Here is a 106,903-nt window from a genome sequence, read left to right as displayed (position 1 = left end):
AGGCGGCAGCCAAGCCCCTCCTGCGCACGCCCCTTCTGGGTTGGGGCCTCAGCGCCCACACCACCTCCTAGGGGAAGCCTCCCCGGACCACCCCACCGCCTGTGAATCCCCAGGCCAGGGCTCCCGGAAAGCTCCTGCCTGTCAGACATGCTGGTCCATCCGCAGTTGTGCAGCAAAAGGCAACCAGGGCCCCACCAATGGGCGCCGAGGCTAACGGCAATTAGCCAAGGCTGGAGGAGGCTCCTGCAGGCTCTTTCCACACCAACCCCAGCACACACCTTGGGCTGGAGGCCCCTGATGGCCCCTGCAGCCACAGGGGGGCGGGGAGGGGGGGAGGAAAACCCGAGGATATTGGGGCAGAGTCTGCAAAGGACAAAGCTGCAGCTGAGATAGGAAGGGGCCCTATTTCCTGGGGAGGGCAGGTAAACCCCTTCAACAACAAAGGTTACAGACTAGGGATGTTACCACAGTAAGCCCCTTAAAGGACCACTCAGAAACCCAATGCCATGGAGCCATCAATCCTGACAGCTTGGCCTCAGGATAGAGGCCCAACAAACAAGAACCACACCTCAGCAGCTGGGAGGGTAGCAGGACGGCGGAGTCTGATCCCAGGCCGTTGGGGGTCAGGCCTGAGCATCCCTGCAGGGTAGGTAGCTCCCCCCATTTCCTAGGAACAGCACTTCAGTGTGCTGGGAGAGACCCTGGTATGGAAGGGGGTGTATTGCACGGAATGACTAACGGCAGGTGGGGCACCTGTCTGGGTAACTAGGGTCTTCCACCCAGTTCCACCCTGGGCTGTCTCTGCTCTAGGTCCCAGAACACTGGCCAAGTACCTGGGACAGAAGGTATTGAAAAATAACAAGTACAGCCCCCTCTTCACCTTAGGCTGGGGTCTCTTGCTGTCCCCCACCTAGTGAGAGTGAGAAGCCTCTGGTCAGGGTGTGAGAACAGGGCAGCTCCCCACACCAGGAGGGCATTTTGGCACACCCAGTCCCACCTCAGAGTCCCTATAGCTCAAGCAGGCTGCCAGGATGGAGGCTGAGGTTTGGGGAGGAGGTAGGCCCCTCAGGAAAGCATGCACCTCAATGTAGAGGCTCCCAGGCTGCAGGCCACAGCTGGACCTCACACGGGCCTGTGTGAGGTCTCAGGCCTGCAGGGGAGGTGTGAGAAGTCAGGAGTGAAGCTGCCAGTCCACACTGAGAAAAGGGACACAATTCAAGAAAAGCCACCTTCAGAAAGTTGGGTCCAAGATGGAAAAGACACTGAAGTTTAATCAGGAAAACAAGCCTCACATCTTCCATGAAGAGTGCAGCCCTGGACCAGTCTCCCAACAGTGGAGGGGGGGGGGAACAGCACAATGGTCCCACCACTTTCTGCCCTAGCCCCCTTCCTTTGGCCCAAAGCTCTGCCCTCTGGTTCCCCTCATGCCCACTGGCTGCCCGGGACCAGGAAGGGGTGGAGCCCTGAAAATTCAGGTCTAGGATTACTGGCTTCCTCGCCAATACCCCATAGTCTCTCCAACACGATGCCCACAAAGGTGGGTGATGCTGGGCAGGACACAGGCTCGCAGGACCTGGGGGCCCACCCTTGGGGTTGGACAGTGGATATGCTGTCCTCAGAAGTGAAGTTTAGACAGAAGGAAGCTCCACCAAGTGGGTGGTCCAACACCAGCACCCTGGGGCCCTGAGATAAGACTGCAGGGCACCAAGGCCTCATCGGCTCTTCACCAGGACCCTGTAGAGTGAGAAGCTGAGGACAGCAGCAACAGCAGCCCCAACAGCCCCCAGTGTCACCCGGAGCCAGAAGGAGGTGGTGTGCAGCTCCCCATGGACCAGGTACCTGCAGAAGGAGCCAGATGGAGACACCCTTAGGGTACTGCCCAGATGCTTGCTGCTGTAACCCCCTTACCCCTCATCTCCTGGAAACTCAGAGCTCCACAGAGCTGCTACCTGTCAGTGTCCAGCACAGCAGAACTCCCAGACCACAGGGCAACTGGTGAGACCAGGCCCCAGAGGACGCTGCCAGGGCATCAGCACCTGACCAAGGACAACCCTGCAACCCTGACTGACTCCAGTCCTGACACCACAGCTGTTCCACTCTCCTGGCAACAGGAACCATCACTACCCCGGGACAGGGACAGGCCTCCAACCACAGGGGCTGTGGTGCTGGTACCCACGGGAAGGCGGCCATGGTAGCAAGCCGGGTGAAGACAGCTGTGCTGGGTTCTCCTGGGCCAGCGCAGGAAAATGGGATAGGGGCGGGCAGCCGGTGCCTGCGGCAGAACTCAGCTGGAGACAAGCCAGGCAGTGAGACACCTTCAGACAGGTCAGCCTTGGAGGAGACGAAGAGGCAGGGGGTCTGCCCATCCATGTAATGGCGCTGAGGGGAAAGGGGCCACATGAAGCACAGTCCCAGAGCAGGCAAGGTGAGGGTGCTGGGGGACCCCACCCATAGCCGTGCTGCCCACAGAACGCCAGGATAGATGGGGGCTTGCCTTGTAGACGCTGATGCAGAGAGCAAAGGACTGGGGATCACTGCCATCAAACATCAAGCAGGCGACATCACAGGCAGCATCAGGCATGGTGGACAGCAGGCTGTCTGCATCCACCTCACATAGCTGGACAGAGGGTGGCCTCAGGGAGAGGCAGGGAGCTCAATTCCCCAGGCCACATCGGGACAGCACTGCTCTGGGATCTACTGCAGGGATCCCCCTACCCCAACACTCACTATCAGGTACTTCTCCTGCCCGTTGACCTGCACTGTGTTGATGGCATAGACGGCAGGTATCTTGTGAAGCTCCCCGGTGTCCTGATGCTGAGAAGAAAAGTACCTGAAGCTTGCTGGCCCTGACGCTCGCCAAAGCCCCTACCCGAGGCCCCAGATGGGAGCTCACCCAGCACACGACGATGCTTACCCCTAGGCCACGGCCAAGGAAGGCCTGTAGGAAGGCAGACTTGCCCACTCCACGCGCCCCCACCACCTTGCACAGAAGGACATTCCTTTGTGTTTGTCCCTTCTCTTGATCCAGCCTCTTCTCACGGGTGACTGTGAGAAGATGCAAAGGACAAACAAGAGTGAGGGGCTGCCAGGGAGGTGCTGGGTCAGGCTGTTTTGAGGGCGGGCGCCCACCTGTGATGGCATGGGTCTGGGAGTCCTGCTTGCAGAGGGTGGGGTAGCCCAGGTAGCCAAGGTGCTCCAGACAGCGCCGGACATCCAGGTAAGTCACCAGGCTGGGGCATAAACGGGGGGAAGCAGCATCACGTTGGGGCAGCATTGTTTGGCGAGTGGGGGCAGTTGAGGGCTGCGCTTACGTCCACTGGCAGAGGTACCCATGCAAGGGCAGCCGGCCTGCTTCGGTTCGGACCTCTTGCAGGAGCTGAGGGCCCCAGGGGGGCGCTGGGAACACACTAAACAGGTCCTGCAGCTCTGCCAGCGAGAGGGCACCATCATGGTCCTGCAGGCAGAGAGACTGTGGTCACAGTGGCTAGGGACCAGGATAGGAAACCAGGACAGGCAGCCCAGCAGCGTGACAGTGCCCTCACCTGGTCATGCTTCTCAAACACCTTCTGCACAAACTGGTAGCCAAAGTGGTTGAGCTCTGTGCTGCAGCCAGGTGGCACGTGGAGCCTGTGGGGTTGCAATCCATTTCCCACCATGCTCAGCACACCTTCCATCTGTGCAGTAGCACCCTCCCTACAAGTCTGACTGAATCCCAGAGGTTCCTCCACCTCTCTCCATGACTGAGCACCAAAGCAGAGAAACAGCAATGTGGCTGTGGCCAGGGGCCACCTGCTTGGCATAAGTCCCAGTCTGCCTGCACACAGCAGGGCACATCCTACACAGACCATCCTCTGCCTGAGCAAGGGCTCCAACCCCACCCTGGCACCATCTGACATTGGGAGCCCCATCCACCACTCACGGAGGGAAGAGGTAGTCGGTAGACAGCTCGAGTGTGTCGCCATAGCCGAAGCGCCTTAGGATGGTCCACGTGGTCTCATGGCGGCCGCGCTGGATGAAAAGCGTGTTCAGGAAGAGGAAGCCTGTTCAGAAAGGGGCAGAGTCGGTGGTACTGGGTATTACATGAGCCCCTCCTCACACAAGGACAGGCAGGGTGCCAGGCCTCACCATCCAGGGTCAGCCGGTCATCCCGCACGCCTCCTGCCACGTTCTTGCGCACCACCATCTTCACGTCCTCCAGGGCCTGTGGGGCCAGGGGATGCCCAAAACAGGATTTCTGCCTCCAAGAGAAAGTTGCTGTTAGTAAGCCAGCCGCCCTATTACTGCTCGGCCTGGTTATCAATGGCATGGAACCCGGTTGCAGCCCACAAAAGGTGGACACCACCAAGAGGTGGATGGGGGCCCCACCTGGAAAGCGTTGAGCTCCTCATCACTGAGTGCCTGGTCCAGATCCTGGTCTGAGAGCCTGAAGATGCGTGTGAGGGCCTGGGTGCACGCGGGCCTCAGCTGTGGGGACAGCCAGCTCAGCATGTTCCCCCCACTCCCACCTGCTAGCCAACCCCACCCATGCCAGCTGCTCACCTGCTTGGTCTCAGGGTCATAGAGTGGAGCTGTGGGGTGCAGCACGGCCTTCTGTGCATAGTAGAACAGCTCTGAGATGTTCCTCAGGTTCTTGGCCGAGCACTGGGAGCCACCGGGACAGACTCAGAGAGGTGCCCGATGCTGGGAGACTCAAAGGTGCAGGCACAGGTGGTCAGCAGCCCCCACCCCAAGGAAATCTTCAATAAGACAGCTTGCCTGTCCTGAGGTCTCAGGCGACCAGCACACGAGTGCCTGCTGCAGGGCCCTGTCCCTGTCCCTCCTCTTCTCCACCCCAGTATCCCCAGCCTGCCCCTGCTGTGCATGCCTACTTACCTCCACGCACGTCTCAATCTCAGGGAACTGGCTCATGATGGGCAGCACAGCCTCCATGGAGCTCCCTGGCCGCAGGTCCGACTTGTTGCCCACCAGGATGATGGGGACCCTGGGGAGAGGTCCACGGTCATAAGGGATGAGGGAGCTGGAGGAGACCAGCCCCCTGGGCCCTGTCCATTACCTGGGCCCCTTCTCGGTCCCTCCATTCACCAGTGGGATCCATTTGGTTCGGATCTGAAAGGCAAAGTCGGGCATGAGGTGAGGGGGCCGCCTAGCCCACTGCTCCCAGATGGAACTTGAGCCTAGCCAGAGAGAGATGGGGGGAAGTCAAGGCCCACTGAGAGCCAAAGTCACGGCCACTGGGAACAAGTGGAGAGTGTAGCTGACAGGTGTGGCTTCATCTGATCTTAGCAGTTTCCAAACACCCCCAAGGGACGTGGGGTCAGCAGCTCAGGGCAGCCCCTTCTGCAAGCCTAAGGGGGTGAGACTCATGGCTGTCCATGCTTTCTGCAGGGAGACAGGGTCACAGGGGGCTCCCTGGGAAAGTTGTGGGGTCTTGGCCACAAGCGCCCAGCACCCAGGGTGGCTCGGGGAGGCTCCCTGAAGCACTTATCAGAGATGGGGTTGCCCAAGGGTGTGAGTCACCCCAGAGCGTGCAACAGCTGGGCATCCAGCTGGGGTGCAGAGAACAGAACAATGACCAAGCTGGGCATTCTCTCACTCACCTTCTCAATGGTGGCCTCCTCAGACACGTCGTACACCACACATACCACGTTTGCCTGTTGGGGAGAGCGTGTGGCACAGCATTACAGAGGATTCCTGTCCACACCAGCCTGGCACTCACAGGCAGGACAGGGCATGGCTCAGAGACCCAGGAAGCCATCCTTCACCGGTACTCCTCAGCCAGTGCTCCTTGGCTGTGTCACAGGGACTGGTGTTCTGCTGTGCAAACCTCAGACAAGCCCTTCTCTGCTCACTTCCAGGTCCCAGCACTGCAACTTTGGTCAGTGAGTCCCCTGAATGGCTCAGGGCAGACAAAGCCACCCCTGAAACTTGGCACCCCAACTCTGGCCTTAGTCCTTCACTCCTGTGTCACTGTGGGCAGAGAAGATGAGGAAAACAGCACAAGGGATGATGATGGCAAGAAGGCTGCTCCTCAGTAGCTGTGGCCTGAACCCTTACTCAGTGGCACCTCTAGAATACAGTAGGAGCTGCACAGGGCCAGGGCAAGGCTGCAGGGGGCAGCTTCCTACCAGGAGCTTGGGCCAGGCACATGTCCTGATAACAGGTGAACAGATGGCTGTGCACCCTGTAGCCCTGGTCACTGCACCATGGCCCAAAGGCCCAGAGTAGTGGATTATACTGGGGGGGGGGGGGGGGCGCCAGGGCACAGAGCTGGTTTAATGGGTCATTTTGAAGGATAATGAGATCTGTTCCCCAGTGTCCACTGGAAGAGTGAATGCTGGGTAGAGAGAGACATGAGGGTAGGAGGAAAGGATGGTCTCTTTTCTCCCCAACTCCCAGCAGAATGCAGCACAGTAACCCCAACAGCTTAGTACTGAGAGGTCATGGGAGAATTACGGAGGCCAAAGAAGCCCTAAGCACCTTAACCCAACCCCTGAGAGAGAGAAGCCCATTAGAACTAGGCGGCAGCCCACCCCCAGAACCTGAGCGCTGAACTCATCCCTCCCCGCTTTCCTGAGCCCTCAGATCACACTGTACCTTGTGAATCTCGTCCTGAAGCTCCTCCGCCGTCTGCTCAGCTTCTGGATGGGAGAAGAGAGAACGCTGCACACCTCCTGCCCGAAATGCGGCTCCTGGGAAGAACGCTGGGGTGGGGTTGGGTGAGGCGGCGGGCGGCTCTACCTGAGAAATCCACGATGTGAGTGGGCACCTTCTCTGGGGTGACGTCCGCGGGAATGGTGATCTCTTCTGCCCGGGGCGGGACCTGAAGCATACGGGCCGTGAGGGTGGCCCGGGGACGGAGGGAGATCCGCCCGGGCCCTCAGTCCCCTCCTCTGCGCGACCACCGCAGGGGCGCTCAGCACCACCATCCTCACCTCTTCAGGGAACTCCTCACCCACCAGCGACAAGATCAGAGACGTCTTCCCCACCTGGGCTGCGCGGGGAGGCGCGGTCAGCGCTGCGGCCAAGGTCGCGGCGCCCCCATAGGACAGGCCCGCCCCGCCCGCCCCCGGCGCCTACCCTCGCCCAGCCCCTACCCCTGCCCCGGCGCCTACCCTCGCCCAGCAGCAAGATGCGAACGTCCCGCTTCATGGCAGGCGACGGGAGCTGCAGTCCAACCCAAGCCCTAGAGCCCACTCCGGCCGGGGCGCGATCGCGATCCTCTGCCCACGCTCTCCCCCAAGCCCGCACTTCCGGCCCCGCCCGCACGGCCGCACCAGCGAGCTCCGCGGGCCAGAGAGGCCGGGTTGCGCGGCAGCGCCACCGCGTGGGCGCGTCGGAAACTGCTGGCGCTGCGTCGGCCAGGGGGTGTGGCCAAGGCCTCAGGTGCAGCTCAGCCACAGCAGCTTCCGGCCCACTGCGGACCGGACAGTCCTTGCAGGTGGAAGGCCAGGGCCTCAGTTCTTGGCAGGGAGCAGGAGGGCTGGGATTTGGGCAGAGGCTGAGCTCAGGCCAGGCGGGAAAGCCAGGCCCAGGGCAGTAGGAGCCTGGAGTTACCAGCCGACAATGCCGAAATGTTAACACCCACGTTTATTTCAACTGTACAGAAAAGCACTCAGGTGCCAACAAGAACTTTACACATGTTCAGGGTCTTGATGATTTACACACAGAGTCCTGAGCCCATCCGGTGTGAAGGGGCCAAGCCTACCCAGCCATACTGGCTTAGCATGAGGTTCTTTCTGCCCAGGCCAGGTGCCCAGCATAGCACACCTGACCCCAAGGTCCCCAACAGGGCTCAGCAGTCTGTGACCTCCCACACCAAGATCTCACTGTGGGCTGCCGTGAAGAGCACACTGGCTGACGGGGCAAATCTACAGAGCTGTACCCAGTCGTCGTGGCCAGCAAAATCCTGCGCGGCCCCTGACACACAGTCCACCAGCCTCAGCACACGCTCTGCAGGCAAATGGTATGGGGTGGGCCCTGTGCCCATGTTTGCAGCTACAGGGCACAGGGGTTCACCAACCCACCCTTGCTCTGTCTCTAGCTGGATGCTAGTGCAGCAAATCTGTGCTAAATGGCCTGTCTTCCATACCCATGACCAACTGTAGCTGAGACTGGGACAGCAGAGTCAAAGAAGTGCCCATCATTGTCAGAGTGTCTAACAACACAGGGCTTCTAAGGCCCCAAGCTGGGCTACTGAGTCCCTTTATTCAGTGCTGGATTCACTACCCCATTTTAGAGATGAGGAACCCGGATGCAGATGTGAGGGGTATGTCTCAGTGTGAGGGTACTGGTGAGTCAGCCCCACTCAAGACAGAATGAGTCCACGCCCACCAGCACTCACCAGCGAAGCCGATGGCCATGAAGTGGGCCCTGGGGGACAGGCTCAGGGACACAGCAAAGAAAGGTAGCGGGATCTTCTTCACCACCTGTGGTCAGTGAGCATAAGGCAATGGGGCAGGGGCTCACATGGCCCAGGACCCTCCCCTCCCAGGGTCATAAGGGGTGTGCACATGCCTGCTTCTGGCAGAGGCTGTAGAAGACCACCTCTGGATGTGGGCCGAGGCCTGCACACACCAGCAGTGTCCTATCCCAGGGACAGAAGGCAGCAAGGGAAGGCGGAGAGTAGTCTGAAGTCTAAGAAAAGGCACAGCATGCTGTGGTGGGATGAGCAGGCACCATCCCCACCTGAGGTGCCACTAGGACCCTCACCTCCATGGGGGTGGGTGCCGGGAAGCTCAGCCAGTCCACAAGCTCACAGCAGTCTTGCAGCCAGTTGGAGGCCCAGATGCTAACCCGCTGGTCCCCGCTGGCGGCCAACCACAAGTCTGTGCCCTCCACCCCGAAGTCTCCATACTGGGGGGGTAAGGGAAGGTGAGTACCTCCTGCCCCACTCTTCCCAAGCCTCTTCTCTGCCAGCACCCCACAGATGAGGCCCTGCTGGCCACTTCACCTCCTTGCTTATGCTCTGGATGGTAGAGATGGGAGCACCCCAGTGGTCACTCAGTACACGGAAGGTCATCCCTGTGTGGAGGCGGCTCACAGCCACAAGCCCATCCTTGTCTCCAGAGAGGATGGTCTGACCTGGGCCAGGCAAGAGTAGCTCTGTTACCCTGTGAGCTCCCAGCCCAAAGGTGTGACCTGGGCCAGGCAGGGGCCATGCCATCACCCTGTGAGCACCCAGCCCCTCACCATCAGCAGAGAAGGTGATGGCCGTCAGTGCAGCCAGGTGTGGATGCATCTTGAGCTCCATTGAGATTCGGGAGATGTTGAAGACACGCAGTGTGCCATCACTATAACCTGCCGCCATGTGCTGCTGTTCTGGGCGCCCGCAGGATGGGGGGCTCCAAGCCAAGCAGAGGCAGCTCTGGGGAGCCCCAGTGGGGAAACATCAGCACTCCCCTGGGGGGTGAGATGGGGGCCCAACCCCAAGGCCGAGGACAGACGCTGAGGCTGAAGGAGGGATGCAGTTCCCAGAGCCCTTCAGTGGAGAGGCAGGGCCCCACCCCAAGCACACACCCCCAGCCCCTGGTGCCCTGAATACCTGGTTCAGCACCTGGAACTGGATCACCAGCTCCATGCTGGACAAGGACCACACCCTCACACTCCCATCGTCTCCACATGTGGCACAGTGCGACTCACTGGGACTGAAGACCACCTCATTCACCTGCAGGTAGCCAGTCAGCCCTCCTGAGGCCACGTGGCCCTCAGGCAAAGAGGACTTAGTGGGGCCCAGTCATTCCTATGGGAGCATGTCTCTCCTTCCCAGGCCTGCCTGGCCATGGCTACCTCCATGTGGAGTGAAGAAATCGTCCTGACCTCCCTCCCGAGTGCCCCACACAAGACCTGGGTGGAATTCAAATCACAAGGAGCCCATCTGCCATTGAACCTGACTAGCCTCTTGCTGGGACACCAGAGCAGTGTTCTGGAAGAACCTAAAACACGGGTATGGGACAACACATCCCTAGGACTGCAGACTAAAGGTCAAGGAAGCATGAAACACACTCTAGGCCATTCCAGGGGCCTCACCACCGGTGCTGGTAGTGTGGCTTTTCAGTGTGCATCAAGGGAGAAAGCAGGCATGTAATCACTGAGAATCAGGATTTCTGGTGTGGGGGAAAAGGAGATACAGACACCATACACCAGTGAGGTGAAATAAAATGGCCTAGTCCTGTACTTAAATTTCAAATGTAAGTATGAACTCATGATATATTTTATCTTTAAAAATAATAATTTAGTTCTGTCTGGCTGAGAAGTAATGGGCCTCTCTGGAGGGAGCTGCAGAGGGAGAACCTGGACACTTTGTCATTCCACATGAGAGGGAAGTCACCAATGGCCTTCAGCTTAGGTCAAGACTGAGGACTCAAATGCTCTTATGCTGATCGATGGACAAACACATGTTCTGTCTGTACCACAGAATAGTATTTGGCAATAAGTAGTGAAGCACTGACATATGCTACAGCGCAGATGAACCTTGAGAATGTGAAGCTCAGCGAGAGAAGCCAGATGGAAGGACCATAGGGCGTGTGATTCTGTTTATGTGGAAAGTCCACAACAGGCAAATCCAGTTAGTGGTTGTCAGGGAATGGGAGGTGAGTGCTTAGTGGGTATAGGGTTTCCTTCTGGGGTGATGAAAATGCTCTAAAATTGACCGTCATGATAGGTGTACAAGTCTGTGACTGTACTGAAAACCACTGACTTTGAGGGGCTGAGGTGTATGGCTTGTAAGCTATACCTCAATATAAAACAGTTGCCCTGGCTGGCATGGTTAAGCAGTGGGAGCATTGGCCTGAGCACCAGAGGGTCTCCGGTTTGATTCCCAGTCAAGCGCCGTACCTGGGGTGCAGGTCCAATTCCAGCACCCGGGCAGGGCACATGTGGGAGGCACCCAATCAATGAGTCTGTCACATCAATGTCTCTCTCCCCCCTCCTTCCTCCCTTCCACTGTCTTTAAGAATCAATGAAAAAATATCCTTATTCCTCGGGTGAGGATTTAAAAAAAAACAGCTATTACCAAAAAACAGAAAAAGTATATAATCCTTACTCCTCTCAAACTTAATTTCTTTGTTGGCTACCATTATCTCCAAACAAATAAACACAGATTTAAAATAAAAAAGGAAAGAAAAAAGAACTCAGTAGCCAACTCAAAGACCTGTCACTGGCCAAAGCCGGGGCTCTGTGAGCAGTGACCAGGGGAGCCCCAGCCCACATGTACACCTACCAGCTCTCAAAGATTCAGGAAGTAAATACATTGGCCGCTGTTGGCGGAATCACCCCAAAGCTTGGAAACCTGGTCCACAAGGGAGAGAACCAGCTACCATGCGGCTCCTGTCCCAGCTCTGCCTCAGGAAACCCAACACTCATGAGGCCAGTTCTCTCTCTTGGAGGAACAGACTATCACCTCCAAGGTGACAGGTCACTCAGGTCAAGGGCAGCACTGACAGGCAAGCAGTTCCGGCGTGCTTCCTGGTGGGAGACCCAGCTCACCCAGGAGGAGCTGCGGGACCCACCTGCCCTGACCAGATTCTGACCGAGCCTCCAGATTCTCAGAACCCAGGGAGCACGGGAGCAGAAAGGCAGGTCCAGCCCTGAGTGTGGGAGGCTCGGGGAGAGATGACCTGAGCTCTTCGCCAAGTAAATTACAAGGCAATAAAAGCAAAAGAAGAAAGGGGAAGGACGGACAAGAGGCGAGGCCTGTGGTGCTCGCAGGAGTGGACACATGGACCAACACATGACGAGTGTGCAGTCCTAAGTGTGTGGAATCCTTATGCTAAAAACCTGAAATGTTTACACATAAACCAATCCCACAGCTGGGCTTGACTCAGAATGACAACTGGGGGTGGGGGGAACAAAACACAAACAGAGGAGAGCGAATGTGGGGCTCACAGCCCAGCTTCTGTCCAGGGTGGAAAGCCCCTCGGGTATGTTTGACAGACAGCTGGTGGCCCAGTGGCCTCACCTTGCTCCTGTGGCCGCTGATGAGGCGGGTACTGGTGCCCTCGGCCCAGCTGACATACCAGAGCGTTCCTGCTGTGGTGCCCACCACGCCCATGTCCATGCTATCGTGGAAGACAGCGCTCACGACAGCCCCGTCCAGGGTCAGCTCGCGCTCCATGAACACGGAGCTAGACCTAGGGGGAAGCAGTGGGTCCCAAGAGTGGTGGCAGTAAAAGCCAGGGAGCCTGATGCTTCTGGAGTGCATTCATATTCTTGAGCTCTGGCCTCACCCAAGATGTCCCCATGTAAGGCAGGCCCAGCTGACGAGAGTGCTGGATTGCAGCCCCAGTCAAGGACACTGGCTTAATGCAGAGGCTCACCTGGCTCCTGAGCCCTTACGCCTCAGCTCTGGCACAGCTCCCACGGCCCATAGGCGCAGTCGCCTGGTGTTGCTGCCACTGACCAGCCGCGATCCTGAGCACACCAGCACTCCTACGAGGCAGGAGGTGGCATGAGCTGCTTCCCCAGATGCCCAGGACTCCAGACAGGGTCCCACTACCCCAGCACTGGGACTCCCAGGGAGAGGCGAGCCCCTAGCTAGGGGGGCCACAGGGACTCCTCAGGCACCCACCGATCTCACCGTCGTCTGCCTCCCAGGCCAGAAAGCAACGGCTGGCACTTGTGTCCCAGACACAGACCTGGCCAGCATTGGAGCCACAGTACAGCAGGGGCTCAGCCCCATAACACAGAGACGTTAGCTCACCCGCCCCCACCGCCTTGGGGATGGGCTCTCGGTGCACCTGGAGGGACACAAGGGCAGTGTGGGTCAGTAATGTCCCAGGGCTCAGTCAGACCCCACCCTCCAAAACCACCTCTGAACCCTGACACCTGGAGGCTGATGTCGGCCCCACGCTGCTGCAGGAGCCACAAGGTGAGGGCGCCCTGGCCCACGCAGGCAAGCTCACAAGCATCCCAGGGGTTGAAGGCCAGGCCGTGTACCGGCTCTGGGAGGTGGGTGGAGGAAATGAGCTCATAGGTAGCCATGCTCCACAGGGCCAAGGTTCGGTCACCATAGTCCCCTGTGGAGATACATGGTGGTCACACCAGCTGCCCAGAGGTCCCAGGACAGGCAGGGGAATCCAGAAGCCACTGCCCTCTGCACCCCCCCGCGGCTGACCTAGTGTGATGAGGAGCCTGTCATCCAGTGAGAAAGCCAGAGCTTGAACAGCAGTGCAGTGGTGAGAAAGGAGCTGCCGGCAGGAACCCCCAGGCACATCCCAGATGCGGATCTGGCAGCAGGAGGCGGCACTACCACGTCCCGAGGCAGAGGCCAGAACCTGGTAGGGTGGGGTGGGGGGAAGTGGTTAGTGGGACGGGGCAGTCCAGGAGCCCATCCTGGCTCTGGGTAGATGGGAAGCCAGAAAAGCACCTCCTGTGCTGCCCTGGAGGCCCTGCAGGATGCACACCACAACCCTGGACAGGGATGAGCACCTGGGCATCATGACTGAGAGCCAGTGTAGAGATCTCCTCAGAGTGGCCAAGCCAGTGCTGCTGGGAGCCAGAGTGCAGGTCCTCCACTACTACCAGGCAGCCGCACGTGTAGGCAAAGAAGCCTGTAGGCAGGGAGAGAGCCCCAGAGCTGGTCGGCTATGGCCCTGTCATCTTCTCTGCCAGTTTCAATAGCCAAGGAAAGGGTCATGCTGAGCCCTTCTGGGAAAATGCTCAGAGGAGGCACGGGGAACATGGGCTGGAATAATAGGAAGTGTGACAGGGAAACGCCACCTCTTAGCCAAAACCACCCTCCATGCCAGCGTTCGCTTGCCCTCCTGGGGTCTGGCATGGGGTGGACAGAGCTGGGCCCCACTCTGCATCTTGTGGGCTCGGAGCCAAGGGGCTATGGCCCCTACCTGTGTCTGGCCTCCAAATCACGTTGGCCCGCCCATTCCCGTTGTAGCCCACAACAGTCTTCAGGTGCAGCCACTCGCCCCCGGCAGGGGGGAAGGAAACATTCTGTGAGGAAGTGGTACTTATGTATGGCACAGCACCCAGCCACCACTCCCCTCTCCTCCACCCCTGCCACCTCTGAATGTGAACCATTAGGATTGGGCTTGGGATAGAGCTGTGGGAGGCATATGCTCCCACAATGAGACAAATGGCAGGAGCCTCAGGAGATGCATTCTCCTAGAATGGGAAAATGGCAAGAGCATGGGCCCAAAAGCCTACACATAGGAGGCCAACCAGGGATGGGAGCTGGGGGTACAGACAGGGAGGCAGGAGTCGAAGATGTAGGTGGTCCCTGGCATCTGGGGAGGCCAGGCACAGGCAGCAAGACCCAGGGGGCTCTTAGGGAAAGGACATTCGAGGAAGTGAGAGGGAGCCAGGACCAGCGGGTGGAGATAGTGGGCTTAGAAGGACACTGTCTGAGTGTTAGCATGACAAGCAAAGCACAAAAGGTACACTGAAATGGTACCTGTGAGGTGACTATAGACATGGCCTATACTGCTTGGGAGCAGCCCCAGGAAGACCTGGGGGAACCTGTGTATTAGAGAGAAGGAACATACCCAGAAACCACAGGGCTGTGCCACCCTCACCCAAGTCTCTGGGGTGTCCACCTGTGGCAGAACTGTGAGGATCCCACCCCTGTACAACCTTGGCCATCAGGGAGGCCTTGTAGCGCGCTGTGAAGTGCTTATAGGAATCCGGGCGGACACTGGGCTGGGTCCTGGCCCTCCTGGTGCTCCAGGCACCTGGCAGAAAGGAGAAAGGAGCCACAGGTCAAACCACCCACAACAGTGCAGAGACCCCTCTCTCACACAGTCACCTGGCCCTGGCTGGACAAGATAAGTATCTAACCCAGAAGACACCCAGGATCCGAGGGTGCAGGTAAGCCATATCCTACCGCCCAGCCTAGCAGGGTCCTCAGGCTCATCCACTTGCCCTTTAAGTGACCAGGCCTCATCTCATGGTGCAAACCCCAATCTGGGGCCCATGGGTACCTGCATCTGGCCCTGGCCCAGGCCTAGTCATGAGTGTCCCTGCCTACCTTGCTTACTGGGCTGGCCATGGGGGTGGGGCAGCATGCCAAGGCCCCATGGGTCCCCTGCAGCCCCCCAGGCCCCGTCTCCAGCCCCACAGGCCTCCTTCTGCACCAGCATGGGTGGGCCTGAGGCCTGGAAGAGCCCCTGGGGGCTGTGGCTCTCCTCAGAGGGTCCTTCTTCATCTGACACGCAGAAAGTACCTGGGGAGGTTCATGGGCAGTGAAAGGGGGGCACAGAGTCCCCTGCACCCCTGCCCCTCCCCACAGGCCTGGAGCAGTACCCAAACACGCCAGACGGGAGCAGTATGAACATGGCTGCCCAGGTGATCCAGGGCCCCTGGCCTTACCATCACCGCCCTCTGAGGGCCCAGCACAGATGCTCAGCTGGGGTGGGGTCGCCTGGGATGGCACGGGCACCTGCCACCGAGGGAGCCCATTTGTCCCAGACACCGCATCCTCTGGCTGTCTTGCATTTGGGCCTGGGGATGGAAGAGTCTGGACTGTGCTTAGGGACTGAGGAAGGCAGAGCACAAAGGTAGAGGTATGCCTAGTCCCCCAGCCCTCATACACTGGGACCCTCAGGACAGTAAGTGGCACCATGCCACTCCTAATGACCTTCCATCATGGTGTGGCCACTCACCAGCCTCACAGGTTGGGGGGGGGCCGGGTGAGCCTAGGACGCTGCAGAGGCAACATGAAAGGGTGTCAGGTTGGGAGGGTGCAGCAGGAAGCTTGGCAGATACAGGTCAAGGGCACTTGCCTTCCTGGAGGCGAACTCTGAGGGGAAGCCAGGATATCCCAGAGGAAGATGGCATCACCCACGCTGAGGAGATGCTGCTGGTCAGGGGTGAAGGCCACAGCTTGCACGGGCTCTGAGTGGCCAATGTACACCTGGGGGTAGCACATATCACATACAGAGACTCCTGAGGCCTGGCTGGAGACCCTGCTGTCCTCCCATAACCAGGCCTGGCCAGACTGGCCACTAGGCAAGAGGTCCTCATGTGGTGTCAGGCCCTGCAGGTCATCTTCCATCCTCCCTCTTCCCCACCTACCTGCACCCACCCACACCCATCTGCACCACACACCTGGCAGCTGGGGTCAGACTGCGTTAAGTAGTCCCACACCTTGATGGCACGGTCGGCAGCTGTCAGCAGGAAGCGGGCATCCCTGCTGAGAGCCAGGGAGGCGCAGGCCACAGGGTGGACACCACAAAGCTGCAAGAGAACATTCTTATGGAGAAGATCAGAGCACAAGTCCCCTCATCCAGGGAAACCTGTCTTCTCAAAAAATGTACCTCTCAGGAGTGGAAGGTGGCCCAGCACCTCCCCTCCTCAAGGCACTGGGGACACCAAGGTGGGAGCCAAGGTAAGGCCAAGCCACTCACTACGCCTGGACTCACCTCTCGGACCATGCGGCCGGATGTGGCATCTAGCACCACAACCTTGTTGGATGATGTGGACACCAGCAGGTGGCTAGGGGGTGCGGGACCAAAGCAGACAGCCACAGCTGAGTCCAGGCGGCTGCTGGCCAAGTCCAGGGCACTGACATCAATCCGCAGTAGCTGGGGGAAAAGCAGCGAATAGCTGTCCGCCACAGCCTCTGGGCAGAGCAAAACTCAGGGGAGCCATGTGGCACCTGGCTGAGATACCCATGGGGTCTGCCAGGCTGGTGTAGCCCCGCCCACACTGGACACACAAAAGGTTCTGGCTGACTCACATCATCCAGTGAGGCTGCGTCCATGATGGTCACCATGTACTTAGAGGGACCCATGAAGGCCAGCAGGCGGCTATCCCCACTGACTGCCAGGGTGTTGAGACTTGGGCGGGCATCCCGGCACACCACATTAGCTGCCGGAATCACAGGGACAGATGGTCAGCTAGGTGGGGAGGGGATGGCCAGAGCAGGCACAAAACCTACCCACAACGGCAGGAACCAGCCCAAGGGCATGAGCATCAGAGTACCAAAACACCCAGGGCCCAGGGACTGCCAGGATATAGCTGGGGTTCTCCTGGGCCACGAGTGACCCCTAAGTGACCACTTGACCAACCATGGGAGAAACAGATACCCTTGGGTGAGCCAATCCTCTGCCAGCCTGGTGCTCAGGCTGTTCACCTCCCTCTGGGGTGGGGCAGAAACAGACCCTCATGGACCTTCTGTTTTGAGGGCTTGGTGAGTCTTAAAACCACACTTGCCCTGGGGGGTCTAGGTAGTGAGGCCACAGAAGGCAGTTTACTGCTGTTGTGGACACTAGGCGAGGGCCTATCCCCACAGGAACCAGAGGAGGGGAAGGTTGAGAGCCTGGGGTGGGGCTGTGTTGAGGTGGAGGTAGGGGTGGTCCTAACCTGCAACACGCAGGACGCGGCAAGAAGTGGCAGCACAGTGGTACTGGGCCAGGGTGCCCTGAGAGCAGGCACTGAACAAGAGGCTGCCGTCGGGGCTGGTGACCAGGCCAGTGATGGCTCCTCGGTGACACCTGTCCAAACAGGAATGCCCGCTGCCTTGGCCCTGAGTTGGACCATCCCTGACCTCCCACAGTGGGCCTGGCCAAGTCCCCAAGGGACAGCAGAGCACAGGAGCTTTCTGTAGATAGCCCTCTCCTACTCTGCCTGGCCACCCACATACCCCAAGGGATCCCACAAGTTTCCACCACAGGCATCTGTGAGGTCAGGGACCAGCTGAGCACCCACCTGTGTTCCACCAGGACCTTGGTGGCCTCCAGGCTGAAGGAACGGATGGCCCCACTGCTGAAGCCACAGAAGAAGACTGGTTGCGTAGGATGGAAGGCGACTGCACATGGGGCTTCCTCAGGTGACGTGAAGTCATAGAGCTGGAGGGTGGGGCCACGTGAGGGCAGGCAGGGTGGTAGCTGCCAGCTGGCCAAGAGAACCTGAGAGCTAGTTTCTCTTCAGGTGGCCTGAACCTGAGGGTCCCCAACACAGGCCATAGGACAAAGTGTGCTGAAGGTCCTCCCTAGCCCTCCACCTGCCTGGGCCCTGCCTTCCCAGGCCTCAGCATGGCCTGTGGCAATCCAGTCTTTCCCTCCTGCCACACTCTACCTGTTGCAGGGTCGCCAGATCCCAGACTCGGACAGTGTGGTCCTGGGACACAGTGGCCAGCTGCCCTCGGTTGCACTCGATGGCGAGGGCCAGCACCAGGGCAGTGTGGGAGCGCACCAGCATGCTATACTCCCGGGACGGTATGTCCAGGAAGCCCAGGTGGCCCAAGGAGGTGGTGGACAGCACACGCAGGCCATTGGGGCTGAGGCGGACTGAGCTGATGGGGCCCTCATGCTCTGTAGGCAGGATGGGTGGATGACCTCCCAGGCAGAGGGGCCTGGCACCAGGGCAGGCTGGCCACATCCAGGTTGCACCTCCCTCCCAGCCACCCAGGACACAAACTTGTTTCCTTGCTGCCTAGAGCCCTGTCTTACTGTAGACAGGGACAGGCAGCTCCCCCATGGACACCCACTCCTGAGCTCTGTGATGGTGGACTCCCAGGGTCAGGACATAGCCCCTCAGAGTCCGGTGGCTGCCATCCAGCCCAGGGATGGACCACAATGGTGAGGTGCTATCTTGTCCTTACCGGCCTCCAGGAGCACAGAGGAGAAGTCCAGGGGCCAGAGGCGCAGGTAGCCGTCCTCTGAGCCCACAGCACACTCAGCCTGGGAGACACTGAGGCTGCTGATGGCAATGCCAGGGCCTGGGGGACAGGCAGCGTCAGTAGAAGCATTAGGGTTGCTCCACCCACACAACAGGGTCTACCTACCCAAGCTGAAGGCCTGCTTCTGTGGGAGGGGGCTGCAAGGAGTCTGCGTGGGCAGGAGACGGCGAGCGTGCCGCACAGCCATGCACTGGTGGTCGATCTCCAGGATGTGACCACTACGGCTGCAAACATAGCTGCCCAGGGAGGTAACAGGTGAGGGCTGAAGGGACAAAAGGAGCGGGACCTGGCTAGTTAGAGGAGGAGGGCAGTACTCACAGTGTTCGGCTGTCCTGGGCCTTCCCAAAGGCCAGGTCAGTGAACTCCAGTGTGTGATGCTCCCCCAGGTCCACAGGGCAGGAGCGCAGGCCCCCACCTCGAAGCCTCCACAGCCGCACACTGCCCCGCCCACACGATGCCATCCTGCAAGGGGGTGTGAGGGTGAGTGTCATCCAATCCCTGTACAGAGACGAGGCTGCTGTGGACAGGGGCCCTGAGCTAGGAAGGGGAGGCAGGCTCAGTAGTTCAGCCCCATCTAGGCCCATGCGCTGCCAGGCCCCCATCCCAGCAATACAGGTGGGCAGAAGGCCCAGTTACCTGGTTTCGTTAAAAAAGGCAATCTCAAAAGCCTGGATGTCAACGTCGGTGCTTGCCTTTGCGAGAATGACAGCCTCACCGCCTTGGCCCACCTGGTCAGTGCCCCATGCCACCACCATCTGCAATAAGTCCCTGCTGAGCCCCTGCTGCACCAGCCTGCCCTGCTGGGCCTCCGCTCTTCTCTCCTTATGGTAGCTGGCCTGAGCACTTGGCTGGTGAGGGTGTGGGGAGGCCGCCCCCACTGCCCAGAGGGACCTACACTTGCTCAACCAGGCATCAGACATAAAACCCAGCTGCCCTATAATTCCAGAATATGCCACCAAAGTGAAGGGAGTTGTTTAAATATTGACTCCATCCACAAAGGGTGTAAAACATAAGATGCTCTGCAGAGTGCGGAAGGCAGGGGGCCAGGGGAAGGCCAGCAGGGGAAGGCCAGCAGGGGAATGTAGCTTCCTAAGTAATGTGGACACTGCCCTGCCTCCTCAGCCTGCCCTGTTACCATCTTCCCGTGGTGGTCCTTGCCAATGCAGCAGAGCAGTGTCCCACTATCAGAGAAGCTGTGAATGTGGAAGAGACAGTCAGTGTCACCAGGGCTGGCCCCCACCCACCTCAGAGGCCCTTCACCCACCTGAGGGAACAGACACTGTGGACAGGGCTCTGAAACAGGGACAGGCAACTCCTGGTTTGGAAGTCCCAGAGACGCAACATGCTGGGGGGTCGTGCCTGGGCTGAGGCCAGCAGAGAGTTGCTCCCATCCAATGCCAGGGCGGAGACCTGGGGATGTGGCAGGTTGAGGGAAGTTGTGCAGCCTGCAGGTGCCCTGGGCCAGGCAGTGCCCACCCCTGGGCTAGGCGGTACCCACCTTCTCTGTGTGACCAAGGAAGAAGCTCTGCTCCCGGGTGTCAATGTGCAAGACAACAATGACCGCGTGGCAGGGGTACACGACAGCAGTCCCATCTTTGGTCCACAGGGCCTATGCATGGGGGCCAGAGGCTAAGGTCACAAGCTGGCCAGCCTTGTCTCCCCACCCTAGTATACCTTCCCCCATGTAATGTGCAGAGGGGTTAACAGGATGCACACACCAAAAGAACAGAGAAAACTTACAGATATGTGAATACATGTGCATGCACACTCACACACACGCAGTTTTTTCTGAGCCCTGTTTGCAATACAAGAAACTTTCGAGTTCAAGCAATGAAAAACCAGACAGTCCATAAAGACTTGGAGCTTATGTCCAGGAGGAGCTCACAAGCCCAGAGCCTCGTCTCCCACTCTCCCCTACCCCACCCTACCCCACAAGGACCCACAGTCATGCCCACACCAGCCCCATGTGGCTGCATCAAAGTTTTAAAGGGCGAGAGTTCATGGGTCTCTGAAGCTCAAACACTCAGACCTACACTGACCCAGCCAGTGCTCATCAGAACAAAGGGAGGCCTGTGAGTGAAGGTCACTGAGGAAGCAGTGAGCCACAGTGCAGATGTGAGCAGGAATGGGCATCCACATAGCAACCTCAGGGGATATAGGGCCTTTCCACTGTCTCCTTCTAAGTATGTGACATTTATCTGACCAAACAAGAGCGTGGGACCCCTCACCCATTTGGTGCTGTGGCCCCCAAGGCCGATGACTCTCTTGAGCCTCAGGACAGGATCTGGCAGGAAGCTCTGAAACAGGCAAACTCACTATGAGACCCCAGAAGGCAAGACCCGGTCCAGCCAGGGCTGCCCAACTGGGCTGGTTCCTATGTCCCAAGAAGCTTAGTACTGGGTGGCTTCTGTTGGTTGCTCTGTGTCAGAAAGCTAGATTTCTGGCCACACTGCCAGACCCTCTAGTGACTCCAGCTGCTGCCCCTGAGGCACCTACAGACGACGTGGGGCTGGGAGTTAGAAGGTGGGCAATAGACCCTCCTTACTCTTTTTTGAAAGGAATTTTTGTCCAAAGCTGCTTCCTGCCTGCTCTGCTTTCTGCCAGGAAACTGGATGAGAAGGGACCCTCAGAGATCCATCTGCCCCATACATGGCTTGTGGTAGGCAAAGGTTCAACAGTCTCATACCTATACCCCATTAAGGCCCCACCCACCTCTACCCTCTACGACTTGGTTCACCCCTGCCTTCCTCAAGACACGCACTCACCTCATGCTTGGCCACATCCTCTGGGGCGGCAGGCACCACAGCCAAGTTACGAACAGACACCTGAAGGCCACTGCCAGCAGCATGCTTGTCAGTGGCCTTCACGTCAGCCAAGGGCTCTTGTCTATGGCCCCTGGGGCCACCCATGATGGAGACTTCTGAGCACTCACAAGACAGGCCATCCTCTGGAAGGAGCCCCAAGGGGGCCTGGCAGGACTGTGGGGGGACAGTGTCCATCAGATCTTGGGGCTACCTATCCCTTAGCCCCATCTCTGATGGCACAGGCACTCACAGCTGTGGGACCAAGCATCTGAACCACAGGGGACACGCTGTCCTGTCTGGACTTGCTGAAGGCCACTGGGCGAGGGAGAAGCTGTGGCACATGCCTCGAGGAGACTGCAATGAAGGGCAGAACCCAACGAGTATAGTGCAGAGGCCTGAGAAGGACATGGCCAAAGGCACCGGGCAGGGCAGCAGTGAGAGAAGCAATCTCGCCAGCTGCAGCCCACCACTGTACCCACGCCCCAGCACCCCTCCCAGCTCGAGAGTTTGAGGCACCCAGATACCTACATGCAGCCTCCCAAATGACTCTGGGACCTCGGGATGACCACCAGGCTAGCCCGGACTGCCGCAGGCACCACACCTCTGAGTTCACCACCCCAGACAGTGCCAGGACCCCATCTCCCACCAAGCTCTGCATGCCCCACAGGCCCACCTGCCTTAGAAGGGGAAAAGGTCCTCTGAACTAGCCTGGGGGGCACTGCTGGGCTGCCACTTGGAAACCTTAGTGGGGTGGAGGGAGAATCAGCATAGAGGCCACCCTGCCCTCCCCTGCCAGCCTCCCTGGGACGGGCAGAACTGCTCACCGGATGTGGATGTAATGGTCGTGCCAATTTTCCCCCTTTGGCACTGGGAATGACATTTCTCGAGGCATGGGAGTGATGGGCAGCTTTGCCCGCCGGGCCTCAGCAACAGTGACAGCTACAAAGAACAGAGTTGCTCCAGGTCCAGAGAAGCCCATCCAGCAAACTCTCTCAGCTCAGGCAAGATTCAGCACTAGGCCCTTGCAGAGTATCAAGGGGCTCAAAGACAGCACGGCCAGGGCACCTTCATGAAGTGCCAAGGCCTCTCCTGGACAGAGAATCTGGGGGAGGGATGGAACAGCCCACCTGTAGGCTGGGCACAGGGCATGGGGGGCAGCCCTCACCTGGGTCAAAGCACAGATCGCTGGTGTAGAGGCTTCGGACCAGCAGGCTAGCACACAGCCGAACACTCTTGAGATGGCTATAGCGACGGTTCAGGTATACAAGGAGGATGTCATGCAGGTCCAGCTGAAGGCAGGTCCAGCGGGCACCAGGGGGAGCCACACCTGCCAGATCTGCAGGAGGCAAACCAAGGTCAGCAGTGCCCATCCTCTCACCAGCCAGACCACAGTGCCTCTGTCCTTGGCCTGACCCATTCCCGTAGCCAGAACCATGTGCCCCCCACCCAGGCTGCCCCATTCCAGGCCACGAAGGAGCCTGACTGCACCTACCCCACCTGCCCCTGGGCCCAACTTCCCTGTCTGCCCTCAGGCTCCCGCTCCTGGACTGCCCCTGTCCTATTCATGCCCCCTCTCTGTGTCACCTTTCCTGGATGTCCCAGCCTCACAAGTAAAGGGGAATTGAAGCCATGTGGCTGTAGACTTGAACTCCTTGAAGAGGCTGGAAAAGGACACACGGATGACCTGGCGGTCCTGCGGGGACAAAGGGTGGCAGTAAGGAGACGAGAGGGTGCACAAGGGGTGCAGAGCCCTCACCCCAGACCCCACTCCCAAGCTCAGCACCTCAGTGGACAAATCCAGGTGGATGACGAAGTGCTTGGTGGACAGGGGTCGGAAAAGCAAGTACAGGTAGCGTCCTGTCAGCCCCAGGGACTGGGTGCTGGTTTTGGGGAGCTGGATGTAATTGCTGGCAGAGACAGAGCCCCGAATACGATACACAGTGCACTTTAGGGTCTTGTCCTGGAGGAAGATATCAGAGTCAGTGTCCCCACCAGAGCCAGGGAGCACCAGGAGAGGCGCAGCCCTCAGGACGCTCGGGTGGTGGAGCTGTGTCCCAGGCAGAGAAGAGGACCCCACTCACCCTGCTGCCAGGTCTCCTGGCCCACTTACCATCACTGTGGCCACGTCGCCCTCCTTAGTGGACCGCTTCCACTCGTCCACCTTGAATTGTCTGAAGACGTTGAGGAATGGGTGCTGCCACACTGAGGGGACACGGAGGTGTGGGGACCTTCCCCAGGTGCCAGACCCAGGGAGGGGCGAGGGACTGGGTATGCACACTCCCCAGGAGTGACGGCAATCAGTGCGCGCGTACTGGGTTCGCGCCCATGATCGGGGCCAATCCGCCCGAGGACCTGCGATTGGCGCTGACGGAGCCAGGCCGCAGGCTCAGAGCGCAACCCGCCCGCCCCTGCCCGCCGCCCCCTCCCCGGACCCTGGACCCTGGACCCTGGACCCTGGACTGCTTGTTCCCCAGACCTCGGACCTCCACCCCGGGCCCGCGAGCCACAAGCCTACCTCGCGCCATGGTGCAGCCGCTCGCACTTCCCGCCTCCGCCGCAGCGCGCCCCACGCAGGGCACGCAGCGCGCCTAGCAACGGCCGCCTGGCAACGGCGTCACTTCCGCCCTCTGCAAGGCGAGGCCACGTGATCGCCCGGCCGCAGCCGCTTTAGCGGCGCCGGGTTTGTCTTTTGCAGTCTCTTGCGGGTCCCCAAGGCCCTGCCCAACCTGCTCTAGCCACCCCTCCGCTTCGCACCCTGGGGCAGGCGCCTTCGTTCCCAGGTTCCTGCGGCCACGCTCAAGCCAGGACCCAGTCCTCTAGCACGACCAGCTAGGGGATCCAGGGAGGGTCCTGACTCATTCCGGGGTCCATCTCTAAGTCTAGAATGAGACACCCCGCCAGGGGCGGTCCACACCCACTGACAACCCAGCCCTTTGGAGGGAGCATGCACACCTGGGTACTCCATCGTAGGCGAGGTCACCTGCCCAACAAGCTATGCAGTGTTCCACAAGCCCCTAGGGTTGAGGAACCCCAGCTCTCACAGGCATCCCCTAGGGCTCCCCCAAAACCTGTGGGACACCTTCATCCACTGTCCCACACCAAGTCTGGGAGACAGGACCAGGGTTCCTGTGACCTGGCCCCAATCCTGGGACTCTGGGACCCCATCCCAGAGACAGTTACATAATATTTCTGGGTCACCAAGCTGGGCTCAGGCACTTGCGGACACCAAAAGGGAGAGGAAGGGGGAGTGGGTGTCAGGTGGGGCAGGGTGGGGTTCACAGACTTCCAAGGAAGATGAGCTGGCCTCAGCACCTCTGTCAGGACACAGGAGGGCAGCTAGGCAAGATACTGAGAGGACCCTGTCTACCCACCACACACCAAGTAAAGGCCACTCTGAAAAGGCAGCTTCTTGACTTTATTAGCCTGGAACTCTGCCATGCCAGTCCCAGGGGCTGGTCCCCAGGCACAGTGAGCAAGATTGAGGTCAGACAGGTTCAGTCCCTTGCCCCTGGCAGAGCTGGGCCAAGGGGTCAGAAGGTACAAAAGTCCAAATGCTGGCACTTCAGGTGTGGCCGCTGTCCAGCCTGGCCCAGGGTGCCATGGTCCTCTCCTAGCAGAGGGTCTGCCACGGGGGCACAGCCAGGCCTGCACAGGCAGTGTTCCTTCCAAAGCAGCGGCTAGGAGCAGTTAGTGATTCTGGCCAGGAACTGCTGTGCCCACCACTCATCCAGGTCAATGGGCACGAAGTCTGTGGGCAGAAGAGAAGGCTAGGCAGTGATGTCACCTCCCAAACTGTCAGCATCTCTCTCCTCAAGCTGACCACAAGCCCCTCACCCAGACTCCAAATGTGGCAGGCAACTGTGAAGATGTGGCTCAGGTTCAAGACCCCTCTATCCCCTGGGGCTAGAACCTGGCAGGGCCCAGGTCACGATGAGGGGGAGCGGAGGGGACACCTGAGGGTGGGGGAGAGCTCACTCTGCAGTCTGGGGTTGGGGGTCCTCTCCACATACTGCACAGGCCTCGGACTGCTCTCACCGGCTGGGCCACCACCCAGCTGTTGCTCCACTTGCTGCCAGGCTGTAGGGAGAGGATAGTCAGGCTGAACCAGGCCCCTGGTTCACCCTGTCTCACCCCCAGGGCCTGGTGGCCACTCTGGACCACATCCCAGAAGTGGGAATGGGTAGCCTGCTGGACAGTCACAGGACAAACAGGCTGAGAGCCCAGGAAGAACCCAGCCCTCTGGCAGCTGCAAGGCAGGTTACAGTGGGGAAGAGGACCAGTGGCCCAGGCCGTACCCCTGGGTCTCCAAACTACCTTCGGACACAAAGCGGACATTCTCCTCGTGGGCCAGCGTGTAGGTCTCCTGGGTCACCTCGATGGATGGGGATGTGGTAGGGGGCCTCCGGCCATTCACTCGATTGAACACAAGCCTTGGCCCTGGACTGTGGGAAAGGTAGAAGAAGATTGGTGACTGTCCTGTACGTGCTGCCTGGCAGAGTTCCAGGAGCAGGCCAGGCCCAGCCTCAGCCCTTCCCTGAACCACAGCCTTCCTACAGCCAGTGCCCAAGGCAACTCTCCTGCAGGCCTGAGACCCCAGCAGCTCAGCTCACACCTGCAGCCCCTGGCCCTGAGGCACACCTGTGTCCCAGTTCCCCAGCAGGGCTCCATGCTCAAGGCACACAGGCAAGCCCCTCTGCCACCTGCCTCCCACCTCCCCTGGACTGGCCAGGCCTCCAACAGTCCCAGTTCTGACTGGAGCTGTGACCAGGTCAGTCTGTCCCAACCCCACCTGCCAGGCATATTTCTTGGCCATCTTTTCCCCACAGAAGCTTCTCCATCTCACCAATGCCCCAGTGTGGGAAGAAGGACCCAAACAAGAGCCCAATGGCCTCTGCTCCAGGCCCCATGGGGAGGAGCCCCAAGGGATGGCACCCAGTATGGGGTAGGCCATTCTTCTTGGGGAGGGTGTGGCTGCAGCCCTGGCCCATCCCTGCAGGCCCCAGACAAGGGCAAGGCTCTTGCCCACAGGGGTGGGAATGCTGAATGAGGAGATGGCCCCTGGGTGCTAGAGCTCGGCCCAGTGGGCATGCTATGTCCAGGGGGCCACTGGGCCCATCCTGGCCAGCTGGACCCAGGACAGTGATGGGCCGTGGAGGGAGCAGGGCCGCACCTAAAGCAGGAGGTGGGAGCCGGGAGTCCTGGGCTGCACGTGCCACTCCGCCAGGCACTCGCCTGCTCGCCATCCTGGGCTCAGGTGCCCCACCGCTGCTCCGACTTCCTCCTCAGCCGAAAGGGGCACTAAAATAAAGAGGAGCGTCTTGAGGGGCACCGGTGCCACCAGCTCTAGGCTGCAGGGAATCTATAGAGAGGGGGCTCCTCTCCGTCTGAGCTGCACAACAAGAAGGCATGACTTGGACAGCCCCTCACCTCACACACACACACACACACACACACACACACACACACACACACAGGCTGCAACCTTCAGGAAAGTTTGCAGGCTGGACACTGAAGGAGGAGGGAAAAAAGGGGAATTGCAGCCCTGGGCTTCAAATCACAGGGACCAAGGTGGTGGCTGGCACCTGCCTGCCCCTCCAGTCTGGCCATCCCCTGTCCTCTGTGGGCAGTTAGTGTGGTTACATAAAGTCAATATACAGGCCCTCTGGGGGAAAGGGCACGGGCTCCCATGTGCTCCTGTGGACGAAGGCCACCCTGTGCCTGCTCCCTGGGACACTGCCAACAGGCAAGCTCCAGCCCATAGCACTCAAGTCCCTGCTTAGCACAAACAGGGGCATCTTCTCACCTAATCCCTTCCAAGATCCCCAAGGTAGGCCACCCACCATTGTCAGCCCAGGAACCTGGGCTCCAGGGAAGTGACCTGTCCAAGGTCACAAGACATGAGTGGATAGCAGCACCAGGACTTAATTGCACATCTATCTGACCTGAAAGCCCACAGCTCAGTACAGGTCTCAAGCCCCCTCCCCCACCTGGCTGATTGTCTGTCTGCCCCTGGACCTCTGGTGGTCACATGCCCCCATTTTATCTTCTCCCCAACACTTGATATAGCCTCCATTGATCTGATTCTCTCTCCGGTCTGTATCTGGCTAGGAGAGAAAGCTTGTCAGAGGTACAGACCCATGTGGCCTGTTCACCACCATGGGCAGCACCCAGACCCATGACCAGCTAGAACCCAAGCTCGTCCACTTAGTGGGTCAGACACTTGAGCATCTGCAAAGCACCAGACCTGCTGGTGAATGCAACAGTGGCCCAGATTCTTACTCCCTCCTGGACAAGTGGGAGCGAGGGATGGGGAGTAGTAAAAAGGCTCTGCAGAGGAAAAAAGCAGGGAAGGTGGGAGGAAGTCAGGGTGGAGCCATTTTGGAGAGTGGCCCTCTGAGAAGGTGCCGGAGTAGACGCGGGGGCTCTCCATGTGGAGGACAGCTAGCTGTCTGGCCTCCCAGTGGGGTCTGTTTAAGGCCACAGGGACTGGTAGGGGGCAGTTAAGAGGAGGGGGATGACCTAGGAGGGAAGGGGGACCAGCACAGCCAGCACATTCTCTTACTGCTCATCACTTCTCTGCACCCTGTGTGGGCGGCCCAGCTCTCCCAGGTCCAGCTTGTCAGCACCCTACTGGCCCAGGACCTGGCAGGCTGCATGTGCCCAGCTGGCTCAGAGCATGCTGAAGACGGAGGTGAGGCCTCCTGGGAGTTTTAAGGGCTCTGTACTATCTATCCCACATCCTTCCCCAGCACGGGGGACATGGAGAGGAAGGTGATGAGTTTCTCCAGGTAAGAGGGTAGGAAGCACCCTGGGCCATTCCAGCCCCAAGCTACCTGACTGGGTGACCAGTGGTAGCTACACATCTATGCCTAATTTCCTCCCCTGGGAGATAGGGCAGCTGTGAATACCAAGGTCCAGGTGACAAGGCAGTGTGTGTCAGCACAGCCTGGGTCCCAGGGAGCAGCCAGGGAGGCCCCTCACTTCCCTCCCCCGGAGGCACCTGTGGCTGGCCTTGAACATTTTTCTCACTAGGATAGAGCCCCAAAGTGTCAACATGCCCCCAGCAGAAGACCCCTGGGAAGAACTCAGCCCAGAGGGTCCCACAGTATACCCCCATTTGAGGGCCTGTAACTGAGGGAGAGGGGCAGGCTTAGGGACAACCCCCACCCCTTCACACACAAACACACACATACACCCCTGACCTCCTGGCCAACCTTGGAGGCTGTTTATCCTTAACGTGGGAAGTCCTCCTTGCCAGCACCCTCCTTCTCAGGCCCTCCTCAGCACTGCTTCTGGGGGTCCTGAGTCTGCTGCCCCCACCCACAGGAGCCCTCAGCCTGTGTGGCCCTAGACCAAAAAGCCAAGGGCCAAGAAATGCATAAACTACCTGAAGCCAAGGCCAGGGCTTGAGCCAAGTAAAAGGTTCAGGTCTGGGGGAGGGGAATCTGACCTCCAGGTCATGGTGGTGTGGAGGCCAAAGTGTCCAGAATTGAGCCTCCTGTGGCTTCCCTCAGGCTCTTGGCACCAGCAAAAGTGCTGGTCAGAAAAAGTGAAAACTGTAGGCTCCAGAGAGTCCTGAGCATCTCCGGGGGCCTCCAGGGCCCAGCCAGGGTAGGGCGTTTGGGGTGAAGGGCAGAGGAGGGCAGTGGCATGGCAGGGCGAGAGGCAACCACGTGCACCTCTCCCCCAGCGAGCTCTGCAAGCATGGAACTGGCAGCTAGAGACAGGATCCTTGAGGGTCAGCGCACTGGGCCATCCTGCACCGCGGCGGAAACCGAAGCAGCTCGCCTTAAACCTCGGCCTCTGAAGCCCAAGGTCGCCTGGACATTGGATTCAGATGGCTGGAGCCCCTTCGACCTTGGAGCTGGTCGGCTTTCTTCTAGGGTCCCACAGGGCCGGGAGTGGGGGTGTCTAGCACATGGAGCCCAGCCCCCCCTCCCCGCCCCCAGCTAGGTGCCAGGCGCCCCAAAAGCACTGAGGTGGAACCAGAACTGCCCGCGCGGGCGGGGCGTGCGAGGGGAGGGCGGGATCGGCGCGCCCCGCCCCTCCGCGCCAGCCCACCCCGAGCACGTGGCTCGATCTCCGCTAACCTTTCCCCAAGGTCACCCTCCCGGCCCCCCGGCGGCGGGCGGGGGAGGGGAGGGCCGGGTTCCGGCCCCAGCCGCACGCGTCTTACCTCAATAGGGGCCAGGGTCCCGGAGGCTGCGCCCGCGGGGGCGGCGGAGTGGGCGGCGCGGGCTGCCGGCATTTCAGGAGCTCGCCGAGCCTGCTCTCCACTTGCTGCTGCGTGGGCCCTGCAGGTAGAGGGAGGGCGCGTCAGCCGCCGCGGCGCCTGGACCTTGGGCAGGCCGGGCGCGCGGAGCCCTCCCCGGCCCTGCCCGCCGCCCGCCTCTGCGCACCTGTGCGGCGCTGCGCGACCAGCTTGCTGGGCCCCTTGGTGATGGTGTACATGGTGCGGAGGGCCGCCCTGCGGGATGCTCGGACGCACGTCCTCGCCTCCCCGGCCCGCGGGCAGGTCCCGTGCCCTCCACCCGAGCTCGCGCCTGGCGGGTGTCGTGGGCGCGGTCCCTTTAACGGGCCGCCGGGCTCCGCGGGGTGGGGGCGGGCCCGCTACACGCCCCCGGCCCTTAAAGGGCCCGCGCAGCTCGGGCCGGCCCACGGACTCGAGACGGAGGCGGGTGCTCGGGCTCTTTAGGAAATTGACGGGACCGGGCGCTGCAAGGCCAAGGCGGGGCGGACAAGAACGAGCGCCCAGCCCCATGTGGCTCTCAGCCAAGGCTGAGGTGGTGTGATGGCACCAGTCCACCGCGCTGCCCGGAGGCCAGGTGAGCCAAGGGGCCCCCAGACCGTGGGCGAGGCTCTCGCAGTGATGTGCAAGAAGCCGACGCCTGCCGTTGACAGGCGCTGGGGTGCTCTGTGTGTACCCTGGTGGCCTTATCCAGGGTGCCAGGGTGGGCCGGAACAGTAAGGGTTCCCTCCTGGGCTGGGTTTGGGGGCTGAGGGAGTCAGAGACAAGAATAGGTGGTAGGCCCCCTGGGTTTGGGCAGTTGACAGATGCCCTGGGAATCCCACTTCCACCCCAGGAGACAGCAGCAGTGCAATGGGTGCATTCTGCTCCGGGTCTCAGCCTCCAGTGCCCACGTGCACAGCCAGCTCCAGTGCGGGGAGCAGGGAGCCAGCATTTACCAATCGAGGAGACCTGTGGGGGATGGGATGTGGGGAGAGAGAAGGTGGGTGAGGTGGCCCAGCTTGCATGTGTCATCCTGAGGCAGGTTAAGAAGTTTAGGGGAATTCCTTGACAAGTGGAATAAGGGAAACAGGCAAAATAATTGAATAAGGCCAGATGATTTGAACAATTTATAGTCAGCTAATGAAACACAAGGTGTTGTTTTTCCTAACCAAGGACATTTAGGAGCAAATGGTTTGTTTACACATTCCAGACTGTCCCGGGACAGAACAGCCTCTTCCAGAACATTCCTGGTCCCTCTTCAATAGCATTCTTTAAAAATAAAACTAACCAGAAAATTACCTTGGTTTCTCTATACATACATTTTGATGAATCAACATATTGAAGGCCACACCTGAAAAGCTAATGAATATCCTGTTGAGAACCTCCCCTGAGACCTGCCCCCCTCCCCATTCCAAGAAAAAAAAAAAAGACTCAAGACCAACGACACAAGGCCCTCTGCATGCCCATACCTTGTATCTTTGCTCTTGCTCCTAAACTCTAAGGGACCCCACGAGATCTTGCAACCAGGAGAGCAGTGGGTAGTGTCAGATCAACCCCAGCTTACCCCCTGAACCTGTCTCCAAGGCCCCCTTTTCTCTGACTTTCTCCTGTTGTTTCTTCTACCTTAAGCCTTTCCTTTGTTTCACTGTCCCCAGCTGACACCTGAGTAAATGGCTCTGGTGAGTCAGGACTGGATCACCCCTGATGTCTGAAGGGACCCCTTCCCAATTCCCGTTTGGCTGGCATGGAGTTGAGTCCCTTGTCTAAGTGGGGTAAATCCATCCCCAGGGGCAGCTGGCAAATGTACAGGTCATTGGTAATGCCACCCCCAGGGCACGGGGTAAACACATCCACAAGTTAAACGCGCTTTCTCTTTGTATTTCCCCTTCTGCACTTTTCTCTGCTCATACTATAAAGCCTGGTCATTTATTACACCATTTTTTTTTTAATGTTTTTATTGATTTTTTTAGAGAGGGAGGGAGGGAGATAGAAACATTGACATCAACATCAATCTGCTGCCTCCTGCGCGCCCCCCGCTGGGGATCGAGCCCCCAAACTGGGCATGCGCCCTGACCTGGAATCAAACTGGGACCTCCTGGTGCACAGGTCAACACAACGCTCAACCGCTGAGCTGCACCAGCTGGGCTGTTACACCATTTAACAACTTCATTCTCATCACGCCACAACTTCTGTCACCCGGCTTCTCTTTCTCCTGTTTAAACTACTTTGCGACAATACATATGCAATTCCTTGTCTTGGGATTAAAACTTTCTTTGTTTCTGCAGCTCATTCATGGCCTTTGAAGCTTTCATTGAGAGTTTCAACAAGTCTTCCTACTGGGTAATTAGAAATGTAAACAATACTAAGGTAATTGAAGGAGAAACTGAGTCTCTTTAAATACCCTAAATCCTCCTGGAGGCTGGGGAGTGGCTGTAGTCCTAGGATCAATAGGGGAATTAATGCCACCCCCAAATCCTGTGCAGGGTATGGGAACAGCTGGAGCAACTGTCCCACTTCAATGTGAAGGAAAAAAACACACCTAGCATTAAAAACAAACAAACCTCAAGTGGCTACAGCCACCCCAGCCTGATCTCACCGTCTCCCCTCTGCTCCAGCCCCTTAAAGGTTGTCAAGGACACTAGATAATTAAACAGCTTTTGAGCACACTAAAGGAATGCAGTGATGACCAAGAATCCAAATGGGTAGTTTAAATTTGGTTAATGTCTTTTAAAATGATTAACATAAAATATAGGTTTGTTTTTGCCTGGGTTTACAAAAAGTTCATGTTATTTCTATTATATCTCTTAAAAATGTGCCCTGGCCAGGTGGCTCAGTTGGTTGGACTATCATCCCATACACCACAGGGTTGCTGGTTCAATCCCCGGTCAGGACACATGTGGCAGATTGATGTTTCTCTCCCTTCTCTCTAAGGATATTCTCCTGTAAGGATTTTAAAAATAAAAATAAAAGTAAGTGTTTTTGCCAATGGAAAAAACCTGTTTCTAAAAATTATGAAAGGCCCTGGCTGGGTGGCTCAGTTGGTTGGAGCATCGTTTGCAGGTTTGATTCCCAGTCAGGGCACATACCTAGGTTTCAGGTTCAGTCCCCAGTTAGGGCACACACAGGAGGCAACTTATTGATGTTTCTCTCTCACATTAATGTCTCTCCCCTCCCCCCCAGCTTCCTCTTTCTCTAAAATCAATCAATAAATATATATATATATAAATTATGAAATGTGTTCATATATTTGCCAATCTAAAGAATGCTAACTACTTTCTTTTAGTTGTCACTAAAAATTAAAATTTCTAAGAATTAAGAATTCTAATTAAATTGGGGAAACAATATGGTTTTGGTAATAAAAGATGTAGGTTATAGCAATATATTTTGAAGAAAATAGGGAGAAAGTAGGTTGTTCTAAAGTTGGTTATTTAAGAAAAGGCAAACTAAATGGGACTAGGAAAGTTGCAGAGGGATTGTGTAGAGGGAACACTGTGTCAGATACAACTGACATTATGGAACAAATTAATTCTTAGTAGTCAAAAGTACACAAATATCAACCCTGAGTCGGCCAAGGACTTCTGGGGATGCCTTTTATCCAGTAGGCAGCCCCAGACATCAGGAAAAAGTTACAAAAACTGGCCTTGGGACCCCAGACCCCCATTGAGCAACTGGTAGAGACAGCTTTCAGTGTTTTTAACAATGGAGACAGCCCAGAAAAAGAGCGAAAAGCCACCAGATGGAAACAAAAGGCTCACTTATTAGCCTCAGCTTTAAGTCCTATGCCACCTCAGGGTCACCAAGCCCCAGGACTACAAGGGACATCAAAGAGGCAATGCTATTCCTGGGGACAAGAAGGACACATAAAGAAGGAGTGCCCACAACTGACTGGGGCTTGACTGCCTCTAAGACCATGTCCCCTTTGCAAGAGGGAAGGCCATTGGAAAAGTGAGTGTCCCAGGCTCCAAAGGGAACCCAGTGCCTCCAAACCAATGATGGCTGAAACACTGGAGAATTGATGGTGTCTGAGGCCTCCTACCACCCCCCCAACCATTTGACCATCACGCCAGGGGAGCCTTGGGTGACCCGTGACATGACAGGTAAGCCCATTACACTTCTATTAGCCACGGGGCTGCTTGGTTTGCTGACTCACTCACCAGGGCCTCTTTCTCCCAAAACCTGTTTGATCACTAGGGTAAATGGCATCCTCAGCGCAGCCTCGGGAACCTCACTGTAGTCATGCCTTTCTTGTAGTCCTGGTGCCCCATTCCCTTATAGGGAGGAATATCTTGTCTGGGAACTACCATAACCCAAGGAGTATTAGCCACAGAAGACAGTGAACCCTCATTGTTATGCCTGATAGCCAATCTAACTTCTCACCCTGAACCACAAATTAATAATATCCCTCCTCTTCCAAGTCAACCCCAAGTTATGGGAAACTAGAACACTGGGCAGGGCAATAAATGTACCCTGTCAAGATATCTCTAAAACCAGGGGTACCCACCCTAACAAAAGATAATACACTCTAAAACTTGAGGCCATAAAAAGGGGTCAAACTGACAGGGGCAATTATAATTTCCAAAGATTGAGCACCTGAATTAATCTTAAATATAATTATATTACTTACACTGTAGCACACATATACGTAAGCAGGGATTTAAGGGGTTTTTTTCCTTAGGCTTCTTTCTCCTAGGCCTTCGCACCCTGCACTCCCCTTGATCCTAGACTGAAGCAATTAGGGAGGTGGCAGCTGTGAACAATGGGTTAAGAGATTACCCTATCCAGAGCAAGACGCATGGTCAGGCCGACCTAACAGAGTCAAGATATCACCTTATCGAGACATTGCCAGGTGACCAAGATCAAAAGAATGACTTCCAGGACTGCCCGTAGATGCATTCCATTCCCAGCCTCAGTTTACCCCATTTCCCTACATAACCCGATCCCTCAGGCCACTCGTGTGCTCCCTCGTCTTGGTCGGCGGCCTGCTCAATAAGGTCGGCGGCCTTATAGGATTTGACCCGGCCTCCGCTGAACTGGACGCAGCGACACGCAGCCCGAGCCCCACCGGGGTGTCCCGGTACCATATTTTGGCGACTCCGCCGGGACCCTGCTCTGAGCCCTAAGGTGAGCCCCTTTGGGGACTGCCGAAGGACTCGGGTGGCTGCCTGCACTTGGGAGACCTCGTGCGAGCGCCCGTGGAAACTCCCAGCAGCTGCCGAGTGACAACGCGGGGACCTTAAGCGCTTCCGAGCCTCCCAGCCGCCTGCCGTCGGCTGGCTCTGCGGTCTGCGCCTGTTCCCATCCGACCTGTTCGTCCAGGGCATGGTAAGCCAGGCTGGCATACTTAAGGTACCTGCTGTTTCCGTTTGTGCTGTCTGTGGGAAATGCACTGGCAACCCCACCCGACAGCCCGCTGGGCCGCGTCTGGTCCCCTTAGGCTTCTGTAACCCTGTAGGGGGGCATCTGTTGTCTGTTGTCCCCTATCTGGGGTGAGCTTGGCCAGCTCCTGGTCACAAGTGGCCTCTCTGGCTCCTTGCCCGGTCTCGCATCCCAGCCGGATCAGCTTAGGGGCCAGACATGGCCCTGCGTGGTGCAGGCATTCGGCCTGGTGTGCTGTCTGGCTGTGCACCCGCAAGTGGTTGTCTGACTGTTGTATGTTGTGTCTATTGTGCACATTTGTAAATACCGTGTTGTATATTAGGGTAGTTTTGCCTTGTGTAACCTTGCCTGTAATCTTGCTTAAAATGTATTTAAAGATGGGAGCATATCCCACTTTGCCGGAGTCCCCAGCTGCTCCTGGTGGGCTGAACCCAGGGAGGAGGGGGCTGCAGGAACTTGCTGCCCTGCTGTCCTCTAACGGCATCAGCGGGCTGACATGCTTAACTAGTAAGAGTTTTGTCTGTCTGTCTGCAGTGTGACTTTGGTTGTAGATGTTCTTTGCTTGCTTTTGTCTTTTTAGGGATTTAGTCTGCTCTTCCCATTTATGAACACTGGGAATCCCGTCTGCTGTGTGGGCTTTGCGCCGCTTAGACGGAAGGTCTTTTGCTGGGCTGGGTTCCTGTAAGATAAAGATCCTAAGGCTACTATCCCAGCCCCCCCTTTTGAGAGCACTCACTTATTTACTTTAGGAGTTGTTCTGTTTCTGTTTTAAAATATGATAAGATCTCTTCTTACGTACAAAATGTCACAGTATTATATTTTACTCAGAAAGGAAAATATGGAAAATAAATCTTTTTAAACCCCCCAAATTTTCTCCCAGAAGGGCCAGAGCTATCAAAATGCCCTCAGACAGGGGGCCACAGCCACTCTGTAAAGGAAGAAAAAAAGTATTTTCACTTTAAGGCCACCTGAGGCCTGGGAGTTACAAAATTTGCCAAGAAAATGCCTTGGGAAATAATAATTGGCTTTAAAATCTCAAGGTTGTTGAGACATAATAAATCAGATATAACTGAAGTGAAGGGTCTTTATAAGGCTTTTCAGTTATATGTTATATATATATATATATATTATATATGAATGAACAGTTTTCCAATGTCTTTGGTAACTTAAGACTGGAGTTTTGCTGGGTTAAATAATAAAAATTATTAAATATCTAGGTATTTTGAAATAACAGGATACTGAAATGTTAATCTGAGTTGCCTACTCTTGGCTTTTTACTACAGAGACTCAAAAGAATGGATTTGAGCCCGACCGGGTGTGGCTCAGCGGTTGAGCGTCGACCTAGGATCCAGGCGATCGGGGTTCGGTTCCCAGTCGGGGCACATGCCCAGGTTGCGGGCTGCAGCCGATCAGTGACTCATCGTTGATGTTTCTCTCTCTCTCTCCCTGTACTTTCCTTTCTCTGAAATCAATAAAGATATTTTTTTAAAAAAAGAATGGATTTGAACCTGTTAATGAATATGTCTTGCATTTTATTTGAAATATATCTTTTTTTAAAATGTGAGTGTATTGCTAACCTGAGGAATGTTAATTACATGTCACCTAAAAATTAAGGTTTCTAAGAGTTAGGAATTCTAACTAATTAGAAAGAAACTGTATGGTTTTGGTAAAAGAAGGCATGAGGCATGGAGATGCATTTTGAAGGGAAAAAGAAAGTACGTTGCTCTAAAGCTGGTTATTTCTGAATAGGTAAGAAGGTTGGTGAAAGTTGTAGAAAGTTTATAAAGAGAAATCTTAAAAGGGAATTACAGGTAATCTGAATAATAAATTTAATTAGATAAATGAATCTAAAATGAATACAGAATTTTAATCCTTTCCAGCCTGTTAAAAGGGAAAAAGTCTTTCCTGTATTTGCCTCGGATGCAAAAGTTTTATAAATTATTAAAATGGTTATATATTATGTTATATTAATCAGGTATTTGATTACTTTAAAAAAAAAAAGCCATCTTCTTAATCATGGGAACTGAAGTTTTACTAGCCTGTTTGTATTTAACATCTCTTGTCACTTTGAATAAATAAACACTCTGCCCAGCCAGGCGTGGCTCAGCAGTTGAGCATCGACCTAGGATCCAGGAGATTGAGGTTCGATTCCCGGTCAGGGCACATGCCCGGATTGTGGGCTCGATCCCCAGTTGGGGGCGTGCAAGAGGCAACCGATCAATGACTCTCTCATCATTGATGATTCTCTCTCTCTCTCTCCCTTCCTCTCTGAAATCAATAAAGATACATTTTTTTAAATAAATAAATACTCTAATACTGCTTCATAACAATAATAACATATGATCTTTTGGTCAAATAAGTTTGACAACCTTCCCAGGGTTTGAATTTTAAGAAACTTTTTTTCTTGACCCAGAATTGGCTTTAGGTCACACCAGTACGCCCTGGAATGCCTCAAGGACTTTGTGTTCTCTCCTTATGAAGGAAAAGCTTATACTTAAGGTACAAAGGAAGCTTTGTCAAGTAAAGAAATAATAACTATATTCTATTTATACATACATGTTATTAAAATAGGTGTAAAAATATCCAGGAGTCTATAAATTCTAACATACTTTCATTTATAACTCGAATTGTTATTCTGGAATATTGTGTTTTGCAGAAAGGACAGGATTCTATGTCAACTGTATTATAGTCAAATCCATAACTATGTCATTTTCTATTTCTTCTTGTTATATAGAGACAGTCACTGTTTTGTTGTGATGCATTTGCAGAAATGTCACATCTCCTGAGGGATCCATGGAAAGGACTCTGACTTATTTTAAATTATATTCTCTGAGAATGAATTTTCAGATCATTCCCTTTGAACTGGATGAGAATTATTAGGACGCTATAGAGTATCTGGATTTATAGAAGTATTGGCAAGAAAAATCAGGAGAAACAAAAATTGATTATGGGACTGAATGAACTGAAAATGATAGTTTTTGTAACTTTGTTAAAAGTAACTCTGATTCCTAACCTTTCTGTTTTTCAGACATAAGGAAACTTGTTTGTTTTCTTAAAGCAATTAGGTAAATTTTATTTTTCTCCCTGCCCGATCCCTCCAGAATTTGGCAATTTTTTTTTTTTTTTTAATATATCCTTATTGATTTCAGAGAGAGGAAAGGAGAGGGAGAGAGTTATTGATCCGCTGCCTCCTGCATGTCCCCGACTGGGGATGGAGCCCGCAACCCGGGCATGTGCCCTGACCGGGAATCGAACCCTGATCACCTGGATCCTAGGTTAATGCTCAACCGCTGAGCCACGCCCAGCCAGGCTGGAAATTCTTAATGAGTGAATTGTGGCAATACGTTTCCTTGCATGAATTCAGTAATGTGGTTTTATTAACCAAGTTTTCAATTGTGGTTTTATTAACCAAGGCTTAGACTAGAATGTCATGTCTGAGAGAGACAGGCCTGGACTCTGGATATCACCAGAAAGCCTCAAGAAAACGATGGCTGACGCTGAAGCCAATAAGAGCCCCTTGGAGAAAGGCTGGTACCTTGTTTGGTTATATGGTTCAGGGCAGTTTTTCCAGGTAAGGGACAAAGGTTGCTTTCCTGGGAGATGGCTAGGAAAGAACCTCAAGACATTTTGGGGACCTCAAGAACTTGAGGAATTCACCCAAGTTTATAGGTATTGCAGACAAACCTGATGGCAGCTAGGTAGCTGGCTTCTTTGCCCTGAGGGGCTAATTAAAGTTCAATCATGAGATTCCAGCAAAGCAGATTTTAAAACGCCTATATGGTCAAGTGCTATTCTTATTGGGTTCATATAAACAATCAGGCCAAACTGAAAATGAATAATACAGTAAAGAGACTGGTCTTAATTCGGCTCTTTAATGAAATGAGGGTGATTTTAGGGGGAAAAATTATTTCAACAGGTAAATATTAGAACTGGAATTTTTTGTTTTGTTTTATTTTTCCTTCCACCAGACCATTTGTCATAATTCTTGTTGTTCTAGCTTTGCCCCAATAATACTAAAATTTATAACAGTTTGTCGCCACCAAGATACAAGCCCTACTCAGGGAAAACCACCTCTAACAACCACCGCCACCTCCTTCTGTGCTCAGGCCTCACTGTCCCTCTGACAGAGAGCAAGGATCTCTTGGCTCTGAAGGAAAACGTCACCCCCTTTCAGCAGGAAGTAGCTGTAAGAAGAGACTGCACCTCTCTTCTCTGAAATAATTCGGAGCAAAGATCCTTGAAGGGGTATAGCAGGCAGTCAGACAGACATGAGCAGAGTAAGGACAAGGGGCCAGGTACAGAAGGTCATCAGGGTAGAAAGCCCCAGGTGCCTAGCAAGGGACGATTGTAGGGTAGGGTGGGACCTCCCCACCAGGAGGGCCTGTCCTAGCATATCCCTGGTCATGCTGTTTGGACTCCCTGACCTTTCCTCCGCAGAGATAACATCCAGGCCTCAGGAAAGGTTGAGAGCCAAAGCTATTCCAGGAGACTCATCTGCACTGGGTCTCCAGATGCTAGCAATCGCCCTGTTGTTGAAGGGGATCGCCCTATGCTTTCTATTAAAGTAGCAGGGGGTTCCATAAGAGAGTGTGCATACTTTACAGGGTGTCCAGGAAACTCTCTGTCTTTGAAAACTCAGCAGCAATTGAACTGTTCAAAAGAAAATTCCTCTCTGTCTTATGGAAATGGGCATGGTCGCCTCCCCCCTGGTTGGTTCCTGCCCTGTGGTTTAACAGCATATCTTGTGTACCTATGAATAGTGCTGGAGGCTGGCACCATTGGACACTTGACTGTAATATTGTAATGTTGCCACAGAAGCCCCATCCTCAGCGAGTGTGCCGTGAGCTCACACTAGATGAGAACTGCGATGGTGAAGTACCTCTGTTTAGCCAGGCTGAATATCTCTCTATTTGTCACTCCAGCCACGGTAGGATGATTGAATGCTGAAGTAGCTAACGTGGCCTGTGCTATGGTAAAAGTTCTGAATGCTACCTCCCAAGCTACAGCGGCTATGGGTCAGGAACTAGGGCGAGTAAGAAGCCATCCTAGAAAATCGAGCTGCCACTGATTACCTATTACAGACACAATCAGGGGTGTGAGGATTTTAAGGGTATGTGCTGTTTCAATTTAACTGATAACTCTGAACTCAGAGCAAAAATTACAGAAAGTCAAAGATGCTCTTTCCCGTGTCACACAAAGGGAAGGCTTCTTTCCTAAGGACTTTGCTGCTCACTCTTGGCGACCCAGCTGCACTGGCATAAAGGAAGCCTTCCTCATGTTCTGTTCTTTATTATGATTTGTCTAATATCTTGGTGTATTCAGTGTATGCCTCTCTTTTCTAGCGCGTGTCAATTCATAAGACCTAGAGGAGGTCATCGCCATGCTGCAGAAGCAGAGATGTTAGCACTACAGCAATAGGACGGATTTAAGACCAAGATTTACGATAGTATAAGGTTGATAGATACCAACTAATTTACCTAATCAGAGGGGGAAATGATAGGGACACTTATAATTTCCAAAGATTGAGCACCTGAATTAATCTGAAATATAATTATAAATATATTACTTATAAAATTATAGAACAACCTCTCCTTGAAAACTATTTCACGCACAGGCCCCTCGGGCCCAGCCAGTCTCCATGCAGCACCCCTCTCCTCCCAGCACAAAAGCCAAATGGTCTGTGCAGGACCCAAGAGCAGTGAATGAGGCCGTAATTCTGGCACATCCTAGAGCTTCAAACCCCTACACTATCTTAAATCCCAGGAGAAGCCAAATATTTTACTGTATTAGATTTAAAGGATGCCTTTTTCTGCACCAACCCCCCTCCATCCTGACACCCAGTACTTGTTTGCATTTGAATGGACTAACCCCCAAACTAGGAAAACTTGCTAATATACAGGGACTGTGTTTATCAGGTTTTAGGGACAGTCTCATTTTTTTTGGAAATGCTTTAGCCAAAGAATTAAGAGAATTCCAATTGGCCAACGGGACCCTCCTACAATATGTTGATGACTTACTAATTTCTAGTATTAACAAGACTCATATTAAAAACTCCATTCTGGTATTAAATTTCCTCACAGATAGAGGATATAAAGTCTCTCCCCAAAAGGCCTAAATAACCTCCCAGCAGGTCCAATACCTAGGGTACTTAATTACCCCAGAAGCCTGGACCCTGTCAGCCCGAACAAAACAGGCCACACTGGTTCTCAGGGTCCCACAAAGTAAACGACAGCTTCAAGGATTTTTAGGAATAACCGGCTTCTGCTGCCAGTGGATACCAGGTTTGGGGCTAATTGCTACACCTCTATATGAGGCTTAAAAGGGAGACGACAGCCTATGGATTCGACCCCTGAATGCCACCACACCTTTCAGGAGTTAAAAGTCAAACTGAGCAATTCACCGCTTTAAGGCTGAGAGATAAGGAATAGCACTTGGAGTTCTCAACCAGAAATTAGGCTGACTCCAAGGCCAGGAGCTTACTTTTCAAAACAATTAGATCCTGTAGCAGTCAGCTGGCCACACTGTTAACCAGCTGAAGCCACTGCTCTCTTAGTAGGAGAGGTCAATAAACTTTTGCTAGGGCTGCCACTAGAACAGGGGTCTGGCCTCAACCAGGAGGGACTCAAAATTCAATAAATCTAGCAGCTTTTTTCATAGCTAATTTTTAAGTTGATAATTTTGTGTGGCCCGCAAATCATGTTATAAATATCCAAATGGCCGCCCTTGGCAGAAAAAAGGTTCCCCACCCCTGCACCAGCAGTACAAACCCCCCATCGAGTACAAGCTGTGTGAGAAATAAAGGACCACCAATAGCTCACGGCGGGAAGGCTAAGTAAATATCAGGCTCTCCTCCTGGACTCTCCTGAATTAACCCTGAAGGTTTGTCGAACTCGATCCTGCCACCCTTCTCCCAATAAACGGAAATGGAGGTTACACACCAATACACAGAAACAATTAAGCAACTATATTCAAGCAGGCCTGACTTAAAAGGTGAACCTTTACTTAATCCTGAAGCAGGACAGTTTACAGATGGCAGCAGTTTTATACAAGGTGGGGTCAGCCCTCAGGAAACAATAGAGACAAAACCCCTGCCCCCTACTACTTTCGCCCAAAAGGCTGAACTTGTAGCACTCACTAAGGCCTTACAATGAGGGAAAAACCTCCAAGTTAATATCTATAATGACTCAAACTATGGGTTTCTAATATTACATGCCCATGCTGCTATTTGGAAGGAAATAGGACTTTAAAAAAAAAGGATTTTGAGAGAGGAAGGGAAAGAGAGAGAGAAACATGGCTGTCAGAGTGGAACATCCATCAGCTGCCTCCTGCACGCCCCCTACCGGGGATCGAGCCTGCAACCCTGGCAGGGAATCTAACCAGCAGCCTTCTGGTGCACAGGATGACACCCAACCAACGGAGCCACACTGGCCAGGGCAAGGAAAAAGGACTTTTAACAGCAAAAAACTCCCCCATAAAACACCATAAAAATTTTTTAGAACTCCTGATAATTGGAACACTCCCCCAAGTAGCAGCAGTAATACACTGCCGGGGCCATCAAAAGAGGAACATAGATATAATCAAAGGCAATACAGTGGCAGGTCCGGCAGCTAAGATAGTGGCACAGTCTTCATAAATCACCCTGGGGGCAGCTCTGTTCCCCAGCCTCAGCAACTAGAAGGCCCCTCTTACACCATGGAGGAGGTCTCTTGGGCCTTACAGAATGGATTCTCTAGAAAGTCACAGCAGGCTGGATATCAAATAATAAACTCTTATTACCTCAAACCTTAAAATGGAAATACATCAAAATGCTCCACAATGACACCCACTTGGGGAGACATGCTCTTACCACCCTTGTCTCCCAGCTGTTTGTGACACAAGGGCTTCATAAAACTGTCAAGGAAGGGACCCAAGGGCGGGTGCTCTGCTCCAAAAAATCACCCCCAGAATCACCTCCCTCCTCCTTCCCTCCTGACCCCAGTACAACACCCAGGCACATACTCTGGGGAAGACTGGCAAATTGATTTCACTCAGATGTCCCCAAAAGCTAGATTTAAATATTTGCTAGTATTTGTAGACACCTTCACCAGATGGACTGAGGCCTTTCCTGCCAGAACAGGAACAGCTACTGAGGTGGCCAAGTACCTCCTAAAAGAAACCTTACCTAGTTGGACTACCAGGAAGTTTACAAGGCGGCAGTGAACCCTCTTTTGTAGCCAAGATTACACAACAGCTGGCTCAGGTTTTGGGAATCAACTATCACGCTCATTATGGAGACCTCAATCCTCAGGTAAGGTAGACAGAACTTACCAAACCCTAAAAAGCACTCTCGCCAAGCTATGCCAAGAAACCTCAGAGGTGTGGGTGTCTATGTTACCCGTAGGCCTCACGAGAATGAGAGCTGCACCTAAAGAAAAATTACAAGTGAGCCTCTTTGAACTCACCTATGGCAGCCCCTTTCTCAGATCAGACCTACTAATCAACGAGGAAATCCTCCAGCCGCTGTCTTACACTGTTAATCTAGGACAGGTACAAAAAGCATTACAGGGATATGGAAACAAAATTCTCTGTGCACTTATAAAGACTACCAACACAAGCAAGTTAAACCAGGAGACATGATCTATTTAAAAACCTGGGGAGACAGCTGTCCTGAGTCCCAACTACAACCTAAATAGAAGGGCCCTCATCAGGCCCCACTAAGCACCCCAACTGCAGTAAAGCTCGCAAGGATACCCAGCTGGGTTCACTTATCTTGAACTAAACCTGTTTCTTGTGAGTCCTCACAGGAACCACAACCTAAGACCTGCTCTTGTGAACCCATCAAGGACCTCAAGCTCCTCTTCGAGAAACAAGAACCTGTTACAGATAAGCAATATAATGGCTAAGCCTTAATATGATTTTCTTTCTCGTATTTCTAACACTCTTTCTACTAGCCTGTCATATGCTCAGCCTCCTCCCCCAGGAAAGGAATTTTTCTGTCCCGGTTGGATTTAACCCTTAGCAGATCAAGTCCCAGATCCTCCACTCTACTAACCTCCTTGTGAAATCTGTCACCTCTAGGATACAACAATCCCATGTCAAGATGGGATGTTGGGGATTCCAGACTATCCCTACTTTAGAAGAATCAGCCAGTGGCCTCTCTGATCTAGTCTCAGACCCCATTCCCTTGTCCCCCTTAGATCAGGCAGGGAGGGATTTCCATACCCTAGACAGGCAGGGACTGTGACCACTATCAGCAGGAAGCAGTCACTGAAAATGGATCCCGCTCCCTCATCAACCCTAAAAGATTTTTAGGGATGGAAGTCGGGGGCGGGGGGAGAGGCAGGATAGTAAGAAGCTAGGGAGAGTCCTTGATAAGTGGGATAAGCAACAATGATTTGCACATTCCAGACTGTCCCGGAACAGAACTGCCTTGGGCCCAGTCCCTCCTCAATAATATTTTTTCCATTGCTTTTCAGACAGTGTGGAAGGGAGAGAGAGACACATTGATGTGAGAGACATCAATTGATTGCCTCCCACACTCCGAGCAGGGTGGGGATTGAACCTGCAACTGAGATACATGCCCTTGGCCGGAATTGAACCTGGGACCCTTCAGTCTGCTGGCCTATACACTAACCACTGAGCTATACCAGCCAGGCTCAATGATGTTCTTTAAAAATAAAACTAACAGGAATATATCCCAAGGAACCCCAAACACCAATCCCAAAGAACTTATGTGTCCCTATGTTCATAGCAGCGCAATTCACAATAACTAAGATTTGGAAATAGCCCAAGTGCCCATCAGGAGATGAGTGGATAAAAAGCTGCGGGACATTTACACCATGGGATACTATGCAGCTGTAAAGAGGAAGGACCTTTTAGCCTTTGGCACAGCATGGAGGGAACTATAGAGTATTATGCTAAGCGAAATAAGCCAGTCAGAGAAAGACAAGTACCACATGATCTCACTTATATGTGGAATCTAATGAACAAAATAAACTGATGAACAAAGTGCATCCAGAAGCATGGAACAAACTGAGGGATCTCAGAGGGAAGGCGGGGACGGGGGTGTGGGCGGGGAGAGATTAATCAGGGAACTTGTATGTTTATGGGCATGGCCCATGGACACAGACATTGGTGTGGGGAGGGCTTGGGGATGGATGTGGGGTGGAGGGGGACATCTGTAATGGTCTCAACAATAAAGATAAAGAAACATTAAAAAAATTAAAATAAAATAAATAAATAAAACTAACCACCAGGCTGTGTGGCTCAGCGGTTGAGCGCTGACCTATGATCCAGGAGATCGAGGTTCAATTCCCGGTCAGGGAACATGCCCAGGTTTCGGGCTCTGTCCCCAGTAGGGGGCAGGCAGGAGGCAGCTGATCAATGACTCTCATTGATGCTTCTTTCCCTCCCCCTCCCTTCCTTTCTCTGAAATCAATAAAAACATATTTTATTTAAAAAGAATGTAAGTCAATTCCTTTAAAAAAAAATAAAATAGAAAATAAAACTAATCAGCTGTAGGGTATGTGGGGGGAGGGCTCAAAATAAAGAAATAAAATAAAAATAACCAAACATCTATTTTTAAAATTATTTAGTTAATTAAAACTAACCAGAAAATTGCCCTGGCCTCTCTATACACACATTTTGATGGCTTAACTATTGAAGGACACACCTGAAAAGCTAATGAATATTCTGTTGAGACCCCCTCTGAGACATCCCCCAGGATGCCAAGAAAGAAAAAAAGACTCAAGACAAAGACACAAACATGCTCTCACTAGAGCTCACCCACGCCTGGAATCCTTGCTGTTTTTCTCCTAAACTTTCAGGGGCCCCATGAGACTTACAGGGGGGGGCGGGGAGCAGAGGGTAGCGTCCAACTGTCCAAGCTAACCTTCTGCACCTGCCTCCAAGGCCCCCTTTTCTCTGCCTTTCTCCTGTTGCTTCTTCTGCCTTAAGCCCGTCTTTTGTTTCACTGCCTCCAGCTTTAATAAACTTAATAGCAAAATCACCTGGAATCATCTTGTGAAATCTTTCTTCACAAAGCCAAGAACCCACATCTACAGGCGGCCCGAGGCAGACCCGCGTCAGCCTGGTCCCCTTTCTGGTAAACATCCCCACACCCCCCTTCAGAGCAGAGTGGCCTGAAGCCTCCCATCCAGGCAGGGCTGAGAGGCCAGGGCAGACACTAAGCAGAGGGGAGAGGAGTGAGTTATGTAGAGGGGAACGGACCAGCAGGAGGAAACCCTCACCCCACCTGTTCTGTGCTGAGCCCTCCCAGGCCACCCCATGTGCCTGTGTAGGGTGACCACGCCTGCTCAGGGACCCTCAAGGAAGCTTGCATCCCAGGGGTGGTTGGGCTATCTTTCCCCTCATGTGCCCTTCACACACAGCTCTTTACCTCTGCACCCTGTCCTAAGCAAGGCTCCAGGTCAAATGCCCTCCTCCCAGCTGCTTCCTCAGGCTGGGCTAGGCCTGCAATCCGGAGAAGCAAGAGGGGGGGCTGGGCCCCAAGGCAAGAACATGTCCAGTGAGTCCAGGATTCCCTTTCCACCCCTGCGGTGCCTATCCCTCCCCCCAGCAGCATCAAGGCCAGCGTGTTCCTGCATCATCTGTGCTGGCTGTTCTGGCCTTTCTGGTGGCCTCGAGCATGCTGCTCACTCACACTCTGGGGAGTCACCACAGGGTGAGGCATCTGAGGGGTGCCTGTGTCCTGAGGATTTGTGTTCCCAGCAGAGGCAGCAAGGCCCTGGAGTACATCCTCACCGCCCAACCTCGAAGCTGACACAAGCTCTCTGAGAGCTCCTCCTCCACCCCCAGGCTGGCCTGGATGAGGGGAACCACAAGACCCATTAACAGGCAGACAGGCCCTGCCTTTGCTTAAGCCCTCTAGTGACCAAGGCCCCAAGGCTGTAATGTCCTGGCCCTGCCCATAGGCTTCATCTGAGGTCAAGGGTTGGGTCTAGAACCCTGAGAAGGGCCCTGGGGGGACCAACTGGAATGGTCCTGACAAGTGGGAGTGGAGGGGGCACAGGTCAAGCAGGGGGCTGGAGGGGTGTGAGGGTGAGAGCCCAGCAGTCTCCAAGAGACCCTGAGCCAAGGGACCAAGGGGAGCTGAGGAAGAGAGAAGGCCAGGTTGTAGGGGGCACCTGCTGGGGAGGGGAGGGGCAGGCCTCCCTCAGAGGGATCATACCAGCCTCACTGCTCCCAGGACCCAACTATGAGCACAAAGCTCACCCCAGCTTGGGGACAAAGGCTGGCATCCAAGAGGCATGAAGCAAGTCAGGTTAAGAAAAGCTCAGGGCTGTGAAGTGGAAAAGAACGCTGAGGTTAGCTGAGGTCACAGTGCAGAACGCCAGCGAGTGTTCCTGGAGGGGGAAGGCCCGTCTACTGAGTGGGACTTTGCGGACCGGCCAACCGCACACCACTCACTTCCCTGCACATCTGACCAGACCCACACGCCCTGGCCCTTGGTCCCACCCTGCGCGACCCCTGGCGGGCAATCCCAGGCTAAAGTCTGGGTCAGAGTCTGAGTGCCATCGGTTAGGGGGGGGTCTCAACCGTGAAACATTGCTCAGCAAAGGAGATAAGCTAGTCTTGACTGCAGGGAACCGGCCCTCAGCCGGCGAAAAAGGCAGCCTCTAAGACAGGGGCCCCAAGCTGACAACTGGGGAAGCACCCTGGATACAAACAGGCCTCCGATTTGATTCAGGGATCACCGATCCCGCACAACGTCCGCAGACCCCGGGCTAGCGCTGGTCATCTCGGGGTCGCAAACGAGCCGGGAGCATCACAGAGCCCGCCCAGTTCCCGCAGGCTGGAGCCGCCCCGCCCACTTGAAGCTCCGCCCCGCCAGAAGCTCCGCCCACCTGAAGCTCCGCCCCAATAGGAGCCCAGCCCCGGGTCCCCGCCAGCTTCCGCTCCGGAAAGCCCGCGGTTGAACCCATGGTTTCCACAGCGCAGGCCCCAGTCCAGGCGGTGCACAAACCCCAGCCCTCGTCCCCGCTCTTTCCCCTCGAGCGTTGGGCGCCCAAGCGACACTGCCAGACCTCCCACCGCCGCGGCCCCCGTTCGGCCGGCGTTCCTACCCTCGCTGCCGGCTGCGGCGCGTTTGGCCCGGCCTCTCCCAGGGGCCGCGGGGGCGGCGCAGCACTGCCATTGTGATGTTTCTGGGAGCGGGGAGGTTGCGTCACAAACTCCTAGGTCTCGCGAGCCGGCCGTACGTAAGCGGGCGCCGCTGGTGTAGTGGTATCATGCAAGATTCCCATTCTTGCGACCCGGGTTCGATTCCCGGGCGGCGCACTCGTTCTTTTTAGTTTTCCCCATCTCAAAACACTGACAGAAGAAATTTCTAGACCAAAGAAAACCAGAAGCACGGGGTAGCCATTCATTCCGGTGCAGCACGAACGAGACAGTTTCAGAGTCACAAGCACTTTGAAAATGTTAGGACAGCCATGGCGACAGGGCGCTGAGCTGAGAAGCTCCTACACACCGGCCACCCAAACTCTGCGCCCGGTGCCCCGCACGGGGTGCCGCTCCCGATGCGCCCGCAGATGATGCGGGCCCCTTAAACCGCTGCGCGTGTCCTCCTGGGAACTGTAGTCCGTGGGAGCGGACTTCGCGACTGCCGGGCTCTTAACTCCCCCGGGGCCTCCCAGCGGCAGTACTACCGCTCCTGGCGGACTCGCTGCGGGGTCGTGATGCTGATGGCAGCCGCCGCCGAGCGGAACAAGGAGCCCATCCTGCGCGTTCTGCGGCAGTACGTGGACCCTGCCCAGCGCGGCATCCGCGTGCTTGAAGTGGCCTCAGGCTCCGGCCAGCATGCGGCCCACTTCGCGCAGGCCTTCCCCCTCGCCGAGTGGCAGCCTTCTGACGTGGACCAGCGCTGCCTGGACAGGTGTGGGGGAAGGCGGGACCCCGGGTGGTGAAAGTGGGCCCCGTCCCGCCACCCCGGCTCCCCGCGCCACCGTGACCGCTGTGAGCAGGGCTGCAGGGGGACCCGGAAACAGGGGCACGGGCCACCTCCACCCACCGGCTGCCCTCCGACAGCATCTCGGCCACCACTCAAGCCCAGGGGCTGTCCAACGTGAAGGCCCCGCTGTACCTGGACGTGACGTGGGATTGGGAGCAATGGGGCGGGATCCTGCCGCACTCGCTGGACCTGCTGCTCTGCATCAACATGATCCACATCAGCCCCCTGAACTGCACTGAGGTGTGTGGGAGCGTGGGTGAGCCGCCCAAGGGCCAGCTACCGCGCCACCCTTACCCCTGCATTAGAAGGGAGCAGGGTGCCAGGTTTGCCCCATTTCATAGAGCACTGAGGCCCGGGGGAGGTCAGGTTGAGTCTCCAGACCCCAGCGCAGGGCTCTTTTGGAGGGAAAGTTCCTCACTGCCATCCTGCTTCCCCTATCTCTAGGGGCTCTTCAAAGCAGCAGGACACCTGCTCAAACCCAAGGCACTGCTCATCACCTACGGGGTGAGTGCTCCTGCTTGAGATGGAACTCCCCTGGCCCTATGATCCCAGCCAGCCTCAGCTGTGCCCTCCTTTCTAGATTCCCTCCCTCCTTTCTCAGTATTTTCATTTGCCCTCTCCCCCACTACCTGTCACCATTGAAACAGGCCCAGATTTCCCCCTCTCAGTCTCCCTGTACCCCCTAGGCTCATGGGAGCAGGGGGAGGTGTGTCCTTTACGTACTCTGGGGGCTGGCCTGCAAGTCTTCCCAGTGGCTGACTGGGGAATGGCTGACCCTGGGGTGTGGGCAGAGCTGTGTCCCTCTGTCTCCACAGCCCTACGCTGTCAATGGGAAGATCTCTCCCCAGAGTAATGTGGACTTTGACCTGACCCTCAGATGCAGGTTAGAGCTGGGGGGGGGGGGGCGCCTGGCTGGGAAGGCACGTGAGCTGGGTGACCCCCAACTCTACCTCTTTCCCCCGCTGCAGGAACCCAGAGTGGGGGCTGCGGGACACAGCATTCTTGAAGGACCTGGGCCAGGCCAGCGGCCTGCTCCTGGAGAAAATGGTAGGTGGGAAGGGCTGGGTGGCTGGGTGGCCTCCTTGGGCAGCTTCTCTAGCCAAAGCATCTCTCCCAGGTGGATATGCCAGCCAACAACAAATGCCTGATTTTCCGGAAAGAGTAACCCCTCCTTCATGCATATGTCCCCGGTGAGGCCTCTTCTGGGACAAACCCAGACAACCAGCCCCTGCCCTGGACCAGGCCATGCAGACTGGCCCTGCCCATTCTGGGGGCTCTTGATCAGTGGCCACAGGGCTGCTGAGAGCCTGGGAATAAAGTGCTATTTCCTGATGTCCTGTTGCTGGTGTCTACTACGCCTCTTCCTGGGAGCACCCCTTGTGGTGCTGGGTGTGCAGGCTGTCTCTCCAAGGGTTCCATTACTGGGGGCAAGAGGGGTCTCACCTGTGGGGTCAGGGCTTAGGGAGGTACTAGACCCTGCTGTTCCACTTGGGCAGTAGAAAAGGAAGGGAGAGGACCCACGGACTGCTGAGGCAGAACTGAACTGGCTGCATGGCCCTCTTGCCACCAGAGGTGGCACTCACCTCCAGGCCTGGTCCCCGCTTGTGCTCCCTAGTGACCTTGGACTAGAGCCAATGCCCCAGCGTGGTGGCAGGACCCCAGCTGAATTACAGGCTGGATGGGGGAAGGGTGGTAACCCTGGGAGGCTCAGCACCAGCAGGCCACAATGTCTCTCCTTGGAAACGCTTTTATTTGGGGGAGCTGGGAGGACTGGAAGGCAGGGGAAGGCAGAGCTCCAGGCAGGTTGGTCTAGTCCTGGAAGCGGTTGAGCAGCTCGCAGGCCCTCTTCTCTAGCAGCTCTGAGATCTTCTTGACGCGCTTCTCGCTGGCGATGCGGACATAGCTGCCAGCGTCCAGGACAGCCACACCATCTCGCACTTCACCCATAATGACCAGTGGGCCATCACCTGCTGTCACATTGGGGCAGGGGCAGGCCCAGTCCATGCCACTCAGTGTCACCTCCAGGTACTTGGTGCCCAGGAACCTGAGGCCCATCTTGTCGTCCTTGAGCACATCGTCTAGAGCCACACGGGCAATGCTGCCACCACCCGCCTCAGACTCCTCTAGCACTTCCGTGAGTCTCCCTACAATGGCAAAGTCACTGCGACATAGGCTTAGCGCGAGCTTGCTCCTGAGGCGGCAGGCCCGGCAGGGTGGCATGCGTGGCACAGGGCAGGCATCCTCACAACTCTCTTGGCTCTCAAAGTTGTTGCTGTTGCCTTCACAGCCACCATACATGAAGGGGTGACACTGCTGCAGCAGTGGGCTATAGGCCCAGCGTGGCTCCCAGCCCTGGCAGGGACCCTGCACGGCTGGCAGCACACAGTTATCCCCGGGTCCGCGGGCACAGGCTTGTTGGCACTCTTCATAGGTCTCAAAGCCCTGGGTGCCTCCATCACAGCTGCCAACATGGAAGGTCATGCAACCACCCCGCTGTGGGTCAAAGTGCCAGAGGACATGGCTAGAGAGGGAGCTGGCACAGGTCTGCGCATTGGGCAGGCACTCAGCAGGGGCGCTGGGGGCCCTGTCCCTGGTTGGATCCCGCTGGATCACAGAGAGTGGGAAGTCAGCCCGCAGCAGGCCAGCAGTGTTGCGTGCAGTGCAGGTGTAGAGGCCGGCGTCCTCAGGCTGGGCATTGTAAAGCACCAGCTGCCCAATGCTGGTGACCACCACATTGCCGTACATCTGGTCAGGCCGCATGATCAGGTTCTCCCGCTGCTCACTCTGCTTTTCCCAGGTCACAGCGGGTGGCGGGCGCCCACTGACATCACAGTGGAGGCTGGCGGTGCCCCCCACATACACCACCTGTGGGAAAGGGCTGCTGTAGAGGGCAGGTGGCACTGGGGTGTCCCCAGGCGTTGGGCGGGCTGTGGTCTCGGGTGGCCCTGGGCTGCTGGGTGGCCAGGTAAGGATGTGTTTGCAGGGTACGACGTGCAGGCGGAGGCCACGCAGGCAGGCCTCCGCATCCATGTAGCAGCGATTATAGTAGGTGAGGCCATCTGAGGCACAGGTAAAGCTGGGTTCCTTTTCACAGCGGTCACGGCAGCGGCACACAGGTTGCCCGTCCCAGATGTCACAGTCAGAGCCCTGCTGTGGGCATGAGAAACCCTCGCAGGAGGCCACCAGTGCAGGCGTGGCCAGGCCACCATCTGGGAATCGGGCAGCCACACAGCTCTGCAGCCCACACACATTCGTGCAGCACTTCTCAGTGGCCAAGCAGTCCTGGGGGGCGAGGAGCAGCTTAGCAGATGACCAAACTCTCCCCAGCCCACCCAGGGCTCTGGCTTTGCAGGCATGGTGTGCCCCTACTGTATCTCCCCGAGCCTGTTTCCCCTCTGGGAAGCCAAGCAGGTTTGCACAAATTTGCTTTCCAAACAGTGCAATTTCAGCTGCCTCACTGCCCAATCCTTTGTCATCTTACTGAATTCTCAGAGCCCCCGCCCCCCAATGCAGGTTTAATTATTATTCCCATAGTACAGATGAAGAAACTGAGGCCCAGGGAAGATGGGCAGCATGCTCAAGGCCACTTCAGGGGATGCATGGCCAGGCTGCAAAGGTGGGGCATCGGAATGTGACCCCTGCCGGTCTACTTGGCTGGTCCTGAGAACAACTGGTCCCACGGTGGGGGTGGGCAAGTTTGGGGAGTGATGAGGGTAAAGGTGGGGTGTCCCTTGAGACCCTCATATGGGACATAGCCTAAAACCCCTGCAAGATGTGGGAGAAGAAAAAGAGGTGGACTCCAAGGGCTCAGGGCAGGGGTGGGGTCTTCCCGCTGGCCACCCTAGTTCCCTGGGATCCCCACCAGGGTGGGTGGGTGGGGATGGTGCCCACACTCACCTGGTCCCCGATGCACTCGCGCTCACAGGTACTCTGGGCGTCCACCCACAGGTTGGGGCTGAGCTGGTTGGGGCACACGCCTGGGTGGCTTCTGGGCCCCTGCAGCAGGCTGGCCCCCGAGGTCAGCCCAACCATGAGGAGTAGAGGTAGGAGCAGCCTCTGGGCTGACATGGGGACCACAGGCCCAGGGGGTGGGGGTGTGTGGCTGCCAGCCCTTCAGGCCCTGCTTTGCCCTGATCCCTTCAGGCATCCACCCTTCTAGGCCTATGGTCAGCGTCCCTGACCTTGGGCCCCTGGCCGATCCTCCGGGCTCCCCTTTGGCCCCCAAGGTCTGAGCCCACAGCAGATGCTTCCTCTCAACACCCCTGTGCAAAGGGCTGGATGGGTTGGTGTTCCAGATCTATCTCAGCTCTGGCGAGACTCCTTCACAGCCTGGCCCCTCTGTGGTCAACACAGGGCAGGGGGCGTGGTGGGGGAAGGGCTGGGGAGGGGCTGAGGCCCAAGAGCAAGGAGACACTGGCCACCAGTTACTGAGGGGCGGAGAAGGGCCGGCTCTGGCCAGAGTGAGGAGGGGAGGGGACACTGTAACCCGAGGCCCTTCTCCCTCCAGGCCCTGGGCTCAGGGGATCAAAGCAGCCTCATAGACCCTCCCAGCCTGGATTCAAGACCCGGAAGGAGGGGGAAGGGAGATCAAACACAGGGGCCGCCAGAATCTGCCCTTCCAAACCCTTCCCTGGGGTCTGGGGCCCCAGGAGCATCTGCTTTGAGACTGGATGGAAAACGTCCCGTGACCCTGTGTCTGACCTTCTGACCCAGGAGGTAGGGTAATAAGAGCCTGGTCTGGTCAGAATGAGACCAAGACATCCCAGGTGCTGAGGAAGCCACTGATCTGCCTTGAGGGGGGCCTCAGGTATGGGGGGCCACTGGGCCCAGAACCCTCCCACAAAGCTGCAGTCTGAGGAGCAGTCCCTGAGTGTGGGGGTAATGTTCCATGTGATGGTCCTTGGGGCTGGAGTGAGTCTCAGGGGATGGCCCACCTCAGGGATCCACTGCATCCCTGGCTCCATGCTCACTGCCCTTCAGCAGCAGTGAACTCAGTGGTTATGCCCTGCCAAAGCCCTTAGTGAGGGTTCAGTTTCCCAGGTTCAGGATCCCAGGCTCCAGCGGGGCAGCGGGGAGCAGGTGGTCCAGCCAGCCATCTGCTTCACTACCGCACAGGGAGGGACAGCTGGGGAGGGCTGCCTGCCTAGCCCATTAAGAAACACAGCTTGCCCTGTAACCAAGGAGGCTGATGCAGCCACATGCAGCCCTAGTGGCCAGGATGTATACCAGTCACTGACACTAGTCATGGGGGATGGAGAGATCAACAATAGCCCTGGACCCAGACCCATTGTGTGGAAGCGCAGAGCCACCCCACCACATCACACCTCTAACCCACCAGTAAATTAAAACCAGAGACTTTAATTCACATAAAATGTAGCCTGGAGATCAGAGCTGAATTACATTTACTGTACAAAGAAACAAAAACCGTCCAAAATGAGCACAGGAATGGTGCAAGTGTCAGCAGCAAAGGGTAGTGTTTATGTGGTGAATGCAGGGCTGTCCACACCCTCACAATAAAGTTCATGTTATTTGGTTCAAAGTACAAAGAAAGGGGCTCTGTTGGCAGGACAGGACAGGCAGGGCCTCCTCTGCCTAACCCTGTTGGTGGTCAGGCCTTGGCCAGGGTCCCCAGGCACCCCTGCTAACAAGGGCCACAGAACCCTGCCCAACTTGCCTCCCAGAACAGCAGACATAGGGCTCCCTCCCACAGGGGACACCCACCACAGAGGAGTCCCAGGGGGTCTCAGGTCCAGGGAGAGCCCAGCAGGAGGTAGAGTGGAGCACCAGTGTGACTGGTGGCCATGTTGCCAGCCAGGCAGGTGGGAGGAGGAAAGGCCTCCAGCTCAGGGCTGGCTGCCAGGTCATGGAAGAGGTCCACTGCTATGACTGTGCCAGGTGGCATCCCTAAAAACTGGGTCAGATGGTTCTGGTGATACGTGACCTCAAAGAGGGGTGATGCCGGGCAAGGAGCTGCTATGGGGTGATACCCAAGGTCAGGGAATAGAAGCTGGCGAGAGTGGAGTCCAGACGCCCAGAGGCGAGTGTGCAACAACTCAGTCCAAACCTGCAGAGCGCCTGGTAGCCCCTGGAGTATTTATCACCTACAGACAACTCTGCACCTTCACAGAGATGCTGAGCCCATCTCACGTAGCAATGTATGTAAAAGTGACCAAAGGTGCCTCCACGCAGGGAGGGATGTGGGGTGTACCCCACTTCTTTTCTCTTAGAAGTATCGACACTCTGCTTGGAGTCCATGGCTCCACGACACATAGGAACATCACCTCACTGTGTCAACTGCTGGGCCGAAACCTGCACCACTGCCCAGTACTGTGTGGTAGGCATACTAGCCACCATGCTCAGAAAGGCCAGCACGGGCAGCAGGGTCCAAGACTGCTGCCTAGACTCCGTGTGTCCCCACTGGCCCCTGCAGAGCCCACACCCCATGTGAAGTGCTTTGCCTCCAGTCCCACCCTCTTCAATGTCCCAAAGGTCATCCCCATAAGCAGATGTGAGCTCACCCCATGGCTGCATTAAGGCTTCCCTGTTGGCCCTTTAAAAAGGTATAAAAATGGTGAAATGTCTTCTATATAAATAAGAAAGTGAGCCAGGCCCGCAGGACCCCAGGACAGTTCCCTCAAGGTGGGACCAGGGACAGCATGTGGGGACTTGGGCTTGTTTCGAAGCGCAGCCTCTGCTGTCCTACAGGGCTTGTCTGGCTGAGACCAACTGCCTACTAGGTGTGCCCCACGCTCCCAGGAGGGGTCATGTGGCCAAAGTTTTCCCTGCACATGGCGCCGCCCCAGCGCCTAGAAGGAGCTTCCCCAAGCCTGAAACCTCACTCCCGGAGCGTGTCCAGATGGGCAGTGCCTGCCTCCCCTGCTAGGAGATCTTGCAGTTGCTCCTGGAACAGTTCTGGGGAGGGCTCTGGGGGGGGCGGATGGACTTAGACCTCTTGAGGCTGTTGCCCTTGCTGCCGCCACCCCCTGCCCCACTGGCCAGCGAATAGGAGCGTCCGTGCATCATGACGGCATTCATGCCATTGGCCATCGAGAAGGACTTGAGGTGGCTCTTGATGGTGACGGGCAATGGGAGCTTGTCGATGAGGTGCACGGGAGTGCAGGAGACGATGGCGCGACAGCAGAGGTCTTGCAGGCTGAACACTGTGGGGGTGGTCAGAGAGGGGGAGTCAGACAACAGGGGTCAAACCATGAGGGAAGGGGATCAGTGGCGGGGGAGGTATCAGATGGGAGGATCAGACTATGGTGGGGGTCAGGCCATGGAGAGGGTCAGACCATGGGGAGAGTTGTTAGATGATGGGGGCATTCAGACTAGAGGGAAAGGAAGTGAGGTGCTGAGAGATCTTGGAGCCTGAGGACCCAAGGGTGGGGGGACACTGAGGGACAAGCTATCATCTAGCCAGATGAGCACAAGTGACGCTCAGTAGGGGATGGAAGTTTCCAAACCAGGACCCTGGATGCTCTACTATTCTACTTGGTGCCGGGCACCACCAGGTGAAGCCCCTACATGGCACCCTGATCCTGCTTTCTCCCTACAGCTGCATACTGAGAAGTGTCCTTGGGGACCCCACTTCTGAGGGCTTAGCCAGCTCTGCCCCCAGCACCTCGCAGAAGACTGAAGCTTCTGGGAACACTAGCTAGCTACCTCTGGCAGCTCTGAGGGGACATGGCTTGAGCAGCCCAAGGGACAGGGAAGTACACAGTGATTAGAAGCCGTTCCCCTGCTTTCTCTGGGACAAGTCAGGGTCCATGCCACCCCCCAGCATGAGGGCATCATTGGAATGTAACACACAGTCCCCTCCTATAACTCTGGGATCCCCAAACAAAGCACACGCAGGTAGCAAGTTGGTTCAGTTGCGGCACATTGTGGAAGTTCTACAACTAGGGAGCCCAGACACCTGGGCAGGACCATGGCCTCTGAAGGGTCACTTGTCCACTGCCCTCAACACTCAAGTCTCAGGCCCTGGTGGCCCCACTGGCCCCACCTCACCTCGGTTGGGCCTCCAGATCTTCTCCATGCCATGCCGCATGAGCACAATACGGGACAGTTCAGTGAAGGACTCGGTGACATTGAAGTTGCACAACGGGCTGACCTCAAAGAAGGTCATGCAGTTCTTTTCTGCGTAAGCGCGAGCCTGCTCCGTTGGGACTTGCCGCTTGAAGGCCAGGTGCAGCCGGTTCCCAACCAGGATCCGGGGGACCCCAGGTGCATGCTTGCGCGGGGAGGGAGGGGAGGCAGAGGACTCAGTACAGGTATGAATGTGGGATGTCCCCCCCTCTTGACTGTCCCCATCCCAATTCTATGATGAGGTGGGGCTCAGATGTGTGAGCCATGGCCCCTTGAGGCATGAGACCCCGGCCTTCAAGTGCCATGGTGATCAGTGCAAGAAAGGATACTCAGAGCTGGGGCCACAGGAGAGGCAGCTAACGGGGGCCACAGTGGGAAATGAGAGCACACATGCCCTGGGGAGGGGTGACCATGGAAGGGGTGTCCTTAGGTGCACACCTACCTCATCAATCTCCTTGATCCACCGGTCAATGCCATCAAAGGACCAGCGGTTGGTGATGTCATAAACCAGGAGGATCCCCTGAAAGGAAGACAAGGGTGTCACAAGGCAGAGGGGTCGGCCAGATGGAGGCCTCTTGCTCTGGCAGAGTCTTGGCGTGGACATGTAGCTTTCCTCCTAGCACAGGCAGAGCAGGGACACTTGGTACAGCCTCATGGCAGTGTGGAAAACACACTGTGAGACATCCCGTCATATTTAAGAGGTGTCTCTGGTATTGGGCACCGTGTCTCCTCACCGTGGCTAGGCCCATGTGGACCTGGACACCCTCATGTGGGATGGCAGCAATGTCATCAATGGTCAAGGATCTCATAAGCTCAATGTTGCCCTCTCCCTCCCCTTGGGGACTTGGCTGGGGCAGAAATGACATTTTCTCAACTTCTTTTCTCCAAGCACATAATAAGCACTATCCTGTGACTGTTTAAAAGTCACGGGAGCTAGCCCAGCCGGGCATGGCTCAGCGGTTGAGCATCAACCTAGAATCTAGGAGATCGGGGTTCAATTCCCAGTCAGGGCACATGCCTGGGTTGTGGGCTCAATCCCCAGTGCAAGGCGCGGAGGCAGCCAATCAATGACTCTCTCTCAACATTGATGTTTCTATCTCTCCCTTCCTCTCTCTGAAATCAATAAAGATATATTTAAAAAAAAAAAAAAAAAAGGTCACAGGAGCTGAACAGGTACATGCAGATCAACAGTTTGGGATAGACCCTGTGGACAATCCTGGCAGGCAGGTGTGGATGGTGTCCCTGACACTCTAACAGTGCACTCTGCCTTGGAGCTCCAGAGGAGCTGAGCAAAGGTGTTTCTGAGTTTTCCAGCCCAAACTTGCAGAGCAGGGCATCGGTCGCTCCAGCAGCGCCATCAGCCAGCAGAGAGTTTGCTATGGGACTTCCCTGTCACATCCCTTAGAGACCTATTACTCAGAGCTCAGCTCTGGGCTATCTCCATCTGCCCTGAATGTCTCAGCAGTGACCTGTCACAGGCCTCAGGAAAGTGACTCTAGAGTGCCCCCAGATCCCCACCGTACCCATCTGGCTCTATATTTCACTCTGAAGCTGGCTCACACCCTCCTTGTCCCACTGTGTCCTCATTCAGCCTACATCTCCAACACACACACAGGCAGGAAAAAAAGCGCAGCTGAGATAGAAGGCAAAGGATGTCTCTATCTCAAAATGAGTGATTTTAAAGCCTTTCTCCTTAAAAATGTCCTTTGAATTTTGGAAGACTTAAATGTAGCCCCTAGGTCTTGTTAAGAGGAATGCAGAAATTACTTTAACGCCTGGACAGAAAGCCTGATACAGAACAAGCAGAGCTGCCTGCCTCCCCAGGAGGAAGGGCTATGACTGGAAGAAAAGACCCCCTTGAGCCCACTTGAAACAGCAGAAATCTGATGGGAACAGAGAGTAAAACTGGAAGGAAACCACAGGGTAGCAGGACTGAGTCCTGTCGCCTGGGGCACAGGGAACAAAGCCCTCTGGTCTGGGATCAGATGGGATGTGTCATCAACTTTCCAAATGCCCTCTTAAGAATTCACTGAGGATGTGTCCGAAGACCAGCCCTCACAGATGTTCATCACAGCATGAAACAAACTGCATGTGCAGCTGGGGCTGCCAGTAAGTTGAGGTGCAGACATGCCTCACAGATGATAAAAGTAACAGCAGTACACCTCAAAGCATACGTGCTGATCCTGGGCAGGTGCACAACAGACGGTCTGGTGAGAAGCACGGATCCCAAACATTACATACTGTGTGGTGTCTTTTCTTTTGTTATCCTCACCTAGAGCTATTCTTTCCATGGATTTTTAGAGTGTGGAAGGGAGGGAGGGAGGAGAGAGAGGGAGAAACATCAATATGAGAGAGAGACACTGACTGGCTGCCTCCTGCACATGCCCCAACCAGGGCCTGCAACCCAGGTATGGGCCCTTGACCAGAATCAAACCTGTGACTGATGCTCTGCCACACTAGCCGGGACAGTATGATGTTTTAAAACAGAAATATAGCCCTAGCTGGTCTGGCTCAGTGGTTACAGTGTCAGCCTACAGACTGGAGGGTCCCGGGTTCCATTCCAGCCAAGGGCATGTACCCTGGCCCTGATTGGGGTTTGTGTGGGAGGCAACCAATTGATGTTCTTTGAAAAACACAAGGCAACCTGGCCGGGCATGGCTCAGCGGTTGAGTGTCGACCTAGGATCCAGGCGATCAGGGTTCGATTCCCAGTCAGGGCACATGCCCGGGTTGCGGGCTGCAGCCGATCAATGACTCTCTCATCATTGATGTTTCTCTCTCTCTCTCTCCCCCTCCTTTCCTGTCTCTGAAGTCAATAAAGATATATTTAAAAAATAAATAAATAAAATAAAAATAAAAATAAAAAATAAAAAAAAAACCCACAAGGCAGCCGGGCCGGCGTGGCTCAGTGTTTGTCCACCCATGATCTGGAGGTCAAGGTTCGATTCCTGGTCCGGGCACATGTCTGGATTGCAGGCTTGATACCAGTAAAGGGAGTGCAGGAGGTGGCTGAGTGATGATGATTTTCATCAATGTTTCTATCTCTATCTCCCTTTCCTTTCCTTTCTTTGAAATCAATAAAAACATATTTAAAAAAAACACGAGGCATACTCCCACCCCAGAGGAGCCTTGCACTGGCTGTTACCTCTGCCTAAAACACTCTTCCAATCCAGATTGGATATCTCTTTCTCCTCCATCACATTTTCGCTCAAATGTGCCTGGCATGTCATAGGGGTGGAATGAACATTTGTCGAATGACAGACTATTAAACCTAGAATACTCCATTTGAAGATCCTGGGACAGGCTTCTCCTACTTTCAGCTATTAGAAGAAAACCTGATTTACAGTCACATGATGTTATATACTTCTCAAAGCATTTTTAGCTACACAATTCCATTAAAGTAGTACAACTGCCTTGGACATAGCAATGACAGGGAACAATATCCGAAAGTCAACAACATGGAGGTTCACCACTGGGTGAAACCACCTTCCGGAGCTGCACAGTGAGCTAGTGGGATTGGAATCCAAAGGGTATGGCACTTATTTTAAGATACTTGCCCCTATGCTCCAAATAAGCAGTTAAAGGTATATTTTTTAAAAATTCAATTTTGCCCTAGCCGGTGTGCTCAGTGGTTAGAGCATTGGCCCACACACCAAAGGGTCACAGGTTCAATTCCTGGTCAAGAGCACGTACCTGGGTTGAAGGTTCAATCCCCAACCTTGGACAGGGCACAAGCGGGAGGCAACCAATTAATGTGTCTCTCATGTCAATGTTTCTCTCTCTATCCCCCTCCCACCCTCCCTTCCACTCTATCTCTAAAAAAAAAAAAAAAAAAAAAGAAAAAAATATCAGGTGAGAATTAACAACAAAAAAATTAAATTCAATTTTAGCATGTGCAATGTATTTGTATGATAGAGCTCCCAAGGAACACAGGCTGCACATGGAAGCCTCTGTCCCACCCCACAAGTACTTAGGCTCTGCCCAGAAGTAAGTGACTCACTGAAAGTGAGGAGCAACTGTCAAATGGTCCCCGACCCATATGCCCACCCACCCAACTGGTGACTAGAAGCACACTGGTGTCCTAATCAGCGCTAGCTGAATAGTAAGTGTGTACCCCAAACCACTGTCGATGTAAAACCCCTTTTTGTGTGAACAAATTGATCTCTCTCTATCCAGAAGGAGACCAGCGCTTGGCCTAGCTCTTCCAACTAATTAGTTGAGGGCTTGGCCCAAACCCTCAACTAATCAGGATGTCTCACCTCCCCACCCCACCCTACCTCCAGCTCTCTCAGCATACTGAGCCCAGGGGACCTGCTTTCTTCAGCAGCAGACACTGGCCTCCCAGGGCCTTGAGTGGCCACCTCAGAATTCAGCATCAGAAAACAAGGGCCATGTGTCTAGGAGGTCGGGAACAGAAAGGTTATTTTTCATGGTAAGAACCACAAGACAGTCCTGTTGCAGAACTGGTGACAGCAGGCAGGGGTCGGTGGTAGCTTTTGTAACCTGGGCCCCTGAGGGAACTGCAAGGTCTCTCCAGTCTTAACCAAGGGTGAGAAAGTGACTGGAAATATAAAACTTGACTGGGAAAGAAGGTTCTGCTACTCAGCGTATCATCAGGGGCCATAGAGAGCAGCAAAATCAGGCGGTGCTCACTCTGGATACTGCCTTCACGTCTGTGCTGCCACCATCAGGCAGGCTGGAAATGGGACAGAGCAGCGCAATGCCACTGAGATAAGAGCACCAGAGGGCAGCCTCGAGCTCGGAGCCCTCTGGCCCAAGATGTGTGACTGGCTCCTTCAGCACAGAATTGACAAGAACCTCAAGAAATAAAGCAAGAACAAGAACACACACACTACCAACTGGACTAGAAGCTTTGGAGAGAACTCGAAGGTGATGACTCAGTGTTAGCTTCCCCAAAACACCGTATAATTTGGCAATTGCCCAAGCTTGTTAGGTGTCCTCAATTAGCTGAACAGAAACGACTTCTGCCCTCTGTTCCACGTTCGTACCCAGAGTGCATACAACAGCTGAGTCCTCCTAGGTTTGATCTCAGTGCCTTCTCGATGTTTCCCAATTGCCCTTCTTTATCATAACCCAAGAACTACCCCTTTATCTCTTCATTTTCTTTTTAATTTCAAAAGTAGTATGTGTTTACTGTGGAACAATTAGGAGGTATTCAAAAGCAAAGGGAGACAACAGCACTCAGTCACACTGTCATTCGTGGCAACCAGCACTGCCACTCGGAGCACAGCTTTTTCCTCTTCTTGTATGTATAAAGTCACACATGCAGTTATTCTTAAAAAAAAAAAAAAAAAAAGGGACCCATGGGACATGCTCATCAGAAGGGCACTAGGTGCTACAGGCAGTTCTCACTACTTGATCTCACCTCTGGAGATGTGGGGTGCTGACAAACGTCCCCAAGTTGTGATCCACACCCTGAATATTTAGAATCAGTTGCTTCAGGTAGAACTGCTAGGTGAAGTTCCACTCCTGCAGGCCCCCAGTGCTGGCACATACTGGGAGACCATCAAGCTAGGGCTCCAAGTGCCATCACCCACACCTCTGCAGGTGCGCCCAGGAAAAGAGCTGCCAAGCCCAGCCTGGAGGGTCCTCAGCCCCCCCATTCAAGCAGAGAAGGCTATACTCAGTGTCTCCCTGCCTCCCACCAGGTCTGAGAAGCCCCTATTGAGGAAGGCTTTGGAGGAAGTGTAAGTTGTCCCTAACACCACCCAAGCAGATTCAGGAAGACCCCTGCCACAGACTTCTCTCCCTCTTGGCCTCCTCAGGCCCCACGCAGCAGAAAGATCAGCAGGAGTGCAGAGTGCCAAGGTAGCTGCACATGTCACCAATTTTGACAAAGCTAAAAGGACATCCCATGCGGCTCCACATGAGCCCAAGCCAGAGTAAGGGGGTGAGTACAGACCCACCTGGAGTTTGTGCCCCACACAGTGAGAGGACCCAAAAATGTGCCCAAGTGCCCCCTCTCATACAAGTGTGTGCTGCTCCTGGCAGAGGACCCTGCCTGGTGTGTAGAGCAGAGCTGGGCAGGCCTGAACTTGGGGGTCTCCTCGGCAATTCCAGGAGTCTGGATGGGGGGACGGGGTCATGGCCTGCTCTGCATTACAGACAGGACTGATCAGACTCCTCACATTGACACAGCAGTGACAACCTATAGCAACTACTTCTCCCTTCTCCTTGAAGCCTCAAATCATACACTGATCTGTGCAGCATGCACGCAGGCTCGTGAGCCCTGAGGACACAGGGAGGTGCAAGAGAGCCCTCGCATGCTCCCCTAAGGTGTCCTCACATGTCACCCTAGAATGCCCCTGTACAGCTCCCAGCGTGCCATCCCACCCCCTGTACACCCACCCAAACTTGGGTATACGTCCATGGCAGCCCCTGGATAGCCCCCATTTCCTGTTCTTTGCTATTGCCCTGCCTCTATGAACAGCCCCTCTCACAGTGGCTCCAATAATCAGTCCTCACAGTCCTTATTAGGAATTCAGCCTAGCCTGCTCTGGGGGCCTCCAGGCCTGTGATGGACCTGGCTACCCCAGCACACACATGGAGGTCCTGGGTGATGGGGATGTCATTTTTGGTTCCTAGTGAACCAGGCGACCAAGTAGCATCTCCACAGTACAGGGTCCTAGCACAGGCCACAGGAGCCAGTGGAAGTACAGAGCAGGAACACAAAGCGGGAACACGGGGACCTGGTGCCCTCTGACAGCTGAGGCTCCTTGCTCAGAGGGCAGTCTAGTGGAAGCCTGATGTCCCAACATTAAAACTTCTTAGAAAGCCCGGCCGGGCGTGGCTTAGCGGTTGAATATTGACCTGGGATCCAGGTGATTGGGGTTTGATTCCTGGTCAGGGCACATGCCCGGTTGCAGGCTTGATCAATGACCCTCTCATCACTGATGTTTCTATCTCTCTCTCTCTCCCTCTCCTTTCCTCTCTCTGAAATCAATAAAGATATATTTAAAAATAAATAAATAAATAAATAAATAAATAAATAAATAAATAAATAAATAAAACTTCTTAGCCCGGCCGGGCGTGGCTCAGCAGTTGAGCGTTGACCTAGGATCCAGGTGATAGGGGTTCAATTCCCAGTCAGGGCAAATACCTGGCTTGCAGGCTCGATCCCCAGTCAGGGGCATGCAGGAGGCAGTCAATCAATGACTCTCTCATCACTGATATTTCTATCTCTCTCTCTCCCTCTCCTTTCCTCTCTCTGAAATCAATAAAGATATATTTTAAAAAAACAAAAAACACAACTTCTTAGACAAACCTGGACAGTGTGGCTCAGTGGTTGAGTGTCAACCTATGAACCAGGAGGTCATAGTTCGATCCCCAGTCGGGGCACATGCCCAGGTTGCGGGCTCAATCCCTAGTGGAGGTTGTGCAGGAGGCAGGCAATCAATGACTCTCTCATCATTGATGTTTTTAGGTCTCTTTCCCTCTCCCTTCCTGTCTCTGAAATCAATAAAAACATATTTAAAAAACAAAACAAAAACTTCTTAGACTCACACACATGGGGTCTGACAGAACAGAAACATGACTTGGAGAGCAGCACCGGCAGTGTTGCTGGTCTTACCTGTGCGCCCCTGGAGTAGGACCTGAAGATGGTGCAGAACCTGCCCTGGCCCGACGTGTCCCTGAAACACAGGGAGAGTCAGTGGGATTCGGCCTGTGATCCCTAAAAGGTGCTCTCCCTCCCCCTCCACAGCCTACACTGGCCAACTCTGTGGGCCTGAGTGCCCCAGGAGACACCCTGCCAGGCTGGAGAATTCCAAACTTCAAGGTTCTGGAAAATGCTCCTTAATGTGTAGCCCAGTAAAGGGCAAGGGAAGGGGGGCCGTGACTACTGTGGAAATGAGTCTTTACGGGCAAAGACAGCTGGGCTCTATCAGAACAAGCAGCCCTGGACCTTTTGGTTTCTGCATCACAGAGCAAAATCCATTCCATGTTTACACAGGATCTCTTTAAACAGCTATTCCACGTAAAATGTTAATAGGACTCCTTCCTTCCTGTTCCTTTAAGGATTCTTGACTTTCTTCATTTAGCTACCAAGGCTCCAGCAATAGCTCTGAAGTGCTGTAGCCCTCCCACCCCCAGGCACCACAATCCCACACAGCCTGACTCACCAGAGCTCCAGCTTGACCCGCCGTCCGTCCAGCAGGATGGTAGTTGTCTTGTAGTCTATCCCTGCAAGGAAGCAAAGGGCAGCTGAAGGCAATGCCTGGAGAGGAGCCTGCCAGGATCCGCCTAGCCAGGGCTCAGTCTCTATAGCCCAGCAGAGCCAGGTGCAGGGGCACGCTATCTCCAGCTGAAGCCTTCTTGTGGCTCCAGCCCAGGGACCCAGGCAGGCTAAGTACCACAGCACTGGGCAAAGGGAGGATGGCACAGAAGTAGAGTCCAGCAGGCCCCAGAAGGATGGCTCATCTTCAACTGACCCACTTTGTGTGGATCTCAAGTCAAGAAATTTCTGAGTTCTTGGGTTCCCCATAGCCCCCAGGTACTGACAATTGGAGTGTGCCTAGAACATTACTAAGGGTAAAGTAATTTCTAAAATGCTATTTCTCTGGAGAGCTCTCTGCAGAACCTATGCAATGCTATGTCTTTAGTTTTTAATATTTTTATACTTTTATGGGAAAAAGTCAGTCCAAGAGAAGTTGGTAGGATCAGGGACGGTGCTAGACATCTTACCTTACATATAAGACCTTCAACTGGTTTATGGACCAACCAGAAACTTCCTAAAGGCTCAGTATTTCTTCCCCACTTCTTACGCCTTAAAAAGTCGAAGAGGGCTTGGAAATGAGCATTTAAACATAGGTGTCTCTCTCACACAATGTGTGCGTGCGTATGTGCAAGCTGATCTCAGAGCACCTGCACCCAGCACCCTCCTGGTACCTCAGGTATCGGTGCCTCTTCTCCCACTGTACTTCTGCCTGGCCAACTCCTAACTGCAAGTCAAAAACCTGGCTCCCATGCACCAAATGAGACTCAGCAGAAGGAAAATGCAAACCATGAAATGGGAGAAAATATTTGAAAATCACATATCCGACAAGGGACTGCTATCCAGAATATATAAAGAAATTCTACAATTCAACAACTACAACAACAACAAAATTAAAATTGGGCAAAAGACTTGAATAGACATTTCTCCAAAGAAGATATACAAATGACCACAAACACAAGAAAAGATGCTCAATACCCCTGATCATCAGAAAAATGCAATCAAATCACAGTGAGAGATCACCTTACATCATTAGATGGTTATTATCAAGAAAAACAGGAAATGACAAAGGTTGGTGAGGATGTGGAGAAATCGGAATCCTTGTGCACTGCAAGTGGGAATGTAAAATGATGCAGTCACTATGGAAAACAGTATGGTAGTTCCTCAAAGCATTAAACACAGAATTACCATATGATTCAGAAATTCCACTTCTGGGTTAATACCCAAAAGAAATGAAAGCAGGGAACCGAGCAGGTATGCACTTGCACACCCATGTTCACAGCAGTGTTATTCACAATAGTCCAAGGTGGAAACAATCCCAGTGTTCATCGGGACATCAATCCAAGTGATGACAGGACTAACAAAATGGTCTATACTTACAGTGGGATACGGTTCAGCCTTAAAGGGATGAAATTCTGACACATGCTACAACATGTATGAACCTTGAGGACATTATGCTCAGGGAAATAAGCCAGTCACAGAAGAATAAATACTGTATGTCTCCACTTCTATGGGGACCCTAGAGTGGTGAGTTTCATAGAGACAGAAAGTAGATTAGAGGTTACCAGGGGCTTGGGGAAGGGGCTCCAGAGTCAGTATTTAATGAAGACAGTTTCTGTTTGGGTAGATGGAAAAGTTGTGGAGATGGATGGTGGTGACGGTTACACAACAGTGTAAATGTACTTAAGCCTCTGACCTATACACCTAAAAATAATTAAAATAGTAAATTTCATGTTACATGTATTTTACCACAATATTTTTTAAAAGTGAGAGGACTCCCTTGCATATATTCTCATGTGAAAGAACTATTCTTCTGGAAGAAACAAAACTCATGTCTGTCTCCACCATACCTCCTCTGCATTTGCCCTTCCCCCAGCTTCCATCTGCTGATAACCAGCTTCTTTGAGTGGAAGCTCCTGGAATTCTGTCAAACAGGAAGCACAGATTTGGCCCAGGACTCGCCTCCTCTCGGTTCTGTCTCCACAACTTCTGTGAGGGCAATTTCCAGGAAGACTGGATGTGAATGCCCATCCTCTAGGCAACATCAGATCTGCCTCCATGTGGCAGATCAGCCCCGCAGGCTCAGGACTCAGGGACTAGACACTGCTCTGCTCCCCTCCCCCAGGCCAGCCCCTTGAAAGGAACGACCTGTGGCCAAGCCACCCAAAGGTGGCGCTGTGGCCCAATGGGAGGAGACAGGGTACAGAGAGATGGCACCCATGCTCCATACCCTCTGGGCTCCCTCCCATATCCAGAATCATGAGTGTTGTGCACCCTGGGCACCTTGCTGACCCATCTGCCTGAGTTCCACCTAGGACAACAGGACATTAATTTTGGTCTATGTCAGAAAGGACACCCCATCCCTGCTCTCCAGCAGCTTTGCTCAATGCTCTGCCAAACACAAACATGGGACCCATGGGGACAGGCACTAAGAATTGGGAACTGGTAACAAGGAGGGGCTGCTGTCCTCCCAACACCCCCTCCTGACTCCTACCGCTGGGTCAGAGGGCTCACCAGAGAACAAGATTCTCAGGGGACACTGCAGAGGAGAAGCTGGAGTTCAGTTTGATGGCTGAGCAATGTCACCACTGAAGTGATTTAGACTCACAGTGACTGTACTCTCTGGAGCCCCCTGGTGCCATCCCTGGCCTCTAGGGAAAGGTAGCCCCCATACCTGGCGCCAGCATGAGCACCCCCAGGAAGGCTAAGCAACTGTCTGAGAGAAGTGGGCAGCGGGTCCCTACAGCGGAGAGCAGGGTCCAGTTGAGAGGTGAGGACTGCCCCGGGAGCCAAGAGGTCAAACCCAGATGGGGGGAGATGGCATGCATGGAAAACCCCTCAACTGACACACTCACTGGGATATCCAAAAATTCAAATTCAAACATATTCCTCATGCTTACTCTGCCCCTCACCCTACCATGTCCCAAATCTGGATAAAAACTTAAGAGTGTGCTTTATAAATTCATAGACAATATAGACATAGCAAGTCCAAAGAAAGAGGCAAGTAGAAAGGCAGAACCTCCCTACTGTAAACAAAGTTGGGTGCCAACCAAACTTCACTATGAATGAGCTCTGACAATTCTTTAGTCTGAAGATTTATTGCTGAAGAATTTCAATCACTCACTTTGAAAAAATGATGACCAGAGGATTCAATCAAAACATTTACTATCGCCCTGGCCAGAGTGGCTTTTGATTAAGCACCGTCCCATGCACCAAGAGGTCGCGGGTTCAATTCCTGGTCAGGCACATACCCGAGTTGTGAGCTTGGTCCCCAGTAGGGAGCGTGCAGGAGGCAGCCGATCTATGTTGATTTTCTTCTATTGATGTTTCTATGCCTCTATTCCTCTCCCTCTCTCTCTAAAATCAATAAAATATTTTAAAAAACAAATAAAATGTCTTTTCTATTGTTTCAACAGGTTTCTGAAGAGAGTGGCAACTCACCTGACACAAATAAGTACTTTCTAAATTTCTATTACAGAGCAGGCATTGTTCCAGGAGCTAACGGACTCATGCTGCCCAGATGCTCTGCGCCATGTTTTGCAAGGCTGCCACCTTGCAAATCACAGGTGACAGGGTTTTGTCTGTTTAGAAATTTACCAAGAGTTGTTCACCATTTTAAAAGAGAAGTCTCATCACCCATAGTGACACCTCCACCAGGTACATTTTTACCGTCACCTTCTCAGCATCTAGTACAACTGTACCCAAGCATTGACCTATTGAAATACAAATGATCTTGTGACACTTTGCACCCCTTTCTTTCTCCATTATATTACAGATATGAGTACTGCGCACATTTCTGTTTTAGCTCTGAGTGTAAGTAGAACAGATATCTATGAACTTCATTCCTTTTCAGAACAGTAAAGTAGATGCTGCAAAGCAATGGTCCAGAGGGACGTGCCTAGACTCAGCATGGCACATGCTAGCAACATCCCCACACCGTGTCTCTACATCACTGGTCTTGTGTCCCAGTGATGTCCCTCATGACCCTACTGTCCCTTGACAACAACAAAGGCAGGGAGGAGCACAAAGCGGCTCACTGGCACCAGAAAAATGCCGAAGGAGGCTGGAGTTGCAGGAACATTATAATTACCTGTCTGCTGCCATCCTTCGAAGAGGTATTTCAAAGTACAAATTCAGAGAAAGGAGGTGGAGGAGGAAGGAGGAATGGAACAAAAATGATCATTAAAGTCTCAACTTTCTGGAATGTCACTTTATTTTCCGACAGTTGCCCACGACCTGGTGATTTGAGTTCACTAGGGCACCCCCTCCTGCCCGCTGAGAGCCACTTCATCAGAAGCTGTAAGCAGTTATGGGGATGCAAAGGAGGAAGGCTGAGGGCTGGGTGGCACTGATCAACAGGCCATCAGCTGTCTTCACTCGCCTTCCCATATTCCAGAGTGGAACATCTGCCACCTGAGTGCGGCATTCATGGCGATGTGGATAGACAGTCAAGGACAATCTGGTACACAAACCACTCTTCTTGGGCCAGCTAATCTGCACAGCAGCCACTCTGTTGGTCGAAGTCAAGGCACAGTGTTCCATCAGGAGTCAAAGGACAGAGCAGGCTGGAAGTTACAATTTCCTCCTTCACGTCCCTTCCTTTAGAGGTTCACAGTGCTCATGCATCTGTTAGTACTGACCCAGGACAGCAGGCCCCCAGGAAAGCCCACCTTCACTACAGCCCTAGGAAATTATGAAGTAATCAGAGCAAGGGAACACACACACATGAACAAGAACCAAAAATGCTCAGCTGTCTGCTTAGATCCACCCTCTCAGCTTTGTTTTGGTTGTATAAATCAAGATTGTTAGATGTTTTTAAGTTCAATTTTCCACTGTTCAGAGGGAGCAGGGGCTGGTCAGAATGAGGACTGCTATTCACAACCCAGCAGTCCTTCAGGTGAGGGCACTTCCCACACACCTGCCCAGATTCCACATAGACCAACTGGAGGGAGCGGGCAAGGAGGGATGTCACCTGCCCAGACAACATGTTCATGACCACCTGCTTTCTGTCAGAGGTTCCAGTCTTTCGTGGAGGAAATGGTGACCCTAAGTGTGTAATCATTCAGCTACTTTCCAACATAATTAAAAGTCACAGGGAGACTTTTAAAAAATTCATAACAATGAACAAAAAATGAGTAAGAAAAGACTGGATTTAAGAATGAAATAGAAAATACTAACCAACGTTTTCCTTTGCAGTATTTAAATGGAGCACCAGAAACTAAAATGCTGGCCAGTGTCTGAGGGAAAGAAAACCATTCCCAGCAGTTTCTCTCCATTGTGCAGTTCCATGATGGGGCTGGAAGCATCCCTGGGCAGTGTGGACCATGAACATCAAGCCCTCACATAGAGGCAGGTAACCCAGCTGAACCTAGGTCACACAGTGATTTCAGGGAAGGCTCTAGGGCAGTATGGCCCCTCCCCACTGGCAGAAGATGCTGCTGTGTTGAAAGCCCAGGTTGATGATGGTCTTCTACACAGTTCCCAGATCTCACCTCCTAGGAAGCATGGTCCCAGCCAGGATGTTTGAATGAAGTGCATTCCTATGTTTTCAACATTATACCAACTCGTAGCATGAGAGTGCCACCCCCAAACCCAAGACAGGTAGCTGCTGTTTCTTAGTGTTACTCCTTAGGTAGGGAAAATAAGCTCCCAAAGGCAGACAAAATGTCAGGAATGTCAGGTCCTCTAGGAACCAGAAGCTTTCCATGACACAGGTAGACATGTGGAAGTGCCCTGGGATTCACCAGCCATCCAGGCAGTCCTCTTGGACATGCACGCAACCAGAGACACTTGACCAGCCTTTCACTCTTACTCTCCCAAGGGTAAGGCCACAGTACATGTCCATACCAAGGAAATGCACCTTGCACCACAGAGTGTGCTTGGGGACAAAAAAGGGTAATTCCACATGTCCTAGTGGGCATGTGACTTGGTGCAGCCCCATGGAGGCAATACTAAGCAGTGTGGCAGGCACTCTCAGGTGGTCGCAGGACCCTGTCTCCTGGCATTCATGCCTCTGGGTACACCCCTCCCCTTGAGAGTGGTGGGAGCTGATACTGGCTTCTGACCCTGAGTAGGGCCAAGTAATAGATGTCCCCTCTGGTCACATTACATGAGACTCCTGCAGGCAGATTCTCTCCCTTGCTGGCTCTATGAACAAGCCGCTCTATGGAGAGGCCCATGTGGTCAGGAACAGAGGGTTGACTGGTGCTGCCAACAACCATGTGAGTATAGAAGGGATTCTGCCCCAGCCCACACCTGACTGCAGCCTGTGAGAAACCCTGAGACACCGTGAGGACCCAGCTAAACCATGCCCAGATTTCTGACCCCCCAAAAAACTATGTGCTAATAGTGGGTGCTATTTTCTTTAAACAGGTGGGCCCTGATGTCTAAAGTCCCTTCCAGCTGGATTCTGAGTTTATTTATTTATTTATTCTCACCCAAGGATATTTTTTCCATTGCTTTTCAGAGAGAGCGGAAGAGAGAGAGAGAGAAACATCAATGAGAGAGAGAGACACACACACATCAACTGGTTGCCTTCCGCACTCACCCTGACTGGGGCAGGGATCTAGCCTGCAACTGAGGCACATGGTGCCCTTGGCCGGAATCAAACCTGGGACTCTTCAGTCCTCAGGCTGACACTATAACCACTGAGCAAAACTGGCTAGGGCAAGTGGATGCTATTTTAAGATGCTCAGTTTGTGATAATTTCTTGGGATGCTATAACGGAGTATTACAGACTGGGGAACTTACAAAAACAACAGAAAGGTATTTCTCACAGTTATGGAGGCTGTAAGTCTAAGGCCAAGGTACCAGTAAAGTTGGTGTCTAGTTAGAGTCTGCTTCCTTGTTCACAGACAGTCGACCTCTTGCTGTGTCCCCCACATGGCAGAAGGGGCAAGGGAACTCTGTGGAGTCCTTTATAAGGCACTATTCAATTCATGAGGGTCCACCCTCAAGACCTAGTCACTTCCCCAAGACCCCACTTCCTAATATCATTGCCTTGGGGGTTAGGTTTCTACATATGAATTGGGAGGGAGGGGTAGGGAAACACAAACATTCAGTCCATAGCAATAAATTAATATCAATTATTGCAAACATATACTCCTTTGAGGAGCCACTGTACTTATAAAACTCTATCAAAACAACAGATCTTTTTATAAAGGTGTGGTAACAGAGTAACGGCATGGAGATGCCCACATCCTAATGCCTGGAACCTGTGAACATGCTTCCTACAGGGCCAAGGGACTTTGCAGATGTGATTTGGGTAATGGGCCTTGAGAAGCAAAAGGATCCTGAGTTATCCCAGTGGGCCCAATGTCATCACTTGAGTCCTTAAAGGTGGGGACCCTTTCCTGGATGAGTCAGGGAGAGGAGATGGAAGGAGGAGAGAGGAAGGAGGAGAGAGGAAGGAGGAGAGAGGAAAGAGAAACTCAGAGCCTGGGAGGGAGCTTGGCCTCAGTTTGAAGACAGAGGAAGGGGGACACAGGTGAAGACTGTGGACAATCTCTAGAAGCTGGCACAGCCCTCATTTTACAGCTAGCAAAGAAAAGGGACCTTGGTCCTATACCACAAAGAACTGAATTCTGCCAACTACTCAATGAGCAAGGAAAGAGACCCCCCCCAGAGCCTGCAGAAAGGAACACAGCCCATCCACAGCTGACTGCTGACTTATGACCTAGATATAAAACTGTAAGATAATGTTACAGCAGTAACAAAAAAGAAATACCCAGGTATAAAAGTAACTAAAGGCTATTTATACAAACTTAAAAAAATCCATCCACTGTGGAATGGTTAAATAACAGAAGGTGATCCACAAAATGGAGGTAATATATATGGCTGTTATAAAGAAACAGGCATGTCCTGAGCAGTGGTTAGAGCATCAACCTACGAACTGAAAGGTCCTGGGTTTGATTCGATTCTGGCCAAGGGCAGGTACCTCAGTTGCAGGCTCGATCCCTGGTCCTGGTTGGTACTCGTGCAGGAGGCAACCAATTGATGGGTCTCTCTCACATCGATGTTTCCCTCTCTCTCTCTTTCTAAAAAGCAATGGAAAAATATCCAGGGTGAGAAGGGAGGGAGGGAGGGAGGGAGGGAGGGAGGGAGGGAGGGAGGGAGGGAGGGAGGGAGGGAGCTGCTGAAATGAAAGCAGAATGTGGAGCAAACAGAAATTTTACATCCCCTGATGGGATAGAAATTGTTCAACTGCGTTGGAAAATTGGTGTTATCCACTACGGCTGAATATATGCATACCCCACAGCCCAGCAGTCCCACTCCACAGTATCCCTGACAGAAATGCATGCATATATGCACCCAAAACATGTACAGGTAGACTTAGTTTTACTGCTCTACACAAGTGCGCATTAAAAAAAAAAAGTTTTTATTGATTTCAGAGAGAGGGAGAGATAGAAACATTGATGAGAGAGAAACCGATAGGCTGCCTCCTGTATGCCCCCCACTGGGGATCAAGCCCACAACCTGGGCATGTGCCCTGACCAGGAATCGAAACAGCGACCTCCTGGTGCATGAGACAATGCTCAACCAACTGAGCCACACCGTCCGGGACACAAGTGTGCATTTTTTTTACAAACTGAAGGCAAGACCCTGTACCAACAAAAAGATTACAACTCGCTTTATTGAGGTGATCTGGAACGAAACCTACAATATATCCAAGGTGTGCCTGTATGAGAATTTTCATGGCACTATTCAGAATAAGCAAACACGAAGACTATCCCAAAGCCCCCCTGCAGAAGAACAAACACATGGCAGTACTCACAGTGAAACCTGCACAATACAAAGGAGCGAGCTACAACTATACAGATAGCATGTCTGAATCTCACAAAAACTGGAGAAACGAAGCCAGAGACATAAGAGCACATAGAAAAACTCGAAAAATGTAAACTAGTCTATAACATAAAGGTCAGCAGTTGCCAGGTCTGGGGGCAGAGGGGGTTGGTACGCAAAAAGGGAAGGACTGAGTGTGGCCATGGTTTCTCAAGCGTGCATGCCTGTCAACACTCATTAAACTGCACACTTTTGGTGCATAAATTATACCTTAATAAAGTTGATTAAAAGAAAGGCCGACAATATCAAACACTGGCCAAAGTGTACAGCGTAGAACTCTCACACATTGCTGGTGGGAACTCAAAATGATAGAGTGACTTTAGGACACAGTTTGGCAAGTTCTTATAAGTTAAGCAGACACACAAGGACTTGTGCATTGCGAATGTCCTTCATGCCACTGAGTCATACACTTAGAAGTGGCCAACATGATAAATATGTGTATTTTACCACAAAAAATTTTTTTAAAATGTCTAAAGGATTTGTACAAGAATGTTCATAGCAGCATTACTCGCAATAGCCAAAGTCAGTAAATGACCAAAACTGTATCAATAAATAGATAAATAAGTTGAGGTATATTCATGCAAAGGAATGCTATTTGGGAACCAAAAAAATGAACATGAATGAATTTCACATACATTATGCTGAGTGAAATAAACCAAAGATAAGGAAGATCATATTGTATGATTCAATTTACAGGAAGTGCTGGAGAGACAAAAGTACCCTAGAGTGATGGGAAGCAGACCACTGGGGGCTGGGGCTAGAGGACTGACCTCCACAGGGCAGGAGAGAACTTTCAGGAGCGATGGAAATGTTCTAGGTCTCAATTAGAGCAATAGTTATATAGATATACACTTGTCAAACTCCAACTTAAATGTATACCTTAAACTTTACTGTATGTAAATTATATGTCAATAAAATTTATTTTTTTAAAAAGTATCGTCCTGCTCAGAGTTTAGATTAGTAGTCCTTTTGACTACAAGGGGCCTGAATTACACTACAAGATAGGTCTGAATACAAGATCAGAGTCTGAATACATTCTGGGAACAAGGATGACTGTGGGTACCTTGTGCCTGCCCTTCTACAGCCAGGTCTACCACCACAGGCGCATGTACAGGCCTGTCACTAGGGAGAGAAGAAAGTGGGCTGCCTGGTGAAGGAAGAAAAGAAAGCAGAAGTTACCTAATAAATTTCAAAATGCCTTTGTGTCTACACTGGCATGCTGGGTTTCTGGAGAAACACTAGGGCAGTTTGTGAACTGGTTTCCTGTGAAGGAAGAGCTTTTCTTCGATGTCTTAAAAACCACACCAGACCCAAACCAAACCAAAGCTTTCTGCTATCCATAAAAAAACAAGCATATCCGCACACAAAACCAGGTGAAGTACAGGACATTAAAAAAATTTAATCATAACCCCAAAACAGAGATAGCCACCGTTAATGTTTTCATGTATTTCACTCCTTGACGCTCTCTCATTTGACACCCCTTGATATACTATGTAATTAGGCATACTTTTCCCCCCACTTAAGATACCAGAGATTTCCCCATATCACTGAATATTCATTAAACATGCCTCCAAACAGCATTTTTAAAGGCTGTATAATAATCTCACCCTATGAATATACCATATTTCCACTGTTGGACCCTTAAGCTGTTTCAGGTTTTTTGTTTCCATTTAAAAAAAAACAAACAAGTACAAAACCTTGATTTTTCTTTTCTTTTTTTGGTTAACATTTCAAACATGTATAACCAATGAACGTGACCTAGGTTTTTACTGGTGTTCACTTCAGAAACTTGAATCCACAGATACAAGCAGTACATAACCGGAAAGGTACAAGCAAACAGGTTATACACTCAAATTTCTGTTCACAAGGGTCAAATGTGCAGGTATATGGGTTAGAAGTGTGCGTCTAGATTATAGCCAAACTGTTTTTAAAATACAAAAATGTAAAATCACATCTTGAAACTATGAAGAGATGGTCTGCACACTTCAACAATCAAATGCTACGAAGCCTTGATTTTTCTCCAGGGTGTCCCTTATTCCCAGGACAGATTACTAATTACCAGATCAGAAGGGAAGACTTCCTAAGGCTCTGAATACACGCTGTGGAGTCCACACACATGCCTCTGTGCACTTTTAGTGCTGAGTGTTATCTGACTCGCTTGTGACAGACTGACAAGTGAGTGTTTCATCCTATTTACTTTTCTTTTTTTAAAAAAAATATATCTTTATTGATTTCAGAGAGAGGAAAGGAGAGGGAGAGAGAGAGATAGAAACATCAATGATGAGAAAGTTACTGATCGAGCCTGCAACCCGGGCATGTGCCCTGACTGGGAATCGAACCCCGATCTCCTGGATCCTAGGTCGATGCTCAACTGCTGAGCCACACCCGGCTGGGCTCCTATTTACTTTTAAAATTAAACATCTTTCCATTACAGCAATTTTCAACTGGTGTGCTGCAAGAATTTTTAAAACATGCGATACCTGACCATTTAGTCAGGGGCACTGACCTCTTTTCCCTTAGATGGTCAAATAAAAAAAATGACAAGAGCCAAAACAACAATAACCATCCGGTATAAATGAATCAAAATTATACCTTTTTTTTTTGGTCAGATGGGCAAAAAATATATTTTTTGGTGTGCCATAGATTTTAGTAATTAGTTTATGTGTCATGATATGTAAACTGTTGAAAATCGCTATTTCATTACACTCTCCTCTCTGTGACTCTGTGTGTCCCTGGCCAAGTGACTTAAAATATGGAAAATACTTCCACTGATGACACTGTCACCAAGTTCTTCCCATCCATCAAGGGGCCTGGTCACTGCTGATCTGGACCAAATCAAGTCACTGCCAGCCCCAGTAATGGAGAGAGCTGTGTACAAACATGAGTGTGAGCGTGAACCCAGGCCCGTTGACTCCTGTGGGAGATGTGTCACAGGCCAGTGCAGCAGCTTCTGCAGGCTGAGAGGACTCTATCTGCCGCACTATTTCTGAGATCTGCGCCCAGGATAGGCCTCTCTCCTGCCCACACTGTGTCTTTAAGAAAACCAGGCTCAGCTCCTAAAGCCTTCCATCAGTTTAAGGACAGCCAACACTGGATCGGGAAAGAGAGAGAACCAAACAACAAAAATCAATACAAAATTATTAGGTAAATAGGAGACTTTCTGAACAAGTGCTAAGTGGTGCATGAGTAACAGCTGCACTGCCCAGAGGTTTTGGGGTGGATACCAACAATGCTACAAGGGCAGGATGGACAGTAATCGCTGCTGCCAAGTTAGAGCTCCCAACTCCTCTGCAGTGACTCTTGGACCTAAACACAGAACCTCAGCATCCTGTTAGATGTCACCATGTTCCTTCAGTCACTCAAGGCTGTACAAGGCAACTAAGTCCCAACAATGTCACTTAAGCTGTTACCCATCCCTGCCAGCAGAGACCTGAGTAGCAGGCATTCATCCTACCTGGGCCCAGATGACAGACAACTGCTGCCTGGGAAGGTCCAGGCTGGCAACAATTCACCTTACAACCCCAAGAACTGCCAGAAGGAACACAGGCCCACCTTAGCCACAATGTTGCCACCCAACCTAGGAACCACCTGGTGGCTTCCTAGGCTCACAAACACACGTTTATCACCCGGCTGAGATTCCTGTCTAGGGTTAACATTAATTAACTTGCCCAGAGATTTGGCACCTGGCTGTCCACACACTGACACTTTTCAAAATCTGTGAAGTGTGTGCCTTTCCAGCACTTGGGCCTTCTTCCATTCTCTGTTCTTCCTCAAAGATGCTGTAGTGGGGTACTCCCTCTCTTGGGATGCTGGCCTCCTGACACCATGCCCTTTGCACTTCTTGTTTAGACCACCCCTCACCTGCCCTCCCCCTTCACGATCCTGAAGACCTGTCTTTCCTAGCACCCTCCACCCTGGGTGAATCACTTCCCTCCTGTGAGTCTAGCCAAAGTGCCATACCCCTCTGCAACATCAACACCTAGCACCTTCATGGGCCAAAGCTTGTCTGGTCATGACCACTATCCTGCTCACGTCCTTGGGTCTTCACCTCCTCCATCAGTGCCGAGTTTACCTATCCCCCATCCTACCTCTACCCTCCGAAGGGCACATGTCCACAGTCAATGACATACTCAATATTCCCATCTTGGAAGAAGACAATCACACACTGTGAACATCAGAGTTTGCCTGTCACTAACTGGCTCTATTTTACACAAGTGCAATCATAACCAGGAAACCTCAGTTACCACCTCAAAGTTCAAGTTCACTTTATTCATTTGTTTTACCCTCATTTCCCATCCTAATGATGACCCCACACACCTAGTGTTGGCTCAGCCCTTCTCCTGGTCTCTGATGCCTGTGTTCACAGTCCCAACATCCTGCTCCTTAGGGCCCAGGATGCTAAATTCTGCCCCACAAGCCATTTCCCTGTCCTTTCCCCATTCATTCTGCAGCTTGCTCCAAGCCAGCGTGCCAGACACTGAGACCTTCCCCCACTTTCTCCAAATACCCAATAAAGGATGCCCTGACTAATGTGGCCTCAGGCCCCACAATACCCCATCAAGAGGCATGCCATCCCCACTAGGTGCTGCCCATTACCCAGGCCTAACTACAACTCCATCCCTTCTCCTCCTCCTCCTCACCCAGGCCCCAGACCAGGTAAGTGGCCAGCTTCTCAGGGACCAACAATTTCACACCTTGCCAACTGCAATTCATACAGGACAGGAGGCAAAAGTGCCTATAAGACCCTCTCACCTTCCTCCCCACTTCCTGTAACGCATTTCTATTTAGTTCATCATCCAAGCCACAGAACACTCTTTCTAATGGGAATGATGACATTATATGTACACAGCAAACACAGAGGTGTCACTGCAACCACACAACCTTGAAAGAGGGACCAGGCTCTGCACAGCAGTGCATCTTCATCTGCCTGTTATCTGCTTAGTTTACAGAAAGTGCTAAAGATTGAGGGAAAAGTTAGCATTTGAAAATATTCTACCTACTCAACTGCTTTCTGAATATTTAGGAAAGGCCACGCCAGTCCAAGTTACAAATCAGCCCTGTTAGCATAATCTGAAGCCGATAAGGTATCCCCCCCCCCCCCCCACACACACACCAGGCCTAGGGGCAGGTTGATCTTTATACCACATACAGCAGTTCCGTGCCTCTGGCAAAGGAGTAGACAGGCACAGATGGGTCTATGTGTGGTCCTTTGTGGCCTTCTGGAAACCCGTGGTTTGCCACCCCAGTTGGCGGCTGACCTGGAAGCTCTCGGGGGTCTGCTGCTCTGTTGGATGCAGCAGGACAGGAGCAGTGTAGTGAAGGGAACAAATGGGCCTCAGTGACTGCTCCTAGGCTCAAGAACAGAGGGAGAAGGCAGCCCCAGGACCAGGGACAGAGGTGCCAAGAGAAGGAAAGAGGAGTTCAGTTTGGGATGCACTGAGAACATGTGAGCCAAATGCATAGGGAAGCACTAAAAAGGAGGGTGTGGTCAGCCAAGAGAGGAGCCAGGCCCAGGTTCAGGATGGAGGTGAGGGCAAGGGTACAAGAGCACCTTGGGAGAAGAGGGTCACTTCCTCCAATCAAAGTGCCAGACTCCTGAAGAAGGGAGTCAGCTAGTATACAGGAAGACAGGGGTGCCAGGCCCCATGTTGCCCGACAGCTGCAGGCTCTCAGCCTGTCAGCCTTGGCTCCTCATTTGTAAAATGGGATGATGGTAGTACCCCCATCACAGGATGCAGTGAAGACTAGATAAGGAACGGTGCCAAGGGGCTCAGCCCCAGGCCTAGCACGTATCACACTCAGGCCAACACCCACCTCAGAACCTGGCATCTGAGAGAGAGAAGGCAAACCCCAATAAATTACCAGAAAACGGGCAAAAGCCAGACATGAGCACCCAACCAAGTAAAGAGGGAGAGAGGGAGTAGGAAGGGGATGTGTGGTGACAATCAGAATGGGGATGCTGCACACAGGCTGCTCCTTAATTTAGAACACACATCTAGTTAGTGCCTCTTGTGTGCAGGTCTCATGCTAGTGTTGAGGACAAAGTAACAGATGAGATACCAGGGGTGTGCAAGCCAGAAGCACACCCTGACTCAGGAAACTGGTAGAAACTTGTGGCCAGGTAGAAGCGACATTTGGAACTGTCCAATGAAAAGCCATGGAGCTGGGGGACATGAGGAACTCAAGCCTGGAAGCTAGGTTGCTTACATCGGCCATAGCTCACACCCTGGCTCTGGGAGAATGCAAGCATACAGCATCTCCCCGCCACAGGCACAGCACTAACACAGAAATAACGAGCAGGCCCAAATATTAGTGGCAGACCTCAGCACTTGCCCGACTCTGTCCGTACCTGTCACACTTGTCTCACTCCTCCTGTTCATTGGACTTCCTTCCTCCTTCTCTGTGTGCCCTGGCCTCAAAGGACGCGAGCATCCTGTACACTCAGCAGCTCCCATCAACAGATCCCCAGACAAGCAGACTGGGAGAAATGAAATTATGTCTACTTTAGAGTCTTCCAAGACATGGGTATGGGAAGATTTGTGAGTCAAGGTGCAGAGGGCACAACTGTTTTAATCAGGACCTTTACCAACCTCAGTAAAACAGGATGGGCTGTGCACCAGGGTGCACCCAGCACACTGCCTCGGGGACCCACAGCCCTGGAGCAGTCAGATCTGGCAGTGCACTTGGGAGTAGAAGCTGCTCACAGAACGTTCTACCTTCTTCCTGCCAGCTTCCACAACCAAGACTCCTTGCCACTTATGCTCTGGAGTCTATTTCCCCAGAAGGTGGCCTGGTGGAACCTCTATGCAAAGTGTTCTGCTCTGTCCAAGGAGAGCAAAGACTCTCCTCTAAAATCACTGCTGTATATTAAGAAAAAAGCAAGGCCCCTGCTTTTCCAATTCTATGGAAACCTATAAACACAGGGCATATTAGCATCACCAGACTCCAAAGAGCCACTGTGGGCTCCTGCATGGGTCAGCACATTGGCACATACGGCTCATTACTAGTTCAGGTGCCAGAGCTAGAAAAAGCCGTTTTGATGACTCACCTGTTTATGAAGCTGGGGAGAGCAACGTGCACTCACATACATGTCTGAGGAACAAGCTAGACAAGACTTCAATGTGGGTAAGTCATCTAGGTGGCCCAAGGAAAGGGGTTTGGTTACACACCTGTCACTGGTGGGGACCTCCCTGCCATGGATCATCTGCTCCTAGACAGAAGAACTATGAAAGTTGAGGCCAAAAACAAGAAGCCTAAAAACATGCTGAGGGCTTTTAACAACAAAGGCTAAAATACAGGTATATCCTTTGTAAGAAGATCGGAAAAAACAAACAAACTCCTGAATATTAATAACTTTTTCAAAGAAAAAATTTCCATGATGCTAAATCCTGAGAACCAGTTGCTCCAGAGTTTCCAAAACCCCCAACAACCCCCCTTAGGAAGCCTTTGGGGGAGCAGAAAGACGTACGCTCAGGTCCACCAACTTCACCCTGATAAAAGAACAATGGGCCCTGGGGTCAGTGAGCTGATGCCCTGACAGCAAAGACCCACTCCTCACGTTGCACACGTCTTCACCTCAAGGACCCCTAGAAACAGGGGCCAGCCACTCTGCCTTCTCCGCTTAATGCCATGGGGGACCACAGTAACCTGTGAGTGTGCCCTGGCCCTAAGAGCACGTGGAATCTTTCTAAGAGCAGGCTTTCTTCTCTATTTCTGGCAGATGGCCCTCTACTGGACCAAATGTCTCCGCTATCTCAGGCAGGTCTCCACATTTTATTCAGTCAGCATGTCATAGGAAGTGTGGTAATGCACTGCAATTTGACAGAGGGGACAGATGGCAGTTCCTATCTCTCCAGCTAGTGGCTGTGTTCCCTGAATGCTCACTGCACCAGGCTGGAGTACCTGACGAGGCTAAGCTGACCTTCAGAAGTGCTAATCAATGGCCCAAGAAAATACTGCTGCCCCTAACGAAGCCCAAACCCTCTCACACTTTTCTCATACACCATCAGCAGCCCAGGAGCAGGGCTCCAGGAAGCAATACTACCGCTGGAAAAGCAACTCAACCACCCACTGTCTGAGTCAGGAGGGGCCCCTCTGACAGTAGTTGCCAAGTGTCCATTAAAGTAACAGAGACTGGTGAAGGGGCCTGCTAAAGCCTCAACAAAGACTCTCCCTCTCACAGCCCTGGTGGGCCTCACACGGTTCCTCACTCACCTCAAAACAAACCCAGAGTTCCTCCTTTCTTGCCCTTCCAGATGTCTCCTCTAAGAGAAGGCTGAGAGCACGTGCTTCAGGTGGCACAGTGTGAATATGGCACAGCTGCCCACTGCTGAAGCTGTTACAGCAGGAAGGGCATCCAGCAAGTCCAGGTAATCCAATCTTGACAACTCCTAAATTGAAAGGGTCGGAAAAGCTGTGTCCACACTCTCAGCTGCCCACAGGCAAGCAATTTAGCGAAGAGCAAATGATCAGAGCAGTCAGACAGGACTGACAAGAGCCCAAGAAACAAAGCAACACAGGGTGTGGAGAGCAAGAACTTGAAGTAAAATTAGACAAGACAGAACTTCCAGAAGCACAAAAGGTCCTTGGAGGAACTGGATGATGACACACTATAAGCAGAGTCCTTGGTTCCCCTAAGGAAACACCATGTGTGGACTGAGACAAAGCCCCCATAGCAGAGAAGGATTGGCCACACTGCTTCTTGGCCCAGATAACTTTGTTTTTTACATTAAACATGTAAATTAACCTCAGACAAGAGGTAGTGATGTATGTTTTAGCCATGCAACCAGAAAATTTTGAAAGAAAACTTAATAATACCATGAATGGGGAGATTTTTCCAGCAGGTGTTGATTCCCTGAGCACTGAGTAAACACTTCACGGGAAAAGCCTGCCTTTAAGTGGCACCCCCCTGCCCCTGCCACATCTGTGCACACATGCCACAGGATTGTGAGAAAACCCTGGCCATACCTGGCATACCTTGTCACAGGTTCTCCACCTGGACCCCACAGAACCCTGGCCACCGTGAGACCTCCACCAATGGATGCTCCCCCATTCAGGTAGGTCCTTCCTCCAGCTCCTGAACGACATTTTCTTCACACACCTCCCAGGTCACTTGTCACCCAGCAGCCACCAAGCGGTTCGGGATGAAAGCCCTCCTCCAGAAGGCTCACAGCAAAATCTCAGCCTCCCACTAACCTGTCAGCCTCTAAAAAGGCCTCAAGCTGATACTTAAAGTGCCAAACTGATTGTAAGCTCAGGATCCAGCTGCTTTCTCCCTGCCTCGGGCCTCCATTAGAGTTGAAAATGGTGAGAAAGCAAACAGATTGCAAATTGCCACAGGCCTGCTCCCTGCCAGACAGTGTTAGGCTTTAACCACAGTGAAGAGATGAAGAAAGGCAAGGCGCTGATCCTTGGCTCCTAATTGCAGTCTAACCGGGTAGGGCAAATGGCTGGCTGGCGCAGTTCTCATTACAGACCCGACGTGACAGGAGGTGGCAGATCAGGTCCTCCGGGGGAGGCGCTTCCCAGGCCAGCTAACTGTGGGGGCTGCGTGGTGCTCACGCCGCCTCCAAGCAGCACTGGGCCCAGCAGGGCAAGCCCTGCCGCTGAGTGCCCTGGGCCCTTCCCGGCAGGGGGCGGGGAGCGGCTCCCTGAGGGCAGGCCAGCGGCGGGGTCTCCTTACCGTTGCTGTAGGCGTACGGGGATTCGGCCGCGCCGTCCTGCAGGCTCTCCAGGATCTCGCCCTTGCCCACATCGCTGTCGCCCACCAGTAGGAACTTGAGCAGGTAGTCGTAGCTTTTGACCGGGCTGCCCTGCGTGCCCATCCTCGCTCACGCGCGCGCAGGCCGCGCCCGCATGCCCACGGCGCCTGCCGTGGGAGCACGGCGGGGAGGAGGCCTTCGACAGATCTGCGGGAACCGGGTGTGGGTGAGCCGGGGCCGGCGAGGCCCGGTCCGTGAGGGCCAGGCCGCCCCCGACTGCCTCACCGACCGCCCGGGACGAAGAGCCCAGGAGCACCAGCGGCCCGCACCTGCTCCGCCGCCCTCCTCACCTCAGCGATGCCGCCGCCCCGCCGCTTCCCGCACCGCGCTGCGCAGCCCCACCCCGCCCCGCCCCCGACCACGCGCCGCCATTGGCCGCCAGCTGCCCGCCCGCCCATATCCATTGGCGCGCGCGCACGTCCTTCACATCCGCCCACACCGTTTCCCACACAGCACAGCAAAGCCTCCGGTCACCCCGCCTCATCCCCGCCCCATCCCGCCCCCCTGCGATGACCATTGGCTGTCCACCACCCCTTTCCTGATATCATTGCTCTCTGCGCACGTCCGTCACGGCTGCCCGACCCCCTCCCGTTCCCGACAGTGTTGCGAAGATTCCAGCCGCCCGGCCCGGTCGCTGTTGCCATTGGCCACTCGCCTCCCCGCTTTCCCAGAACCACTGGTCTACCTGCACGTCAGTCAGCACCACTACAGCGCCCGAGCATCCCGGACCACCTTCAACCCCGCCCACTGCCGCCACCAAACCTCACCTCACCTGTCCCGCCCCTTCCCGTCGCCATTGGCCACCGCCGCCGATCCTCCCAGAGCCACTGGACCACCAGCACGTCGATCACGGCCCTCTAAGCCCACCTCCTGCTTCCCACCCCTTCTCTACACGCTCACCAATCAGATGCTTGGAACTCCAGGTTGTTTGCATACGCCCCCTTCCTTCCCGTCGACGGCAGCTGGGTCGTGACGGTCTGCGGGGCGGGGTGACGCGGTTGGGTCCGGGAGGACTAAACCCCGTAGTAAGCTGAGGCCCGCTGCTTCCCCAGAGACCCCAAGAGTGGGGTGGCCCCCTTGAATTGCGCTCGCGGAAGCCGCCCTCCCTTGGGGGGCGTGACCCGGGAGCGGCGGAGCAAAGGTGGCCAATCAGCGCTGGGGACCCCGGAGGGGTAGACTTCCGCTGCCCGAGGGGGCGGGCCGAGGGGGGCGGTGGCTATGCCCGGGCAGTGGCTGCGGCCGCTCGGAGCAGGTTCTGCAAGCAACCGGAGGGTGCAGCCCCGGGCTGCCCTTCGCAACGCCGTAGGTCACAGCGCGTGGCTGTGAAGGCCTAACGTTCTAGAACCTCGGCGGGTGACCTTGTGGGCGGGTGACTCTTCAGCCGTCAGAGATGATGGCAGCACAGGCTCCAGGGGCCGAGTGACGGGGCTCTGCCCCCACGTACCCGCAGCTGAGCCCGCGTCAGCCCAGGTGAGAGGATTCAGGAGGGCCCACGACGCGGGTCAGGATGTGGGGCTCTGAGGCTTGACCACAGAGGACTCCAGGAGGAAGTGACTTTGGGGTTGTTATACAGGATGGATGGGTTATTTTTCGTAATGGGCAAAGAAGTATGAGAAGCCTGTGAACATGTGTGAAGATGTGAAGTTTCACTCTGCGAAATGGAAATTAAAGTAAAACAATACCCTTTTCACCCACCAGATTGGCAACATCGTTTGTGGGCCAGGATATGGGAAACAGCACTCAGGGAGGGAGGTTGGACGGGCTAATTCCCTTCCAGAAGTGTTCAGAAAGGAGCTCAAAGAATTTCACTGCAGCATTGTAGTGATGGTGAAAGTCAGGAAACTGACAGGGAACTAAATTAACCAGGTGAGTAACACACGGTACAGACAGCACCTACATGAGAAGAAAGCAAATAACAGTACAGTACATCCAGTGTAATTCCAACATTTATGCTTAATAAAACCTAATAAATCATTTTATCCTAGATTTACATATAGAGAAACAGGATGTTTGTGTAGGATTAAGTCTGGAAGGATACTCAACAAAGGGACAGCATCATTTCCTCTGGGGTGACTTTTTCTTCATTGATGACATTTTTTTTAATCCTCACCAGAGAATATGTTTTTATTGATTTTTAGAGAGAGGAAAGGACAGAGAGAGAAAGAGAAACATCATTGTGAGAGAGAGGCATCCCATATGTGCCCAGATCAGAGATCCAACCCACAGCCCTTTAGTGTACAGGACGATGCTCCAACCAAGCCACCCCATGGACAGGCTCCTGAACCTACAAATTACATTTTTATGAGAACATATTCACATATGACATAATTTATAAGTAACTCAAAAAAGTTAAGCATAAAAGTACCTTACGATGCAGCAAGGTACTTGCAAGGTGTTTTCATTACTCCTAGAGAAATGAAAACATATGTCCACACAAAAACTTGTATATGAATATTCACAGCAGCATTATTCACAATCACCAAAAGGTGGAAACAACGCAAACATCCATCAACAGATCAATGGATAAACAAAATGGGTATATCCACACAATGTCTATAGTCATTTATAAAAAGGAATAAAGTAACTGATAAATGCTACATTCCATTTATATGAAACTTCCAGAATAGGCAAATCCCTAGACAGAAAGTAGATTAGTGGTTGCCATGGCTTGAGGTAGGGAGAAATGATGAGTGACTGCTTAAAGGGGTCTGGGTTCCTTTCTGGGGTGATAAAAATGTTCTAAAATTGGTGATAGTTGTACTACTTGGTAAAGTTACTACAAATCATTCAATTGTGCACTCAAAATGGGTGAATTTTATGATATGTAAACTATGCCCTCAATACATGTTAAAAAAATAATAAAAGTTGTCAAAACGGAGCCAAGTGCAGCCCTTAGCAGATCAGGCACAGAGTGGTGCAGTGCTAGGGAGAAGCCACATGAGAGTAAGGGCTTCTTAAAAAGCAGATCTCTGCAGAGGGAACAACACATCAACCAGTCCCCAGTGTGGTGCACAAAGGCAGCCTGGCTGGCATGTCCTTCCAGTAGGCAAGGAATAGGCAATAAAAACTTTCTTCCTAAGGAGTCACTGTATCCACACCATGCCTTCAAAAGCAGGTGGACTTCACAGAGAGCAAACCTCTTCATGGGCAGCACACACCAAGTGACCCAAAGCTGCACAGCCTAGCACAGCCGGGCATGGCTCAGCGGTTGAGCATCGACCTAGGATCCAAGAGATCATGGTTTGATTCCCGGTCAGGGCACTTGCCTGAGTTGCAGGGGTGTGCAGGAGGCAGCCAATCAGTGATGACTTTCTCATTATTGATGTTTCTATCTCTCTCCCTCTCCTCTCTCTGAAATCAATAAAGATATATTAAAAAAAAAAAAAAAAGCTACACAGCCTTTTTTGGACAGCGAGCCATGTGGACACTGCCTATTCATTTTGGCACGGTGCCTGGAGAGGCTTCCTAAGGAGCAGGTCCCTCTGGTGAGAGGCAGCACCTGATAAGTGCCTGGTCCTTCTTCACCTGCCTTCAGTGAGAGGCTCTCCAGATGTCCTCCTGGCCTTCTGGGGAAGCAGGAAGCTGGGACACTTGAGGGCAGAGGCTAGCCAGGGATGGGCAGAGCCACTAGGAACCCTAATGGTCTTGCTTGTGTGCTTCTTCAGGCCATGTCCCCTCCCCCAGAAATGGCTGTTCCCTGGACACTGGAATACAGCAAACACGGCCTCCCATGTTTACAAAAAGGCACATAGACCCACAACACAATGTTTACAGAAACAGCCAACAGGCAGTCTTACTGGCCCTCAGCTGGTCAGGGGTGGGGGACTGAGTCCCCAGAGGGGCCAGGGACTGAGCACAGGAGGAGCCAGCAGCTGGCACTTGCCCACTCCTGAACCTCCACCTGGCAGGGCAGAGAGGGCCTTTGGGGTCATCAGGCCAGGGGGTCACTGTGCCCAGCCTTGAGCCTGCCTCTGCCTTGGCCCTGCCCACTCCCTGCTCTGAAGTCACCCTGACCCCTCTCCAAGGACTGGAAGCACTGTGGGGTTAACGTCCCTTCTCAGTTTTTTAGGCTGCCCAGAAAGAATAGTTGGTGAGAAGCTATTATCACCAACTTTGCAGGAAATTTAAATCAAAAGTGCACTTCTTACCTCTCAGGACCTCCCCTGAAGGGGCTCTAGCAGCTGCAGGCCCTGCTGCCTGGATCTCAATCACCCAGGACAAAGCGAGGCAGTGGGTTCAGCATGCACACTTTCTGACTAGGCCTTTCCCAGTGTGGCCTGTGGAGCAGGTGCAACCATTTCTGCTTTGTAGGGTGGGAGCCTGTCCATGGGGTGTGATTCTGAGAGCAGGCCTGGGCGAACTTCCTGTCAGAGGCCTCTGGTCCTTTGCTGAGATCCTCCACCTGAGATCCCCCAGCCTCAGAGCAAAAAGACACCACAGGAACCCATAGGGTCTAGGGCAGCAGGGCCCAGTTAAGGAAGGATTGCCAGAGGGGTGCCACTACCTGGTGTCCTGGAGGCCTTGTGGACAGAGTGGCTGGCTTCCCACTCAGAGGCATACCCTTGTGCAAGGATATCCTGGGGCCCACTGAGTGCCAGGCCTGGCCTAGGGGACTAAGGAAGGAACAGGACAGCATCCCAGCCATTGAGGGACCTCAGGCCAAGGATGAAGCAGCTCACACAGCCCTCTGCTTGTAGGTCCTAGGTCAGCCCTAGGCACCTGCATGTTGGGTGGTTGAAGAGGCCCGGGAACTGTATCCCCTGTGGCTCCCACACCTAATGGCTCTGGGCAGGGTGGGGCGAGGCCTCCAGACCCAGCCTCTGTCCAGGTAGAAAGTGGGGCAACAAGGGGAGGGAGAGGTCTGGCTATTTTTGCCTTCCCCTCCAGGAGACTCACAGCCCTCTATGCTATACTCCAAGCCCGCCCCTCTGAGAAATATCTGAGGTTTAACCAATGGGGCAAATAGACCTTGGCCCCACAGTTCTGTACACACGTTCTCTGGGAGCACCCACAAAGGTTTCAGTTGCTCTGGAAACCCTGGCCCAGGTTTGGTGCCAAGGAGAGGCCCCACTAAAGTCCTATAGGTAGACAGAGCCAGAAACCTCTCTGTACATATGGAAGAACCAGGCCAGACACGAGAGCTGTCACTCAGGAAATGAGTAGGCAGCCCAGCACCTGGCACAGAGGGTGACAGCTGCCAGGCTAGCCTGTGACATGGCTACCATCTCGTAGTGGTCTGGGCCAAGCAGCAGGACCCTCACCTGATGCGAGCCCTGACAGGAGGGGTAAGAGGCAAAAGCAGGTTGGCCAGGGAAAGTGAGGAGAGAATTCAGCAACTTCCAGAAATGCAGGTGCAGAGGCCATTCTCAGCAGGTGCTGGGGCCACAGTCCTTGCCCACCAGGACCCAGGCGGGGGTCCTCTGTGGGTGAAGGTGCAGGACTGGGAGTAGCTGAGTGACTTCTCTGGGCCAGCCCCTCCCCTATGCAGCCAGGATAACAGATGCAGAGGAAGCCACCTGAGGATCCCTGGCAGCTGTAGGACAGTCAGGGAGTACCTGTGTAGAGTCAAGTTTCAGGTGATGACATATTTATCAGAGCCAGGAGTGGCTCACCCCTCAACAGCAGGAAGGCCTACACCCCTGCCCTGGGAGAACCCCATGCAAAGGCAAGGCTGAAATCGGAAATCAAGTAGCCCTGGGTCCACCTACCCACACTGGGACATCTTTAAGGGGCGAGAGCCTACACACCAACCCACCAGACCTGCAGAGAGGCCTGCTTCAGCAGACAGGGTGCTCAATGCCCCCCATCTTGGCATCACCAGAAAAGCTTAGTAGTCATCTCAGAACAAACAGTGGGGACTAGCTGTCCTACCACACCAGGAGAAGGGGGCCCCCAGACCCACTGCATGCAGGGCAATAAGAAGGCAGAGCATCACACTCAAACACACGGAGGCTTTAATGTCACAGCAGAGAAAGGTGGAGCCAGGACCTATCCCAGCAGATGCTGGGCTAGTGAGGACTCCTCCAGGCGCGCCCCCCCCCCCCCGTGGTCTGCAGCCAAGGAGTGTGGGTGGCAGAAGTGGACAGTTCCGAGTGCCCACGATGGACAGGAGGCACTGCCCCCATCCCTATCTCCCAACTATGGCACCCATGTGATGCCATCATATCTTCAGTTTTCCTCACTGGGGATTCTGTGGCTCACACCCACCCAGATTCTGCAGCCAGCCAGCAGGCAGATGCAGCCTGAGTGCCAGGACCCCTCCCAAGGGGCTATAGAAGCATCTTCCCAGGAGCTGCATGCTTCTGCAAGAAGCCAGTGAAGGGAGATGGAAGATTTGGCCAAGAAGGCTGTTCCTACAGGGACAAGGAGTAGGCATGGGGCAGGAGCTGGGCAGCCTGGTGGGTGGGCATTTAGCTTCCAGCAAGGCAGCTCTGAGCACCCCACATGGCCTGGCTTCACAAAGGGATTCCCAATGGCCTGTGGTTGGCTCCTCCTATAAAGCAATCTCCCCAGGGAGCATCACAAGTAACCCTGTGCAATTCAGGGCATGAGGGGCACTGGCGCCCTGCTTCCTGGAACACCCTGCCTCATTGGGGCTGCTGGTATGGGCCAGGGGTTAGCGGTTACTTGGATCCCCCACACTGGCTGGCCACTGCTCCACTGAGGCAGCTAGGAGGTGTCAGGGACCCAGGAGAGGATCTGTAGAAAAACACCCAAGGAAGGAGATGCTTGGGGGGGTGTGTGTCAAAGTCTCAAGAACTGTTAAGTGCAACCTAGGAGGAGTCCCTCCACCCCATGACAGGGTTGGACCACCATGGAGCAGCCAAGAAGACCTGTCAGCTCACCCACTGAGAGAGGATATGGTGAGCAGAGGCAGGGCTCTGAAAACCCCTCCTGGAAAGGGTCTGGGTCTGAGGACGGTTGGGGAGGGGGGCTCCTGGGTAGGGCTGGGGGGCTGGAGGGCATTGAGCTAACAGTGCCATCACTGCCCCATTGGAGGTGGGTCCTGAGGCAAACGGTGCTCGTTATGCAGCACAGGCCAGCTGACCTGGCCGGCCACCCCTGCGTCCTCCTGCTTACCACCCTGATGACCTCATATTCAACTTCATAGTTGGGAGGATATGTGACAGGCAGGGCCAGTAGGGCCTGCAGAGGTCCCACACAAACAGGGAGCAGGGAAGGCAGAGTGCAGGGCCACGTGCTGCCTGACAGTCAACACCACCCTGGCAGGGTAGAGGGCTGACCACGGCCGTGCAGTGGTGCTGGGCAGGCTGGTGGCTGGGGTCCCTCAGTCCTGCTTGTCTCCTCTCTGCCTCCAGGGGTAGATGAGCTCCCCGAAGAACAGCTTGCGGCACAAGGAACCCCAGGAGTGCTTGGGGTGGCAGCCACAGCTGGGGAGGCGGTAGGTGTGTAGCACACGATTGTAGGGCAGGGGGTTTATCTGGAAGCACAAGGAGAGCAGTCAGCCTGGGCACAGCCCCTAACTCCCTGGGGCTTGAGCTCCCCAGGGCTGGAAAGCCCTCACGGGGGTTGGAGGGAAAGTCCCTGGGGCCAGCTCTGTGTCAGATGTGTTCTAGCCTGTGGTCCAAGGGGTACGATGAGCAGCTTGGGAGGGAATGATCTGTTCTGAGTAGGCTGCAGAGAGGAAGGGTGGGCTGGGCTTGCAGAGTGCAGACCCCTCCACTCCAGGACCCACAGAGCTCCCAGGAGCCTCCTCAGGTAGGACTCAGAACACACCACACACCGAGAAAACCACACAGGGTGCCAGCTGCCTCAGCATCTGATCTCTCCCAATGACCCTCAAGCTAACCCTTCCTGCCTGGACCCAACACTGGCACCCAGTGAGTCACCCAGGGGGGTCATCCGGCAAGTCACCTACTCCCTCCTGAAGGCTGGGGGCCCATGACTGTTTCAAATAAAGGAGTCCAACAGAGAACGTGTGTGTCTAGAGGCCTTCATCAAATTTGTGCCATTCTGCCTGGAACAAGAGCTCTTGCGGCCCCTGGCAGGATTCAGGGACCCATGGCCAAGCAGGCAGGAGCCCTAGGTGGCCAAAGGGATCTGGCAGTACAAGGGATCCCATTCATGGGCCCTACTGGGGAAGGTTCCAGGCAGAGATGGTCATGGTGCCCAGAGGCCTTGGGGGTGGGAGTCTCCCTTTGGGTCCCATACCTCAGCTCCACTGGGCCCTCCAGCCTGTACCATACCCTGGGCCCGTGATGCTCTAAACCTAGGGTGGCATAGAGGGGCCTGATCCCAGCTGCCCAACGACATGGGCAGCATCATGGGGTGGGGAGAGGGATTTGTCCATAGGCAGCAGTGGTAGGAGTATGCAGAGGTCTTACCTGCATCAGGAGGCGGAGGGGCCTGCCAGCCTCATGCTCCAGGACTTGAAACTTCACACCAGCTGGAAGGAGAGCAAGGTGTTTGCGAGGGAGAGGAGTGGCCTTCCAGGGCTCCCAGGGACAGCCCCCATCAGTCCTCCTCCTCTGTGTGTCAGCAGAGGAGGGCGTGGACAGAGGAGCTGTGGTGGTGAAGGCCCCTTCATCTCTGGGCGGCACTCAAGAGGGCTGCCTGAGCTCTGCCGCCCCTCCTGTCCTTCCCATCTGCCTCTCTGAATGGGCTGCTGGGCCAATATCAAAGCCTCCTGCACAACTCCACTGAAAGGAAAAAGCTAAGTGTCTGGCTAGCAGGGAAGAGCAGCTGGGTGGTGCAGTGCAGCCTGTGCTGTTTTCCAAATGAGACGTGGGTTTTCCCACAGAGCCAACGGGCACTTGCTGGGTGGCGGCTGTCCTACTGGCACCTAAATGTCTTCCAACTTCTGTGTGTGTGGCCGACTGGGACCTACCATGCCCCTTGGCCTGCAGTTTGGACTCCTAAGCCTGGGGATTCCAAGCCAAAGGTTTTTTGAAAAGAGAAATGGGAGCTAATTATTATTTGATGAAGAGGCCCAAGGCAAACTCAGGGAAGAAGAGAGGAGGCAGCAGCATCTGTGGCCTTTCATGTGAAGTTAAAACGACTCTGCTCTGGCAGTGAGCCAGGATATGGGGGAGGAGGGTGCTGAGTCTTGGGCTCTCCACTTGTGTTGTCCTGGCATTCTGAGGTGTGGGTGTAGGCTGGGGGCTGAGTGAACATAGGCAGCACAGTTGATGGGTCCCTGGCCTGGCCATCTATAGGGAAAGTGCCTTGTAAAGAGGGGTTCAGGGCATTCAGCAGACAGACTTTAGGTCCAAAACCTGTGGAACACCCATATTCACATCCTTTGGCTCCAAGCTGGCTGGGAGCAGCCACCATGAGATCTGGGATGTATCCCAAGCTGCCCAGCTGCAAACTGGGTGCAGGGCCTCCTGGGCATTATGATCACCTTGGGGGCCATCTAAACAGCTGGATGGGGCTGAGCTAGAACTCTCCAAGTTCCCTGATATGTTCAAAGTCTCTGCACCAACCCACAATCCTGTGAACAGTCAAGTGCGCCTCCCAAGGTCTGAAATGGGGACAGCCTCCCTTTAGGGGCATGTGGCCAAGCCAGAGGTTAATGTAAGCATGAAAACAGGCAGCCACTTGCATAGGGGATGGCAAGGGGGGGCAGCTGGGATGGGGGGTGTTGTCCCAGCAGATAGTGGTCTGCTGGGTGCAGGGCGGGAACGCACTCTTGTCACACAGATCTGGCCAGCCCAACATCCTGGCTTGTTGCCTCCAAAATTGAGGGGTACCAGTAGGCACACACAGCCCCACACAACCACACAAGTACATATCTCTGAGCCACATGCTGGTACCACCTACACCACTGTGGACAGACCTCGGCAGATATTCACACTTGTCACAGAAAAGGGTGAAAAAAAAGGTGACCCTTGTGGCCTCCGAACCTGAGCACCAGCTGGGCCCTTTACCTCCAGCTCAGTGCAGGCAACTGGTCCAGCAGACGCCCAGGGACCAGGAGTCTCTGTCCCCTCTCCCCACGCACCCCATGCACACCACCACTTCCAGGTAGGAAGCACACATTGTGTAGTTGGTGTTTCTGCAGGGCCCACAGGTGTGTGCCTGCCCACCCAGCACCAGACCTACCAGAGAGCCTGTAGGGCCGGCAGAGCCGGAGGCCGAGTGCATACAGCGGCAGGGAGTTGATGAGGTCCACGAGCAGATGAATCACACCCTGCACAGTGACCACCAGGAGCCGGAGCTGCAGCACAGACAGTGCTCAGGGCCTCTGAGTCGGGACCATGGCCAGAGCCACTCTGGCATGTCCCTGAGCAGAGCAGCCTGACGGGTTCTCAGCCACAATGAAGGGTGACCAGGGACTCAAGAGCCTTGGGAGAGCATGGATCCCACCCTGAGGATGGCATAGATCCTGTCCCAAACTTGAGGCCCAAGCACAAGGAAGCAGGGAAACAGGAGGCAGGAGTGGTTGGCCCTCCCACAAGGTCAGAGGAGACGGTGCTCTGATCCAGGGAAATGAGTCACTGGCCCCTCGGCCCAAGCCACTTAGGTGCTGCTCCCCTCCATTTGAGTCCCCACTCCCATGCCAGGCACTAAGGGGGGACCACCACCATGACCTGCCCACCATGGGTCCTGCCCTCCCTGTACCCAGCTGAGTGTCCCAGAGTGGTGGGTGGTGTCCCCCCAGGGTAAAACCCCTACCCACTCCGGGGCCCAGTACACACTGCCCAGAGTCTAAAACACCCACATGGCCTGCAGCAGTGGATGGCCTGTCCACAACCGCCCACGCTGGCAGGTACATCTGCCATGCCCAAAGCCCCCCAAGGCTCACCAGGGTGAATACCAGGTAGTACAGGGCCGTGGTGGGCAGCAGGAAGACCAGGACGGTGAAGAGCAAAGTCCCAATGAACAGCTGCCGGGAGAAGGGGCACCCTCAGCATCCGCTGGAACTCACGCTGGGACAGCCCCATCAGTACTGGCCACACCCCTGCTTCCCTCCCCACCAAGCCTATCCTGTAACTGAGCAGAAAGGGGATGCCTGCTGGTAGGACATCTGGCTTCCTGAGACCACTCAGGAAAGCCTGCTCGTGACATTTCTCTCCAGTACTGGGGGGGGAATGACTGTGTGCCCTCCAGGCTCAGTGACATGGGAGATGGCATCCGAGGAAAGAGGACCAACTAATAAGGTGTACAGCCATGTACACCAAAGACAAACAGGTTGTGAAAATCAGGCAGAAAAAAATGTACCCTGGAGGGGAGCACGCAGGGTCCATGTGTTAGGTCTGAGCAAGCTAATGGGACAAGCTAGAGCCAGGCCCACTGCCTGGGTCACTGTAGGCCCACTGCCCAGGTCTCCTCTGGGCCTCCTTCCTGGGTCACCTCCAGGGTCCTGTGCCTGGGGGCATCTCCAGGGCCCACTGCCAAAGTTACTTCTAGTGCCCGCTGACCAGTGCTTCCCTAGGGCCCAGCAGCCTCTTGAGAGCAGGGTCCACCTCCTACATGGGGTAAGATCCTGTACTGTCTGTGGGCCCCACATGACCCTGCATCTTACAGACTCCCCAGGTCTCCCAGGGTTGATGCTGACCCTGTGGCAAGTGAGCTGCAGGACAGGAGCATGGCTGCCTCCTCATGGTGCCCAAGAAGCTGCACTGGCCAGGCCCATTCAGATGGGTCGGCTGGACTGGAGCTGGGAGGTCACACTGGCCAGTTGAAGCCAGGGTGCACCCTCCCCTGCAGTCCTCCCAATACCTGGTCCAGGTCATAGGAGCAGGAGTCCACCCGCTGGCGCAGAACATTCCACTTCTTCCCCCGGAACAGGCGCCAGAGTGAGGACAGGCCACAGATCTTCAGGCAGTACAGCCTGCAGGACATGGGTGCCATCAGGACCAGGCCTGGGTGCTGCACCACCCCTGTAGCCACCCAGCCCAGGAGCCTGTCTGTGGTGCCCGGGGCATAGAGGGTTGCACTGGGCGAGCATACAGGGGTGGGAAGCACACACCCACCTGGCACCATAGACATAGAAGCAGTAGATGTGGAAGGTGAGGAGGGCGATGATGTCCGACAGGATGGACAGGGCAACTGTCAGGCCCAGGCAGGCTGAGAGGCCCATGTGCCACAGGATTCGCTCGATGAAGGGGGACATGAGGTGGATGTAGCCTGGCAGGAGCGGGGTCAGCCCTGAGGGGGTTGCTCAGGAAGGTCCTGGTCTCCCCAAGTCCTCACTGTGGGTGGTGTCTGAGGCTTCTGGAAACTGACAGACTATGCCACTGGCCATCCCTCAGTAGAGTAGCTGGCCTAGCATAGCAGGGCTCCACATACGCTGGACGCCAGGAGGGCAGGAAGCAGGGACCAAAGGGATGGTGCCAAGCCTGCGCCCCACTGCCCTGCTCAACCAGGACCTATTTCCCCGGGGCCACAGGATTTAGGAGCCAAGTCAGGGATCACTGGGAAGTCCCAGGGCTTGCCCACCCATAGCACTCACTGATCCACAAGTGGATGTGGTACAGGAAGAAGCGGCCCAGAACCTGGTCCAGAGCCCGGTTCATCTTGAGCCCAGCGGGTGCGCCCATCAGCCATTGCAGCAGATGCTGGAGCTCCTCGGCCACTCGCTGGGAGGACACAGAGGGGCGTGTTGTCCATAAACTGGGTCAGCCTATCTGTGCAGGGCAAAGGTGGACAGGGCTCCCTTCTCCAGGTGTCTGGATGGCCATCTCCTATCATGATGGGCACACAGGACTTCCCACACTTGTCTGGCCATGGAACCCCTTTTCACAGATGCTCCGGGATGCGGGGCTGAGAGGCACAATCTACAATGCTGACAGTCTGCCCCTGGCCCTCTAGACAGGTAGCCCTGATGGGAGTCAGCCTCTGAATACAGCATCCTTGTCCCATCTCGCCACTCTGGCCATTGCACCTATAGGAGCCCTTGGCTCCAGGCTCCAGGACATGGAACAGACGCAGGTTCACCGTGAACCTTGCAGGGGGAGCCCACGGGCCCACCCAGTCTTCCTCCACCAAGAACCCATCCTACCTCCTGCCATAGCTGCCCTGGGTGGATGACCTCAGGTGAGGGTGAGGGTATCCAGCCCATTAGGGGCCCAGCTAGCAGGTAGGAGGGTGGGAGGGTCCCCTAAAGGGAAGGACAGATGGGGACTCAGTCAAGATCAATGTTGAGTGAGGGCCAAAGACAGCACAGGGACCCTCACAAGCAAGCAAGAAAGCTGACCAGTGTCCTGACTGCCCCAGGGGGAAAGCCAACGTCCGTGTGCCATGCTGACCCCAATGGGCAGGCCCTGAGGACTCCCAGTTTCATCACCAATACTGTGGCCACAGGAGTGACATCTCTGCCTCACAGTCAGAGGTCTGCCACCACCTCCACCCCTACCCCCAACCCTGTCCACCTTGCAGGTCTCTCCCAATTCTGTGTGAAGGCCTCAGCCATATCAGGAGCAGTGAGAAGGGGAACAGAACATTCTTTATAAATAAAGCTTATTTAATATTTAAAGGATAAGAGCTTAGTGGCAGGAAGAGGCTTTCATTTTTAAATTAAATATTTATATTTCTGAGCAGTTTTGCAGAAGGGAAGTCTAGGGTGAAGTTGGCCACAGCAGAGCACAGAGGAGCAGGCAAAGCTGCCAAGCCCCTTTCCCAGCCCCTAGACTCTCCTTTCTCCTTCCTTTAAGCTGTGCCACCCTGAGAAGCCATGGACACTCAGCCTGTGAGGGCTCCTGCCCACAGAGCCAGGTCCTAGCCACAAGTAGGCCCAGTAAGCGACCATGGCTGGATACCGATGACGGCCAGTAGAGGCTGAGCCCACATGGGCCATTCAGTCATGTCTCAGCCACAAGAGGCCCCTGAAGAGACCTGTGGGTAGCCCCAGGGGCCAGAGGAATTGCCCTAAACAGGAAGACAAGCTCCCAACAGAAGTGACAGGGTCTTTGGCTCTGAGGAAAGGAGGCAGAGAAGCTGAATGCAGTAGGTGGACCCTGGAAGGATGGTGTGGCAGGGAGAAGGCCCTGGAAACATTGTCCAGATGTGCAGGCAAGTCCAGGCACATAGCAGATGAGCTGGTACCTCTGGCTCTCAGCACGGAACTATAGAACAAGTGCTGGGAGCAAAGTGACCACCAAAGGGTGGGAGGCCAGAGCTCAACTGCACAGGCAACCCTGCACAGACAACACACAGAAGGCTTCCGTGATGCTGACCATGCAGAGGTCCCAAGCCAAAAGCCAGCCAGGAGAACAGAAACAGTCATGCATTGGAGGAGGCAACAAGAACACCATGACACTGGGTCAGGCTGGGAGAGGTGAGCTCCCCGTAAAAGCCTTGACCACAAGGTGGTCCCCAGACACGGCCACCTTCAGGAAAAGAAGGTAGAAGCCAGGAGCTGCAATGTGACTCAGAATGGGAGGGTGGGCACCTGGCACACTCAAGGCTCCGCAGTTCCCAGGGGCCAGTGATAAGGGCTGCTCTCGTGGCCACAAAAAGTGGAGGGGAAGAGGTGCTCTGGCTGGTTCAGGGGCCTCTGCCGCCCCCAGGAAGTGCCCCATCCCCATCCCAGGAAACAGGTGCTGGAGTCCAGACCTGGCTCCACCCCATCCAACTCACATCAGCCACAGGAACAAGGGCATCAGCCAGCTGCCCGATGCGGTCTTCTCCATGGAGCCAGGACAACAGAGCAAGGCCTAGGGCCACGTCGAGGAGCACGGAGACAAGCATGTTGGCCTTCCTGAAAGGAGGGGTCCAACAGGAGCAGACAGTGAGGGAGGCCTGACCAGAAAGGGTCAACAAGGATGGGTCTGGTGCAGAGAAGAGGATGGGGAAGGGGCGTGGCCTGGGGCACATCTGGTCACTGCAGGGAAGACCCAGGGCAGGCCCCAAACCTCATCAGCTGGGAGGCGTTCTCGGCCTTCTGGGTACTGAAGATGAATGTCAGCTGCTCCAGCCGATGCCTGAGCTGCTCACACGTGGAGAGCTTGCTCCAGATGAAGGACAGTGGCCACAGCTTGAATATCCTGTGAAGGAGCAGAGATGGGTGGGCCTTCAGCTCCTCCGGGGGCGCTTCTGCCTGCCAGGGAGCAAGGGCTGCCTCAGTGTCACCAATATCCCTCACTGTGCAGACAGGAAGCACCATACCAGGCTCAGGCAGAGTCTCTGGTGGCCCCAAACACCGATGGCCACACTCCTGAACTCAGCAGAGCTAGGGCACAATTAGGAGGGCAAACAGGGCTCATGATACATTCATAACCATTAGCTGGGAGCCCGACAATCTCACAAAGACCTGATCCCAGGCCAAATGCACCCCAGTAGTGGAGAAAACACTCTGTCTCGCCACCTAGGGTCTTGCTGTGCTGGATGGGTGACTCTCATCAAGGGTCTCTGAGCTGCCCTGGCTGCCCAATGAGACTGATTTCTCTCCAGGCAAAGGAAGCACTGAGAGGCTTCCACAGACATTAAAACCTTGAGGGGCCCGGCCGGGCGTGGCTCAGCGGTTGAGCGTCGACCTAGGATCCAGGCGATCAGGGTTCGGTTCCCGGTCAGAGCACATGCCCAGGTTGCGGGCTCGATCAATGACTCTCATCATTGACGTTTCTGTCTCTCTCCCTCTCCTTTCCTCTCTGAAATCAATAAAGATATATTTTTTTAAAAAAAGCAAACAAACAAACAAAAAAACCTTGAGGGGACATGCTTGGAAGCAAAGATGAAGGAAGTGCTGGATTATATAACTCAGCCATGCCCAGAGCCCCTTTCCATTCACAACCTTGCTGACAGCAGGGAACAGAAAGGGCTTGTGTAAAGTGCAGAGCCACCAATAAGCTCCTGGGAAGGATGAGGTCTAGACCTTGAAAAGTTTAGAGGCTTCATCTTAACCAAGCATCTTTGAACCAATTCCAAGAAATGAAAAAAAATAAATTAAGAAAGAAATGAAATGAGTTCAGCATACTGTCCTCCCCTCCAACTCCAATCAAGTGGAAGGTGGCCTCACACTGGCTGCACAGAGACCCCTGCCTGCACAGCAGTCTCTCTGAGGTTCAGACCAGCCCTGGGCAGCCTAGATCCCAAGAGCATCTCTGGGCCTGCCCTTGGCTTCACTACTGCACAGTGACAGTCATCACTCATGTAAATATCCCTGTGCTCATAATCACCACCAGTCATTGACTAACACCTGACTGATGGGCTAATCCATATTTGGGGCACATGAGCAGTTCTTAACCTTTATTGGGTCCTTTGAAAGCTGATAAAAGCTAAGAACCTTCTATCCCCAAAATTGTACCTAGGCCTAGACATACTTCCACGTACTTCATTCCAAGGGAATCGTGAAGCTCTGAAACCCACCCATTCCTGGCAGCCCCCACAATCCAAGGCGTGTCCACACAGAGTTGCCCCGGGCTATCTGCCAGAACAGGGCCTTGCCCAAACCAGATAACTTGAACCCCTGGACCTAAGGGAAGGGGGTGCCTGAGGGTGTAGCATAGCTGCTGCCCACCAGGGAGATTGCTTATCACACAGAGAGGGGCACCCACAGCCCAGCCAGAACACCCTGGTGCTGCCCCAGCATCCCCAGGGCCCTTAGGAGCTTTTACAAATCCCTTTGCCGGGCTTGCAGGCAGGAGTGTTCCAGGTGATTCTAGAGAGTGGCCAAGCCTAGGGACCAGCACCCCACACCCATAGCTGTCAGTGAGTGGACGCATCCCCACAGCCTTCAGGGCTGCCTCTCCTGCGGTGCGGGGTCAGGGAAGTGGGCGGGCCTGTGTGTACTAAGGAGGACGAGAAACTCCCGGGCAGGGCAAACACCAGCCCTCGGGCGGCAACCCAGTCTGTCCATCACCTCATCTCCTTCTCACAGGCTGGAGCTGTCTGAGGTTCACCCAGCAACCGTACCCACAGGTCCTACACAGCTGCTGAGGTTACCAGGAAGCCTGGCTCTTCCTCAGGAGTGAGGAGCACCAGAACAGCAGCCACCACCAGGACGTCTGAGATACCAGGAGAGGGAGGATGGGAGAGCTAAAGTGTGGGGAACAGCTATGAGCCTCAGAAGGGCCTGTCTGGGTATCCACACTGAGGGGGTGGGCCTAGGACTCAGGAGTCTGACTCCTTCCCACCCCGGCCCCAGGGGCACCTACCTGCAGGTGCTGGCAGCTGAGATGAGTGACAGCAGGTAGGCCAGCAGCAGGCAGACAGGCCCCGAGGCCCGCTTGGCCAGCTCCACAAGGATGCTGGCCTCCACACCCTCTGACTGCCAGTGGCTCAGCCGCACGAGGCCCTCATCAAACCGGTCACTTCGGAAGAGTGCCTCACTTCGTGCCACCGTGTCAAAGACAGCAGCCAGACCCCCAGCACTGGCTGTGGCATCCCCAGCCTGGCGGTCAGGCAGGGCTGCGGGTGGGTGCAGCTGGGACAGCAGCACCTTACGCTGGTCATAGAAGATGAGCATGACCTGGTCCTCACTGGGGGCATCAGGGGAGGTAGGCACTTGTCGGTGGGTGGCCTTGCAGCTCCAGAACTTGCTGCCCCTCTCCCGGCACAGCTGGAGCCAGGGCTCATGGGAGAAGATGGCACCCAGGCCCTCCAGGAAATGGCCCAGGCGGTCCTCGGGCTCCTGCCGATGGTGGCACCAGGTGCCCAGGACAGCCACACCTACTCGGCTGGCCTGCTGCACCTGGGCCAAGAGCTCCTTGACCTGGATGGGGATGAAGGGAAAGTGCACCACAGCCAGGACCACAGCGCTGCTCTGCTCTGGGACCCACCGTCCAACTAGTAGGCCACTGTCTGCCGAGGCACAGCATGTGGGGAAGAAAGCCTTAAGCACCATGCTGGAGACACTGGAAGAGAGGGGAGAAGCTCAGCTCAGAGCTGCTGCTGCCACCACCAGTATGCCTCCATGGCCCCAGGGTAGCTGGCAGTGCTGTGGCTACAGGCCATAGCCAACGTGTGGCACAAACACCCTGATGGGCACATCCCACACGGCCACAGAGCTCACTGGTTGGGGTAACCCAGTTTGGGGTTTACTCATGGAGGCTGGGGGGGATCCCCGCCTGTCCATCTCCCATGGGCACTGCCCTCACTTTGCCCTGGGCTGTTGTGAGCATAGGCCCCAAATCACCCCTCATCCCCATTCCAAGGCAAGTCAATGCTTTCTCCATTTCAGAGACAAGCAGGCGAGGTTACATGACCTGCTCAGTACCATTCACAGGGGCTGCGGGGATGAACAGAGGTTTTAATTTTTGTTTTTATAGAAACTGATTAGTTTTTCATGTGTAGCACATAGAAAAATATACAGTTTCATTAACAGTTAAAGTAATGCGCTCCAGCCAGTCTGGCCCAGTGGTTAGTGCTGGCCCGTGGACTGAAGGGTCCCGGGTTCAATTCCAGCCAAGGGCACGTACCTCGGTTGCAGGCTTGATCCCCAGCCCCTATCGGGGCAAGTACGGGAGGTAACCAATCAATGTGCCTCTCTCACATCAATGGTTCTCTCTCTCCCTCTCTCTCTCTCTCTCTGCCCCCTTTCCACTCTCTCTGAAAAGCAATGGAAAAAATATCCTCAGGTGAGGATTTAAAAAACAAAAACAAAACACAATTAAAGTAATGCAAATTAAAACTCTGAAGAATCTTGATTTACTTACTAAGCTAGCAAGAATAAAGATGAGGATTAAACAAATAGCTGCTGGGCTGAGGGAAAGCAGACATGTGCACACTGCTGGTGGATGTGGGCACTGGTGCAGACGTCCCAGAAGATGCCTAGGGATGTGCCTGGTAGCTTGAGCCCACCTCCCTGCCCAGTGAGTCTCCCAGAGGAGCCTCGGAGCACAGAGAACAGGTTCAGCTCTCACAGGGCTTCTGCCTGTACTCTGACCCTCCAGTCTATAGCCATGCCCATCCTGCCCTGGGAGCCCCATCCATCTGCCGCTTTAGGGCAGGGCTTCCAATAGAGTGTTTCTTCTAGTCACAGCTGAGCACCTCCTTTGGGAAGTATACTTCCAACCAAGTATCTATCTACAAGTCCCTCAGGATGAGGGACACCAGACTTCCTGGCCTCTCACAAATCTCACATGACCTCTAAGCAACAAGAACAGCTTCAAATGGCTGCAATTCCTGAGTTTTGTGGGACCCTGAGCCTTAACTTGCCCAGAAGTAAGCTCACTGGGGATGAGGGTTTCTCAGTAAGCATTTCATTCTTCCACCTGAACCCCTCCTAGATGGGGCCTGAAAGGCGGCAGGACCTCTCCCAGCATGGACTGAGGACTTTCATGTTGAGGCATTCCCTTTCTCAGACACTGACTGCCCCCACTTATTGGCATAAAGGGCAGAGCAGCCACCCTGAGCTAAGACCCCTAAATTGAAACCCACGCTGGAGGGAGAAAAATAGGCCTTGGACTGAGCCTGGGCCTCTAGGCCTCAATGCTCACCAGGCCCTTGGGGATACACGAACAGAGAAACACGTACATGTCGGGGCAGTGTAACATTGTGGGAGGCACAGGGGTCCTTTTCCTGAGGATCAGGGGACACTCAGAGGCCTCACACAGATACGAACTCCCAGGTCTTAAGAGACCCCTGATGCAGCTGCTTTTTTCCCTTGCAGGTAGCCCAGCCTGGGGCTGAAGGGTCAAGGTTTCTCCCAGCCAGCGTGTGAAAAAGGCATCTTACAGCTATGGGTTCCAGCTGAAAAGGGCCCCTTTGAGTCCAGCAGCAGCAGGACTCCCAAATGCCCCTCCCCCAGTGACCAGGGAGGGCAGGCAACAGTGGGAGCTAGCAGGGGAAAGCCTGGACCCTGATAGCAGCCTGGGGCCAAATCCCTGTGGCCATTATCAAGGGCATCCAGGGCCAACTTGTCTTCCTGATCCTTCTGCATGGACTGCCCTCCTGATGGCATTGTGAGAGGGACAGAGCTATTCTGCCTGCGAGAGACCCAGTGTGTCTGGCTTGGCAACTACCAGCCAGCACAGTCCAAGCCTCTCAGTGCCAGCCTTTCAGGACATACCAGCTCAGCCAAATGATACCATCACACCCTGCTTGGGGACTACTTTCACACGAGCTAAGAAAAACTGCTCATGGCTACTGTCAAAAAGGAAACACAACTGGCCTAATGACAAACAGGTGCTCTGGGTGAAGCTGGCTACATGGTGTGTTCGCTTTGGGAAAATTCGTCACGTTGTACACTTTCTTTGTATGTCTTATGCTTCATCCTCAAAGTTTACCAAAAAAAAGAAAAAAGCAGCAGCTCCTCATGTCTAAGAAGAGCAGAGGGCAGAAGTTGATGTTCTTATCCGTGGGGTAGTGAGAAAGAACTCTTAACAGATTATGGAGCAAATTCCCATCCCGGCTCCCACCTCAGCCTCTGGGAGTGATGAACACAAAGAAGTCTGCTCAGATCAGCCAGCCAGAAAGAGATGAAAGAGCAGGCAATCAATAGCAGAGGTGCAGATGGGAGAAGCAGGGCAGTAACTTGGGGAATGTGCACACCTTTGAAGACTGATAAAAACAAACACGAAAACAAAAAAACAAGGGCACATAGCTGGAAAAGCCTCCCCTGTTAAAAATGACACCGAGTTCCCTTATGAAACAGCCCATTCCTGGATCAGTCAGGATCTCTGGGATGCTCCTCCCCACAGAAACAGAGACCAATAGTCTACCTTATGAAGTAGAAGCTGTACTTCCCTCTCAACCTCTGCATAAACTGATTCCAGGGAAATGCTCAGGTATGACTGGTCAGGGACATCTCACTAGCTGAAAGCCTTTTCTGGGAAGCCTCCCAGTCATTGCTCCTTGATAGCTCACAAGAATTCGTTTTTACTCCATGTCGTTTGTGCTTAAATTTTTTTTTTCTTTCTCATGTTTTGTGAACAGTGCCTTTCCCCCTCTCATTTCAGAAGAATGGATATGACTCTAGGATTCCGTTTTTTGCCCTTTACTGCCATCAGGGACAACCGTAAGGTTCTGACAGCTAGTTCCTCTGACCCTTAATGGTCTTCCAGCAGAGTCCATGGCAAGACCCAAGTTGGGTGGGTCAACGGGGTCGGGCCTGGTGCCCTTAACCCTACTGGGTGTTGGGACCAGACTCCCCGGCAAGAGCACCCACTCGGGCCAGCCGCAGATCCACCGGGGTCTGGGGAAACGGCCTCCTCGGGGAGATGGGTAGGGGGAAGCTGGCAGAGGCCGCTCACTGCCCTCCTAAGCCGCAGGCGACCCTGGGCCGCTGCCAGTGGCGTCCTCATTTTACGGGTGATAAAACAAGAGGCTCCGAGTGGCAAGAGGCCTACGCCGGCCCGGGAGAAGACTCTGGGAGACCCTTTCGCTCCTTCGCTTGCGTCCGGTCCCGCCGCGGCCGGGGAGTCGGGGCCCACAGCCCGGGGCCCGGGGTCAGAGGGGCAGCTCCCCAAGGTCACACCGCACAGATGTTGGCCCTCCCCGCGAATGCTCACCGGCTGGTTCCGGGGGCCTCGCCCTCGGCCGGCGGGTTCGGGATGGGGTTGGGGACTGCGGTGGGGGGGCCAGAGCGAACGACAGCAGACACAGTCCCCAGCCCCGCCGCGGCCGTGCCGCGGGACACGAGCCCCATTTCCGCCGGCTCCCAACGTTGCTGCGCGACGGTCCGGCCCCCAAAGGCGCTCGGGCTGCCCGCCGGCCTTGCCCAAGCGTTCCGCGCACACAAAGTTCCCGTCCCCGGAGCCCGTGGAGGGTGCGCGCTGCGTCCTTGTTTCCCCTTCCTCGCAGCATCCTTGTCCCTTCCACCGCCTCCTTGTTCCCCTCCCCCGCAGCGTCCTTGTTCCCCCCTGCAGCATCCTTGTGCACCCCTACCCCGCAGTGTCCTTGTGCCCCCTCACCGTTTTTGTGCGCCCCCCCTCCCCCGGTCTATCCGCAGCATCACCAGCACCCCCGCCTTCCAGTTCCTCCACCTTCCCGCAGTTGCCAAACCTTGGGTTTCCTCATCTGAGGGACCCAGGCTTTTGAGGGTCTCCCATCCTCCCAGGGTGAAAGAACCGCTAGATCCTATGTGTGACCCCAGAAAGAGCTGCCTCTGCAGCCCCAGGCTGGCCCCTTCCACACTGGTTATCTGTAGAGGGTAGTCCCCAGGCCCTTTCCATCCCCCACCCCCACCTGCCAAGGACAGGTGGGCTAGGAAGTTGTTGGGCCCTGGAGGACCAGCCCAGAGGCTTCAGCCATCTGATCTTCTTCAGGAGGCGTCCCTGGCCCCTTCTGCTCTGGGGTACAATCCCCCTAACACCAGCAACAACAACTATTGAGAACTTACTGCACATGCTTTACAATTGACCCATTGACCTACAGGGGCAGGGATGTATGGAGGGAAACTTATCAGAGGTGAGTGGCCTAAAAACCACAGACCCCAGTGTTCTGGTAATAGACAGGAGCAGCCCCTCATCAGCCCTCAGGGGCAGAACCAGGCACTGTCCCCTCCCCCTGAAGACACCTTGCTGAGGCCAAGAGCCTGTCTGGGCACCAGACTCAGAGTCACCCCAAACTATCCCACCCTTTTGGGGCCTCATTTTCCTGCTGTTTTAAGCAGCAGGAACATGTCCTCATAGGAAGGCTCTCCTAGACTTGACTACAGTCCAGAACCCTCCCAGCACCCCCACCCATGAGCTTGGAGCTGTTTGGTCCTGGTTTACAGAGTAGAAAATGAGTGGACAGCCTGTGAGACAGTCTCACAAGGGAGAAGTGTCCAGGGCCATGGAGGCTCCCAACCCAGCCATGTGACAACCCAGAGGACCTCCGGGGTATCCCCTCCTCTGCCTCCCCCTTACCTCAGCTGGGCCTAGAGAAGCTGCAGGAGGCTCAGAACCTGGGCGTCTCTTAGGATGGGGGATTGTGAAGGGCCTCACCCCTGCCCAGGCTGCCCAGCCCAACCGCACCCTCCCTGCCTGCCTATGACTGATTATGGGACTGGGACTGGGGCACCTGGTGGGAGAGTCTGCCTGGGTAAGTGCTGGCAGCTGGCCCAACACGCCAAAGATCTCCAGGTTTCAGCTGCTGGCCCCAAAGCTCAGGCTTCCTGAGTGGACGTGGGAGTGGTGAGTGCTGGGGCACAGTGAACTGGGGCAT

General features: G+C 54.1%; 7 protein-coding genes and 1 long non-coding RNA gene across 16 annotated transcripts; 2 read left to right on the top strand and 6 right to left on the bottom strand.

The window, feature by feature from the left end:
* Positions 1-1,241: 1,241 nt before the first annotated feature.
* RHOT2 (ras homolog family member T2) lies at positions 1,242-7,304 on the bottom strand. 4 transcript variants are annotated; one of them, XM_081132951.1, is made up of 19 exons: positions 7,113-7,304; positions 6,933-6,991; positions 6,739-6,820; positions 6,595-6,638; positions 5,598-5,651; positions 5,054-5,106; positions 4,873-4,981; positions 4,540-4,641; positions 4,366-4,464; positions 4,126-4,234; positions 3,920-4,040; positions 3,543-3,627; positions 3,312-3,454; positions 3,130-3,230; positions 2,915-3,045; positions 2,728-2,814; positions 2,495-2,617; positions 2,177-2,379; positions 1,242-1,839 (listed from the first exon to the last, which is right to left on the bottom strand). In XM_081132951.1, the coding sequence occupies exons 1-19, from the start codon at positions 7,147-7,149 to the stop codon at positions 1,713-1,715; spliced, it is 1,869 nt and encodes a 622-aa protein (XP_080989077.1). In that variant the 5' UTR covers positions 7,150-7,304; the 3' UTR covers positions 1,242-1,712. The 4 variants fall into 4 exon arrangements, with proteins under 4 accessions (XP_080989077.1, XP_080989080.1, XP_080989078.1 ...); XM_081132954.1 differs by having other exon boundaries at positions 4,126-4,238; positions 7,113-7,249; XM_081132952.1 differs by having other exon boundaries at positions 6,933-6,986; positions 7,113-7,238.
* Positions 7,305-7,569: 265 nt separating this feature from the next.
* Positions 7,570-24,006, bottom strand: WDR90 (WD repeat domain 90). The gene is made up of 42 exons (XM_081133854.1): positions 23,951-24,006; positions 23,546-23,637; positions 23,219-23,395; positions 23,020-23,128; positions 22,601-22,771; positions 22,260-22,374; positions 22,109-22,176; positions 21,686-21,789; positions 21,397-21,609; positions 20,860-20,928; positions 20,130-20,240; positions 19,896-20,041; positions 19,767-19,824; positions 19,268-19,386; positions 18,950-19,093; positions 18,737-18,867; positions 18,554-18,670; positions 18,028-18,263; positions 17,659-17,798; positions 17,314-17,444; positions 16,688-16,818; positions 16,371-16,532; positions 16,057-16,185; positions 15,732-15,862; positions 15,612-15,652; positions 15,319-15,450; positions 14,978-15,172; positions 14,584-14,681; positions 13,842-13,944; positions 13,426-13,547; positions 13,112-13,271; positions 12,823-13,013; positions 12,566-12,734; positions 12,315-12,426; positions 11,957-12,128; positions 9,542-9,664; positions 9,190-9,364; positions 8,951-9,081; positions 8,710-8,853; positions 8,515-8,634; positions 8,342-8,426; positions 7,570-7,950 (listed from the first exon to the last, which is right to left on the bottom strand). The coding sequence occupies exons 1-42, from the start codon at positions 23,958-23,960 to the stop codon at positions 7,793-7,795; spliced, it is 5,445 nt and encodes a 1,814-aa protein (XP_080989980.1). The 5' UTR covers positions 23,961-24,006; the 3' UTR covers positions 7,570-7,792.
* An 821-nt stretch (positions 24,007-24,827) lies between these two features.
* MCRIP2 (MAPK regulated corepressor interacting protein 2) lies at positions 24,828-30,032 on the bottom strand. Its single transcript, XM_081132944.1, has 5 exons — positions 29,835-30,032; positions 29,612-29,729; positions 25,750-25,877; positions 25,411-25,512; positions 24,828-25,183 (listed from the first exon to the last, which is right to left on the bottom strand). The coding sequence occupies exons 1-5, from the start codon at positions 29,884-29,886 to the stop codon at positions 25,113-25,115; spliced, it is 471 nt and encodes a 156-aa protein (XP_080989070.1). The 5' UTR covers positions 29,887-30,032; the 3' UTR covers positions 24,828-25,112.
* A 60-nt stretch (positions 30,033-30,092) lies between these two features.
* Positions 30,093-36,528, top strand: LOC308555110. 2 transcript variants are annotated; one of them, XR_013998477.1, is made up of 5 exons: positions 30,093-30,260; positions 33,592-33,762; positions 34,611-34,786; positions 34,875-34,987; positions 36,325-36,528. It is a non-coding gene; the product is annotated as an uncharacterized lncRNA (long non-coding RNA). The 2 variants fall into 2 exon arrangements; XR_013998478.1 differs by having other exon boundaries at positions 33,457-33,762.
* Positions 36,529-48,402: 11,874 nt separating this feature from the next.
* METTL26 (methyltransferase like 26) lies at positions 48,403-50,322 on the top strand. 2 transcript variants are annotated; one of them, XM_081132942.1, is made up of 6 exons: positions 48,437-48,914; positions 49,067-49,229; positions 49,434-49,493; positions 49,805-49,872; positions 49,958-50,036; positions 50,107-50,322. In XM_081132942.1, the coding sequence occupies exons 1-6, from the start codon at positions 48,718-48,720 to the stop codon at positions 50,152-50,154; spliced, it is 615 nt and encodes a 204-aa protein (XP_080989068.1). In that variant the 5' UTR covers positions 48,437-48,717; the 3' UTR covers positions 50,155-50,322. The 2 variants fall into 2 exon arrangements, with proteins under 2 accessions (XP_080989069.1, XP_080989068.1); XM_081132943.1 differs by lacking the exons at positions 49,434-49,493; positions 49,805-49,872 and having other exon boundaries at positions 48,403-48,914.
* A 476-nt stretch (positions 50,323-50,798) lies between these two features.
* Positions 50,799-53,057, bottom strand: WFIKKN1 (WAP, follistatin/kazal, immunoglobulin, kunitz and netrin domain containing 1; the record flags this gene model as incomplete). The annotated part of the gene is made up of 2 exons (XM_081132564.1): positions 50,799-52,271; positions 52,887-53,057. 2 exons carry the CDS (start codon positions 53,055-53,057, stop codon positions 50,799-50,801), a joined length of 1,644 nt encoding a protein of 547 aa, XP_080988690.1.
* Positions 53,058-54,374: 1,317 nt separating this feature from the next.
* Positions 54,375-85,022, bottom strand: RAB40C (RAB40C, member RAS oncogene family). 3 transcript variants are annotated; one of them, XM_081131296.1, is made up of 7 exons: positions 84,809-85,022; positions 83,830-84,055; positions 65,215-65,275; positions 64,665-64,725; positions 57,517-57,594; positions 56,997-57,219; positions 54,375-56,149 (listed from the first exon to the last, which is right to left on the bottom strand). In XM_081131296.1, exons 2-7 carry the CDS (start codon positions 83,969-83,971, stop codon positions 55,869-55,871), a joined length of 846 nt encoding a protein of 281 aa, XP_080987422.1. In that variant the 5' UTR covers positions 83,972-84,055; positions 84,809-85,022; the 3' UTR covers positions 54,375-55,868. The 3 variants fall into 3 exon arrangements, with proteins under 3 accessions (XP_080987422.1, XP_080987420.1, XP_080987421.1); XM_081131294.1 differs by lacking the exon at positions 84,809-85,022 and adding an exon at positions 84,199-84,253; XM_081131295.1 differs by lacking the exon at positions 84,809-85,022 and adding an exon at positions 84,178-84,227.
* Positions 85,023-89,839: 4,817 nt separating this feature from the next.
* Positions 89,840-106,654, bottom strand: PIGQ (phosphatidylinositol glycan anchor biosynthesis class Q). Of its 2 annotated transcripts, none has more exons than XM_081132528.1 (11): positions 106,606-106,654; positions 100,969-101,667; positions 98,728-98,859; positions 98,453-98,573; positions 96,327-96,453; positions 95,848-96,001; positions 95,594-95,705; positions 94,677-94,757; positions 93,974-94,088; positions 92,254-92,315; positions 89,840-91,349 (listed from the first exon to the last, which is right to left on the bottom strand). In XM_081132528.1, exons 2-11 carry the CDS (start codon positions 101,655-101,657, stop codon positions 91,197-91,199), a joined length of 1,746 nt encoding a protein of 581 aa, XP_080988654.1. In that variant the 5' UTR covers positions 101,658-101,667; positions 106,606-106,654; the 3' UTR covers positions 89,840-91,196. The 2 variants fall into 2 exon arrangements, with proteins under 2 accessions (XP_080988654.1, XP_080988653.1); XM_081132527.1 differs by lacking the exon at positions 106,606-106,654 and adding an exon at positions 105,265-105,433.
* Between the last annotated feature and the right edge of the window lie 249 nt (positions 106,655-106,903).

The sequence above is a fragment of the Miniopterus schreibersii genome, assembly GCF_964146895.1.
Source record: "Miniopterus schreibersii genome assembly, chromosome: 3".
NCBI lineage: Eukaryota > Metazoa > Chordata > Mammalia > Chiroptera > Miniopteridae > Miniopterus > Miniopterus schreibersii.
This window is presented reverse-complemented; position numbering and strand designations above follow the sequence as displayed.

What these genes read in the sequence shown, in the direction of transcription:
- RHOT2 (XM_081132951.1), bottom strand. Translation starts at nt 7,149, where the DNA reads ATGAAGCGGGACGTTCGCATCTTGCTGCTGGGCGAGG. An exon ending in TGACCGGCTGACCCTGGATG is followed by an intron (nt 4,041 to 4,125) that starts GTGAGGCCTGGC and finishes CTTTCTGAACAG; the next exon opens with GCTTCCTCTTCCTGAACACG. An exon ending in TCTGCATCAGCGTCTACAAG is followed by an intron (nt 2,380 to 2,494) that starts GCAAGCCCCCAT and finishes CTTTCCCCTCAG; the next exon opens with CGCCATTACATGGATGGGCA.
- WDR90 (XM_081133854.1), bottom strand. An exon ending in CCGGCCGCATGGTCCGAGAG is followed by an intron (nt 16,186 to 16,370) that starts GTGAGTCCAGGC and finishes GTTCTCTTGCAG; the next exon opens with CTTTGTGGTGTCCACCCTGT. An exon ending in AGGCCTCCCTGATGGCCAAG is followed by an intron (nt 13,945 to 14,583) that starts GTTGTACAGGGG and finishes ACTTCCTCACAG; the next exon opens with AATGTTTCCTTCCCCCCTGC.
- PIGQ (XM_081132527.1), bottom strand. Translation starts at nt 105,401, where the DNA reads ATGGGGCTCGTGTCCCGCGGCACGGCCGCGGCGGGGCTGGGGACTGTG. An exon ending in GAGGCCCCCGGAACCAGCCG is followed by an intron (nt 101,668 to 105,264) that starts GTGAGCATTCGC and finishes CCTCTCTTCCAG; the next exon opens with TGTCTCCAGCATGGTGCTTA. An exon ending in GCTCCTATGACCTGGACCAG is followed by an intron (nt 94,758 to 95,593) that starts GTATTGGGAGGA and finishes TTCTCCCGGCAG; the next exon opens with CTGTTCATTGGGACTTTGCT.
- RAB40C (XM_081131296.1), bottom strand. Translation starts at nt 83,971, where the DNA reads ATGGGCACGCAGGGCAGCCCGGTCAAAAGCTACGACTACCTGCTCAAG. An exon ending in CCCGTACGCCTACAGCAACG is followed by an intron (nt 65,276 to 83,829) that starts GTAAGGAGACCC and finishes GCTTCCTTGCAG; the next exon opens with GGATAGACTACAAGACAACT. An exon ending in CGGGTCAAGCTGGAGCTCTG is followed by an intron (nt 64,726 to 65,214) that starts GTGAGTCAGGCT and finishes CCTGTGTTTCAG; the next exon opens with GGACACGTCGGGCCAGGGCA.
- MCRIP2 (XM_081132944.1), bottom strand. Translation starts at nt 29,886, where the DNA reads ATGTACACCATCACCAAGGGGCCCAGCAAGCTGGTCGCGCAGCGCCGC. An exon ending in GGTCGCGCAGCGCCGCACAG is followed by an intron (nt 29,730 to 29,834) that starts GTGCGCAGAGGC and finishes CTCTACCTGCAG; the next exon opens with GGCCCACGCAGCAGCAAGTG. An exon ending in CCCCAACCCCAGACTGCAGA is followed by an intron (nt 25,184 to 25,410) that starts GTGAGCTCTCCC and finishes TTCTGCCCACAG; the next exon opens with ACTTCGTGCCCATTGACCTG.
- METTL26 (XM_081132942.1), top strand. Translation starts at nt 48,718, where the DNA reads ATGCTGATGGCAGCCGCCGCCGAGCGGAACAAGGAGCCCATCCTGCGC. An exon ending in GCCCCCTGAACTGCACTGAG is followed by an intron (nt 49,230 to 49,433) that starts GTGTGTGGGAGC and finishes CCCTATCTCTAG; the next exon opens with GGGCTCTTCAAAGCAGCAGG. An exon ending in GCCTGCTCCTGGAGAAAATG is followed by an intron (nt 50,037 to 50,106) that starts GTAGGTGGGAAG and finishes CATCTCTCCCAG; the next exon opens with GTGGATATGCCAGCCAACAA.